This window comes from Dermacentor silvarum, chromosome 4 (genome assembly GCF_013339745.2).
Source record: "Dermacentor silvarum isolate Dsil-2018 chromosome 4, BIME_Dsil_1.4, whole genome shotgun sequence".
Classification (NCBI taxonomy): Eukaryota; Metazoa; Arthropoda; class Arachnida; order Ixodida; family Ixodidae; genus Dermacentor; species Dermacentor silvarum.
Window position 1 is genome coordinate 73,399,551 of NC_051157.2, and position 129,461 is coordinate 73,529,011.

Below are 129,461 nucleotides of genomic sequence, written 5' to 3' on the forward strand. Positions count from 1 at the left end.
ACACCCCATCGTTACTACGAAATGCTTACGTATCTTTCAGGTAACTCCCACAGGAGATTCTACGTGGATTTTTTAGAGCAAGAGAGAGAGAGAGAGAGAGAGAGAGAGAGAGAGAGAGAGAAATAACATTTATTAGCGCCGGAGAAACTAAAGCCCGAGTCCGGGCCTCCAGGTAGGCTCATGCCTTGTGGCCCAGCCCGTTCTTGACGTGCTGCACCAGAAGCGGCCACCATAGTTTTTTAAACCTTCGTTGAGGAGAGCGAGAGCTCTACTACGCCATGTCTCACAAGGTCATTCATCGCGTCGCAATGACTTTGAGCCGCAGGAGCGCAAGCCGCCGGATCGCAAGTGTGGCAGGTGTGACGTCACGCCACGTGATCCGCTGCGGAGAGGCATCGCAACTGCACTCGCTCGGAACCTCGCTGCTGCGCTACCACGTGACTAGTGAGTCAGTGAGTGAGTGAGTGAAAGAACTTTATTGGAGGCCCAGCAAGGACTCGAACTCGTCGCGCACCCGGCTAGTCCCAAGTCGGGACCGGCAGGTTTAACCCACCGGCCCGGTCGCGGGCACGCCGGACAGCCAGGATTTGCTTGTCTAGAGCGGGGCTACACGGAAGCGAGTCCCACTCCTCCTTGCTGAACTTGGGGTATCTCGACCTGCACTCCCGAGCATGCGTGTGTGCTAGAGTGGAGGTCTGCCCGCAGGACGGGTAGGCTTTCGTCGTGATATACGTCGGGGTAAACTTCGTGTAGAACGGCCAGACATGCATATGTGCCGGTCTGTAAAAGTCTAAGAGAAACGGCTAAGAGAAAAGACTAGCTATTCAACTTGGGGTGAGGGGGTGGAAAGACCCTTCTAGACATGTAGAAGAATTTCGTAACCTCGTTGTGACTATAGGCGAGGGTGTAACGGCTGCTTCGCCGGTGCTTGGTCGCTCAGTCAAGGTCGCTCCAAATATATAGGTCGCGAAGCTTCGAGCGAAAAGCGATTCAGAACAAATTGTCACTGACATCAGCAAGGGTGGTTATAGGAGCAGCGATAAAAGTGCGACTATGTGAGGAGGGAACAAACGTTGGGACAAAAAAAAAAAAGTCATTCTTTTCATTAAAAAGAGACAGTTAGATTCAATCACCGAAAATAAAATTCCGATTCAATTTTATATACGCGTGACAAGAAAATAAAAGACAACTCTATTTTACTTTATCGTTATCACTGGACTGGACTGGACTGGAAAAAAAAACTTTATTTGGGTCCTGCAGGACGCGCTTAGGGCGTAGCGGGCGTCTCCCACGTAGGGACCGACAGGGAATACCTGGCGGCCGCTTCGTGGGCCTGCTGGACGGCCCATTGCTGGTCGGCGAGAAGCGAGCTTCTGAGGGACTTCTCCCACTTGTCCGAGGTAGAGTCGGGATGAGCGTTTCTACACTCCCAGAGCATGTGTGCGAGTGTCGCCGTGTATCCGCACGAGGGGCACATGTCGTTGGGGTACGCGTCAGGATAGAGAACGTGGAGTTTGGCGGGGTTTGGGTATGTGTCTGTTTGTAATAAGCGTAGGGTTAGCGGTGGCCGGCCTTATCGTTATCAACAAATACTTTTTTTTATCGTTATCAACAAATACTTTTTTTTCAGCGCCCCCCTCAGAAGAGGTTGACGCCGCCATCACTTGCGGTGCAATCAGCTCAAGTGTGCAGAAATGCGCGCTCGTAAAGTTCACCTTTTATAGTACGCCCCCCTCACACGTTGTGTTGTTTGGCTTGTCGACGTATGTCTAAATTTGGTGGCGTGGTTACTTTCATCTTTTCTTAACCTGTTCAATCAAAATGGTTAAGGCCACCAGATAATTGTTTACTTTAGCTGTTTTTATGCGACTGCGCTGGCTTGGCGTACGACGATAGGACTAGCACTCTACACTCAATGATTTCGTCGGCCTCCAAAGAAAGTATGTTCTGTGCAGGGGTGCGATTTCGACATCTGTACGGGTGACCTTTTGCTCCATCGCTGCTATTCGCGCTAAAAGCTCGAAAAGCCTATCAAATCTAATGTCGGGGCATTTGAATATGCAGCTCCAATGACACGCCACCAAAACAAATTTCGCGCCTTTGAGAATAAAATGACGTCACTTATATTTTGAACGAATATGGCGTCACAATATTTTTTCTGCCGCCGGAAGTGTTCCCTCCTAACACAGATGACGCTAAGCCCCGTGAGCCGCTAGTCTTACTCTATATGTTCCCTACTCTATGAACCGCCGATGAACCGCCATGTGTTTAACGTATGGGCTTTTATAGAAGCTTACCTAAGGTACATTTACCTGGGCTCTGCCTCGCCATGGATGGCGCGCCGGCTGGGCCGTCTGTGCGTACGCTTCAGTCCAAGAGATAGGCTGAATTCAATCATCCAGTACATACAGCTAGACGGCAGGCTGCGAAATCTCAAGCAAAGGAAAAGTTAGCTGCTGAAACACCGGAGCAAGGGGAGGCCAGATTAGCACTTTATAGAGAAGCTTACCAAGCGCGGAAGCGTGCAACACTGTGTGCATAGTCTTTGCAAAACCAAGCCAAACAGACTTTTCGCTCGGGATAACTAGGTTTACAGGAGTTAAACTTCAGCCAATTTCTTAAATACATCCCCAACATATGCGTTAGATCTGCGCGGTTTTCTGTGTATCAGAAGCTACTGCGACGAAAAAGAAGAAGAAGCAGGGAGCGTGTCATCGTGCGGAACGTGCTAGCGGATCTGCGCGTGAAAGGAATCTCACTGGGCTTGAGCAAAAGCTTGAGAATCTGACCACGAAGCTCTCGCTGACGTCCTCACCTGGCTGTCCGATCTCACGCAACGAAGAACGACTCGCATGACTCATGAGAGGCGGTCATTAATTATACGTTACGGCTTCATTCTCGTCGCCCGCCTACTCTCGCCGATTCCTGCGACGTCTGTGCACCGCTACCCGCGTTCAAGGAATACCAGCGGAGGTTGCTTTGAGGTATGTAAACCACCTTACTTGGCCAGTGTAAGGTCCACTTGCGAGCCGCCACGGCAGCTTAGCCTAGATTATGGTGACCTGTGCTCGATCCCTGGTGGCGGCGACCGCGTGTTCCAGCGATAAAAGAAACGATGTAAAAACATTACGGATATATCTAATCTTGTCTGAAATATCGTTCCTATTATTGATGACATCATTATGCCATCATTTAAATCGCACACTCCGTATTTCTGCACAGTCTTACGTCCGAAATTCACGGCTTAGCTTAGAGACACCGCAGTGCGGAGAAGGAGGGGGAGGGGGAGACAGCGGCGTAAAATTTTATCTATCGGCAGTGCAGGAAACTTGCAATCATAACACAGCGTCACGACCACGAGAACGATGGTAACTTGTTGAACACGTCTATTCTGAGTATTGTTAGAAGGGCAGCATAAGTACGTAATAACTTCCGCGTTTTCAAGGCATGTGTCGTTGAGTAAGAAGCAATTCGCTTGGCGGTCAGCATCGTTGGTTTCCTCGGCCAGGGACGGCAGTAATTGCTATCGCTGGAACAAGCTTGTCGTGTTCGTGCGATCTGGGACTCCTACAAGAAGTTGTAAATGTACCGCAATTTCTTTGGTATCGTGAACTGACATTATTTTTTTTTCTTTTGCCGATGCAGTCAGACGTCATTCCTCACCAGCATGCTGTCACCACAGCAAGCTTCCGGCGGTCCAACCTCGTCATTTCTCAAGCTTCACTTTTTGTTGTTACACGGCTGTAAGTATACGCTTCACCGATATGTTTCGTGCGCGCAACATGCGAAAAAAAAAAAAAAAGCAAAGGCTATTCGGAAAATTCCACTGTCGGCATACCTCACTGCGAGTATTGGTGCCACGCATATTTTAGTGATATAAATGAACTTAGCGTGAGATTACGGCATGGAAGGGACGTGAATATCTGTTACGCTAAAAACAATCGATATATAAACGTGTTTCCAGATCAGTCTATGAATGACCTCCTTCCTCTATACTCTATTACCAGTCAATGATGGCGCTCTCGCATCCTTGTTCGTGCACTCCAGAAAATGAGCATTGGGCGAAAAACGAAATTCCGCTCTGTTTTTCCTTCGCGCACAGCATTCGCCAGCGTGAAGCCATTCCAGGGCTTGTTCGCCGTCTGGCTGGGCGCCTCACCGACGGTGATCGGCCTCGTAACCTTCGCGGTGTGCGTGTTGAGATTGCCGTTGAAGGTCGTCATCTGCCTGCTGGCCGACGTGCGCTACAACATCTGTACACTGATCGCGCTGGCCGCTTTCGCCGAGGGCTCCCTGAGCTTCTACATGAGCTTCATGCGGCCCGCCCACACGCGGCGCACGCATGCCTTCGAGCTGAGCAGCAACTACTCGAACGGCGCGGGATCGCGGGTCATCTGCTTCCCGCTCCGACTGAAGGACATGTCGAGCGGGTTAGGCGCCTCGGAGTTGACGTGCGAGCTTCGGTGCGGCTGCACCGACGACCTGGCCAAGCACCCGAACATAAACACCGTGCTCAACGGAAGTTTCCTATACGAGAACCAGGGGCGCTGCATGTCGTCGCGGAGCTTCGACGAACTTGTCCGGGACTACTACTGCGAGATATCCAACGAGTACGCGTGCCGGATGCAGTGCAGGCCCGCGGACAAAGCGCTCTCGGGAGGCGCTCTCTGGAACTACGCCGCTGCGTACGCGCTCTCGGGCCTGGCCATGTCCTCGATGACACCGCTCTCGGACGCCGCGGCCTTCTTGGTCATTGACAGGACCGGAAAAGAGCTGCCCGCACTGTACAGCAACTACCGACTCTGGGGCGCCTTGGGATCGGGAGTCGTGGCCGTGGTAGCGGGCTACTCGAACGAGCGGAGCGGCGACTCGTTCGGAACCGTGGACTTCACGTCGGGCTTCTACATCAACGCCAGCCTCAGCACGCTGGACATAATCACCATCCTGTACGTGGCGGTTCCGCGCAGAATGCGCAGGGAAGAGTACATGGAGGCCGCCGACTCGCTGCTCGCTTCGCCGCGCAGCGTGTTGCTCCTGGTCACGCTGTTCGTGGTCGGATTCCTCTCGCCCGTCTGCTCGCTGCTGGGTTTCGTCTACCTCCAGGACCTCGGGGCCGGCCATACGTTCGTGGGCGTCGTGGTCGCGGCGCAGTGCCTGCTGGGCCAGGTGCTGTCCCTTTCCGTGGCCGAGGCGTTCTTCAAGCGGCTCACGCAGGGCGCCGTACTGAGCATCACCCTCGCCGCGAGCGCGGTCCGCTGCTTGGCGTTCGCGTTGGCGCAGAACACGTGGCACGTGATCCCCGCCGAGTTGGCCTACGGCTTCTGGTACGGCCTGTTCTGTGCCTCCACCGCGGCCTACGGCTGCAACGAGGCCAATCTCGCCGCGCAAGCGACGGTGCAGTGCATTCTGGGAGTCGCCCTCGAAGAATTCGGTACGCCTGAGGTAGCCTCTACAGGCATGATACCATCTTCGAGAGTATTTGCGGTGTCACTCTCGTTTCCTTGCACGCGAAATAGTGTGAAAATACGTTATGAAAGTAGAATACGTGGCATATGTCGGGGACGTTATGACGGAATAGTTATAATATAATGGAGTAAACGAAGTATCCATTAATCAGATAGGTAAGTATAATTTAGATATTCGCAAAAAATATTATCATACTGAAACAGTAGTTGCCTGCAATTGCTCATCAAAAAGGCAAGAAGAAATAGCGGGTGCCCTCATTAACTGAGTGAGTCATAAAATGTTTTTCTGAAAACTAAATGAAAAAATAAAACAAAACAATTATATCCATGATCTCCGGGCCTAGGCAGTAAATGAATTAAGCACGTTGCTCCTTATAATACCTAGGAGGCTCGTGTAGACGGCCTTGCCATTAGATGTGCACCATTATTTGTAGACCTCGCCATTTGCACCACCATTAACCAAAGGGATGCTATCGTCAAGATGTGATGTTAGAAAATTAGGTAATTATCCTAATTATTTCTTTGAGCGCGATGAGGGTAAGGGAATCCCGGTAATACATTGTATGCTATGACAAACTGCTGTTAGAGGCGGTCATCGATCCCATAGTTGCTGAATCTGCCTGATGTGGAGTATTAGTTTAAGGTCAGCTGTCTGAGAGTTCCTAGAACTTCTCGATAAATTTTACAGCCTCTTCAGTTGCCTACGACCACTAAAAAGCCATTACAAAGTAAAAATAAATATAAAAGCATAATGCACGCAGCACGACCAAGTCACTGATGTGATAACAAACCGAAATGCGCAAAATGTATTACAATATATCCTTAGCCTGCTACTTGTCTTTCTTTCTTTTTTTTTAAGGAGCTGGACTGGGCAGCCTCGTCGGTGGACTCTGTTTCACTCGTGTTGGGCGAAGGCAGACCTATCTGTACTTTCTCGCGATCTCGCTGGCCTACACGCTCCTGCACATTCCACTGCAGATGTACATCGCTTCCCACCAAAAGAAAGGTAAGCGAGTATTGCTTATAACAGACGATAACGATTGGTCAGTTTCACCCGAAGGAGTGAAGTACTGAATGCAATAGGAACATACAGCGTTGCGCGGCACAAAGCACGCGAGGCAGGCAACCTGGCGCTGCGCAGCAGAAGCAACGCCTTGGCAGGCACCTCAGAACGCTAGCGTCGCAGCTCAATGTGCACGAGATGAGAGAGAAGGGAAAACCGTCGGCGTTTCGTGGCTTCAGCACTATAGTGTCCGTTCCCCTCAGACCGCTGCATGCAACCAACGCCTCCTATAAAGTTTTATTGCGATAGCAATTATATGGACACTCAAAAGCAGATTTCTGCCGTCGGCGTCGCCGTCGCCGTTGCCGTCGCCGTCGCCGTCGCCGTCGCCGTGAGGTTCCGTATGACGTCAATGGAGATGAAATCGTCGCCGCGCGCCGCCGAACGCTGTATGTGCGAGTGAAAGGGCGCGAGGGACGCGCTCTTTCACGGGGAGTGAACGCACGGCGGAGAACAAACGCGCGTTCTGCGCCGTGCTTCCTTAAGGGCTGCAGAAATAGGCGTCTCTTTCCTCCTTTACAATCACCATATATGTAGAGCAAACGCGCCTTCTTCTCACGCACGAAAGGCCGTGGGGGGGGGGGGGGGAGGGAAGGGAGGCGACGTTTAGCTGCGGCACCAAGTGCCTATTTATATCAGAGGCTCCGGCAACAGTCACCAACGCCGCAGGCATTTTGAGCGAACGCGGGCAAAACGCCGACGGCGTCGACAACAGTTCAGCGCGTTGCCGGTGCTGCTGCATGTCCAAGTTTATACAGCTGATAAAGCTAATATCATTACTCCGTATAGCTCTCTACAAATTTGCTATCGCAATTGATGCTTCGCCTTTCAGGTGAAACTGCGACAACTTTTTTATAGGAGGCGTTGATGCAACACGGCGTGATATGCGTACAGAGCTGTTCAGCGGGAATGCTAGTGTTTGTGCGTACGACGCTCGTGCCAGTAGTGGAAGGCGGAGAGCACTGCCGTGGATCCGAAGCAGAGCGAATTGAGTGGTACGTGAGGATGCGCTCACTAGGCTTCGTCGTTTTTTGTAGGCGAACGCAATGCGCGTCTCTGGAGTCCTATAACCCTCCTCGCAAGAGGCGGCCTTGTACGATCGATACTTGCACAGCACGGCGGCGGCGGCGCCTCGAGTGTTCATGTAACTACTGTCGCAATAAAAAAACACGTCTTCAGAGGTCCGTGCCACTAATGGACAGCAATTTTAGATCATCATCAGAGAAGTCAACATTCTCATTTGCCAGGTCTCACACCAACCGAAAAGCTTGGCGAATGAATCGTTAAGGCGTAGGTGGTCCTCTGGGGTTTCAATTACGTCGTAAAGGACGCAATCGCCGGCGTAGAGTGGGATTTTAGAGGGTAAATTATTTGTTATGTCGTTTATATAGATGAGGAATATAAACGAGGGCCTATAGAGCCTTATACAGACCTTTATATAGACAATGACCTAAAATTGAACCCTGGGGGACACCGGATGAAACTGGCATCTTGGTAGATTTGTGGAATTAAAACTTGCGAACTGTGAGCGGTTAAAAAGGAAGCTGCTTATCCATTCAATTATATGTTAGTTATTTAAAATGGCCCTGAGTTTGAACAAATGTTTAGAATGAAGCACAGTGTCAAACGATTTCGAAAAACTATAAAAATTGAGTTGATTTAATTGCCTAAATCTAGATGTAAAGAAATGCCATGCATGAATTTTGTCAGTTGAGTTACGGCAATGTATCCGCGCCAGAAACCATGTTGAACACTATTTAATAGGTTGTTAGATTCTTGAAATTCAATTATGTGTTTGTGGACAATGTGTTGACCCATTTGACAAGAGTGGGACGTTAGCGAAATTGGTCTGTAGCTGCTGAGTGTATGGTTGTTGCCAGATTTATAGAGAAGCAGAACTTTCGCTAGCTTCCAAGAAGAGGGTACAACACCACCCGATACAGATTTTTGAAAAATGATTTATAGATACCTAGCAGTTCATGAGGAATAACGCACCAAGAGTGAGTTTCAAATATTATCGGGGCTTGACGATTTTTCGCTGTCTAATTCAAGAAGTTTCACTTCACCTTTGCTGATATTGTGACGTCAGTCATAGAGCAAGAAGTGTCTAACAAGGGTATCGTTGCGTTGTCAGTAGGAATTATACGAAACGGAAATATACATTAAATGCATTAGCAATTCGCACTGGGTCATTGACAGCATCATTACCTATTATAAAGGAAGATGCAAAAGACATGGCAAGTGAGACAGACTACCAAATTTACGCGGGTTTTCTTTTAACTTCGGAAGTTCGACTTCAAAGTAAAATTTCTTGGCCGCGTTCGATTTGAGACGAAGCTCTCCTTTTACTGCATTAAATCTGGCGAAGCTATCAGGATTGGCAGATGCTTTGTAGCATTATAATCTTACACGGCGTGATAGCTGTAGTATCTCTCTATTCATTCATTGTAGGGTGCCTGTTTGTTTTGTTTTCAGGGGAACAAAGCGCTGGATGCATGTTTTAATCCTTCATTCGAAATTGTGGCTGAGGTTGCTGAACTTATTAAAGGAAAAAAGCTGAATGGTCGAGAATCGACTTGTCATCTACATGGTGACAGTTGTGCTCTCTCGCTAAGCTCACGGCGCGCACGCTCCGATATCGCGCGCGGCGGACGACTACCGCGGGTTCGAGCACTCCGAGCCGCGATGCATACATGGTGCCGCGTCCGCGCCTGCACCGGCCCGCTCCGTGTGCCCACGCGCCACTGCGACCGCCGGTCCCAGCTATAGGCGAGAAAACGATCGCCAGAAGGCGCTACTGCGCCTCCTGACAGCGCCCCCAATGTGGAAATGTCAAGCAACGCGGTCGCGCCGTGGTGCAGTCTCCGCTTTGTTTAAATTACTTCGCCCGCGCTTTCCCTCGCTGCTCTTGCTCACGGCGCTCCGTTTTCGACGGCGGCAGATCGCGTGCTTACTGAACAGCGATGCAAAGACTGCAATGCGGTTTCAAGAAGGTTGCCGACGCCAACTGCTTTTTTCGGGGCGGCAACCTCAAGAAAGGGGAGCGTCTGCTTCCACACGTGTATGGCGTTAAATTGTGGGCTGTGATGTGACAGTAAAATCCAAGTGCGTGTCGTAGGTGTCCAACAAGATTGTAAACGACATCGAGTTAGAGGTACACATCGAGCTCAATAATTTAGTCACTTTTATTTCTCAATGGTGCAGTCACAAAGCAGTCATGCATGCTTACACAGACGTACAGAGACGGTGACGATTGCGGTTGGTTTTGTTGGTCGCTGGGCGCGCACACACGGCTGCTCTCATTTTGACTCCCAGGGAGTGGCATTCGCACTTTCAGCACAGAAAGAACTTATGCATTAAGCACCAATAAGCCAATAAAATTAATTAACTATCTAAGTACTACGTATGCGCATAATGCCTTATATCATGCTGTATAAATATTTAATGTATATCATGCCTTATTCAATGCAGATGTTAGTCATGTCAACTCATTGCATTAGTGAGCAAGGTATTTCACTGCTCATGAGAAATCGCTCGTACAAACTGCTCCGTGAAATGAACCCAGATCACGGTAACCGGCGATTACCTTGGGACCATAGCACGAGCGCAAGAATTAGCGATACATGCCTCATCAAAGCAAATCTACTTTCTCGTCGGGCGAATGCCCCGCCACATCGATGGCCGGCTACTACACGAAACGAAGATTCTTGGCAGGAAGAGTGAAGCAGGAAGAATGTGCAAGGTGGCAATTACTTTAAAGCATGCTTGGATATTCTGAACCTAGAAAGCATGGACAAGCAACAAACATAACGTGCATGTCTTGGGCAGCTGCTTTCCGATCTGCCGCTTACTGACGCACGCGATGATCGCAGCTTGAATTAAATACGGACTGCCACCACACAGAAGACAAGTAGCGCGCGGACCCTTTTGTTGCCTGCAGAACTAGCAATTTCAGTTGGCAGCATTTGGAAAAGGGATATAATTCTCTTGAGCTCGTCCTTGCTGATCGCGAATGAACGAACAGTACAGAAAATTCGGGGATTTTACGTGCCAAAGCCACGATATCATTATTTGGCACGCTGTAATGGAGGGTCTCATGAATAATTTTGACCACCGGAGGTTCTTTGAGGTGCACAAAAATCAAAGTACACGGTAACAAGTGTGCTCTTGCATTTCGCCCCCATCGAAATGCGACCGCCGTGGCCGGGAATCGAGCTCGCGTCGTCGAGCCTATAGCGGCGCAACACGTATGCATTTGCCGCTAAGCTAACACGGCAGATGTCACTGTAAGATTCAACTACGCGACATGTCTAAACAAACGGCCATGCGCTAAGTACAGGCATATTACTATTGCGTTTTTATCGAGCGGCTGTGATATCGCACGCGAATGCGAAAGTACGTGACTTATACTTGACTCGGCGCACTGCAGTTATCCACGCTTGTCGTCTGTCCTTCTCGTACCACCTCCCCGAAATTATGTAGGACTTCACGGGCGTCTTCCGACCTTTTGAGGCTGTTGTGGCAATCAACAACATAGCAGTATTGCGTGCCACCTTTCCTGGTTGATGAGGTCGCGCTCGCCGTCGCCAAAAGAACGCACACGATCGCTCGCACCGTATACAGAGAACACGGGCGCGCGCTGGCCCAGCGATGGCCTTCGACACTTCCATCCTTCTGCCAGGGGACTATTCGGCGCTGGTGCCGCGTGGGCAAACTTTAGGTTGCCTCGTCTATAGGGGAAGGCGAGACGGCGCGCGCAGCAAGGGAAACCCTAGGTGAAGCTCTCGAGAAGGAACAAACAAGATTTATTAAGCTTAGGTTCGATACAACATAAGTTCAAGCAACACACCCGAATGTAGCTCTAATCGAAACACAAAACACAGCCTGTTGGTCGCTGGTGGCCGCTAACGGCGCACCGCGACGGAGAAAACAAAGAACAAAAAACCCAGCAGGGAGAGGCCGCCTATCCTTCGGCCAGCGCCTGCCATCGCGCACCTCACAACAGAGAAAATGGAAACAGTAAGAAACAGAAGGACAAAGGGGGCACGATTGGAAGGCACTGCCTCAGGACATCGTGACGACGGAAGAGTGCCCGCACCCGCCGAGGCCGGGACCCCGCGCGACGAGCCGAAGTAACCATCGGCCGGCGGTGGACAAAGGGGGCCGCCACCGGCAGAGAGGAACGCGTACGCACCTTCCGATGGCTGGATGTGGCCTCTCTCTGGGTCCCGTCTGGCGTCTTGCACCCGCGTACCCAGAGCGCACGCAAGCAGGGCCCGAATCCCACCAAAAACTCGGCCAATGGGACAAGCCCGTTGACCTTGCCGTTGGCGGGATGACAGCCGAGTGACAGTGTTTTATGACCCGCTGCCACCCCGTCCAGGCAGAGAGGCGAGGGACATGGAGCTTTCGGAAACGCAATGTAATGGGACAGCGTCGTACAACCCCTGCGAGCGCCCGAAACCCCACAACGTCATAAAATGTCGTTAATTGAATGCGTGACTTTGAAACTGGACAAGGAAGTGAAAACGATACAGCCTTGTGGTCCAAAATTCCCTCAATTATTTCGCACTGAGAATAATTCTCTGCAAGGCTTTAACTTAAAAATACAAAATCAAAAGAGAGAGGCTAATAAGTTCACCTGCGAGTAAGGGGTCATGTCCAAAAGAAGTGTGTGTCTCACAGTCGACGCCTGGAACGTTAAAGTCTCCCATAATTATAGTATTTTAAATGCAGAAATTTTGTTTGTGCACAAATTCATAGAGCACATGTAGACTGTCAGCGGAAAAAGCAGGAAGACGGTAGAAGACAAAGTGTTAAAGTTTGCTTAGGAAAGTAAAGTTTGCACCACAAAGATTCAGTATTAGCTGGAAGGCCAAGGAATGACAGAGAAGCTCAGGCCTGACCGAAATAAAAGATCGACACTACCTCCTTTGCCATTTTTTCCATCCTAACGGACAATGGCGTTACCGGAAGGTGTAAATTCAGAGTCCTGGGACCGTCATGTAGCCAGCTTTTAGTTATGCCGACTACATGCGGAGAATACGAAGTTAAACAGTTAAAAAAAATCAGGGAACTTGCTCGCTATGCTTCTAGCGTTTAGATTCAGTATAGTAAGGTGTCTATAGGAGAAACGTGGTAGTCAACGGGGAGATGTGGATGATGAAGTAGGTTTATGTGTATCCTTCACAAGATTGCTAGAGAGAGAGAGAGAGAATAACATTTTATTGAATGGACAGGAAAGGGGTGTTGGGAGCGGGTGGGTGGGTCCCTATTCCGAGACTTCACTGGCCAGAGATGAGCCTATTAGTCGTCATACTGTGTGGGGTGAAGCAGCGCACTGGCCAGGACGAAGCGGAGAGAGACAAGAATCGAAACAGAGAGACTCTCTGCACTCGCAACTACTTTATTTCAGAACAACCACTTCATATTTATATATCCACTAAGGGGTCTAAGATAGGCAACATATACGGAATGCTCTAATCGTTGCAACCCTAACACATTAATTTTTGTTATTAACAAATTTCTTCTAGTGCTCTTACAAAAATGCGACCTCGCGATGGCTCTGTAGAAAATGTTTGACTGATACAACACTCTATTCTTTTGTTAATGTGGAAGGCTTCCACTTTTTTACTGGTCAACTGATCCTTCTGGTGAGAAAGAACTGTGGTGTCACTGAAAAGCGGCAAGCACCCACATTGTGAACAATGCCATTTTATGTGGGAATGAATGTTTACCCAATTCATTCATTCATTCATTCATTCATTCATTCATTCATTCATTCATTCCCACATAATCCACGTACTACCCATAATTCCAATGGTGGCTGAACAATCGCAACGCCATTGTTCCCTCTAGTAATTGCAGGAAACTCTATGGTCGATCCAGCCGCTGCCTTGCAACGGTCGTGTTTGCGAATGGCCGCTGCCTTGCAACGGCTGTGGGCCGGATGTGTGTGTGTGTGTGTTTTATTTCCAAGCAATCATCGTTTCATAAACACAAGATAATATGTCTCAGTGCACATTCGTGGTAATGGCGAATTGTTTAGCTTATAACCCAAACATTTTTATTGCGATAGCAATTATATGGACACTCCAAAGCAGATTTCTGCCGTCGGCGTCGCCGTTGCCGTCGCCGTGAGGTTCCGTATGACGTCAGTGGAGATGAAATCGTCGCCGCGCGCCGCCGAACGCTGTATGTGCGAGTGAAAGGGCGCGAGGGACGCGCGCTTTCACGGGGAGTGAACCCACGGCGGAGAACAAACGCGCGTTCTGCGCCGTGCGTTAAGGGCTGCAGAAGTAGGCGTCTCTTTCCTCCTTTACAATCACCATATATGTAGAACAAACGCGCCTTCTTCGGACGCACGAAAGGCCGTGGGGGGGGGGGGGGGGGGGGGGAAGAGAAGCGACGTTTAGCTGCAACACCAAGTGCCTATTTATATCAGAGGTTCCGGCAACAGTCACCAACGCCGCACACATTTTGTGCGAACGCGGGCAAAACGCCGACGGTGTCGACAACAGTTGTGCGTGTTACCGGTGCTGCTGCATGTCCAAGTTTATACAGCTGATAAAGCTACTATCATTACTCCGTATAGCTCTCTACAAGTTTGCTATCGCAATTGATGCTTCGCCTTTCAGGTGAAACTGCGACAACATTTTTTTAAAAGTGGTCAATTTACAAAACCGAAAAGCCGCTTGATGCCAGAAGGACTAAGTTAAGGCAAATTAATGTACTTGCAATCATTCCTATGCTGGCTGAAGCGCCATTTATTGTTCATTCTAGTTTTTTTTTTGTAGAAAGCTGTATATCTGCCCAACGAATGTGGCAAGTCTAGGAAGAAGATTGGTAAAAAGCAACCGGGTTCAAGAAAAGTGACGTCAGAGCCATCGCCATTTTGTTCCCTTACTTCATATACCTAGCGAAACACTGACATGGTCTTTCCTGCCTGCCGGTGCGTAAGAGGTGATTGCATCCCCCACACGGGACAGCTCCCTCGGTGTAATGGACAGTAATCTCGAAGTGATGGTTTAGTAGTATTGCGAGTGCCCGAAGGACCGGTGTCTTCATTGCCATTATTTCACAAGTTAAATTTTTTGTCACATATTGCTGCAAATGGAACCTAAATTCTGCGTTTCACCTCCTGTGCCGCTTAGTTGACGCCTCAATAATAACGCATCTTCCCAATTGCAGTTGGGAAAAACGGCCACGTGACGTCCCCTTGGAAGACGCCCACTTCCGGCATACGCTCCGTTACGGCTGAGCAGTACACGGACCGGATGACACTGGAGGTCTCGGAGATACACGACGAGGCAGGCATCATGGCTACGGAAACGGGCACGCACGCGGGCCCAGGCCGCCTCTACCACGAAGCGTCCACGATCGCTAGTGTCGGGGCCAGCACGGCTCCCAGCCTGCTCACCCTGGCGTTCTCGCAAAACAAAACGCCGGACGACATCTCGCACCAGGAGTACCTGAAGGACATGGTGGGCAAGCCGGAAACGCCACCTGAAGTCGTCCAGCCCGGTCACCACGACGATGGTGCCGCGGCCCAGTCACCTGAGGGCGCGAACTGCCGTCAGCAGACGCGACAGGGTCAGTGTGCCTATGTATGTTCAGAGTTCTCGGCGAGAACTCGTTAACTGGCAGGTGGAAAATTACTAGGGCAATAATTTTCTTTATTGATTTGTTTCTATTCGTTAGTATCGTGCAGGCCACTCGACGGGTCAAAAATGACCGCGTTATGAGATAGGCCGATCTCGGAGGCAATGTAAAGGCCTGGGTGGGGAGGTCCTGACACGAATGCACGATATGCATTGGTGAAAATTTTTCGCCCGGAATTGCGGTTCGTTCGTAATCCCGGAGGCATTATAATTCAAGGCGTGATTGGGTCTATCCTGATACCAGTGCGCGATATGTGCCCTCGCAAGAGATTTAATGCGATAACATTATGCATATCAAAACGGCCTCCGGCGATCTCGGGCTGAGAGTGACGGAGCGGGGAAGGAGCAGCGGAGCGTTGTGTCGTGCGATGCACGTGGTAGGAGAAGTGGCTGTGGGTCAACGTGGGCTGTGGTTGAGCGGGTGTGCTCTCCTGAAAACTGCACTGAATGGTGAATGGAGGTGCTTCTAATACAGCAATATTAAGGCGAAAGCCTTATATGTCTCGCTTTGAGGTGACCTTGAGAAAGGGGAGCCAAAAAGCGGACAAAAAATTGATAAAAATACTCAGTAAGATAATTAAAAACCCCGTAACATTACATATTGATTGATATCACACGAGGAATGTAAATATCGATAAATAACCATGATAATCATTAAATTATGAGAAGTAGCATGACAAAGGCGGAAAAATGGGTCAAAAGACCCGAAAAGTGACCAAGAACCGAGAATTAGTGATAGTAATGGGCAATGAGGTAATGATAATGATAAAAAATGGGTGTACAGAGAGGTGAATGAGGTGCATTAAGAGTGAATTGAGGATGAATTAATGGGGTTTAGTTGGGTGATCGGAGTCAAACGAAAGGTAATGATGAGATAAAGTGAGCTAAGATAATGAAGACTAAATGAGAGTGAATTAAGAGTGAATGAAGGTGAATCAAGTGGTGATAGGGTGAATCAAGAGTGATGAAAATTGGAAACTTGGAGTAATCAAGCAAACCAAGTGTGATTGAAGTAAAACAGAGATGATAGAGTGAATGAAGAGAGGTAGCAAAGAAAGGAAAGGCAGGGAGGTCAACCAGACGAGCGTCCGGTTTGCTACCCTACACTGGGGTAAGGGAAAGGGGAAATAGAAAGAGGGAAAGCGGAAGGACTGAGCACTATGTGTGCAGCGAATCCATGTCACTCTCATGGTATAGCTGAACGATCGCAGCGCCAAAGTTATTTCTAGTAATCTTTATAGGGAACTATACCTCTCCGCGGTATATTCTAGAACGTCCCTTGACTCAGCACCTCACATCGACTCAAGAAAGTGGATTACAATGCCGCCACTCCACAAAAGTAGTCATTGTGCTTTATTGACAATCCGTGGCAATTATTGAGAAGCATAGCGTCTTCTTCTCTCGAAGGGCGACGCTCTGCTTAGCTCGGTGAAGTGGAGGAAGAGCATCGAGTCTGGATGGTTTGAAAATATGTAGTTATGGATGGGGGCGCCACGTTCAGTCATGTTTCGGCACGTTTGCTCCATTTCACTCTCGGGGATAGTAAGGCCAGGTTGCTGAAGCTTCAACACAACCCTGCTGGAATAATTAGGCTGTCGCTCTCGAAGGGTGTGTCACGCTCTGAAATTGGCTGGGATCTGAGACCTGTAGGTCGGGACTTTGTAGCGATTCCTTCCGCTGATTTTGTTATTCTACTCTTAGCATCCACCGCTCACCGCCAGCTGATGCCACTGATAACGCGGCCGGAGCGTCACTGATTGAAAGCGAAAAGCATAAAAAGTAATAGCACCGAAAAGCCGCGATTTTGCCGCTTCTACTGATTGCCTCTGTAGCTGTCTGTCACCACGAAAACAAGGAAAGGCTCAGAACGTCACACTATATTGATAAGCCAGAGTTGTATGAAAGAGAGATAGCGAGAGAAATGAAAAAAAAAAAAATGGGCAGCAACAAACCACTCAAGCAAAATAAAATGTGAATAAATGCTCTAGAACCAAGCATAAAAGGAAGCCCCCCCCCCCCCCCCCCCCCCCCCCCCACTCAAGTCGGGACATTCTAAAATTTAAATCCACACGACGTGTTCTGTCAGGCAGTGTCTTTAGGCTTCCGCCGCATTTTTTTTTCAGAGCAAGCAAAACCTTATTAACGCACCTCCTCCACGATGTAGGTCCCCCAGTGGCCGACAAGAAGGCCGTGCACGTCCCGAGCGTACCAGCCCCTGACGTGGGCACCTGTGCGGTCGGCGGCGGCGGCAAGGACGTCTTGAGCCCGGACGGACAAAGCAGCCCGCACCCCGGCGCCGCCGAGGTTGTGAGTTCGAATAACGGGCCGTTGACTCCTAACAAGGACAACGGCTTGGACGGTCACAAGGAGCACGAACGCTCTACCATAATGCAGCATTCCAAGCAGAAAAAGCCGTCGAAGCGCCGTAAGTCCAAGGTCGGCGACAAGATCGACCGCCGCAAGAAGAAAGGCATCCGTGACGAAGACTGTCGAGGGCCCCAACACAAGCTGCAGCTGCAGTCCGGGCTGCCCAGCCCTCAGCCCGAGGCCGGAAAAGAGGGCTCCAAGGAAGACAGCAGCGCGGCGGCGAACAACGACCGGAAAAAAAATTAGACGTTAGATAGATATTTTTTGATCACCTGATCTGTACATAGTACTGAATGCTCTTGCTGTATACGTTGCTAATATATATATATATATATATATATATATATATATATATATATATATATATATATATATATAAGATGCGCGCTATGTCAACTGCGAACGACAGCGGTGTTCCGCGTGAGCGAGCCGCTGCCGCGGTTCACCTGACCGCTGCTAATGAACATTTCTTGCGCAAGACTTGCGAGTGACGAGCGAAAGACTCCGAACTGAAGTGCTCGAAAATTGCTGCCGGCAGCATGCGCGATATATGGATTGGTTTAGTGCGAGCGTAGAAAAGGGCGCAAAAGTGGCGCTTTCCTGTGTCGGACCGACGCGGCACTTCGACTTTCTACGTGCGCGTGAATGCGCTAAGATTGAAATCTTTTGAATGTCATTCATTACATCGTCTTTTTTACCTGTGTAGCTACGTTTAGCGAATAAGCCGATTCATTTTCTATGGTGTAAAACTTCTAGGCACATTTTATAAACTGCTATGCCTTAATAAAAAAAAGTTTCTTCTTTGCGCGCAGAACTTTATTGCTCACTCTCGCACATGCTATGGCAATGTACAGCGTTACCAAAGGGCCCTCTCTCCAGTGAGCCCGAATGGGAAGAAGCCCTCAAAAGTCCGGACCTCTAACTCAACTCAAGGCAGTCCAGAGGGCCCAAGAACTGGCGGAGCGTCACCACGTTCCCGTCCCGACTTGGGCGTCGCCTACGGTTTCGGCCAGAGGAGCTGCCCGCGTGGAATCTCCAGCGGCTTAAACCTCCTCAGGACCTGAATAAAGTTCTTGATTGACTTTGAGCTAAGGTTGCAGCAGCTTAGGCTCGCTGTGAACACAATATTGTCGAACGTGGCCACGACCGACTGTTATCTCTGCCAGGGTTTCATACAATCGCTATAGGGAACTGTGGGCGCTAGTTTCTACGGGAGGTATACACGCAGGGCTTTGAGCCAGAGCGGGAATGATGACTATGTATACATGGCCTAGACTTGGTCCTTCTGCCTTTAAGCGGCTTCGCGAACTCGTCATATTCGACAAAGTACTGCGTTGTAAATAATTCTGCAAGCATTATTAAGATGGATCGACGCAGGATTCGAACACAGGACCTGTAAGTAGAGAAGCTCGATATAGAAGCCATTACGCAACGGATGCATGTACGAGCGGAACGACTAAAATTAGCAACGATTATGCGTATTTGCGGATTCTTGTTGGTTTCTGCATTGAAAAATAGCGCAGGTTGCTTTGAAATTTAGGTCAATGAAGGCACATAAAGCGCGATAAACTAAGCCCGAAGAACGTCTGAAGCCCCAAGCACGAAGACTAGACAAATCCATGTACTAACCATCATTACCATAGTGGCTTAACGATGGAAGTGCCAGAGTTCCCTTTAGTAACTTCTGTACGAAACTCTATGCTTGGCGTAGCCGAATAACTTTCTCGCATGCTTGCGGCAATCCTAGTGCGTACGAAATTCGCGCCTCCTCTCTTTGGCAGCGGCGGTTACGGTGGTATTTCACGGCAGATGAGAACATTTCAACGCATGGGGCACTGTGACAAGGTCGGTATTGCGGCTTTAAGTTGATCCAACTCGCAAGAGGGCATAGATGTAAAGAAAAAAAAATCATACTTTCCCTTATTTTTGTGACTTCTTTTTAACGCTCACCCTCTGTTAACCATTGTGCGCGTTTGAAACCTTATTTAGCCGTTACGTTAAAACCCTCTAGCGTTTAAACATTCCTGAAGGCTGGTTATGAAAAGGAGAGCCTGCGCGCGCATTTCAGATGCATGGCTTTTAATAGTACGCTCGTGTGCGACAGCATTATTTTCGGAATTATGCATGCGGTTCGTTCCTCTTGCACTTGGCGGTGATACAAAATTGAAATGCAATGTACCTCCCAGCCAATTTTGAGAAACGGATGTCTGTGTAAGATGTGCTACTCTAAAAATTCCTAATAAGTTAGCATGCGTCGAGCACTTCGTTGTCCTTGAATAGTCTCTGAGATTGTCTCTGTTGGAACTGGACTTTGACGAAAGGCCTGGAGAAAATAGTGAAATACAGAACAACACGGAACGACGAGGAGGCGAAAGAAACACGTGAATGGAAGCGAAGGAGCTTGTTTATGAAACCCATTTCTGTAGTGGTCGAGGGATCTTGAAGTCACATGGTCAAGGTCTAACTCTACGTTAATGCACTGTTACAAAACCGGCCACTTTAGGACATTAATTACAGCGAATGCCTAATTTCTGCTGCTACCCGCAGTGTAATCTCGAACGGAGTATAGCAGGTGATCACGCAGACACATAATTACTTGATGCTGCATGTAGAACGGTGTTGCGGACAAAGATTCACCGCAAATAAATGTCCTTCTTTGTCTCCTTCTTCAAGTGGCGTACTTGTCCATCACCCGCTTTCAGAGTACAGCTCTCGAAAGGTGTCTATTCTGACAATTTTTGTTCGTATACTGTCGCAAGAAAACTGGTATGTCATAGTTTTCATCACGATGCATGTTCATATGCTTAGTGAGGCACTTGGATTTCAAGGATTGACGAGTGCGAACTTCGGCTTCCCGAAGTTGCCGGTTCTCGACTATACAGCGACACCTCGCACTCTGTGAAGGAAGAAAGCGGTGGCAAATCCCTTATATGGAACGCAGAAACGCAGCGTTAGAAGGCGGGACAAGATATGTTAGATAGATAGACATGGACACTGCTCTATGAATTCGTCTCTCTATGAAAGCCACAGCATAATGATAAATGCGTGCACTTGTTATTCAGAGCAGCGTTTGTGTGCACGTTCCTATTTATTCTATTAACATGCTTTGATACGAGAAGTTGGTGCCTTTATGTGACACCGGCTACTACTCGTCGCCTGACAAAGAAAGAAAGAAAAAAATGCTATCACAAATGTATGATAAAATCCAATCAGACAGCATGAACACAAAGTTCTGCCCATGAGTCCAGGAACCCACAGAAGATAAGTGTACACGTATACAGCTGCAGATGTAAATGCAAGTGTTTCGAATTGTTCGAGACACACACACAGAGGTGCTCAGTTTCGTAGACGAGTGCACGGCACGTATGTACGCATATATAACATACTATATAACTACTTGGCCATTTGCATCACATATATCTGTCAGAGAGAGATATATTAGAAGGCTAGACCTGGCCGTCTACTCTACACCGGGGAAAAGGGGCGGGGAGCAAAATGAATGATGAATGATAAGGGAAAGTGGTGTGCATACACAAGTCCACTGCGTTGTGGCCGCCCAAAGCCTTGTGTTTAGACCATATGTCTAGCCATGTAGAAAGCCACTGGGCTTTCTACAAGCCTAGTGGCCTGTAGAAAGGCTGCAGCCACTCGTGTAACCACGGCTGTGCTGTTGCTCTTCAGACTAAGGACCTATAATAAGCTCATGATAGTAGTTTGCTGGGCCAGTTGGTGCAACATATCGTAAACGGATGAGTTGTTTAACGGCAGGGGTGAAGAAAGACTTGACAGGACAGGTAATAAAACAAGCTCATCAGATAGCGGTTTCTTGTTGATGTGTACGAAGGAAAAAAAGAACAGCTTCTGTCGTTTGCAAACACGTGTGCAATTGTCTCTAGGCACCTGACAGTGTTCGCGATTCGCACTAGTGTCACTGCAAATCTGTCCCAGATCACCCCGAAGTTTATTATACACGTAAGGTATTGTTATTTTTTATGAAAACATTTAAAGCGACAAGCGCTTTTTCTTGGCGGCCATGGACTAAGCATTTCTTTCAGGGTGAGTGGTCGTCGATTTAATATTATTAAATCTTCTCTCAGTGTTCTTTTCCCGTCGCCTAGCAATGCGTATCTGGCACCACGAACCAAATATAGCCCGCCAGTCAATCCTTGCTTTATGTGGAAGTACCTGGTTGTATTTACATTTACTTCGTTTTCGGAAAGTATACGGAATCCGCAGTCGCTCTTTGCAAAATCCATATCCAACACTCAGAGGGTAATTAAAGAACAAAACGCGACACTCGTTTCGTGACTTTTTATTTTATTTATAATTTCCATGTTGCATCAATTCTATTTCCGGGGAGGAAACTATGAAGTGCTCACGCGAGCATAGACATTGATTACTTGCTCGACTTTAACAGATGTCATCTGATAGTTTCCGTTAATATCCCATTCCTAATTTATAAGATTACCATTTAAGTTATCTTGCATTTTTACCTACTTCCGCCCAATTTATGGCCGATCACCCGTGGTAAGTTGAGCCATACCAATGGGCACTAAACCAAACCAAGAATAAGAATAAGGGAGGAACGTTGGAATGCTTCGTTTCACATTCCGTAAGTGAACACGAAGAAGAAGGCTAAAATCACGCGGTAGCAGAAGAACGAGGCCATCGTCATCATCACCAGAAGCAGTAGAAGAAGAAGAAGCAGTAGAAGAAGAAGAAGAAGGAAGAAGCGAACGGTTCTGGTCGTTGAGTCTGCGTTTGAGCAAGCCAAGTATTCTTCGAGAGAGCTGGAAGGATGTCGTCCATCTTCACACGCCTTCCCAGTGAGTAGAAGCGGACCCAACGTGCATATATAATTTTTTGCTGGGTCCAGTGACAGTGTGGTTTATTTATTTACAGGTGAGACCAGCACGTCGAGGTAAGTATAGCTGATAATCACGGCTTTCTGCATGCGCGCAAGAGAAACAGTTCTGTCCTTTGGAGCCTGGATATGCGAACTGCGATGAACACGTCGAAGGCATAGAGTTACGTGCAATTGCTAGAAGGGAACTCTGGCACTGTGAATGTTCAGCCACTACGGGAATGATGGGTAGTACATGGATTTATCTCATCTTCATGCTTGGGGCTTCAGACGTTCTTGTGGCTTCGTTTATTACGCTTTATCTCGGCCTAAATTGGGCTAAATTTCAAAGCAATTTATACTTTCTTTTTAATGCAGAGGGTAATAAGACTCTGAAAGCGTGCATAATCGCTGCTAATTTCAGTGGTTCCGCTTGTCCATGCGTGCGTGGCATAATGATTTCGATATTAGGGCTTCTCTGCTAGAGGTCCTGTGTTCGAATGCGGACAATTGTAATAATGCTCATTTAATTATTTATAACGCAGCAATTTCTTTTTAAAAATGATCACTTTGCAAGGTCAAGTATTCATTTAAATCCAGAAGAACAAAGTTTAGGCAAATCCATGTCATCATCATCATCATCATCAGCCTATATTTTATGTCCACTGCAGGACGAAGGCCTCTCCCTGCGATCTCCAATTACTTGCGCTAGCCCTGTCTTGCGCTAGCAACTTGCGCCTGCAAATTTCCTAACTTCATCATCCCATGTGGTTTTCTGCCGACCTCGACTGCGCTTCCCTTCTCTTGGTATCCATTCTGTAACCCTAATGGTCCACAGGTTATTCATCCTACGCATTGCATGGCCTGCCCAGCTCCATTTCTTCCGCTTAATGTCAACTAGAATATCGGCTATCCCCGTTTGTTCTCTGATTACACCGCTCTCTTCCTGTCTCTTAACGTTAGTCCTAAGATTTTTCGTTCCATCTTAGGACCAACGTTAAGAGACAGGAAGAGAGCGGTGTGGATCAGAGAACAAACGGGGATAGGCAAATCCATGTATACTACCCCATAATTTCCATGCTAGCAGAACTGCCCTGCTTGTAGCTCCCGTGGGCCCTATCCTGACAGTTCCCTCTAGTAATTGCGTGAAATTCTATGGTCGAAGGTGTCTTAAGTAGCTGTTGTTTTGATTCCCCATGCTGTACTTTACTTTAATGCTGCTACAATGATTGAAAGTTGGTTCCGAGTAACGCCTAAAAGGAACGGTTGCCAATGGGCTTAGAATCGCACCACACGCGCGGTAAATCAGGGCAGGTGCAGATCAGGGGGCCCCGTAGTCAATATCCGGCTGGCGCTGCATTATTTTGTTGGAAGCGTAATACACACGCAGCTGTGGGTTTGCGCTATGGAACACCCGGTTGTAAAAGTAAACCCGGAGCCCCCAGTACAGCGTCTGTCATAGCCAGACACTTGCTATAGGACGTAAAACCGCCCGATTTGTCATGGAATCACAAAGAAGAGCCGTTGCGAACTTCTGCAATACTTCCGGGTTTTGCTTTTAACGAGCAGCAGAAAGGATGGCTGAGTTTTAAAAGTAAGACGCAGTTAAAGTACCAGAACCATGTAACACCGTGATCCGACAAGGCGTCTGCAATGATGTTTTATTAAATGATGTATACGCAATGGTTCGCATCAGCTACTAATTTTCTAAAGAAAATACGAGGGCTTCTTAAAGTTGTGCAAGATGGAATACTATATTTGTGTTCCCCTTAAAAGTGGATCACTATGTGCAAGAATGGTGGCGTCCAGCCTTCAAGCACTCCTTCCGTCTGCGCAGTTTCATGTCCAACGCAGGCGACACGAGGACCGTAATCGTGCTCACCTGGTCGGCGTTTATCCTCGCGTCGCTAATCTTCGTCTTGGTCTACACTGGAAACGCCCTGAAACACGGTATGCTGCAAACAGTACCCAGATAAATATTTCTGCTCATTGTGCTAGTGGCCCAACAAAGCCAATCAAAAATGTTTTACTGCGTCTATGACATTTTCAAAGTTTTCTAACATCTTGGAGCTTCCTTTGCAAGAAAAAGGTGACATTATCGAGATGAGATTCCCTTGTATTGGAATTACTGGATGACGTAGGTGTAGGCACTTGTAACTATAACAGTGAGACAATAAAATAAATTTTCAAAATTGTCTAAATTTAAAAAAAAATATTTTGCGTTGACAAATGTGCACTTTTTTGCAGACATAATGAAGACACAAAGTAAGTACATGGGTGGTTTCGTTGATGCAACTCATCCACGGTTAGTGTGTGCGGCAGTGCTTCATCCATGACAACTCACATTTGTGAATGTGCGCTTTACTGTACAAACAGGAGTGTGAAACATTGGAAAATTAAAATCTCACCTTTATTGTGCATTGAAATTTTCTAATGCCGCGGTTTTATTTCATGCCTTGTAAATTTTCCTAAGTTGTCACTCACTCACTCACTCACTCACTCACTCACTCACTCACTCACTCACTCACTCACTCACTCACTCACTCACTCACTCACTCACTCACTCACTCACTCACTCACTCACTCACTCACCACTCACTCACTCACTCACTCACTCACTCACTCACTCACTCACTCACTCACTCACTCACGTCACTCATCACTCACTCACTCACTCAGCACTCACTCACTCACTCACTCACTCACTCACTCACTCACTCACTCACTCACTGGCCGGGATTGACATTCCCTGTCAATAATACCTTGCCGCCTTCCCCTACACCACTCTGAATTCGTGTTCATTACGCGCGCAATCACGCCGTTTAATCGACAAAGAGCTCTATTATCTGAAGTTTGGTCGTCTGATCGATTGACATGACTGTGCGGTCGGGTTGCGCCATGCGTTGGCAATTTGGCGTCGCAGTAGACGGATTTCAACTATTTGCGCATCAGCATCGCCTTTTGGCATATATGTTCATTCGAAGAAAAACTGGTTGTTTGTCTGCGCCCTTGTATTGTCTTTCCGTGTCCCGTCGGTTAGCGCTCCTCCAAATAAGTTTCAGAATGTACAACAAGCAGCTCAATTTTCAGCCCTCCTGCCTTGCCTTCTCTGTAATCTTCCACGAAGCCTTCTTATCCCCCACATCATGAGCATCCTGGACACGTAGGGTATCAGACTAAGTGCGACATAAAGGTGTTTAATCTCTCCCTCTTTCTTCCTCAACTGCAGCACTTAACGAGACGCCTCTGTACGAGCTTTACGGAGCGTACTCGGCAGGTAAGCGCTCCCCTTGCCTAACGCTCAGCACGTTTGATCAAATGGGGCGTATGCCGTGCAGCCGGAGCCGGCCTGAACAGCCGCAAGCGTGAGCTGCAGACGGGCCCCTGCACCGACATCAACGAGCAGAAGTTCCTGGCGTACTTTGACTACGAGCTCAACCTCTGTTCGCGCTTCGTGGGCGACTTGCGCTACTGCCTCGTCGGCGACAACCGCTTCGAGACTAGGGACGACTGTAGGCGCGCTTGTATCTCTCCCGGTAAGCATTCAGGGCGAACGTGAACCGATAGATTGAAGTGGCTTTTCCTGGTAAACATTACGATTGCATAAGCTGCAGTTGCCGGGAAGCGTGACAAGCAGTCAGGGATCTTTGAATGCTAACGCGCTCCACTCTTAAAGGCGAAGCTTAAGCGTCCTTCAAGTTTTACAGCAAAGGTGTTTACCTCTAACCTCCGTATGCATCCCCTGCATTCCCTCCCCGGGGGATACCCTAGGCGGCTTGCGTCCGTATCGTGGACAGGAATGGAGACGAGGGTGCACGTGGCCTGCGCTTCTGTGGTTATACCGTCACGCGCGTTCGTGGGGAGAGGGGAAAAGAGTGTGGCGACAGCGATGCAGCAATGAATACGGGTAGGGGTAGAGGGGAAAAGAGTGTGGGGACGGCGCCTGTGCACGTCGCCTGCACTTCTGTGGTTATAAAGTCACGCGCGTCGGAGGTGCCGGCGTGGCTGCAGCAGCGGTTGCGGCAGATGCATGGGAGGTGCGGTGACCGCGACGGCGCTTGTGTCGGCCGGCGTAGTTTGGTGCCGTATGAAAAAAAAAAAAAGTTTGATATCATGATGTACGCAGCCCCTGTATGCAGCCTCAGCAGCTTCGCTGGTAATCCGTCCTCATATGAATGTTGTGGCCCCACGAGTATTTTTTTAAACCTCCTCGGTACGTGTGCGCTTGGGCATGTGTGAGTCTGTAGAAATGCAGAATGCAAGAGTGTGTTCCTGAGTGACTGTTTTTGTGCCAGACCGGGTGCCTATCATCGACGTGACGAGCGCCCCCCCCCCCCCCCCCCCCCCCCCCTGCGTTCTGCTGAGCACCACGACTAATTACCGCGATGAAACAAGAATGCGGCGCGGGTGACGATATGCAGCGTCGGGCCTTCTCCGCGACGAATCAAGAATCGGACGCGGGTGACTTCTAACTGAACAGGCCTTCTCTGCGACGAAAGACGAATGCGACGTGGGTGACGTCAGCACCCGCCCCGCCTTGTTCCTGCCATAGGAGCCAAAAAGGGATTTAAGGCAGAACCGACCCTTTGTGAGAGAGAGTCGCCACCAGCCGCCCCGTCGGTCTTGGTGCGCTCTTACTGCTATTTGTATGCTATTACCAGCTATTACCAGCTATTACCTGCTATATCTGTACATTTTCTATAAAGCTTTCGTCTCCTTTTCATCTGCTCCAAGAGTCCGTCTCTCATCTTCGACCCCGAGTTGTAATACTGTCGAGGGTACAGCCCTTGACAACATTCACGGAAGATTAAACGACAAAGCCAGCCCAGCGGGGCTGATTGTTAAAACTGTTAACTGATTTGATATGGATTGCTGTACAATTTTAATTTTGTATTTTTGTATGACGTGTTAAACTGTGGCCAAAAAAAAGAAGGAAAAAAAAAAGGAGCATGGCCTAGTGGCTAGATCACTCGGCTGCTGTGCTCGACAGCAGAGGTCAATTGCACCATCGGTGGCACATTATTTTTATTTTATAAAAGCGTGTCGAGACTGGAATATATCTAGCTACCTACGTATCTGCCGCAAAGTGCCAATAATGAGGCAAAGAATGCTTCGCGCTAAAATGCTTCCGCTATGTTTGCAGGAGCGAAATTTGAACGTTGCGCGCGGAATAATTCAACCAGCAGCCAGCGCCATCTCTTGCTTATCACAATCAGAGGCGTATGGTATTGTTTCGGCTGCTCTCACAGAGACGGCGCCACCAGAGTGGCATCACCGTATTAGAGCCTTTCTAATACGAGTAAAAGGAACAGAAGCGCTCTTTTTGAAGCTGCAGGTGCCCTGTTCTGTCGCGCACCTGTTCGCACACCTGTTCTCAAGCTGTTCTCAGTTCTGTGCCCAGTCATTTCGGGAGCCAGAGCCGAAACTGTGGAGCATGTTGCCTTGCATGCACGGAACTATTATTGAGACTCGGAGCTATCATTGCACCACTGACCAAGCTGTCACAATCCGTGGTAGAAAATGCTGGGATATCCCCTTCAGTCGCGAATTGCGATGGACTGCCGATAAATAAGTCAACTTCGCATATTTGCGTTCCAAGGCACTGCATATTCCATTGCAGGAAAGTCAAGGCAGTAGGATGATGCTTTGTACATTTTCGTGTCGGTACCCATACCTACATTAATTAAATATTGACTTATTGCACAATCATCCGTGTCGCGTCTTTCAATCATTAAAAAAAGAAAAGCTGATTGCAGCGTTCATATTGTTACGTGTAGCTGATGCTCGAAGCTATTTACAATTTTTTTACACGGAAGCCAACGGAGGCCAAGATGGCGACGCTAGATCAAGCGGGAACACGTCATCTTCCTCCTCTTCAGTGCAGCCACATTGTGACTACTGTTCCGTATTATCACCCCCGGCAGTAGAAGCACCATCCAGGTGCTTAAGATACACATCCGCGGTGAAAGGTGTGTGATATGGCTTTAGTCTCGCTACGTGAACGAAGTCACTTGCAGCTGACGACGATGCTGAGGGTTCTACGGGGATGATTTCATAGGTGACATCGGTCGCTTGTCGCACTACAGTATACATAAAAGGGCATAATACAAAGATTTGCCTTGGACCTGGTGCTCTTCTTGTTTCTCTTATTTATTTTACCTTCGTCTCTCCTCTTACCTTCCACAAGCTCTTGGTCTTTATCTTCTATCGGAAGGCTCCAATTGGTTCGGCCTTCCAGGTTTTTATTGCTAACCACGCCTGACGCACTACTAGGGTCCTTCTCTTGAAGGACCTTAGTACTGCTTAAAAATATTTCCAATTGAAACACATTCAATCGAGTCACGTTCCCGGATATGCCAGAGTCTTCTGGGCGGCTGTCTTTGTTCCAAAGCAAGTAACGTAACATTTGACGCCTGGGGTTTCTTATTTCTTATCTACCTAAAGCAAGGTCTGTTGCTTGATTGTTTAGGATGCCTGAGTGACGTCGCTTGAATTTTTTTTTTTTTACAGCGAAGCTGTTAGCCTCTAATTGATCGGGATTTTTCTATGCTAGGAGCGTACGTGCCCTTTGAAACGGGGTGGTGGGTTGCGCCACCAAGCTGTATCTTGCTGTACCTTGCTTTATAAGTGCGTGTTCTAAGGCATCCTGATCTCGCTTCGAAAAGTAAAGAGCTTAATTCCCTTTGAGTTTTCGTAAATTGTTTCTTTCCTGATTTCGTTTTTTTCCCTCTTAAGTAGTTACTCATAGCAAGTTTCTTTTTTTACATTGCTGCCACCCATGAAAACAGTGCGCCGCTCATCCAAAAACAGTACCGCCACCTAGCGGCCGAGGCCACTCAGGCAGAGCTCAAACGGCAGCAGGAAAAGGGCTTTGTCTTTGAGTTTCCGCTCAACAGAATTATGTTTTCTCGTATATTCTATTTACAATCAGAAGCTATTACGTCTGCAGCTTGTGTCTAAGTCGTACTTTACGAATTTCCTGAGGCAATTTACTTTGAAAAATTCACTTAGTTCAATAAGGCGCTTGCGCTTGGCGGAGGGCCTACTAGAATGAGGATGAGTGCTGCACTTCCGCACACGTGCATGCGCGCGTGTGCAGTGACCGTAATCGACATTATGGCAAGCAATATCCAAATAAAAGTACCACATCAGCAGTTTGTGGTTGTCTAGCGTCGCTTGTGGTGGTGGTGCTTGTCTAACGTCGTCTGACGTCATTTGTGGTGGTGGTTCCACAGGGCGGAATGAAGGTGGATTTTTTTTTTTCATTTGTTTACGGTACATCAGCTCCTAGGGTTCTGTTGTCATTTGTTCGACACCTTGATGTTTTTTTAAAAGATCAAAGTCAACGTCTGCATGCAGAACAGGTGTTTCTCCTGAAGAAGCGAAGTGTGAACGGCATCCAAAGCCACTGGTGTAGGACTGATTGTGGCGTTTTATCCTTCTCAAATATCTTGTACGTTATGTCGCACAGTGCCTTTAATCCTTTTCGAGTTAAACTCGAGAGCGATTACGTAAACTATTCATCCTATATACAAGGTCATATGCATGCGGGACTGCAACGAAAATGGTTTAATCACATTCTCAGCGCTAGTATTGGAGGCAATTGGCCCTAATTATAGCGAGACCGTCGTGTATTCACAGACAACAAAAAGCAACCGTAACTTGCCTTCCAAATGCTGCCAGTTCACAGAACATTAAGTGTTTCGCCCGAAGGAGAGGTATTAAAACAGATAGCGAAGGTTTAGCGTGGAGCTGCAGCTCCTCACACGGTGTTCTAACTTTACGCGGAGGTGACATGACGCGAAGCAGCTCGCGAGGGGACTGCTGTAGTGCAGCAGGAACAGCGACCTGGAAGGTACCTGGCGTCTCACAACGCCGACGCGATGAGGGACGTCGGCAGCGGCGTAAACATGCGTCGGTGGCTGCTACCTACGGGGACCCGGACTAAGGGCTCTACCTTCGATCAAGCTGCGGCGGCTGAGCGCGGTCGCGCGCATCTTATCTTGGAGGCAATCTGCGCTGGGTTCGAAGGCTAACAGACCTGAGGCAGCTGATAGCTTCGTGTGCGCTGTATCCTCGCGCGCGAAGGGGAAGAGGCGGCACGAAGGGGAATTCGCTCACCGCTGCTGCTGCTCTTCATCGCGCCAGCATTCTGACAGCGAATGTCCGCGGTCATCGAGTGAGATGTGTTCGTGGTTGCCTGTGCGCGCGTGACACCATGCTTGTTAATTTAGTTAGTAAGCGGATCTTTACAGCGGTTTATGCAGTTAATAAAACGACCAACCTTACTTCGTAAAGCTGTCTAATAATCTGCTATCGCAAGCAATGCTTCGCCTGTCGGGCGAAGCTGTGACAAAATTTTTTTTATCACTGCCACCATGTCAACAGTTTTGTAATGGAGCCACGACCTTGTCACGCCTATCCGCCTTTAATATCTGCTTTCTTTTTCTTTGAAAGGAAAACGATTAAAATTCAAACTTCAAGCTACAAACGTTAGGGTGTATTGGTAACACACATCAACAGGAGTAAGCGAACATGCGATGCAGCCGCTTTAAGAAACGATGACGTCCACTGAAATTTCGTTCGAGCATTACTGTGAACTGCACCTGTTCTGTCTTCGCGCAGCCTTTCAGAAGCACCGTTGCAAGGAGGTTCGCTTCGGTTTCTGTTTGGGCCCCAATGACCGGGTGTACAACGTGGTCTTCAACAACGGCCAGTGCCGCCTCACCAAGTCCATCCTCTGCCTCCAAGGGGACAACAAGTTCCTAAACCTTGAGGAGTGCCAGAAATTTTGTTGCAAGACCTGTTAAGTGACTCCAACAATCTTTCCCTCCTTTACGGTACAACAATGCCGGTTACTTGATTCGTGTTATTCGATTCTGGTTACCTGATGCCGTCGTTGTTAGTTGCAAGAAAGGGCAACGCACTACCGATTTTTTGTAGGCAAGTATTTAAAGAAGCTGGTTGCGTCGAGCGCGCAGCGGATTACTAGATTGTGACACAATTATTGGATTGTTGGTTGACACCTAATTATCGTACCTTCAGTGACCACAGCTAAAGTTGGATAGGGCCAACCCCTAATACAAGATATTTTTCTCCACATCTAAGCTGCATAAAGCAGCATACCCACCACTTTTGTTTCTGTTAATGGTGGAAACAGCAAGGTGTTCTTCTGACACGAACTGCTCTTCAAGAGGGTGCTTATGAGATATTTTATGGCGCTGCCAGAAAATCATTCTTGCCATGTAGTTGCCTACAGCGAAAACGCTGCGGTTAAAAGTGTTCCTTCATTCAATTGAGCAAATGAATTTCCCAGAAATCCCCAATACGTAGGAACGTCTATCCCTACTGTAAATGTATCGTGTGAGTTCTCATAATGTCATGTTTGTCCCGTATTATTTGCGCAACAGATTTTATGGATTCTCTATAGATTCGACATACTTTCAGCACGAATCATACGAAAAATACACGAAATTATGGTAATCAATGTGAATCCTCTTTTTTGCGTTAGATATGTAGTGTGAGATTAGAATTCACCAGAAAGTAGCCCAAAGACACGAAGGAAACTCACTAAGGCCTCCATGAGTTTTCTCGAGACTTGGCTCTACACTTACGCGGCATGTCAATTTTGCTCTTCGTGAATTTACTGTTTTACTCAGATTTCATTAGCCTATTCGATGTTTCAGCGTCTAGATTGGTCGAGAGGTTAACTGAATTAGTAGGCGCGAATACCATGGAAAATGGCGTCAATGCTAGGTTCAACTTCCTTATCAGGGCAAAGCTTTCCACTTCGGAACTTTATTTGCGAGGACGTATCCTTACGGGTTTCTTATGTACTTCGTGTTGGTTTAGTATAAGTATACTAACGAAGCGTTACCGTTGCCGCTCCTCCCTAACTGCGCATTCGCATACAGTGGCATACGGGTAATGGTAACTGTACGGTAGAATGACAGCGCAATGCTCTATTAGCGAGTTTTAGATTAGGGGATGCAAGTTGCTTGCGTACGCAAGGACTAGGAGCCACGGTACTGCGCATGCGCAGACTGGTCCGCGCACGTGCAGTACTGTGACCCCTAGTGCTTGCGTACGCATCCCGCTTGTGCCCCCTAATCCAAAACTTTCTATAGTCACCTTTCGTTGGCTGGCAGCGAAGTTCCAAAATGTTTCCTTTTGTCTGTGAGGGCAAATCATGTCACGTGCGAATTCCTTCTGACTGGAGTCGACCCACGTGCCGTGCAGGCAACAGTGAGCACTGCCTGGCGCCGCCGCGCGAAGGCCAGTGCCTGTCGGCGGATCTCCGCTACCGGTTCTACTTCGACAACAACACCAACCAGTGCCTGGTGCATCGCGGCGTCTGTCTCAAAGGTCGGAACCGATACCGGACGCTCGAGACATGCGCTGCGCACTTCCCCCTCAAGAGTGAGTCCACGCACGTCTTGAAAACGACGAGTCCTCTTTTGGGGTTGAGGTGGACGATGCCTGTTTCTGTCCGTGGAACGACACCATCGTATTGGTCGAACACTTGTCAAACGTTATCATATTCTCGTCTCGATCTCATCACATCTTGGCTATTTAGACACCAGTCTTCTCATTCATGCCAGCAGAGCGAAGGACCACGTAATAATGTGTTTGTGCGTGTCGTGTGTGCGCGCACACACGCGAACACGCACGCACGCACGCACGCACGCACGCACGCACGCACGCACGCACGCACGCACGCACGCACGCACGCACGCACGCACGCACGCACGCACGCACGCACGCACAGAATGAGAATGAGAAGACTGGAGTCTTATAGCCAAGAGGTGATGATATTTAGATGATAATACGATAACGTTTACGAGTACGTTTACCTAGGTCAATTACTCACAGGGGACTCTGATCATGAGAAGGAAGTTTACAGGAGAATAAAATTAGATTGGATTGCATACGACAGGCATTGCCAAATCCTGACTGGGAGCTTACCACTGTCGTTGAAAAGAAATATGTACAATCATTGCATTCTACCGGTGCTAACATATGAGGCAGAAACTTGGAGGTTAACAAAGAAGCTCGACAACAAGCTAAGGACCGCACAAAGAGCGATGGAACGAAACATCTTAGGAGTAAAGTTAAGAGACAGGAAGAGAGCGGTGTGGATCAGAGAACAAACGGGGATAGCCGATATTCTTGTTGACATTAAGCGGAATTAATGGAGCTGGGCAGGCCATGTAATGCTATGATGGATAACCGGTGGACCATGAGAGTTACAGAATGGATACCACGAGAAGGGAAGCGTAGTCGTGGACGGCAGATAACTAGGTGGGGTGATGTAATTAGGAAATTTGGATGCTCAAGTTGAAATCGGCTAGCGCAAGACAGGGGTCATTAGAGATCGCAGGGAGAGGCCTTCATCCTGCAGTGGACATAAACATAGGCTGATGATGATGATGACGATAACGTTTGAAAAATATTCGACAAGTATTTGACAATGAGAGCGGACGCACACTTAGTGGTACACATAAAACACGCGTAGCCGAAGTAGTTTGCCTGAACACGACAGCTTATTTGCTGCTATTCAAACGTTTTCAAACAGTTTACGAGTAGCTCCGCTGCTTGCTCTACGCATTTTCCGTCCTTTTCTCGTTGTCGTATTTCATAAACATTCCATATTTAATCTCGTATTGCATCCGCTTCAATTTTTAAAACAATCTTCTCGTCGTCGTAGAAGTACATAGGGCGCCAGAGCGGGCGTAGTAAAAAGCCATACATTTCTTTTATGGCTTTTTACTACGCCGACAGCGCCATAATATCAGATGCGCCAAAACGCCAGTGTTAAAAGCCTATGATGGCGGCACCGCAATCTCTCCTCGGCGCCATCGAATCGCTCAAGCGGTCGAGGATTGAGCTTATGGTATTGCATTGCTATAACAGAAGATTAAAAACAAAACAGCAGAGTGACAGAACTTGATATCACTGTGTTGGACAAATGCCTTATTTCCGGTTTCATTTATTGTCTAGCGACCCTGTATTCCAACAGTTGTCAAGCGGCCTTGTACTTCAATTATTCTTCACCGCATGATGTCCCATTGTGCGCTTTTGGACCGGCGCTGCATGAATGCTGCAGCACCACGTTCTTACGATGGCGGTGATGTGTATAAAACGTTGCAAACTTGCAAACTTGCAAACTTCATATTAACTTCTACAGCTAAAATAACAATTATGCATGAATGGAAACCAATGTACAAGAACTCCATAGACAGTTCATATAGGCTATATTCATAAACTGTCTAAATTCACTTTTATCACGAAGGAGAGGAAGGCTGCAACAGGCAATGAGTTAACTGTGAAAAGTACCTATCAGTGCAGAATGACTCTCGAGGAAGAATATCGCGTTGCATTGTTTCACACTCAAACAGCGCTTATATAGTATAGCACTCGTATAGCCAGGGACTGGCGGGTCACGATTTAATAATGAAGTTTACATCTCCTGCCGGTACCACCGCACAACTAGTAAACGTTCGTTCGGAGCCAGCAATTAATGAATGCCGCACCGCTGCGCCTGGTTGCTTTGCCGGTTTGTGCGTCGTTCCCCACGTGACGGCGACGTAAATGCGGCACCCGCGGAGCAAAGCAAAGCGAAGTCAAGGCCATGTGCGGTGCACGCGTGCAGTTAAGAGTGGCCGTCGCTCATGTTTGCGCGCAAACACGGCCTTCAGCGTGCACACTGACCTCGCGCCGGCCAAGCAGGCCTGTGCGTCCTTTAATCTCCACGTCGTGTTGATCGCATTCCGCTATCGGTATCCATGAACAAGTTTGGTCTTATATCTCTCGGGGACCACCGAAGCCACTCGCTTCAGGGTTCTCACGTAAATCTGCTTGCATGGCACCTGAAGTAGCATGCCAGGAGATCAGCCAGGCTAACATCTCCAGCTTATCAGTAGAAGTTTTCTGTCTCTCTATCTCTTCAGTTAGGGACCTTTAGCCAGTCCACGAATACGTGATATGGTTTGCGCGATGCATGAATAACGGATGGCAGATGGCAGCGGCAGCGCTGGAATACTCGCGGACAGCTTTCTGTGGCAATGAAGAGAAGGCTACGGGGACGGAGATTCTGCACGTGTGTTGCTACACCAAGTAGTCCGGCAGCGTTTGGCAGCACTTCTGGTTTCTCGGAATAGACGCTGAATCGACGCTGCTTACACTTGCGATGGTTTCGCATTTGCCCAGACACGGAAGAGAAAAGCAGGACAATAAGTGAAAATTTAACACTCGAGTAGGTTTGTCTTATTTTGCTGTTGTCAATAAGATATTTCATATTTTCTCTTCCCCTAGCTGCTTAAGCTCACCCGTATGAGAATGTGAAACTTTTTTCAGGAGCGCTTTAACTTGTGCGCGCTTTGCCTCCGTTGCTCTCTCGTCCTTCCCACAGAAAGTAGTCCGCTAGTATAGTGTAGTTATGAGCCCTAAGTATTGCTCCTCACAGAAAAATATGGCGCTCTATCGAGTAGGCAAATTTGTAACTTATCGTTATTTTTTGCTTGAACAAAATGGGTTTGTATCTTTTTTTTTTGTTTTTACAGATAGCGATCACTTGATAAATAAAACAATTCATAACTATTGTTATAACAATGTGATTACGAAGTAGAGTTTTTAAGTTCAGTCCATTATCAGATGTCTGGGATAAGTCGTGGGGCATCACACTCCGGACAAAAGTATCTGATTTATATGTTCCCAAATGCGGCACGCAAAACACAATGTGGTAGCAATTGATAAAACGTGGATAAAAAAACGCCACATATCGCTGGCAAAGCAGGCTCACTAATCCTATTCCTCCTGGCTTTTGCAGGTGAGGACAGGCTTCGATGCGTCCGAACACCATGACGCGAAGAGCTTAACGTTTCACTACCTATAGCGTTTTCACAATTCTGTTTATCGAATAAAATGTTGTTCATATGCAATAAAATGTGACGTGTTGGTTCCGAGTACCTTTATTTGCATGAAATTTGTCACCTTAGTGAGAGTTATCTATAGCAAGCTTATGGTCTGTCAGTAGATCTGAGGAAATAAAGAGTTCTGGGCAGATGAAACGACTTCCAAGAATGGACGTATTTCCAGCACATGAATTCAAGAGATTTTCTTCCGACCGGAAGGCGGCAACATGAAATGTCGCCGACCTTCTGCAATGTGCCCAGTTTCCTCTCCCGGTTGGACATTCTGTAAAGGCACAAAAAAAAAAAAAAATGCAGATCCAACACATATGTTGGAATCAACGTGAAGCGATGCTTGAATAACGCGGTTAATTAAAATATTTACAACTAATGGTGATGCGTACAATTTTCTTTACATTCATCCTATGCAACGTGTAATCTCATCTAATGTTTACGTTTATCAATCACAAAATTCACATGTTTATTCTCGTGCATTTTTAATGTGTATGCACTACACTGCTCGCAGGCTATACCGAAATGCAAGAGACGTGTCCGCAGTGATGTCACAAAATCGAGCAACATTTACGGATGCTGGACCTCTTGGGTCACTGTGGGACATATTGTGGAGGACTGGCCCTGAACGCGCACACTCCCAGTGGCACATACCGATTGGCTAAATGAAATCAAATTAAGTAAATAAAGGAATCCGTGGGATATAATATAATTCACCGCTCTATTAACAGCTAGGTGTGCTCTAGAGATATCTGTGATCCGACATTATAGGTTCAAGTAGTATGTGCAGGGTTTACGTTGTGTCTTCTGCGCCTTCTATTCAGTATAGCACTAAGTTATCGACTTAGCAATTCTCGATTTAGTTCTCGACCTCAGCAGCCAATGTTCTCTCGACCCAGAGGAAAGAAGAAAGGTGAGGTTGGCAGTCCGATGTTACACGCCGGCATCTATGGCCTAATAAGTAGAACATCCGGCTATTCGGCGGGTGTACCCTTTTTCAAATCGCACGATCGGACACACTTTCTTTTTGTTAAAGCTATTGAGGCGAGACCGAAACCCACCTGTATTCCTTCCTACGACGAAGTACCAGGTAAGAGGCAAGGAATGCTTCGCAAACAAAAAAGAAGAAAAAATAATGAAATAAAGTAACAAAAAACAACAATATTACAAAAGTTTTGTCACCGCCATTTCCCGAGGCGGAGGAGGGGAATGAGGGTTTTGGCGGATCTAGCCTTGCGGGAATCGTTGCGTGAAACACACTGAATCTGTGCATCCTCAGGGCGCTTCTGATTTGTCTAAATGCGTATTCACGCTGGCGATTGACAGCGGTTGCAGCTTGGGACGGGATCCGCCAATTTATTGTTTTCCAATCAATATTTCGTTTTCTAATTAACTTATGAGACCGTCCTCTTTGAGGACGAAGCGTGCTCAAACAGGCTCGTGATCGGAAGCAACGCCTACGGCAAGGAAACAGCGCAAATATGACATGAACTGATGGAGGACACGACACATGCGCATGCATCGTCTCCTTCCCCTGACGGTGTTTTATTTGCGCTATTTTCTTCCATGTGACACCAACAAGGGCAAATTCCTCCCATTCGGAAGCACCGGTTCGTCGAAGGACGTTTGGCTGTTTACGCTGGGGATTCCGGCCGTCTGAGAGCTTTGCGTCCAAGACAAAGGGCTACATTGTTTATATGCGCGGCTTCAATCGGTGCGCAGGCCGCAGTCTGTAAAATATTTAGCGCATGGCTGACAGATGACGTTGCCTGGTTGATAGCCCGGTGGAGCAAGTTACATCCGATGGGGAAAAAGCAAGGCTGTGCGTAGAATGTTCAAAAAGAGGAAAAAGAGCGCTAATTGCGATCTCCAAGCCGAAGGCCATGCCGAAGTGCAAGGACCGTGTACCAGCTTGATGAGAGTGCCCTGCATTCCGCGCATGCACTTGCTCGCTCTCGGACTCCTCCCACGTTCGCCGTTGAGTCAAGTCGGTCATTGGACCTGGCGTGGCTCGCTTGACAAGGACGGCAGACGGCGGAAGCCCGCCGCCGCCGGCCTACGCCGACGGCGAAAAAGTGAGCGCGTTGGGCTGCCGACGCCGCCGACGCTTTCGGAGCCTCCGCCAGTGCCGAGAAAAGAAGGTCGCGGTGAACCGGTTTATCGCAGGCACGACCGGTCTCGTTCCTTGACGCCGGTCACACACGAGGCGCCGCCGCCGCCGTCGCTGGCCACCGTGCACTCGCCCACCGAAGCCGAAGCACTTTCGAAGAGACGCGCCTAACTTTCTCGCAAGATTGCAGCTGTTTGGCGCGAAGGGAAGCGAAGCCGACTTCTTCCTGCGGACCGTCGTGTGTGCGCCTGCGCGTGCGAGAAATAGAAGCTTATCAAGCCAACATGAAGAATTTAGGTACCGCAGCTCCCGACAGCTGTGTTCGTGAAGAATCCAGCGACCAGCCCACTTGTAGAAGACGGAAAGTGAAATGAACGGCTACTGTGTCGGACCAAGAGCTCATTCACGAAACCATTCGCGGGATCGCGGCTACTCGCCTGATACAGCATGGAGCGTGTTTTGCAGTGAATCAACGAGTTTGTGCTAGTTATGACGCTTTCGCCCATGACACCGACGCATTGCCGCTGTTTTCACAGGATACGCAAATGAGCGGTGTTCATTCAATCGCTCGAGTTGCACGTCTCCGCTTGCAAGCGGGATCAAAAGGGATACAGCTAAGTGGCAATAGTTTATGTTTACGAGTGTGATAGAGAGTTGATGACACGATTCGGCAAGTGCACCTGCGATAGGAACTCTTCGCGACACTCTTGAACGACTAGTCTTCGGAACGTGTTCAGCGTACTGCCAAAGATGCAGTCGATAGCAGCCCGCCTGGCGGTCTACTCCCTTTGTGTGTTCGGCGTGTTTGTGATAATCTGGTGCAATCTCTCGGGTGTTCCACCGAAGTACAAACACCAAACGTTGAATTTGCCGCCGTTATCCTCGATCGGGCCTCTTGTCGCACCGGTGGAAACCACCACTGACGCTGCCTCTGCGGCTTGCGAGGCCGCGCGTACTTCCGCTTCTCACAGGAAGGTGGACGTGGTGTTTGTGGCCAAGTGGGCCTATCGAAATATGAAAGTGACACGAACTATGAGCCACTGCCTCAAAAGCATGCTGGCCCGCACGAAGAGTTCGGTTCGCTTCCACGTGCTGGCCGACCCTCAAAGTTACATGAGACTCAGCCGCGCGCTTGTCAGTGTCCAAAAGGAATCAAAAAGAAAGTTTCAGGTGAGAGCGTTTATCAGCTTTAAATGTTAACAGCGATAGTTAAGAGCTTGTGTTAAACTTTGGATGCCCAAATCATCATTGCACTCCCCGGAGGCTTAAAGCTTGATTTTAAGCTTTAGCTACAATTATATATCGCAACATTTCTGAACATATCTTTCATTTGTAATCTGCCAGAGAGTTCTCCATCCGGTAAAACAGGATTGGAATTGACTTTCATAATTTGCTTAATTAGGTGCCTAAGATGCAGTAACAGTAGGCTGGGAGCGTACAAAATTCGTAACGCTATCAAACAATCGAGAACAGCTATGATAAATGATTATAGAAGTTAGCGCGAGGACGTTTGCCATGTAACGTGGAGTAGTCGGTGCCTGCCTAAAGGCGCGAACCTCTCCTTCAGGTTAAAAACATGGCATTGCAAGAAGTTTGCGCGAATTAAAGCTCCGCGGTACTATTGTCTGAAATTTAGCATTGTTCAAGGATATATGCAGTGCTTGCACAAAATTTTCTCGTTGCACGTTCTTTCGCGTTCGATGAAACGCGGTAGACTCGTGTTTATAAGACTTGCGTCATTTATTGTGATAAACAGCTACCTCGAAGTTCTTTTTGCGTCACACTGACATTTGCAGAATGTTCGCACTCGGTCCCGTGTCGACTCTGTCATAGATCCTGTAGGAGTTTTGTCTTCATAAAGCCTGCAATTACATTGTCTCATGTTCTTGGAAATTTGCAGTTCCCATCTTCAGGCCTCAGTATATATATATATATATATATATATATATATATATATATATATATATATATATATATATATATATATATTTCCATTCACTCTAAAGCTGGCAAAATCTACGTGACCTTACGTTACGTATACTTTAATCATCCAGATTCCGAGTAATTAACTGCTTACCGCAGTTAAATGCTTCCGCACCAAGGCGAATTGGGATTCAGGCGTGCGAGCCTACGGGTCGCGAGCGTTACATAAGAACATACACAGTTTCGGTAGCACATGCAATCACCACGGTACTCTGTTTTCTTGTTTTTAATTATTGGATACCTTTACGGTTACGGTTCACCAGAAAATTGCACTCAAGTTTTCCTGAAGTCCACAGGGTGCTAAATTGTTTCCTTTGCTGCATGTTATATATCTTCGGGCCTCTCTCTGAGCTAAATATAGACGCGTATCGCGAGGTCATAAAGCTTAGCAAATTAGCAAGCGGAAGAAATAGGGCATTCGCACTGAAGACGCTATAGGCAAGTTCTTTTGTAAGCAGTTATATTCCGGCACGCCGCTATATTGTTCAATAAAAACCAATGTTAATGATCACTAATGATCAAACAATGTTAATATCAAGTGTTCCGTCTTTTTTGAGGGTGCGATTTTTTGGTGATTTTTTTTCTAATGACTAATAGCTTTCTTCGTGCAATGATTATGGCCACCTCACTCACCTGTGACTTCCTTTCCAAACGCAGTTCTTTCTGTACAACGTAACTGCTGTGGAAGCGAGCAATAGGGAAGTGATCGAGCTCATGCGTCTGCTCTTCTTCACCAAAGATGTCGGCCGATACAACGACGACATGTTCTTCATCACCGAAATCTTTCACCGAGTGTTCGACCTGGAGCGCATTCTGTTCATCGATCTCGACCTCAAGTTCGAAGAGGACGTCGCGAAGCTGTACGGGCACTTCGACTGCTTCGACAACGAGACCCTGATCGGCATTGGCCACGACTTGCAGCCGCAGTATCGCGTCGACTTTCAGTCGTACATCGACGCGCATCCCGGTACCGATGTGGGCATGCCGAGGCCCGGTAAGCAGGGGTTCAACACGGGCGTCATGCTCATGGACCTGGCCGCGATGCGCTCGTCCAAGCTTTACAACGAGCTGCTCACCTACGAAAAGCTGGCACCAATCTGCGTGAAGTACGGCTTCAACGGGTCGCTGGGACATCAGGACTTCTTCACGCTCGTTGGGATGGAGTACCCCGAGTTGTTCTTCGTGCTGGATTGTACGTGGAACCGGCAGCTGGACACCGGTTGGGCCCACACCGTGAACGAGACGATGTTCGATGCCTACCACAGGTGTCCCGGAAAGGTGCGCATCTATCACGCCAATGGAGGTGCCAGGATGCCGATTCCCGGCAGTGAACACTGGTGGGGGAAGACATTACCCAGGAGAAAGAAAATCCCTTTGCACCTGTACCCAAGTTTCCCGAGCTATACAACTCAAGAAAGCCGCGAGTGAATACTCGGCTTATGTGTACTTTGTGTGACGCAGATTTACAGGTGCTCCAGTGTCACAGAATAGCAACCCCCCCACAAGTTGGGGCTAGTCCAAACACAAACGTCTTTCTATAGTGTTGCCTGCGTTGTAACCGTAAGGTTTTCAGCGAACGCAGAGTGACGCGTGTTCCTATTGAGAGCATGAAGGACGCTGAGCAGGACCTGAAAAAAAAAAAAAAAAGCATCAAGAGCAAGCACTGCCAACCACTCACTTACTTTTCGCAACTGCTTTATTTTTATTATTTTTTTCACAGCACTGCGTATGCACACGTTAATAAATGTATATATTACCGGTGCCTCTGTGACCACTGAAAAGAAGGAAAGGGCACGTTAGTGAGTCTCGTGTCAAGGAGGCTGCATGTAGCTCATTGTGAAATGCGCTCGAAGCAACCTGCGTGTGTGATTTTAGACTCAACGGTGCGAATTTTTAAGCATCACGGACATTTCAAACAGTGAGTCGTATGGTCGTTACGATGAATTTTTCATTGCGCGTGAAGCAGAGCCAGGGCGAAGTTGTTTTTGACGTTTTAGGATTTTACGAAGTAGCGTACACATATTGAGCGAAGATCTTCATGGGTACTGCAACCGTAAGTCTGTGTTCATGCAGGATAAAAATATCCTTGTAGCTGTGCTTCTGGGCATTAAAGGAGAATTTTCACACAATGATCCACGTGCACGTGCTTTATGGAGTGAACAAATTAGGCATAACAGGTCGAACATTTAGATGGATCGCAGAGTTCTTAAGGAACAGGAAAATATTTATAGAAAGAGTTGATGGTAAAAGCGAGGAACAACAAATGAGTCAAGGTATTCCACTAGAATGTGTACTCAGTCCATTTATTTTTAAATGTGCAATGCTGAACTGCCCGATCTCTTGCCTACTTTGCATTATTCTCTTTACGCAGACGACTTGCGCATAAGGTCATCTGGCTCCAGTGCTGAAATCATTCAGCAGGACATAATAGAGGGCGTAAATATTATTAACGAGTTGTTAAAAAGCAGAGGCATGACCTTATGACAAAAAATGCTGATCTTTCTTATACCAAAATACCTGAAAGAATTTCGGTTAGAGCTACAAGACAAGTCCACTTGTCGAAACGTTGGCTCCTGCTCTCACCTTGTTGTCGTGTTGTTCATAATCTCAGTGACTGGAGCTTGTACGGCAGCACAAGTTTCCATGGGCGCCGTTCTTGACAGGCGGTTATCATGGGTTCCGCACGTAAAAGCACCAGATGAGAAAGTGAGCTCGTTTGTCAACGTTCTTCGTCGCTTAGCAGGAATCAGATGGGTGGGAACAACATCACCCTTAATACGCGTTTACTGCGCAATTATTAGACAAAGGATATCATATTGTGATCCGGTGTTTAGTGGGCTATCTCACACCCTAGAAGATATTCTTCAACGACTGCTCACAAGAAGCCTTCAGAAAAACTGGGAGTACCTCGGGCATCTGCCGGGGCGTTGGTTTTATTGACAAGCATCACCAGCCGTTTTTACAGACGCTGGGATATGTCGAAACATATCTCCACTATTTTCGTTTGGCAATTCAGCATGCCAATCATCCTCTTTGTCAGTCCATTCAAGATTGAAACGGGGCCTGCTTGAATTACATAATACCACAGTGCCGAAACCTTCTGCCTGTTCGTGAATATTGGCCAACGAACGTTTCGCATCCTCCACGGCTACTGCCATTCACAAAAATCGTCACTTCCATTCCCGATCTAACCCGTAAGTGGGACATGCCAGTGATTGCAACCAAACAGTTAACCTTACCACACCTCTACTACATACAGGGACCATATTCGAGTCTACGCAGACATATCTTGTAAGAATGGGAGCTCTACACTGGCGTTATTTATACCGGCATATCAAGAGCGAAGAACATTTAGTCAGTGTCACTTTACAAAATCTATGTCGGCAGAGCTCTATGCTATCTTTTCCGCATTACAGTTCATATGTTCACACTCAGGATCTTTGGGGTGGGCCATTCTGAGCTATCCGCAAGCTTCACTTTTGCGCACAGAGGAAAGCAGCTTGGAGAATGTAAATGGTACATTAATATAGGAAATACAAAAAGCTTACGCTACCGAAATGCGTTTTCTCCATGATATTGTATTCCAGCGAATACTAAGCCATTGCGAAATTACAGCGACCGCCACTGCAGAGGACACTGCTCGATGCTCACCAAAATGGAGTACTACGGAGCCCTAGCGGCGAGTGATGCGTGTTGTCTTTTAAGTGAGATTTGTGGTCGAATGACCAGAGAAACTTGGTTCACATATGCCGAAAGCTCCAGACTATATATGTGCGGTATAGCCTAACATGCAATTCACTACACCCACGAAAACCAGCTGCTCAATAGAAACAACAATTCACAGACTACGGATTGGTATAGCCTATACTAGACGCTTCTCGTACGAGATAGGAAAAACTGACTGTGCTGTGTGCTTTCGTGTGGAGGCTGAATAAAACAGCGCATCTGCTGTTACACAGCAAAAATTATGATACTACATAGTAAGAGGCTTTTTGCGAAGAAAAATGCTCTGGGTGGGAGGCCAATATCACTAGACAAAATCCTGGATGCATGGCCATCAGAACACTTGCAACACAATGCAGCACGCGCAATTTGTAGTTTCTTGTACAGAATCGGGATATCCGAAAGTTACTAAATTTTATAACTGTAACTTTGATCACGACGCTGTATTTGTCGAAGTGATTCATTCTTTTTCTACATTTTCGTATACACTTGTTACCCGTATTCACTCCCATTGTCGTGTTACTGTGGTTCTTCTATGTGTGCTTGTATGCGCTGTGTTTTCCACCAGCAAGGGCCACCGTGTGTACGTCAACATGAACACTGGAACGCTTGTGAACTACTCAGAAATAATTGGTTTTGTTGTGTGCATGTAAACTTTAGAACTGTTGTCACTTAAGTCGTTTATTTATTCCTTGTTTGATGCTTTTTTTAGCTCATCTATGAATTAAGCGAAATAATGTACCCGCCACCTTCTAACAGGCACAAGAACTCCTTGCATAAAGTAAAAAAAAAAAAAAAAAGGATAACTGTCACGCATGCAATAGTGCTCGTGGTGTGTGCAATGAGAATGTCGGTACATCAAACAAAGGAAAACGAAAAGCAGTACAGCGGCTGCGGAAGAGATTGTTTCTTCTTCAAGACCGAAAAAAATCGCCAAAAATTGCTTTGAGGCTTGAATTGTTCAATAAATCGATACGCAAGACTCTTAAATGCTTGTAGGCTGTTATGATTTCATAGAAAACACTACAAGTTCGATTATCAGCAGAATTCTTTTATTTGACATCTCTGAACAGTCGAAAATTCTGTACATGGTATGGAAGCAACGCAGACAAACTTTAAGAGGAGCTATGGACTGCACACCCTGACACAGTGATCGCGGCGTCCAAGTTTTCCCATCAGTAAGCAGCGACAAAAGTGCAGAACAAAATAACGTTTCGCTCCAACCAACTTGTGCCTCGCAGCCCGAACTTGCGGCTAAAAAAACGGCACATAAGAAAAAAAGAATAGCCAGAACCGCAGCCTCGTATTTGGTGTGATAACCAGCAAACTTTTTGAGCCCATCCATCTCGCTCAAAGGCCCGTCCGTCAGGCTCAGAAGGGCGTGGGCAGAATTTGGCCAGAATCATTAAAAAAATCTGCTGTCTTGATTTATTTTGTCAGATTCTGTAGAAACAAAGCGGAATGGGGCCTCCATGCCTCCAAACTTTTTCTGGCAGCTGTCAACAAATAGGAAACACGCGAAACTAATTGATCACACTAGCCACAAAGCCTGCATTCGACGGGGTTAACTGATGGGGTACTTTCCGTTTCTTGCGCTCCAAGACAAAAAAAAAAAAAAGTCAAAAACTTGCATTTTTTACATTTATTAAAGCTGCCGGCGAGTGTACATATAGATTGCTGCTTAATAAATACACACGCAATACTATAACGGAGTGTGACAGCGACCGGCTTTATTGGTAATAAAGAAAATCCCAAGGACAACTCCGGTTATTATGATTCTCCAACAAGCGTGGCGCCGAAAAAACAAACAAACAAACAACAACAACGACAGGGTTTTTTTTTGTGAGGGTCGCTCCCAGGAGTGGGCCGGATAGTGACAAATACAGCAGGTTTTTACGTCCTTGATCATCATCACCGTCAGGTTAGTATAACCTGGCAAAACAGGAGTGTATTGAACGTAAGCGTAGCTAATTGAACTTTGATTCCTGCAAAGTACGCACAAGTTCTCGGGTAGGCCATTTAAGTTCGCGAAGAACCATTGTCGGCCTTGAAGCGGGCATTCGGATGCAGTGTTTGCTGTTCCAGTGAACAGATTTGGCCGATATTCTAGCAATAAACGCACGCATTGAAAGTCCACTGCCTACATTTGCAAAAAAAAAAAAAAAATAGTAATACATTCAAATTCACGGATCGGTAAGTGAAATTGCGCTATAATACGAAGAGGAATGGTCTGGAGCGGAAGTCGATATTTTACGTTTACGTATATAGGACTCCTTCCGCGCTTTTAACCATTAGTGCCGCTGGTAATCGTTATTACTCTGGACTGGCCGAAAAAACCCCACAAAAAACGACGTATTTCCAAACCCCAGGATCTCGAGCGTTAGCTACGAGCCTGATTTCGGTCACTTCCCACTCCAATACATGTGGGAAGCACACGAAGTGCCTGCGAAATAATTTTGAGTCACCGTTTGGCAAACGCACGCGTTTACAGCACTATATAGAGTGTGCAAGAAAAGCTATTCGAACGAGCTACGTATCGACCTCATCGCATAAACTGGTTGGCTCTTTCAGATAGCCGAAGGGGAGCTCCTTGGGGCGCTTGCGATCGCCTGTGCGAGGAACCTACTTGCCCTGAAACGCGACAGTACGTCTTCGACAGACGGAGCTCGTCTACGATGCACAATGGCCACGTGACACCGTTGTACTATGTCAGATGCAGAACACGTACGAGCACGTGAGGGTGCGTTGGAGGGGAGGGGGGGGGGGGCTGGACAAGTACTCCGCTGATCCAGTAACTGAAGAAAGAAAAGGAAACGATGAGGACAAGATGCCATAAAAAAAGAAAAAAGCAACGAACGGGCCTATAGAAACAGCGGCATGAGAAAATAATCTGCGGTTGCTTAACGGCTACGCTAATACCGCGACACATCATAATCCTTGTTTTCTTCATTTGCATAGAAGGAAAGTCTGACGCAGAACAGAGAGAAAGCGGTACCTCTTTTCTCACTATATATTCAGGCGAATGAAAAAGAGAAGGTACTGATGGAAGAAGGGACAAGTTTCATGAACGCAGGCAATATCTATAGCGTTGCTGCTCGAAGCGTACAAAGAAGCTACAATAAGACAGGCAGTCCTCCGGCCTGCCCTGGTGCACTGCCTTTCCGAAAAAGTTTTTGATCCATGCTAATGACGAGCTGTTTGAGTTCTCCCGGAGAACCTTGGTCGTCACTAAGCCTCTACCTAAGAAAAGGCATCACGTCGCTCGTGGTCATTAAGTTGCAAGGACGCGACGCGTTGAACCGCGTGGTCCTCACCTTGCAGAAACGAGTCTACACGCGATCGATAAAAATACCTGTTCTAAGAGAAGAGCGCAGTATGTCTGGAGGTATTTACGTAGTTTCGAGTGGCGAGCTACTGATGGGCAGATTTCCCAACTACGAGTAAGTACTGTATATACGCTCCACCGAACACCGTCGTACCGGGGCGTGGTGACTGCATGTTACTAGGAAATACGTCGCACCAGCACTGACGCTACACTACTAGTAACTTTGTGCCGGTGAAACGCGCTTGAGCGCGTAAGGTTCGCATGAAATTAGGTGCATAGGATCTGAAGCTGAGTAAGGGCTAGCAGCCGTCAACGAACAAGAAGTGGCAAATAGCAAAGAAAGCTGTGGCATTTAAATTTATCGGCGCTAGCAAAAGTTTCAAATATTGACTCTCAAGATGATTATGAGAAAGTTATCTCTCTTGCGTTTTGGTAAGTCTGTGCAGCCGTTGTTGTGTATTTTGCTTTTTACAAGAGACGGAGAAAAAGGTGCGGAGATCTTCAGGGAATCTTTAGCCAAGTGTTTTACTTGAGTGTTAATTAAGTAACCCAAGTTCAGTATGCTGAAGGCTCAGTAGTTATATATTCAAATAGTTCGTTATTTAATATGAGTGCTTATTTTACGTTCGAAAGTCATTGCACCAATAGAAAAAAATATATTGCGGAACTAAGCTCGTGTTAGGCAAAGCTCGACTTTCTAGCGTTCTTATACAATGCAGAACCGCATCGTCCTAATCTGCAATACGCTCTTAACTTCTATATAACCTCGAGCATTCACTGGCCAGCGACGCTCGCTGGGAGGTTAACTATTTGCTCGTTTATCTGTTCAAGCGTTAAGTGGCATGCCGGACGCACAAAATTGGAGCTTCCGCTCGCGCGTGCCCTGATTTTTCAAGCCACTTGATAGTTACTACTACTATCGATTGCTAACTTGCTGAGTTTATTAACTGTGATCTAACAAGCTAGATAAAAATTGTGTCGCGAAGCTCTGTACACAGCTGAGTGAAACGGCGCTATGTTTTGACTATGTCAAACAATCCACGCTTCTTCTCCTGAAGGAACTCAAGCGCCCGAGTCCTTTCAGTGCGATTCGTGCCTCATATGTCTATGAAGAAGGGAATTTGTCCTACGACTGCAATTGTACAGAAGCTCGGGCATGTCTGATATACATAGTTAATCGGTCGCACCCAGGCGGAGATGCTGACCTTGGGGCAGCGGTTCGTATCTGTTGATCGCGACTTTGTTTCTTTCGCGAGGGCAGTGAGCTGATTAACACGTTGGTCGCGGTTCATCGCTCAGCAAGGATAATGTGATCAGTCAGTATTCTTCTGCGCCAAAGTGTCAGTGCGAATACAACGAACTACGCGTGTTACGGGCTTTTTAAATGCGGGATATGTCTTGAAGCCTTATCGAGATAGAAAAAAAATTGTTGTTGTTTGGCGTTAGACAAATTGCTGACTACAAGTTCTTTCTTTTTGTCAATAAGGCAAAAATAGACGTCGAACAACGGCTCGTAAAGCACAATAATCACAATAACTGCAACATTTTTCAGATCAACATATCATTCCATAAATGGAAAGGATAAATGAACTCGAACACATTGTTTCAAAACAATATTTTGTAGACGGCCCAACAGCATTTGAAAATACATAGGTTCACTCGAATACGTTGATTCAAGGCGGCAGTAAACTCGATAAATATTTTGTGGGTATAATCATCTGCCCGGAGACAATCGGAAACATCGCCACGTGCGTGGCTTTCTGAGACACGAAGCTGCAGCGGGCTTTTTCAGTTCCACCAATAACAATAAATGCCGATTCACTGCTAAAGAAGAATGTCTGGCATAGTGCACCAAAATTCAGATGCTTTAGTATTCAGTGACATCTGATGTTCGCTCTCGCAGCACATGAAATTAAGAGAATGCCTAAGAACATGATTTGCACTTCAATGAATGAAAATAAATAAATAAATAAATAAATAAATAAATAAATAAATAAATAAATAAATAAATAAATAAATAAATAAATAAATAAATAAATAAATAAATAAATAAATAAATAAGCATACCATACAGTACTCGTTAAAAAGGGTACAAGAAAATAAAACCGCATTTGGGAAAGCCATAGCATGAATGTGAATATCAATATCAGATTAACTTAAATGGGTATATCTCTGCTACTTTCAGTTACGTCTCACAAATATTATCGACATTTACATGGATAATAAATGCGCAGTAGTTTGGATCTTTATCATTCTTTACCAGCTCACGCCATATACATTATCGCACCCACATTGTATGAAAAGTGCGAATCCTCAACGTGAGCGTTAAGCTTGCGCGGGGACGTGGGGTCTTGATCATGTGCTCCAGAGAAAGACTATAACATATGCGACTGCATTAGCACCGTGGCCAGACGCTGGCATCGGAAGCATGTCGCCAGCATATATTTTAGAATGAAAATGCTGAATAACATGATTGCTGAGAACGCAGTGGTGGCTGTTTGCCGAGGAAAGATACCTTTCCGTTATTTATTTTCAGTTGTAAACACTTTTTCTTGTAAGAGAGAGAGCTTCGACAGTAGTATGATCTCTCAGTGTACTCCCTAATACGGTCTTGGATCATATTTATTAAAATTCTTTTTTGTACGTCAGACAAGCAAATAAGATCGAAGTAGTGAATTGAACCTGAGATGGGATGCGTAAATAAAAAAATTAATATGTCTCAGTGCGTCGTACACTACTGTTAGACAATCGATAAGTGCGCCAGAATTCGTTCGCAATTCGTTCCCAATTAGTTTTTTTTAATCAGAGCTTGTTGCAACCAAACTTCTGTGATTCCACGCGTTATGATGTCTGCCTATCCTTAAAACAGTCGTTATAGCAATTATGTTGTGGTTCTACAAAGTTTCCATCAACAAACTTTCTGGGTAGTTGAAATAGAATACCATGAATAAAATGCATAACTTTTGTAGGGGTAGTCCGTCGAATACTGTAGCCTTAGCTCCATAGCCTTCCAATTGCCAGAAAGACATCGAGTTACGTACATTTTGTTTCTTCGTGCACAAATACAGTTGATATTTTACGACACATAATGCTCTGGCATCAACGTTGTACTGCAAACCGGATACCATTTTTCAGATTACTTGAAATGCCAAGAAAAAGATCACGAACAGCAAAAACGGTAGCTGTAACATCTGTACTCCCGTCAGCCACATAGGTAAATAAGTACACAGTTATCAATACTTTTGGAACGATCCACGTAAAGAGAGTGTCACCATCTGATCTTCTGCCGCAACCTGTGATGAAACTCTAGCAAGTGCTTTTAGGTACTGCCATACACACAGTTTCGTAGTGATCAACCCTCCAGTATTGTGACCAATCGCGACGCAAATAGGTAAAAAAAAAAGGAGCAGATGACATGAGAACAGAGAAAGCTGTACAAATCGACTTACAGTTTTCATGCTTACGAGTACTACCTACGTCAGACAACATTTAAACAAAACATGCACGATGCATAAACGCGAACTGAAACACACGTTACTTTTAACTTCAAGACTTCATCAGTCCCGCAACGACCAAGGAAGAGAAGCTCCTACTGGGAGCCCCGTTCACAGACAAACAGGAAAACACAGCAAACACAGAGGTCCAACTCGCTGGTGATGTAGGTGGTCAAGTCCAATCGCGAAAACAGCACATGTCAAAAAGGGGAAAGTGTCGAGAGGCCGAAAGTCAATTTTTTCTTTTCTTCTTGGCTGGCTTGGCCCAAAGCTCATCAATGCGGTTTGGCACATAGTTTTTTTTTTCGTGTCGTCGGCTTGTCCCCACCAGCGCATATGTACACAGCTATACTCTGTAGCCTGTCGAGGTGTCAGCAGGCTGAAAGTAGAGCACATTTTGACGTGCCGAGGATGACCACGCTGGAGTGTCGACTTTGTTGATGGGTGACAGTTACCGTCAGGCGGCTCTGCGGGCAGGAGAGGTGGCGGCTTCTGGTGTTCGAGTCGTATACTACGAAGTTTTTTTTTCTTTTTCTAAATTTTTTTTACCTCCTACCCAAGCAGCAGTCAGGTTAATGGGCGTGTACATCAAAATGAAATCCCACGACTAGAGCTCATATAGCTTCGGTTTCCATGCAGTGCTCTTCTCCAGATGGTCGCGGGATTTCAGAAATGCCATGAGATACAAAGGAAATAAAAAGGACTGTAAGTTAATTTAATTGTGTATGTAATTATGTATGTAATTACGTTAATTGCGTTAAATGGGATTACTTTGAAATGAACAGATTAGGTAAAAAGCAAGACAAAATAGATATTTCTCTATTCGAAAAACTTGCCCGGCTCGTAAAATTCACGCAGGGCCTTATTTTCAGGTAGATGTTAAACCGTTCTTGGCAGCCAGCGCGTCGAACTGTCACCAGTCACGAGAAGGAAACAAAACCGCCGTAGTGCGCGTGAAGCCCCTGGCGGCCCGGTCGCACGCCTGACTAAACCAACAACTGCCTCCCGCGCTTTTCCCTATGGCCATCGTCACTCCAGGCTCATTGTGCGCATAAAGAAGAGGCGTCGACGCCTGTGCGCAGCCGACGACCCCGGGACGCTCGGTCATATCCAGCCCATGTTGGCCGGCTTGCCGACGGGTTCGATCCCGTACACTCTGGTCAGAAGCGGTATGGACCCGTTGGCCGGCGACTCGTCCGAGTCCTTGAGCGCGTCCTCTTGCTCCGACGAAGGCTGCACCACCACCATGGGCAGGTCGCAGGGCTCTGTCAGTGGCGGCGGGGACGGCGGCAGGTCGTCGGCTGTCGCCGCCATGGCCAACGCGGCAGCGGTCACGTAGTCGCGAGAATCTCCGGCGCCGCCGACGCAGGCGTCCGGTTCGAGGGTGCCGTTTATAGAGTTCCTCGGTGTGGGCACTTTCGAACTGGCGCAGCTCGGGATGGGCGACAGCTTGCACTCGGCCGCCAGCACGTTGCAGGAACCGCCGCCCGCGGCGGCATCAGCTGCACCCTGGCGGTCTGCCTGCATGGTTAAGCATGCCGAGGCACAGAAATGTAGCGTGTGACAAGTCGGTGATTCACAGCAGCAGTGCGTAACCAATCAAGCAAGCAAGAAAACAATCAATCGAGGCAAGTAAGCGTGCGAGCTCTGTTTGCGCTTACTCATTTGGACCCACCCTGTGCGCCGTCATGACGTAAATGTCAAGCCAGCGCGTCACGTGACATTATACAAGACATTGAGAGTAAATTAAAGAAAACACCCCAGGCCGGTTGTCAACCTGGGTCATTAAACTTGGGAACCTGGGGCTCCAAGATACTTCGCCTCCAGGAAATGGTCGCAGTCTCGTTTAGCTGAGTGGTATCATTTCTCCGCGACGTAGTCGCAGCTGTGGCTCAGAAAGGGAAGTAAAGGTAAACATTAGAAGATAGCGCGTTACGTCGTTGGACAGAGTTTAGTGCGGGAGCGAAGACCCTAGGAGAGTGTCACCATCGAGGAGTAATTAGTGAAGCAGTCGAGCAGGTAACGAGCCAGAGTGGATGGCGTGACAGTGGTACACCAGTCATTTCTTCAAAAAATCGAGCAAAGTCATCTGTTCGTACTCTCGCCATGGTTTCGTCATGAATTTTCATCGACAAAGTTCCACCTGAGTACTGATTTGACACAACCTAAAAACATCAGATATAGTCGTCATCTTGTAAGGCAACGCTGAGAAGGAAACACCGTTGCAATAAATCTATCTATAAATAAAACAAATAGATACTGCGATTTTTGCAGTCTATAAAAGCTAGACATATTACTGCATTTCGAAAAGCACGTGGCTACGGCGAATATGTGAAGAAAGAGATGATGCACTAGAGAGGATGCAATACTATTATGTACGGCGAATGCGAACGATACCATCAGCACCACATTGATCGGGGAAGCCGGTGGGTCAAGGATGTGGTGAGAACTCCGCGCTGTGATTGCCTATACTTGTAATTAGGTGTGTGAAGGTTAGGTATTCGGATGGCTTCTTAACAGTTTACCCTGTGCGCTCCTAAGATTTTTTTTTCGCTATCCTACTTTTTCTGCCTGCTACAGCGTTTTGAAGAATGTGCATATAATAATGTGCGCTTCTTATAATTGACTTTGTTGACAGCACTTACCTGTGTGTGTGCTTGTCCTCGTGAAATTTTTTACTACACAAACCAGCAATTTAAGGTCGACCTATTAACGGAGAAATGCTTCACAGATAACGACGCCCGTAGCTACTTGTGGGTAAGTCCTAATCAGTGTGAAGAGGCACTAAGGTTTTACGCCTCTCGGAATCTATCCACAACCTGCATCCTCCTTGTGATACGTGTGCGCAAATGTCTGCACAGAGGCTTCTCGTTAACCTCGTCTCCACCTCGATCTGCGTCTGTGTTTCTCCAGTCTGTGAGCCTTACGTACATACACTGCGTGAACTGGCTACTGCTACTAAGGGCTTGTTGAGCTAGCGAGTACTTGCCGAACGACACTGTGTAAGACGGCAAATTATACACAGTTTACAGGCTGAAAGGAGCACAAGTGATCACTGATCAACACCTCGTTCTGGGTTCCCATCCGTTTGTGACTTTGTGCCACGCAGAATTCTTTTGTGAAGCCAACAAATTAAGAGATACATGAAGATGCCGACACTCTAGACCTCTATTTTCTTTACGTCCCCGCGCCTGAGCATCTGAATGTCAGCGCGTGTGGCGCTGGATAAGCCGTGTACCTGCATCGCAGCCCTTGGGAGCACCGACGAGGGCGGTGCACTGACGGTGCGGTGCGCGCGGCGCTTCTCCGAGGACGAGTGGCGCAGCGAGTCGTGCTCGGAGAAGAAGGCGAGCCGCGACCGGCTGAAGGTGAGCGTGCCGAACTTGCGCGAGATGCGGCCCCGCATGGACAGCGACGTCTCCGAGTTGCAGACTGAGTCGCCCCCCTTGGGGCCCACCGACGAGCCGGACGAGCTCGAGCTCATAGTCTCCTCGCTGCGGCTGCGCGAGAAGGCCGCGCGGGCGCTGCGCGTGGCCTCCACCAGGTGGCCCCAGCGGCCGCGCTTAACCTTGTTGCGGCTGGCGAGGCGCGCCAGGCGGGCCAACCGAGAGACGGGTGACTTCCGTGACGTCACTTCCTCGATGTTGATCTCGGGCGGGCTCGGCACGGAGCCCTCGATGAGGCCGATGTTGAAGCCCTTCATGAGGCGGCGCTCTCGTTGGCGGCCCTTCTTGCCACCGATACCTGCGTCAACGTACACGTCACATTCAGTGGTCGTTACAGACACCACGCTCTGTTGAGTGCTTTGTTGAGTGCCCTTGGTTGAACGCGTTGAGTGATTTCGAGTGCATTTAAGTCATTTTGATTAACAGGTAGAGCCTAAAGTCGGGTACAACTTAAGAAGACAGGAGAGGCCCCGCCCAGATGACCGAAGCGCAGCAGCCGATTTCCACCGCGACTAAAGAAATAGTCCCGCTGCCATGCTCTCCGTCGGCGGGGACACCGGCCGTCCGGCTCATGACGTAAGTCTTTAGTGCGCGCCCATTGGTGGAGGCTCGTATGCATCCGCCGTTGAGGGGGCAAATGCCGCTGCCTTCTAAAGTTGTATCCGACTATAGAATCAAATGATTTCGTTGCCTCCTGTAGGCAATTATTCGGAATCTTTAATTATCTCAACATCTCCCAGCGAACAGGACAAATCCACAGCCGCTGCATTAGCCGAGTATTACAGATACCTTAAAATGTTAAATGCAATAAGTGGTTTACCGAAGAAGGCGTGAAATATGTGGGGCGTGCGCATGTGGAAGGTCAAGTGCCAGCTGGTGTTAAAGGGACACTAAAGAGAAACAGGAAGTTGAACTTTAATGGTAGATTATCTTTTCACGATCACAGTCATACTATTCTTACTGCGAACAGAGGTTTATTAAGCGAGAAAATAGCGAAAAACTGGAAGGATAGGTGCTGACGCCCCTTCGAATTTCCCGCACTACACGTTCGTGACGTCGGAGATCACAAACGTAGCCTGGTCGCGATTGGTCGAGAGCGATTTATCGCTGTTTATAAAACGCAAAATGAAATACACCTTAAACGTACATAAACAGCATTTGTCAATTTTTTAAACCGTTTCAAGCGAAGAAGTACAAGTTTAGCGCAAAATTAAATAATAAGAAAAAATGGCATGGCGCTACATGCGGTCGTGATAGTTTCATTTTGGCTCCATGCGTCATCGCGCACGCCTGTTCCGCTCTATTAGAGTGAAATAGAATATCTAGTACACTCTAGCTCTATGCAGTGTTTGGTTGCGTGTTGCGTGGCTCGAAAAACGTTGACTTCGCGGGAAACATCCAGAAAATGCCTCGTGTGTGTAGTAGTGAGGGCTGTATAAACAGCGCAAGGGGCTTGCTTAGGGGCTGCGGCAGTGCTGACCCGACTGTGTCCTTTCATGTGGTGCCGCGCGATGAGCCCCGGCATTCGCAATGGCTCATTGCTCTGCCGATGATAAAACGGCAAAAGAGCCAGAGAAATCGATGGTGTGCTCTCTGCATTTATCGCCCTCGAATTATGTATATAATCCTGCCCTCGGAAAGTCTCTTGGCGTGCCCTAGAGGCCAGTGCTTTCTCGAGCAGCTGTTCCCTCAATGTCGCCTTCATCAAATCCCCTACTTGTGGCCTTGCAGCAGCAAACTGGCGGCTCGGTGAGTGCTGAATGACACTAAAAAAAAAAAAGCCCCGAAATAACCATACCAAGTACGCCCGCAACTTTCTACGCTTGTTCTATCGGGAACGTCGTCGCCTGGCGGACCGGACGCCTCGCCTTCCGTCAACGAAAACGAGGCTTCGCTTTCCGTCGGCGCGGCCGGCGGCTCACCGCCATCGTACGCGGAAACACATACCGCGTGAGCACGGAGGATCATTTCGCGCTCCGTTTCACTGAAGTCGCAGAAATGCGGTCCTGCTTCTCAGGCGAGCTCTTCATTGCAAGGTTCAGCATCAGCAACGGTATCCATCGCGGCCACAGAACACCTAAGCAAAAGTCGTAGCGAACGCAAACGCAGCGGTCATATGTAGCCTATGATGTAGCCAGCGCCTCAGCTGCCTCAGCCGTTTACGCAAGCGGTGATGTATCATGGCGCCCTCTGATTCGCTGAGAGCAATGAAATCCTTGACGACACTGCTTCAGCGCCGAATCTGGGGTGAGAGAAATTGAGGAAGAGATATTTGGTCTTTGTTTACGAATTTCTCGTCTAATATCTCATATTTTTGCACCCAACAAAGACTGCATGCATTCCTGAAGGTTCCTATTTTATTCCAGCTGAACTTCGTGTTCCTCTTTAGTGTTCCTTTAAGATCAAGGGGAGGATTGGTTAACACACTTCACAGAAGTGACATCGCATTCTCGGGCACTTTCTGTTACTCAATAGCGCATCCCAATTTAAGGGCTTATGTTGTTGCTTTTTTTGGTAGTTATCAATCTTTGCGCACGTGTGCACAAATTTTTCTCGACACATGCAGTTCAGCTTACGGGCGCCGAAGGGTTAAAGTGGGCCATTACTTCTTGCAGTTTGAGTCCTCCATTTTCATTTCGAGCTGCAAACGTTTCAAACTCGGATGTATACAAATAGACCGTATTCTCAGTGCTGTTTTTCATTATTGTTCGTCCAAACAGAGGCCTATGCAAATCGATCCTATTTATTCAAGAACCAAGTGTCTGAATTTTTACGATGCGGTGAGCAAAACTTCAGATTTGCATGTGTTACAATGCAGAAACGTCGCGACTTTAAGTCAGAAGAGCATAAAAAGACATGTTTGTAAATATTGAAGCAGTAGTGCAGCTGACCCAAAATCGACCATCTGTACATCTGCAGAGGAAAAAGATTAGCACAAGGGGCCGATCACCCGAGCAGATAAATTGCGGTACACGACGCCGTTGTTCCCTAGCAAACCTAAAACGAGAGTGCAAGGCAATCTCTCTTTGAAATACGAATCATTTTGCAGTTTAGATACCAGTGTGCACGGGAACAAGAGCGCCGTCTACCGCAATTTTCCTGCTCCGGTCATCGGTCACTTGTGCTAACCCTTTTTCGCTGCAGCTGCACACTGACGGAGTAGACGGGAAGGGAAGGGCATCGAAGAAGAATGCACATTTAGTTGTTTCTTCAGTCAGGCGCACTGGTTCACCTAGCAGGCCTACTTGGTATTCTACGCAATACAGCGAAAGGTCAACGTCTCCGCATACAAAGACGTTTCACGTGGCGCTAAAAAAGATACCAGTGGTAAGAATTTCGAAGTCAGTCCACAAATATACGCTTCAAAGCGATATCCTCAATGATGCTTGCGCGACAATACCATAGAAAGATTTACAGATTTCTAGACCAAACGGGATGTCTGATGTGCCCTGCTAGACGTGTACGCTGCTGCAGGTCTCAGCTAGAGTTAAGGAAAAATTTCTCTACGCAAATTGTCGTGTTTAACGTCTGGAGTGAAACTGTTGCCGCATCCGTCGTGAAACTTTCAATCATATTACTGTATTGCAGACATGGCGGTAAATACGAGAGTAAGAAACACAAATGTGTGGAAAACGTTCACGAAGTTTTAACCCCGAGGCAAGTTCACGCTGCTTCAAGTTCATACTGTCGTCACCTACTTTTGTTTGAGTACGGCTCTGGTACTGATGTGCAGCACTTTCTCTACTTCCGCTAAAAGTACAAAAAAAAAAGCGTCCTTTTTTAACTACAAGTACCATTTTTTTTCGGTGCGTCCGAGCTATGCCCTCTCGACGTGCTCACGAATTTGGCGTTAACAACGATTTTGCTTTGCAAGAACTTATACCAGTACAGAACTTTGGTGCTGAAGAACTTCCACATTTTCGACATTATCCTCTAATCAAGGCTGTTTCTGGTTTCTTTTCTTTCTTTCAAATTTTCTTTTCAAGTTTCGCTTTTAGTGCGCCGTTAGGATTGTGATACTATATACTCAATATACGGCTAAATGACAGCTCTTTTACCACCGAGAGCATCATGTGCAGGCAATCACCATCCCTAATATCCTGGTCAGGCTTGTAGAAACGGTGGTTCTTATATTAGTTTCCGAATTTTAAATGTTTTTCGCTAACAGAGCATTATATAATATAAAGCGCACGCTCATCGGCATGTTTCTTTTATAGACACATATTTATAACTTGGCGCAAGCTTCGCTAATAAAGTATGTTGACTAAAGGGACAACCATTAATACTTGATTGACTCATGAGGTTTAACTTCCCAAAGCAAATCTGAGGCGGGAGGGTAATTTGGATCAACTGGCGCTCTTTAACGTGAAACTAAACCTAAACATACGAGCGTATTTTCCCCAGCAACATTGGAGTGCGCTCGCCAGAAATCGAACCCGCGACATATCGTCCTTAACAGCGATCGCCATGGCCACTGAGTCACTGTGGTCACACAACCATTAAGCATGCATGCACTCTAATGGATCTGCAGTGTTAATTAACTGTCGGGCGCGTAAGGTTTACGTAGACACTCTTCTAACCAACCATGGTGGCCCTCCTGTGGACACTTCGCCGTACCGGTGCCAATTAATAGGTGAGAATATATTACGAATGATGACACCAGACATTTCCAATTGGTCAAAAGCTCAATACCGGCAATCACAGTAATATCGCGGCTGTAGAACTGCGTTACATTTTGACAAGTGCTTCATTGCATAGACACAGTGCTGGGGGTCACGCTGCTAAAATTAAGAGATAGAAATAATGAAAGAAAGCAAAAAGGCTCCGCAATGTTCGAGGTAATCAAGTGGAACTCGCCGTCTCTGCTTTGTTTAAGCCAGATATTTCGAGTGTCGCGGTGGTATAATAATACACCCCGTTGGAATGTCCGAGCGAAAGATACGTATATAGTCTTCTCGGACCAGGCAACTTCCAATGTTCGTCGCGCACTAGAAACATGCGCATTCGATTTATTCACAAGGTTCGTTGGTGACGAAGCTGTTTAAGGGTCACTGTTTCTGCAGGATACGTCACATTCACCGGTTGTCCAAGTAGTGGCTTCTATAAAGAAATGTAACCAAGGGACGCATTCTGAAACATTCCACTTCGGCGATATTTTGCTTTTCGCCTTCAGATGCGCGTTGATTGGCTGGCTGAGCAAAATTGACTGACGTCGGGTGCAACCAGCCAATCAGCTCATCCAATTTTGCTAAAATAGCCAATCAGCGCGCGCCTGAAGGCGAAAAGCAAAATATCGCCGAAGTGGAACCTTTCAAAATACATCCCTAGCAGATGCACGAGCGTTGTTTAGTCATAACTGCATACTGCCGAGCTCCTGAAAGTCTTCATCCTATACGAAGCACATAGGAAGCCTTCGAAGGTGAGCATCAGAGTTTGCCTCCCTCTTCAGAGCGTTCGAGCAGTTAGCGGGAGAAAGAATAAACGCGCAGAAATAGTGCCAGCTTGGACTTCATAATTTTTCTTTTGCAAGTGTCCCGAGTCCTCACATAGATGTTATAAGAAACCGCGAAGTGTAGGGTTTAGGGTTAATTTTGAACACTTTTATGTGAGTTTTAGCATGCGGCCAAAAGGCGAGGTACAAGCATTTTACAGCGAAGCTGTTAGCCTCTAGTTGGTCGGGATTTTTCGTGGTGTGCACACCCCAAGACCGGCAGCTGGAAAAAGGGTTTGTGTTTGACTTTCCGCGCAATAGAATTATGTTTTCTCGTAGATTCGAATTACAATCCGATGTTATCATGTCTGTACGTTGTGTGCAAGTCGTAATTTACAAATTGTATAAACAATCTACTTTAAAAATTCAATTATTTCAATAACGCACTTGCGCCAGGCGGAGGGCCTAAAAGAATGAGGATGTAAGCTGCGCTTTCGCACACGTGCGCGCGCGCTTGAAGAACGTGTGCACACAATGCATCTGTCCTTGATGCGTGGGGGCTCTGCCTATTGCATCTGTTGCACAGCGTATGCTGCGACGGTAATCGACATTATGACAAACACTGTACAACAACAGTACCACCCCGGCAGCTGGAAAGCTTGTGTTTGAGTTTCCGCGTAATAGAATTATGTTTGCTCGTATATTCGAACTAGAATCCGATGCTATCATCTCCGTACGTTGTTTGTAAGTCGTAATTTACGAATTTTCTGAAACATTTCACTTTGAGAAATTCAATTATTTCAATAACGCACTTGCGCCAGGCGGAGGGCCTACAAGAATATTCGTTATTGTACGAATTTTTCTTCCTTCAAGTTTTTATTTCTTTCTTGTATCACCGTTTATTCCCTTTAGCCCTTTTCCCAGCACAGGGTAGTCAGCCGGTACTTACACGGGCTAACCTCCTTTTCTTTCTTTCCCTTTCTTTCTCTCTCTCTGCTGTGCTACAAACAGCGGATTTATATTTTCGCGTGTGTACGCGGGCACACACAGAGCGCACGTCACGAACCAAGCTCTTTATACTAAGTCAAAGCTGTGGTCGCTTTCGCGAGTGAGCAGCGAAGCACCTGCGTTCGCGCGGCCTCGATGTAACACTGACACCCCCGCGACACCGTTCGAAGCAAGTTCATTCAAACGCTGACCAGTGGTCGACGCTGGCGACCGACCGGAGCGCGTCGCAACGATGAGCCGCACTTGATGTTGCAATACGCCAGAACGATGTGTGCACCAGAACGGCGAGGTAAGAATGTTGCTAAAGGTGAGGTCAAACGCTTTCATTTCCGCATTCGATGGCTTCTCTCCGTAACTTCGTTTGTACTAACGTCATTTTGTGCACCGCCTTTCTGACACTGTGAGGAAATGCTGCTTGCCTCCTTTGTAACGTGTGCCCACTGAGAGATACTCGTGTTTGCTCATCTTGCTCGCTGGTTTCTCTTCATTAGCTTGCCCTTTCTGCTATTCGGTTCAATGGTCGAACATTTGCAGCGGGAGTACAGTAGCTGAGGCAACCTCTTGGCGCCAACAGATAAACCGAGCAACCCTAAAGATTGCCGCAGTTCTGTATTTCGCTGACCCCAGTGACCGTTTATGGGCGTGGTGTGCAGCTCCAGATAAACGCGCGCGCTAGTGTTCTCTTTCCATTCTTTCTCTCTTTCGACCCCTTACATCCTACACAGCCACAAAAGCGGTTGAGGGATTCTTACCTTGGCTCTGTCCGCTGGCCCCAGAGGTGTTGAAGCCGCCAACCTTGAGCACCTCGAGTAGCTCGTACCGAAAAGACGAGATCTCTTGCTTGATTTCGTTGACGTCATCTTCCGTCACCCCCTGGTTGTCCGCCTTGCGCTGCTCGCTGGTGATGTAGCGCCGTACCAGATGGCGCATGATGGTCTGCAGGTGCGCAGTTTGAAACAGGAATGGTTAAGAACGCGGCGTTGCGTAGGCCGAATTACTAAGCTTTTTATTTGACTATCACCCAAAAGTAAACCCTCACCTGGTACTTCATGTCTCGCTCGCTGGCTTGCCTGGCTTTTCTCTGTTGGCAAACGGACATAACGCGAGAGCGTCAACAGAACTACGCACTTTCCAGAAGTAGCAACGGAAACACTCACTCGAGCACACGTAATCAAGCATGTATATTACGTAATCGTGGCACAGAGTTTGCCAGGCGTACCCTAATAGTCTTGAGGTGTTCCTTCTTTGCCGACCGGGAGTTGCCGCAAAACTTGCGGTAGCACCATCGGAGGAAGTAACTGACGGTCTTTGGAGTAGGGATTACGTTGAAGGGCGGAGGGACCGTACCGCCGTCCTCGAAATTGCTCATCCAGAGCTTGCACCGGGCGAATTTCCACTCCACGTCGGCGTGCTCCTGAAAGGCGAAGGATACCGCAGTGAGCCGTCGCTCCGTGCGCAAGTTTTGCGTGAAGCACGTAAGGTATAGGCAGCCTGTACCGATATCATCTGGTAGGAGTGGTTCATCATGGCGATGAGGAGATTGAGGAGCACGACCACGTTGATGACGCAGTAGGAGCCAAACATCAACAGTCCCCAGAAGCGAGTGTAGCTCTGGATCCCCGACAGTTCGAAGTTGTCCAGGTCGATCAGACCGAAGCTCGCCCAGAACAGAGTCTGCGATGACTCGAAGAGGCTGCATACCATTGAAACCGACGGTGAGAAAAGAATTGTAGTGCGAGCACACCGTTGTAGTATTTGCGATACCTTTCCGGCACCATTGCCATCATTTTAGCGAAATTGTATAATTGTATAACCATTATTGAATCAGCGGGCTGTCTTCTATATTCTTGTTCTTGTCCAGTTTCTAGCGCTGTTTCCTTTTAAAACATGTACTAACTAGCTCACCTAGACGCGTTATTGCATTTTTCAATGCCTCCAAGAGCATACAAGCAAAATCCGCCATTAAGAAAGAAACTATCCTTCAAGGCCCCATTGTTATAGCCCTGATGCTGTTTTAACGGGTCTTAAAATATCTAGTGCGTCGCATCTTGTTTTGCTCCACAACTCGAATAAGTGCTATTTCCCTACTTAAGAAATACCAACTTGACGTAAAATTGCACAACTTGGTGTGGGTGGTCCGACATATAAGGTAATGTTGCATCGGTTTTAAATAAATGCTTAATGCAGGAATGACAGTACAAACGTCATTTTCTTGTACATGATAACTACCCAATAATAAACTAAACCATAATTTCCTTATATGGCGTAACATAATGACAAAACTGACAGTAATTAAAGTGACCTCATTCGCATCGTTTTCGTCTGCACTACAACATAAGTTAATATAACTGCCGTGAAAAACTTCTTTCTGTTGGCTTCCCCTTTTATTGTTTGAGACAGACAAGAGCATGTTTTAGTTCTTGCGCAAAGGCATCCAGACTATAAATGATGTCGAAGGGCAGGAAAAGCTTACTTGTTCTCCATTTACAAAAAAAAGAACAAAACGAATTAATAGTCTGTTATTGGTGAAGCAGCAACGCTACTCTTTTGTTTTCTTGTTGTTTATTAACAGTATAGCTGAATGGGGCGGTAGGATACACTCACACTTTGTGCGCCGTAATGACAGAACTGTATGTATTACTAATATAAATGGTTCTGCATTGCTCAACCATGTTGCGTTACGATACGAATATTATATTCCTACTTTCGTACACTTCAAATAAGTTAATGAATTTACGTCGTGGGATTTAACGCCTAGAAAGTGCACAGCGGGTTATGAGGGACTGCGTAGCGGAGAGCTCAGGAAGAATTCTGACAACCTACGGTTCTTTAACCTGCACCAAAAGCAGGGCACACGTACAGCTTTGCATTTTTCGGCAGCTTCCGAGGCCAGGATTCGAACTCGACACCTCGTGCTCTGCAGCGCAACGCCTTTGTAGTTAGCGTGTATCTTTGTAGTTAGCGATGCATTGCTGAAATTACGCTCACTTTCCGATGTCCCTGTATGTGAATTGTATGTAAATCGTGATATTTAATTACGTGTACAGTTCGTTTGCATTGATTTTTTTTAGTCTTTATGAGTAGAACAGCATTGTTCCGATAAATGCGCTTCGTGCTTTTTGTTAAAAGTGTGTTGAGGTGCACTTGTCAGGCGCACACAGCTTTGGTCCTCTGCTCCCGTTGCTCTTACGAGAAAGCAAAGAAGGCTCGATCAGTGACGCAATCTTATTCGTCTAAAAAAAAAAAGCGGGGACTGACTTTGCGAATCGCCTCCAGGTGAAACAGACGCTGTGGTCGCTCTTGACGGCGGGCGCGCCGGGCGCGCCGTCGCGGTTGAGTTTGTGGCACAGCTGGCGCTCGCTGTCCGCGTAGTACCAGAGGAGCTGGTTCATGCCGCACGCGAACGCGAACAGCACCAGGGTGTACACGAAAAAGAACTTGACGATGTCGATGACCATGCGGCCCAGGGAGATCTGCAGGGGTCCCAGGTGAGGGTTCACCGAGAAGATGTACACCAGTTTCAAGGAGCTGCGAAGAGAGCAGGAGGGACGCTTAGCGAAAGGTGCCGTTGCTAAGCAGGTATAGGCGAGGAAACAGAGGCACGACGAGGTGAGAGTCGTTTGGAATGGCTGGTACAAAAAACAACAAAAGCTAGATTTTAGTTCTTTTTTTTAGTTTCTCTCTTCTTTTCGCATATTGAGCCGAATGTGCTCACAACACTTTTCTAAATGTTGCTTAAGACAGAAGCTAAAAAAATCAGAAAGAATTAAAAGGCAAATTACTTCCATCGCGCCAGCAAATAACAGCCCGTAACTGAGCCCAAGATCTGCAATACACAAAATATGCAAGTCTACGTACGCCACAAAGTTGTGCAATGACCTCGGGCGTTGCCAGATAAAGGGACACGGAACAGCATGTCTGCGCCATTACGGTTGATTGCTAGGTATTCACAAGAAGAGTTTGGCTAACTATAAGCCTCAGTTAAGGAAAAAAAAAGTATTATAAGTCATGCAGACCGTTCTTCTGACATTAGCTTTATTTCATACAGCTTTCCTCGGCAGCTCGGGCGTTACGTCAGGTAATGCTATTGAACATCAATTCTCCCGGAGACTAAATAAAAAGAAAGCATGCACTTAGATATGAGATACAATAAGCGCTCGGTTTAGCGAACCGAGCGCCGCTTCTTCTCGGCGCGCCTCGGGGTCCGCTATCGCTGAAGCAATATGTTTCTCGCGATCTACGTGTATGTGCAGGAATAGCAGTCATGCCTGAAGATATTGGCTGTGGCGAAAAGGCCTTCGGCGATCAGGATGGGGTCCCAGGCATCCCATTTTTCTCGGGGAAGGTACGCGGTCCCAGTGTTCATAGCAATCTCTTTTTGGACCTAGACGAAGGCGGCGAAAGAAAGAAAAACGGCAGGATATGAGCAGCAGGTTAATGCGACAAAGCATCGATTTTATACAGACAGAGTACAAGGCAAGTTTAGGTGGGGACGAGTCAAGGACGGTGGTACCTTACCTGTAAATAGGCTATCACTCTTAGTGCCACTGTGGCGACGTACAATGAATTTGTTATAAAATCTATTATGTTCCACATGTCACCGACGTATTCTATAAGACCTAGGTCCCATAGTTGCTTCATTTCACTCCATATCAAACCTGAAAAGAAGAAGAGATAGATAGAGAAGCAGACACAGATGAGATTGCATAGAAACCAAAACTAACAAAGGCCGGAAAATAATTTACATGCAGTAAAAAATATCAAAATGCGTTTTTTTAGCTATCCAGCAGTAACAATCTCAATAGAATACAAGACTCTGACAATGAACATTAGCAAAATAATTGATTAGAGAAATGCATATGCTTGTTCGTGAAACGCCTTCAATTGAATCTTGCTGTAATTCTATAATGAAAGTAGGGCACCATCGGAATAATTTTACGAGTCTCAAATTGTGAACAAATTAGTAATTCCTTCTTTTCAATTTGTCAATCCTTTGGCGGAATATTATTTTAAGAGGTTGTATTAAAGTTCAATTGAGTACCTTCAAGTTTATCTTCTTATTCTTAGAGCTAGAAAAAAAAAAAAACGGAGCCAGAATCTACACACAGACGTTGCAGCGAGGGTCATTGAACTCATTTTAATTTAATCTTAGATACTACCGAGCCCCCAGGTTTGAGCCACCGGTGTGACACAAACATCAGCAGGTTTCCAAAATACTGCGGCTTGCGGACGACTGGATATATGAAGTGTTCATGTATGGATGCATTAAATGATTCAGTAGGAAAGAATGGCTCGTGGCTTAACCAGAAAAACAGATATTGGTTAGGGAATACGAGAAGAGTAGGGCCACTGTGGTTCCGTCAGCAAGTATCTCCTCATTTGTGTTGGAAAACCCTAGATTTGTGGGAATATCGCTGCAGCGCAAGAGCTACCTTCATGGCTTCGTTGCTTCTGGGAGAGATTTGGTACTTCATAAAAAAAAATGAAGAAAAAAGATGCAAGCGTGTCAATAAAAGTTGCGGCTCACCGATTACCCAGGCCAGGATAATCCACTCTACTATGCTAGGACTCGCTCCTCTTTTGGTCGTGATGTCACTACGCACTTTCTGTTTCATCTCGTCTGTTCCAAACCACTCAACCACGACGGTCTCAATGCGTTGCGATGCCAGCATCAGCAGAACTGAAAAAGAAAGAGAGCAGAGACATTGCCATGTCATTCTTTGCGCTCAGATTCGGTCACGTAACCCAGCTTCGACGGCGCATTCAACTGCGCCTTTCAGAACTTCGCATGAACAGAACAACATTATTGTGACATAAGGCATGATATAAACTTGGCGGCATTGGTCATTTAAGAAAAAAAAAAGAAATTCAGAGCCCTTCTCCTGTCAAGAAAATTGGGGCAAGCGAAGCTTGTGGCAAGACAACACTGTCGCAAGCTTTCCGCTTCGTTTGCCTTAAACTCAGGGTTGGCGGCTCACCTGGGCTTCAAAAGCCCTCACGCTAGAATCGGACGACAAGCTTCGCTTACCCCCATTTTGTCGACAGGGGAAGGGCTGGCGATATTGTTTCTTTGGGTCCCACGTGTGACAAGGGTAGTTACAGGTCCCCGAGCCTACAGGGGTATGTGCCATTGAGCTTGGACTCTTTCTGCACTATCGCCGGGATCGACCCACATGACAGGGGTATGTGCCATTGAGCTTGGTCCCTTACTGCACTATCACCAGGATCGGCCCACTTTTCAGCGTGAAACCACTACTATAACACCACCACCACCACTGACTGTTGTGAGCTATAAAGCTCCGCTTAAAAAAAGAAAAAAGAACCCCGGCAGTTCTTAAGCATATGTGAGAATCGGCGAGAAGCGAAACTTTCTACCATATTTATTGAAATACTGTCACTTCTCCTTCTTCACTTATAAAATGGCTCACCGCTCCTTGCTCAATTCACGCGGTGGTGTTATTTTGTTTTCATTACTTTTTTCCCCACACTCGGCGGCTTTCGTACCTGGTTTCATTTATCTATAGCCGACTTCCTCCATTTTTCTGTTGCCGACTTGTTATCTCCTTGCCTCTTGTTCTGCTTGTCTGCTCGGGCACATACCCAGTGGTACGTACCAATTCTGGGGGATTGGCCAAGAATTGTTCACAAATCCAGTGCCCCATGCCAGGTTGCACATACCTAAAGTGGCCGAAGTTGCATATTCGGGCCCGTACACAGTGGCCCCAAATTATATGCGCAGCAAAACAGCAGCAGCCAGTGACCACAAAGTGGGTGGAAGAGGCAATGAAAGCACCACTTTAAGAGTTAATTTAAGAGTTAATAAAGCAAAGTTATTTAGCGAGCGGGACCACAAAAGAATAACTAAAATGTGCATTACAGGGCGCCTGATGATCGAGTTGGTTGAGCGATGCTTTTTTGCGGCAGAATTGATGCATATATTTTTCTTTTTCAACCTCTGATGGAAGAAGGCGTATTTTGTTTTGTTCCTCAGTAGGTCAGAGCATTTCAGTGCCTTGTCATCCGTGTCTACTAGAATGTCTGAGACAATCATTTTGAGAACAATGACAACCACCCGACCGGCTGAGCCTAAAAGGCCTAAGAATAAGTGTGACATTCTCGTTACATTCCATCAACACATGTGGTATTTATTTTATTTAAGAGACACAGAATGTCTTATAAGACTAGCTTGAAATTTGATGGAACGTGCTTTAGGGAGTGTGCATGGGCCTCCGTTGTGTAAAATTATTTGACACCACTACCGACAACAATACGCTACAACCAAGCAATTAAAATGCTAATCATATTTTCTTAACGGCTGGTAATACGAGCCATTCATTTCTTATGCAAATGCCACGGCGCGTGAATACGATTACGCTTAAACCCAGGAACACATCGAGTGCAAAGCGCCCTTCCTATCAAAAACGCTTTTTGGCAAAGGGCCCGTTTTAGCGTGATTATAAGAAACTGTGGAGCGGGTTCCTTTGAATGTCTCATTTTCATGAAATGTTTCAACGGGTGCTTCATTTTAAGCAGGCTTCGTGCTGCCGAATACAATCTAAAAAAGAAAAAAAAAAACATGCAGCTCCAACGCGCATCTTGGAATTTATGTGAAGCTAAGCTTTCGTGAAGCGGGTAATGAAATGCTATAAATTTACCCGTTTCATTCCGTTGTCTTTGGTGTAAAGGAAACTGGCGTGCGCGCGTGTACTCTCGTGCACCCGTGCTACGCAATGCCACACACGCGTCGCCAAGCATGAGGTCGCGGGATCGAATCCCTGCCACGGCGGCCGCATTTCAATGGGGGCGAAATGCAGAAAACGCACGTCTACTTTGATTTAGGTGCACGTTAAAAAGACCCAGGTGGTCGAGAGTAATATGGAGTCCCCCACTACGGCGTGCCTCACAATCAGATGGTGATTTTGGCACGTAAAACCCCATAATTTTTAACACACACTCAAGAGAGTGAGAGAGAGGGATATAAAGAAGGCAGGAATGTTCAATCCCACCATCGGGCATTTAATTCATTTTTTAAAAGTGTGAATTATTAGGCAAGACATCGGCAGCACCCTGCAATCACGGCCAGGAAAGCCTGGAAGGGCTCGTAGAGAAAACTTCTCTTTAAATTCAAACAGCGGCACCGGCAACCATGGAGGCCTTTACTATACCGACGTCAGTGGGAGCGTGGCAGTACTGACCGTTGGCTGAGCGAGATCGATCAGTGGGTGGGGCGAATGCCGGCAGAGTTCGTGCAAGGCTAACATCGCTTGATAACATAAGGATCACCATGGAACTCAAAATAAATTGTGCATTAACGTCTTTAAACTACTCAATCATCTATGAGGGACGCCGTTGGTGGAAGGCTCTAGACTAATCTCGACCACCTGGTTTTTTTTAATGTGCACCCAATGCATGCTACACGAGTGGTGTTGCACTCCACTCCCTCCCCCCAAACGGTGGCCACCGCTGCCGGTATTGAACCCGCGACCTCGTACACCGTAGCGCGACGCCATAGCTACTGAACCACCATCACGGGTACATGTATAACACGGAAGCTTAAAAAAGAAAGAAACAAAATTATGATGGCGCCTATAAAGCCAAGATTCTGATGAAGAAAAAAATAAAGGCATAAGAGTTGGCTGGCCACGTGTCCACATCCCTTCCGTCATCTTCTCATGCATGCGCAGGCACGTTTTACAACGTAGTGGAAAACGCCGCTCCTCGCTGCAAATTTTACCCAGTCCGGTTTATGTAGCTCTAAGTCTGAGACTCGCCCCGCGAACTTCTGTTTGCGCCTGCAGCACTCAATCTTCCTACCTCACGGAAAAAAAAAAATAATAAACAAGAAAGAATGGAGAGAAAGCGACGAAGACTACGTACACAGGAAGGTGACGTATGAAGCCGAATGGCAGATAAACTTGATGAAGGGCTTTCGGAGTGTGCGGCCGAAGTTGGAGTGGGGCGCCACGATGTAGGCGACCGAGTAGACGGGGAAGAGCAGGCCGATCTTGAGGATCTGCAGCGACTGCAGGATGATGTTCTTGCGCCGGAACCCGGGCAGGCCCTCGTACCAGATGGACGCCAGCAGCTGCTGCACGTTGGGGTGCGCGCAGAACTGCGTCGTCGAAAGGAAATTCGATCAAAGCGAGATAAGGTCTCCGCAGTTCACAGTTTAGAGCAACAGCTGAGGTGCATACTTTTAAGTGGGTTTAGCCAAAAGTAGAGAGCTGATGAACTGGAAGTAGAGTCCTTTCGTTAGTATTTATTTTACGGAGGAATTAGAAAGAGAAAGGAAGAAAAGAAGGAAAGAAAGAAGTGCGACCAAGAAAATATTTTACTTCCCACATGAAAGCACAGGAGAGCCAGCCGTGTGCACAACAGCATAATCTAAAAACAGCAAGAAGGCGAAAAAGTTACTCAGGTATTACTGCCTGAAGTCAGAAGTACTAGAAGCCCAGAATTTAGCGGTCAAGATTTAGATTCTCCAATGAAATGGCGGTTTGAGTGATTTGGCATGATATTACACTGAGACTACACAATAATATAAAAAAGGAACAGAGACGACATGTAACACAAATGACAGAGATAATGTTTGTGAGTACTCAAATCAAACTTCCCGATTTGTCTTCTACGGCAACTCCAGTCGACGTTCTTTTTTCGAACTTGAATGCCTGAATGAGCTAGAATATTTAGAAGAGACCGAAACAAGCGATATGGATTATGCGTGCCGCTACATCTATGATCCCAAGCGAAATTTAATTTCCTTATGCTCTGCTTTCCAAGAAAAGAATAAAAAGAGACAAGAAGCCGACGCGCTTACGTTTTCTTTCACAGTTTTTGGGAATGCGATGTCAACTTGACATTTCTGACTACTAAATCTACGTTTGACAACACAATAGCGTGCCTTTTGAAGTGAAAGAAAAATAAGCACGTAACACAGATTCGCTTTCCAGTGCAGCCTGCCTTTCCCATCCAATTTATCTCTCTCTCCAGTGCCAGATTATACATAAATGACATTTATGCTACAGCGAAACATATATGATCTCTACGCTTATGCCGAAATGAAATACATTTATGCGCGGTATTTTTTAACCAATGCCGCATTACAAGTTATATCCTTGCCCATAAAGAGGCTGGAACGGTATATATGCACTTCTGCAGCAATAACCTGTTGCACTCTGTGGCAACTTTTCTTGTAACAACTTCAGAACGCAAAGCAACCCACACTCACACACCCAAGAAAGCACCCCCATTTTTCTAGGGAGTTTGGGTGTTTTAGTGCATGCGTGTATGTCAGTGTGTTTTCTTGCACTCTGACGCTGTTACAAAGATGGATTACCAACTCCACAGTAAGAAAAAATACGCCATTATGAGTGTTTACGCTCATCAAAAGAATGAATTATCACTAGTTCCTCTAGCAATGAGTGATGCGAGTTGTTTATTGAACAAACTATGCGGTAAATTGTCCAAGGAAACCTGGTTCATAAATGATGCACAGAACTCTCAATTATATAACATTGATCCTGAATAAAATTCAATATTCCGTTTAAAATTGATTGATCGGTTGAAACAACAGTACATAGGCTTCGGCTAGGCACTGCCTATACTAAAAGCTTCTTGTATAGGATAAGAAAAACTAATAGTGCTACATGCTCATGTGAAGAAGCTGAAGAAGGCATAGAACACCTTCTACATTGTAAAAAAAAACATGATGATCCCCGTAAGAAGCTTTCAGACGACGACTATCCATAGGAAAAATTTTTGGCGCTGCGCGTGCCTTAGTACAATTTTTGGAGGAATCAAAAATATCAGAAAAATACTAAGTCAGATATCAGTTATTGCTGCATTGTTATTATTAACAGGCACTCTTGATTACATGTTTATTGTGTCTTCGTGTTCTTGCAGCATTTGTCTCTGCGTACAAGACTGTTGTATTTCGAGCGCGGCATTCGAGAGGGACCTAGTTCGCAAGTGCCCAACATTTTCTTTGTGAACATATTGGTTTTGTGAACATTTACGCCTTGTGAACTAATGTGTTGCGTGTGAACACTACGGTTTTGTGAGTATTTATGTTATGTGAACTCTTCTCTTAAAACTTAGTACGTGAATGTTCGTATATGTGGTTATTAGTCCAGTTTTGTGATTTTTGACAACATTCCGAGGACACTATCATGTAAGAGAAGAGGAGTAGCCGGCGCCACATATAGGCACCAACCTCTCTTTAAATACATTAATAAAAAAAGAGTGTTTTCGTGTGTTTGTACTCACGTCTTTCCGTCTTCTTTTATTTGTCTGTCTGTACTGTGCTGCATTCTTATAGTAGTGCATAGCTCCGCATGCACCTGCGGTTGCTTATTCAAACCGATACTGCCTGAAACTGTGCAAGCAATATTGCGCAGAATATTGTGCCAGTGCTGATGATACACAAGAAAGAACATGCACCTGAAGAACAACGACTGGCTGACTTGCTATGATTTCACGTGCTAACACAACACCGAGCTGAAACAGTCAGAGGTAAAAAGCGAAAGGCAGCATAAGAAATAAATGAAAAAGCTTTGTCTAATCATTTCACTATGCCCTGGGGACTCCATACACATGAAGAAACAGGATGACATCCACTGCCTATTGACCATATGACGTACTCTAACTGACATGGCGCAAACCGCTGGGAAGTAAACTCGATCTTACGGCTGGTTACTTGCTTGAAATGTTGAGGTATGTTGACCCTTAAATTCTTTAAGGTGTATGTTTCGCAAAAAAAAGAAAAACTTTTTCAGCACCCTGAAATCAATCAAAGGGCATACTAAAGGACTTCTGCCAACGAGTACACCCATTAAAAATGAGGATACGTAAGGGTGCAAAAAAGGTGTTTCGACATCCAATCCACCCTCGAAGGCGTAATTTTCCTTAGTTCGTAGCCCAACTAGGAGTTGTTCTGTTGCAGGTTGCTTGCAACACTCATGAAAACAGACACCTGCAATGCGCCAACCCTTGATTCAACCTTTCCAGTGGTTTGTCTTAACAGTGACTCGCCTTTTTCTGCTTGAATCGGATGGCCATCTTGAGGCGGGTGAGGTGCATGCGGTCGCCGTGCTCGAACGCGGGGCCCGTCGGGTCGTAGTTGAGCAGCACCTCTAGCTCGTACGAGGTGCGCGTGTGGTCCAGCAGCGCGGTGGCAAAGTCCTGGCACTTGCGGCCGCAGTTCCTACAGGTTTGAAAGTCGCCCTTTCGTTAAGTCTTCGGTCTGAGCTGGTATAGTATAACACGATTGGGAGTTTTAGTTTGTCCGCAATCTTCTTACTGTTTGCGAATTACCGGGTTACCGGAGGCGTTACCGGGGATCCAACTCTACGCCACCTGGTGGCGCAGAGTTCAATCAGACAAACACAGATGTATTATTACTCTAACCAAGTGTATTCTACTTCGCTGATGATGTAAACTTTTGGCAATGACCTAATTGTGCACATGTTGTCTTTTAAAATGTTTTTTTTTCGACAAGAACACTCTTAGAACACAAAAACGTGACTACGAGGCATTGTAGTTAGAGGAAGCGTCACATGATGTCACTACCAGTGTCCGGTAACGCGGTATTACGCAAACGCTTGTGTGTGCCGGAATACCAGACATGCTAAAACTCTCTATTGTCTCAGCAGTTCACTCAAGGTAAGGAATGAGCAAAAGGGAAAGATTAGTGCAATGGTAGCGTCATAAAGGAGCAGCGTGCTGGACAAAGCGCAGTCTGTAGAAGAGCACTTTGGCGTGCCTGAATGATTTTTTTGTAGACTAGTGTGACTTTTCTTCAACTTTATTGAAGAACTTAATTTCTCGATGCGTTAATGCTCAACACAGGAGGAAGCATCTTTTACCACGACCAGAGGACGACTACAGCCGAGTTCTACGTTCTGGATGCTTCCACGCTCGAAGAGCATTCGGAAACAAAGCTGTTTAAAAGTAGATTCTTAAATGCTGGGGTAGAGCGGTATATCACGTAAGTGCAGTTTGATATAGTTCTCTGGAAGGCCTCGAATACATCTGAGACCTTCGGGAAACGAAAAGGCCTAACGTTTCTTTAATCAGTGGGTGGAGCTAGTCCGATTTCATAAATGACAGTGCATATTGCTTAAGTTAAATAAAATAAATTCTGGAGTTCTGCCAAAGTATACATATCGCTGAGAGACGCATTAAGGTCATTGCGTGAACGAACAAATTACAAATCGGTGAGCCGTGCGTCGGTGACAACGTCGAGCGATCGAAGAATGCCACTGACCAGGTACTCGCTCTTGAACTCGTGTTCCAGGCAGGCTAGCCGGCGCAGCTCGCCGCTCAGCTCGAAGGCGGTCAGGATGGGGTCCTTGCTGGAAAGGGCGATGAGCGAGGGCGAGGCGAGAGCGCGGTACGAGTCGATGCGCGACCGGGAGTGGCGCAGCGAATCCTCGGACCGGGCTCGCACGCAATCGCCGCAGCTGCAACGCACACCGTGCGGCGCTGGGAAACTGTAGCCGCGGTCCAGCAGGATCTTGAGGATCTCGTAGTTGTCCCGGTGCGCCGCCAGGATCAGCGGTGTCATGTCCGGCGTGAAGGCAGCCGTCTCGTGGTCGATGGCCTCCCAGCTCTGCGCACGGACGTGTGATCATGTGACTTCGGCGATTGTCCTCTGTGCATTCTCTCTGCGTCCCGTCCTCACACGCGCCGTTATAGCATGCTCCATCAAGCGAGCGACCAACTAGCCCGACTAAGACGCTTAAATGTAATCAAGCGCCGCGTGCTGATGTCAATTCCAAGTAAAATCAATGCAGAAGAACACAACTGATAGACATCTGGGGGTTTTAAATGCAAATTGGGTTCCGCAGGTGAGCAAGTAAGAGCGCTTTTGCTGCTGAATCGGGAAACATTGGGCTAGTTGGTGCGAATTACGGAATTGAGACATATTTAACTGCATAATAAGAGCAGCGCGAAAATAACGGAAACACAAGACAGAAGTACACAGGAGAGGCACTGACTAACGACTAAAATCAGTCTCCTCGGAAGATGTGGCAAATACCAGTAGCGTGAAGTGCGCGCGCAGACGGACGGTTTGTATTTATTCTTTCTTAAACCAGTCAGTTGTTAATTCAGCGCCTGTCCTGTGTATACTTCTCTGTCTTGTGTTGCCGTTATTCTTTGCGCTGCTTTCACTATGAACACCAAACAACTCGCCCAGTTTTACACTATAATATTTATTTAGCGCCAAAAAGACGTGAGTGACGACAACGAGACGCACACATGACACTAAAGCGTCGTGTCTTCTTTGCTTAGTTCTCTTCCTACTTCTTATTTAACACTAGTTAAATGTGTCTGAATCCTGCTGCTGACTTTGACTGATTGTGTCCCAGGCCACATCTGACTGATGACTTCCTAAAGCAACAACGTGTACGTAAAAATTACGCTCTAGAGGATTATGCTCTAACGGACCGTATTTAACTTTTGCGTGCACTCCAAAACTTTATTACATAAACATTGTCGGGTTGCGTAGCTGTGAGAATCCGTCAGCCGCGCACAAAAGCACACGCGGCTACTTGCCCAGCAGCTGGAGGCTGTAGGTGATGAGCCGTCGTGGTTTGTAGCACCGTTGTTGCCTTTGCTGCCAGTAGCAGGTCGAGGCTTTTTGCACTATGCAATATTCTCAGACTAATAAGCGTGCAAATATTCATTCAGGACTGAGCAATGTAAAAAAAAAAAAAAGAACCGCCTCCGTTCCCCCATGTGAAAGTGAATGTACAGCTATAAGCTGCTGCCGACTTCGACAAGCATGCACAGCCGACGTTAGGCAAGCACCACTACCCCAACTGACGTGAGACGATGTTAGACAAGCACCACCACCACCACAAGCGACGTTAGAAAACCACAAACTGCTGATGTCATACTTTTATTTGGACATTGTTTGCCATAATGTCGGTTACGGTCGCAGCACACGCTGTGCGACAGATGCAACGGGCAGAGCGCCCACGCATCAAGGACAGATGCATTGTGTGCACATGTACGTCACGTGCACACGCACGTGTGCGGAAGTGCAGCACTCATCCTCATTCTAGTAGGCCCTCCGCCAAGCGCAAGCGCCGCAAGCACGAAGACGCCGACACGTTGTCGCGTGCTCCCCCGAATCTGTGTCGACAGCCAGAGGAAAGTGGGCGAATGTACAGCTGACGACGCTAAGACCTCTCTGCTCGAGGGCCGTCACACATCCATACCCGCCATCTACTCGCGTCTTGACGTCCTCCTGTCAAGCATGCTCTACAAGAAGAACTCCGCCCGAAGCCGAGCCTACCTTCTAGTAGTTCCCAAAGACTTGCGGGACGATAGCCACGACGAGCCTACATCTGGCCACCTCGGCTACTCCTAAGTGCGCGAGATGTATTACGTCAGACGATCAGCGACCAAAGTTAGACAAGCAGTCGGCCATTCTTGGGCCTTTCCCCCTGTCAAGCAAGACGTTAAAGTTCTTCACCACAAACTGTAATCACAGACAGAGGAACGGCATTCACGGCACAGCAATTGAGCAACACCAGGCATCGCAAGACGACTGCGTACCATCCGCAGTCCAATGATGTCATACTTTTATGTACATCGACGGCATATTGCTTGACAAAACCCCCAAACTGCTGTGTCATACTTTTATTTGGACATTGTTTGCCATAATGTCGGTTACGGTCGCAGCACACGCTGTGCGACAGATGCAACGGGCAGAGCGCCCACGCATCAAGGACAGATGCATTGTGGGCACACGTACGTCACGCGCACACGGACGTGTGCGGAAGTGCAGCACTCATCCTCATTCTAGTAGGCCCTCCGCCAAGCGCAAGCGCCTTATTGAACTAAGTGAATTTTTCAAAGTAAATTGCCTCAGAAAATTCGTAGAGTACGACTTAGACACAAGCTGCAGACGTAATAGCTTCGGATTGTAGTTCCAATATACGAGAAAACACAATTCTGTTACGCGGAAACTCAAAGACAAAGCCCTCTTCCTGCTGTCGTTTGAGGTCTGTCGGAGTGGCCGCGGTCGCCAGGTGGCGGTACTGTTTTTGCATGAGGTACGAGCCGACGAAAAAGCCCGACCAACTAGAGGCTAACAGCTTCGATGCATGTAAGACATTGCGCACTGACTATTGGCGCAGCGCGTGCTCAATGTATACCTGTGACGTCATAAGGCTATACATATGACCCCAACGGCAAATACAAGTGTAAGAGAGTAGTAGAGGCACAATGTTGACAGAGGCCGCGTTGCTGTTTCACGACAGTTACTTTTGACACTGTTCTCTTACCTGATCTTGCTTTAACATTCAACAGAATGATACCAAGAGTGCCAACTTGGCACTTCACAATACAAATATGGTGGTAACTTCATGGCATACGGGCCACGTGCCTTGCTGGCGAGACATAACGCACATTTTGTAACCTTACAGCCGCACTTTATCTGGACAAAAAAGCATGGTAACTTCACTTCCACTTGAAGAAAAGAAACAGCATCACCGCGCTGTGCAATATAGAGGGCAAGACGAAATGCTTAAAAAGTAAACGTTCTTGGGTATCTTCACATATACTTTTTTTTTTGCCCAGTGTAAAACATGTAACCGCCGCAATCGCTTCGCACGCCCTATGTGTACTGAAGAGTCTTGACAATTTTTATTACAATAGCCATGGTTAGCTGCGTCCCGTCGGAAAGTCACTAAATGGTAATGACGAAGTTATTTGAAGAATAGGAGGAAGCCAATTATTCATTCATTTGCGGTTTGGTATTGTACGACTTTTGCTGCTAGGTTTCACAAAGGTTGAAACGAAGTGCTAAGATTAAGCTCGTCAGCTCCACTTTTCAGATGAAACTGCGTGCGTGTTCTTACCAACAATACCCCCCTCTTTTTTTCGTATAGCGAGGCTTGTGCTTTTCGCTGGATCCTAAGCGAAAAAAAAAAAAAAGAAATACTGAACATAGCCGTGCGCTTGCGGTTGCTCCAGGGTGCGCGAATTGTCACGAATAACGAGCCGTTCTGTTACTGCCCGCGGCATTGTACTGGAAGCAAATGTCAGACTACTTGTAGAGACAATTAGACCATGCTCAGCATTCGATAGCCCAGAAAGCTGTCGCCGAAATACGTCTGAACAGCTTGTCCTGCCTTTTTCAACACCACGAACACTGAACAGCCCTGAGATGACGTAATGCAGTGGACTTGCAATGTATGTGCACCACGTTCAGCTAACGTCACCAGATATGTTACACAAGCATCGGCACGCATCCACGAACACGGGGTGCAGCATCAGGCTAGAAAGTACTGCTTCGAATGTCAGCGAGAATAAAGGGTTCCCGAAGAGCCAACGGAATGTGCTGACCTATATAAATTTCCTGAATAGCTCGCGGAGTCTTATAAAACCAAGTTCCGCTTATTAAAACGAGGTACAAGGGTGAGAAAGAATAAAAAAAAAAAGCAGGCGGGAGGCATTCAGGCAGCGCGTCGAAAGGTCATCAGCAAAGGCATAATTAGAAAGCCCTCCGCCCTTTGCCCTTCAGCCGGCGCCAGCTCAGCAAATTCCATGCCCTTTATTTTGTTCCCTGGCACGCTCCAGCAGTTCCCAGACAGCGCGTGCCTTGCACCATATCGACGCCATTACAGTCAATACATTCTCCGTACAAATGAACTTATGAATTTGCCTTCGCCGTGGGGCTGAAGAACGCTTCATTCAGCGCTTCGCTTTGTCTCGTGAAAGTCGATCCGCGCCGCGCTATAGGAGCGACAAAGAAGGCAACAAAAGCAGCTGCTGAGGACAGCGCCCGGGCGTCGCGAAGCAGGAGTTGGCACTGCACTGCCGTGGAAGCATAATGAGCTGCATTGTTGTTGAACGCGGGTCGACGATCTTACTGCGCGGTCTGAGCGCCTGAATGTAAAGGCATGACGGACGACGAGGTTATCATTGCGAGCGTGCGAACGGAGCTGGCCGACGGTGATGCCATCGCTGTTGCAGCGCATTAAAACTATAATTATTCGTGAATGCTTATTCATTCCAGGTTAGAACGACACACACAAATTATTAAATGCTTTCTCGGCCGCGTTTATAGATTTGAAGATGGAAGGCTTTTGTTCTGGGTCATAGTGAGTCAGTTGAACTGTCGAACATCGACGGAACAGTTAAACTCTGTAATTTGGCTTTGAATGTCGCCTTAGAGTAGATGTCATATAATAAAAAAATCCCAGAATACTTAAGCACTTCTTATGAACTGTGCATGCGAAAGCATTAATGTCCAATTGAACGCCGCTGAGCGGCCCTTCGAGCTATGAACTCTTCGCGCGCAAGCGAGCGCGTTGAGGCGCTTGGCGCGTTTTGATTGGGCCTTTCCGAGGCGCAGTTAGAACGCAGGCGAGAGCTTGCGCGGTCAAGGAACGCGCGGATAACACAGGCTTCCGAGAGCGAGAGCGAGGGTCACGCGCCGTCGCGGCGATGCTCTCTCCCCTCACGCAACACCTGGCGCGCTATCGATGCGTCAGGTGTTCCCTTTCACCCGCTCTGCTCCGTCGAGGCCAGCTCGTGACGTGGCGTCGTAGCCGGTGGTAATTTATCTTCAGTTTCACTGCTATACAGACGATAGACGCCGGCGTTTTGCACTCAATGAACTATTTGACACTTTCGCATCAATAAGCAGAAAGGCGGAGCATGTCTCACACCACCACCAAGTCAGTGTAAGAAAAGCAGTTAACGTTTACTGTGCCACTGGCTTGACTTCGATGAGCCTGCTTGTGCCATCTTAAGCCGTTCAAATCCTTTACGGAAAAGAATGACGACGAGGGTATTATATGCGTTCCATAATGACGGACGTTCGTTAGTGAGCTTCACCGCGACATAGATATGTGGTGCGCTGAGATCATTTAGCATGCGTAAATAAAAAAAAACAATTCTGCTAACGGAGGCCTCAAGAAGGCATCTGAGATTAATGGTAAAACGGGCTGTGTAGAATCTCCAGGGCATCCAAAGGGCAGCGGGGGCAGCAAAGCTGGAACCAACGCGCTCCGTGGGTTGAAGCCGCCGAGGCTGGAGCGTGCCCTCCACCAACCGATCAGTCTGGGTTCCAGATTTGGCGTCCCCGCTGCCCTTTTTGCGTACTGAAGGCGTCGCCAAGGTATACTAAATAATGTCGTGTTGTTTACACGTAGGACTTGAGCAAATTCACACCTAATTTCAACGCCATACATTGTGTGTGCTTTTCCGCATTACACAACTGTATTGTGGTGAAGCCATTATAAAATGCATTTAAGATGTTTGTATGGAATGACTGGTGGGCATTAGCATCGAACGTCAGCTAAGCATAATTCTGACAAAACGTTAACACACTGCACAGTTAACACTCCCATCAGTGAATGAAGGCAACAATTTACTAGTGGTGGTATTGCGACAGGTGGAGTTAGCCTGGCGTGGTTGACCGGCCACTGTACTGCCTGAGAATCTCTTACGTTGGTTACACGGTCGATTTACGAAACATTGATGAACTCATTGTCTCGAACGAAGACAGTACTCAGACTGATATAGTCCCTTTCCGTATCACTCCGGGCTTTCCAGAAAACACTACGGCTTGGAAGATAGCGTGGGAAAGACTCCTCTTAGAAGACTGAGAGGAAGCGTCCTTACGCATCGAACTGCGGATAAATGTAGACGAAGTGTTCTGCATCACCCATATCACCACGTGATCCACAAGATGGGGAAGCAAATCGCCCCGACTTAAGCAACCAAGCCCGTGTGTAGGCTGGGTCGGATGTGATATAGGAGGGTAGCTGCTTCGCGATTAAGTCATCCTTAACTGTCTTGCGTACCATTTACCATAATCTGCCCTACTTCATTCTTCCGTTTTCAATTACAGCTTAGCCGGACGGCTTCAATGCTTGTCAGCCTCATCGCCATTAGCTTTTATGTTCTCCCTAAGAGCCCTCTACAAAGGCTTCCTTGCCGCATTGGCGTTTATCTGGACTGCGCGATGTGAGTTAACTCTATGATGCGAGCTTCGTGGTTGCCAATAGTACCCCTCCGTGGCCGCACGCACGCACGCACGCACGCACGCACGCACGCACGCACGCCTTTCAGTAATATGACTTCCCTATTCCGCTCACGTTCCTACCACACCTATACGTATACGTCGCCGCTCCTGAGAACTAGCCAACCGCGCGAAAAAAATTGGAGGACGCTTTTCGCCTTTAAAGGGCCCCTAAACTACCCAGAGGTCGAAATTTAGTTGTGGTGTTGCAGTTGTGAACGAGCCTACAACGAACACGTAGCCGCGAGAATTTTTCGAAATGGTGCCGTAATAGCGGAGTTACCCGCGTTTGATGATCGAAACAAGGCCCTCACTCGTTTCGCTCTTTCCTTCGCTACTCTCCTCGTCGACTGGTCTCTCCTCCTCGCTGAGTGCTCCTCCAAATGTCGCGTGACATACGTCATCGCCAACGCCTTTCTCAAAACCACTTCCGGTTAAGGCACGTCCATGCTAGCGGCAAACCGGCCCCCACGGCCCCCCAGTGCCGTAGAACGTCTGCCGCGCGAGAAGTGCCCAAAGTAGACGGCCGTTCGACCAGCGCACCGCCCACCGCACGACCGACGGGCCAATCGACGACCGCGAAGCTGCGCGCCTCCGCCACCGGCGACGCAAACATCGGCTGCAGCTTCTGTTCCAAGCAAAATAATTTCCCCTAGATAAAGTGATGCGCAAATTGTACATTTTATGAAAAACGACATCCGCTGTCAAAGGTGAAATACGAACGAGAGCTCCGATACTTGTCGAGCTCAGCTACAGTGGCTAGAATGGCAGGTCTAGCCACTGTAGCTCAGCTGAAGTGCACGGCTACCGACGGCAGACGACCGGCTCATCTGTGCTCGCATCGCAGCCGACGGCGCCGCTAATATCAACGTATTTTCTTCTTTGTGTACAATTATTGCGAAGAGCGACAACAACGGTAAGAAAATATTGCGGCTTGTGAGCGTCGGTGATTCATTCCGAAGCGTCATTCGCTTTAGCTTTGAAGTGAACCGGAGAAGGCCTAGCGACGATATCGGCGCCGTCGAGCGATCGGCGGCGTTGGCGGTGAGGCTGCCGCTTAAATGGGTCTCATCTTCTCTACGGCAAAGAAATCTCGCCGTTCGCGAGGAAAACCGCCGTCGAACGGCGGCCCGCGAATGGCAAACGGCACGCGGCGAGTTACCGTGCCGGTAACGTGGACGGGGCTTATTAGCCGCGACTCAGCTCTTTTTGGCTACCCGCTGTTGCTGCGGTGCTGGCCCGTGCTCATGCGAAGCGTGCCGCTATGGACCCTGTGTTGCGCGCACGTCCGTAAAGGCCAACACTGTCGCACTCTGTTCGCGCAGCTAATAAGACCGCTAAGCACGACTGTGTTGGAACGTGACTGATTTGGCACTTGTGTTGCGGGCTCTAATTACCGATTCGCAAGGGCGCACGAGTGAGCAACACGACGAGGAAGAGCAGGTAGCGCGCGTACCTACTAGCAGACAAACCAGAAGTTGTAGGTTCTTGTTTGACCAATGGGCATCGTCACCGCCGTTGACATAACCAGATGCACCCTGGTGACATCGTGACGACCGCTGGGGATACCGGAAAGGCCAGAAGAGGAGGACGGCATTGTTTTTTTTTTCTTTTTTTTTTTGTGGCGCGCCCGCGGCGCGTAGCGCTGCAGCGTTTGGCATCGTTGATCGCGACGGCATTCTGAGCTCGATGCGCGTGTTTACTTGACATGTTAAAAAAATATCTGTGGTGGTTTAGGGGCTCTCTTAGAGTGGAACGCGATAGAATTAAAAAATCCCTGACTGCTTCTCACGCTTCTCGGCAACTGCAGCTTATGCAACCGTAATGTTCACCAGGAAACGATGGCGGGGAACGCTATGCACGAAGGCGAGCCTTCTGGTATAAATGCGGCTTCTTGCGTGGGCCGATCCCGGAGATAGTGCTCAGCCGCGCCAAAGGAAAAAAAAATTTTTTTTTCAGGTTTCTGTTATTGATTAGCACTTTTGATATTTCAGCCCGAGAAGATTTAACATAGAAGGCAAGCGCTGTCGGTGTTTTGGTTCATGACATTTGTTTGTGGGCTGTCATTCTGAAAATTCCGAGGAATAACTTTGTCAAGAATGTAAGACAAGGTATGAGCAACTTTAGTGGTAGGATAGTGTGGCAAGAAGGGTGGCTGTGTCAGCTAGGCGTATATTCTGCTTTCGAACTCCGAGTTTGCTTTTTTGGAACACACAGGGGCCTTGGTTGTTATGGAAGGCCATTCGTGTTTGGTCTTGATATCTCACGTTGAATTCTGTATTTCAACAATAGTGGCTTCGTGATGACGTACATTCATTCTGTATATAAGAACACCTTTCCTAAATAAAATTTTCCAGTTGCTAGTAGCGCCTTATCCTGTGTTCTTGCTAAGTCTCTATTTTAGTAGTGCTTTTTTCGTCATGAATATAACCCGCACATACCACATGCCATATAGCAAGGCATAATATATTCATATACCTAAATATAATTTCTCTAACGGACAACAACGCCGACGCCGACACCGGATTTTCTGCGACACGGGGCCCTTAAAGCTATCGCAATATTGACGCGTGTGCTCTGGGCAGACGAAAACGACGATGGGGCATTAACGGACTCCGTCTAGTGGGTCAGTGGGATTTTTCGAGGACGAAGAAGACGTGTCTCTGTTTTGTTTTGTTTGAACAGGTTGTCCTGCTGTTCTTGAAGAACGTCTGCCTGTCTTCTGTTCGCGTTGTACTGCGACAGCGGTTTAGCTTCAAAATACCCCCCCTCCCATAAAAAAAAAGATGTCTGACTAACCTCTCGCTTACAAGCCAGTTGTAGTGCGGATTGCAAAAGAAGGGCAATTTGGCGGGCGTCAAAAGTGGTATACGCCCGAGACCAATGTGACAAAATTGCGATCCGCCGAAACAAGTTCCCCTTTAGCGTGTCGACACACCAGCCGTCAAGGCTTCGCTCAATACGCGCGTGATCAACCAGCCGTCGAAATGGCAACATGGTGATACGGTAAATGATTAGGATTCCCGTCGCTATGCAGATTGCTCAGGATAGTTGATATGTAGTATCGCAGTAGCGAACTGCTAGCAATGACGACCACGTGCACTCTTTGGAGCGATAGACGCAGTCGTGTTTCGACACGAACACTTGCGAAACGGGACGAGCCATTAAGCGTTGCGAGTACGCATGCAGGCTTGGATGCATTCATTGGCTTATGCCTTCTGCTCGGTGACATTCGTGCGAAAGTTTCGCAATCGGAATATACACGTGGAGATTTCACCGCTTTGAGCGACTTCATTAATTATTTACAAGTGCAAGGATGTCGTAAAAGGGACCTGCTTCGCAGTACTACTCTTTTGCTAACGTAAGTTTCGCGCAATCCTTAGTTAATTTGAAAAACGACCAAATGGAATGAAGCAACGTGATAACTTTCCAGACGCATGTATACATGTAATTTTCACGCTACTCATATGCTGTTTTTAATCGTGCTGCTTAGCTTCTTTTCTCCGCAGAGTAAATGACACAATACGGGGAAAAATTGCGGGTGCAAAAATAATACCATCAATAACATAAAGAAATATATGTAAAAAAACAAGGCTTTTGGTCCTGTAACAAGAAAAATATTCAGACCTGTGAAAACTTTGGGACCACAATATAATAAGTGACACTGATTTTAATTGCCGAGTGCTTTCCTCAAACCTTTCCCTCCTCCTTATATGGTTATTGGGGAAAAAGCTAGCAAAAAATAAATGAAAAAGCAAATAAACAATCAAACAAACAAGAACGCTCGTATTATATGCGCGAGTTTACAGTACAAGTCAGGTTATGAAGAATATGGTTTTGGCATAGTCTTTGCAACGTTGAAGGTGCCTGCTCGGTTTATCTAACCGACTGTTTAGCCTTCTCTCTTTGCGCCAGTTAGCATTCACCAGCCGAATCCTTCCGTTCGTCACTCTTTATCCTCAAGCTTCGTCGTCCATCTGCTACCTGACGCATCGCAAGTGTGAAACTGCTGCAGCGAAGGCACGGTGCTGCTTCTTTCCTTCCATTACACCTCTCTCAACGCTTTCTTTAAGCGGGCTTTTCCGCACAGCTAGCACACGGGCCACTACGGTGAAGCTTTCTTTAGGAGCTCGAATTCAAGCAGGTAATCCGGCACGACCGCACCTTGCAGCTGTTGCCGCCATTCACTCAAGCGCGGCGGACGGACAAAGCTGTCTGCCTGTATAGCTGCAAATGGGAGTTGCAAATGCGGGAAACAAGGCAGGTGGCGATGCCAACTTGGTGACTGATTATAGCAGGAGGTGCTCATAATGCCGTTTCAAGAGGGAGTCACCTGTAATCAAACCACGCTCTTTTTTGCGTTCGTGATTTTCGGCCAAATACTCCACCTACAGGTGACTGCCCAGGACTTTGTGAGAGAGTTTGTGCGGTCAGGGAACACCTGTTACTCGTGCCTCTTACCCTCGTCATTTTACAGACACCATTGTTCCAAGTTGAAACAAACCGCTCGCTTCAGCCCCACTGCACTTTGGAGAATTACTCCAAGTAAGTTCGTGCCAACCTGCTCGATATAACTCGCCCATGAGCTGCTGATATCTCTGGGCGCCGCCCAAACTTCATAATCTATAGCCTTCGTTTTAAAATTTACCTTTCTTCGCGGTCCTCTTCGCAGACTCTAATTAATTAGCATTGTTGCTCGGCTCCCCGCACTCTTCAATCAGAGTGCGTTTGAACTTCGCTAGGTCTTAATTAGTGAATGCAGGCTGACCACCTAGTAACTCGTGGCACGGCGGATTCTTGCAAACATTCAAAGATGGCAGTCGTATTGGAAAGTCAGAGACTGTCGGACTGCATCCCGCATGAATGGGCTTTTTTTTTTTGTCGCCCAGCTGGTCTTGTCCACTCGTTTCGCAGCACGCGGCCCAGACAGATAGTGCGCAAGGCCGTGACCAGGGGGATGGCTAAGAATTTTTGACACCCCCCGAATTCATCGATGCACTGGTAGACCGTTTAGGACAAGATATAAACTGTCATGATATGTATATATCAGAATATATAATATATTCAGGCCGCTATTTGTCAGTGATGTGCTTGATTCGCTTGCGAAAATAAGTAGATATTTCGAATTAGCCTACGCTGTACCAGCAAAACCTTATCCGAAAATAATTCCTGGGTACGACAGGTGAGTAATACGTCAAATGCAGCGGAGGAAGTTAGACCCGGGCAGGTTAAGGTGAAGGTACATAATTCAGGGCATGAGCCAAATTCACAAAGGTTTTTGCTCGTCAGAAGCGTTCCTTCTTGGCTGGCCACCTTCCTTGTTACCATGTTCGCAACGTCATTGACGGTCGCCTGTTCCTTACAGAACGCTCTCGCATACGAAGTGCTTTGCGAAACATTTCGTAGTTTCCCCAGAAGGCGAAGCATCATTGACAGCGATAGCAAACTATTAGAACATTACACGAAGTGAGACTGGTAGAACTTTATAGGCAGTACAAGTTGCAGTAAATATTCTCTTACCAACTGAACAAGCGTAGTGTCACGTGGCCGAAGACACGTACGAAGAGAGTTACAGAATGGTTGAAAATTGAACTTGATGGTACATTAAAACTTTTGAAGGAGCGCTAAACGACGGGACAAAGAAAGGCAACACACGGGAGCAGTGTTGCGCCCAAGAGAGTTAACTCGATGGCCGCGACCACTTGATGTCCCGACGGCGACATGATGAGGAGCGACGGTTGCTGGGCGCGCGTGCTTGTCCCAAAGCGAGCATTCCATACAGCCACGAACTTTACCATGGCCTCAGAGATTTGCGCGCACTGGCAGGTTTTGCAAAACCTGCAGCAGAACATGCCAGCGCGCGCAGCCTCGGAGGTCATGATTTGACCATTTCATAGTGCCGCGCCACCGAAACTCAGCATATCACGTGACCTACAACACCAGGTGCGCGGTAAGACCGCGCGCATCAAGGCACCAGCCTTCCCGGATCGCTCTCGCATGCTTGCTCGCTCTCACACCCGCAGCGGATCACGTGACCTCCAACACTGAGAACGCGGGACGCGTATGCGCTGTCGCCCGTGGGAAAGTATGCTACTAATACGGAGCCAGGACCCGCGTTCACTTGCTGCGCAGACTGAAAGGAGTAAAATTAATAATGCTCGTTTTGAGAGACCTCTGCGGTCATCGCGACGCTCCACATACCCGCCGAGAGTGTTGACCGAATGCTTCTTAATGTATGCATTAATGTCGAAATGTGGTACTCGATATCTACGAGCAATAAAGCTTAGCGTTTCATGCGGGGGAATGAATGTCAAACTTGAAAATGTGCATGCGATCACTCTTGCCTTGACGCGTGCAACCGGAAAAGATTGATATCTGAGAGAAAGTACAATTGGATAAGGCAAGCTATTTAGCCAAGGAGTCGGAGTGGTTCGATCAGGAGATACGAAATATTGGGGTTACTAAAGCCAGGGATGTTCATTTAAATTGATTTTTGCGTAATGATAGGATGGACCTTATATGCTTTCGTTGTCTATTAAGCAGTGAAAGGCAACTAAGGTAGTTGGCTGTCCCGCTACCATCGCTATCGAACGCAAGAGAGACCGAAATGTATAATATGCTTCGTCATAACTCTCAAAGTTTGTTGCTTCTTGCAACATGGCCTTCACATTTTGTTCGGTTAGGCAAGAAAGTTAAATCCTGTTACTGTGCGCTTTAAATTACTTACAGTAGTGGCTTCAGGTCCCTCGTTATATACGCTCCCTCTATCTTAATTAAAAAAAAAACGACTAGAAAGAACGAAAGAAAGAAAGAAGAAAGAAGAAAGAAAGAAAGAAAGAAAGAAAGAAAGAAAGAAAGAAAGAAAGAAAGAAAGAAAGAAAGAAAGAAAGAAAGAAAGAACTAGAAAAAGCCGGAGGTCCAAGAGGAATGCGATTATCTCCACAGTCCTAAACGAACATAATTGCGCTGTGTCTCTTTAACCTTACCCTTGTGGTGCGCTCGCCCACTAGTTTTGTAAGCTGTAGCTGGTTGCTAGCAGCTTCACAAATCTACACGAGGTTACTTACTGTAATTTGTGGGTACGGGGCATTTCGCAAATGTAGTAGGCGTCTGAAAGCAACGGCGTGTTTCACCATGTCCCCAGCAAGTCTGCGGGCGCTCCTGTTGAAGAACCCTGAACTCAGAAGCTAGCGCGTGCGCACGCGCGCTCCTCCTATAAGGCAATACAAGAACTGCACACTAACTCCAGACGTGGAGCAAAAGTTCTCCCTCTCACGAGATAAAGCGCTGCCGATGGAGTGCCATGGGGATTAGATTAAATGGGGAGCTCTCGCTCCTGAAAGCTTTTAACGCGAGCCCAACCGATGCAGGATTTCGGCTGCGGGTCTCTTTAAGCGCACAGTTTGTGGGGATCAAGGCGACGCCGGCTGCAAATGGTCGAGCAGAAACAACTTGTTGCCGGAGTTGAGCGAAAGTGCGATCGATGCGACTTAAGGGCGCTTTTAACTGCCGATCACGCGCTCATTCTTTTCTTTATGGCCCAGCCTCGCTGCTCGACAGGGATACGTAAAGAAGGCCGTTGGACGACGAGTGTCACGCTGTTATGGCGAGGCTCTTGAAAGTGCCAGGTGAAGTTTGTTACTGGCAGCGAGGAGCGGCGTGCTTCTTTGAGCATCATTAGGCCACTTATACAGCTTCTTTGAAGTTTCTGAAGTAGTAGTGCGTCGTATTGTGACGTCGCGGAGCAGCGCCCATGAATTGATGCGAAAATTATTCGCAGGGAGCTAAAGAAGGAAGAACGATATCACGAAGACGTTGAACAACCTCACTATTAATACACAACTTTAATACGATGCGCAAAAATGAATAAAGTTAGGCATTCGCGTTGCATTTTAAAAACGAGTCGCTCTCCTTGAGCGTGCGACGTGCCTTTTGTCTTATTCCTGCTTTGTTTCGCTTCAAACCTTGCAGATTTCCTGGGGCGGTCGCTGTAAATTTAATGGTGATGCAGCTGAAAAATGGATCGCTAAAGTTGTGAGTATTATGAGGCTATACTTTGTCAGTCCGGCTTAAGAATTACTGAAAGAAACAAGCTCGGGACACCTGCATCACTTTCACACCAGGTGTGCTCAGACATGCCCGGCTGCGGGCGTCGACTCACGTTCGGCTGTCCAGGCTTGCGGGTCGCTTCCTCTCGTTCGAGAAGCAGTTCAACGGCCTCGACGTACTCCTCGCTGATGGCGTGCAGCAGCGCGTCGCGGGTGTCCACGTTGTGCAGCAGCAGAAGTTCGATCATCTCCAGGTTCTCGTTGTCGATGGCCATGAGCAGCGCCGATCGTCCCAGCGGGTCGGCGCAGTTGCAGTTCATGGTGCTCAAGCCGGCCTCGGCGCTCTGCAGGTACCTGCGTCGCGAGGACAGGCATGTATCTGTGGAGTCGGCCGAAAGTCGTACACCATCAGAACAGCAGCCAAACAGCAGCCTTCGAGACGCAGATAATGAGATAAAAGGGCCGAGAGCCGGTAGCGATAGCTGTATTAAGCTGGCGGCGGAAAACAATGTCGCCCGTGCTCTAATGCTTTGCACACGTTAAGGAGCCCCAGCTGGTCCAAATTAAGGAGTATGTCTGGCGGCCAACCAACGTGCAAGGAGTCACTAAACTCACTGCGGAGCTTGGCATGCGAGGCTTTCGTAGGGAGCTACACAAAGACTCCACTTTCTCTTCCACAACTGGCCTTGTGCCACTTATTTACACTAACTTGTGGCTGGAGAACCTCATACACACCTCGTCGATAGCAGTGCAGCATGAGTTTCTCGCCTCACACCGCGGCATGCCGCGTTATGATGCGGAGGAATAAGGCTGATCATTTACTGAAGATTGACGTTTTCTGCTCTTTCCCCATTGCGCCTGAGGCTCCACAGCTCCTAGAAGTGAACATAAGTTGTGGACTTCTGTTTGCAAGCTTTAAAGGGGCCCTGAACCACCCCTCGGGCTTGGTGAAAAAACACAGTCCCCGGATAGCATACGCTGCTGTGAACACCATAGCCAAATTTTGCAGTCGTGCGCGGCGCGTGGAGCTCGCAAGCGGAGCGCGAAGTCTTCCGTTTCTCAAACGCTCTCTTTTCAACAAAAGCATGCTCCGTAGTCTTTACAGGACGGTTTATTTCGTAATATAGCGGATTCCCATACGCGGCTGCTATTGGCCAGTGGCGGACATCAAGAAAGCTGTTTGGATCAGTTCTCTTCTTCCTACTGTTACTGTGCACATTTAGTAACGCAATTTAATAAACAGGCTATAGTAAGCGAGAATCTGCTTTCGAATTTCGATAATAATTACGTACTTTCGAAAGAAGCCGACTATCGTTTGCTCACGCTCGGCCGCAGCCGCCCTCGTAGGTAATTAACTGTGGCCACCCTGCTTATCGGTGTCGTAGCCGTCGGGTCTCGCTAACTTCGGCTAGTCTTGAACACTCAACTACCCTCGAACCACGCGAAACTAAAGGTCAGACCACACGCACGCTTGCCAGCGCTCGCTCGCTCCTGGCCACTCCTGATTAGACGCCTTGGCAGACTTCGTATTCAGCTATTGATAGCGCTTCAAAATGTACAAGTTGGATGTGGCTACTATCCGCCGGTCAAGCAACGTAGCTTGACAAGCTATGCCCCACGTAGCACGGCCAGACTGGAGTATATGAGCGTCAGCACCAACTCAGACCCTGTCGTGCGCAAAGCAAATACTGCGCATAGGCGCTACAGTTGCATGTAGGTGCGGTCTGCTACTTAGCGTAGGTACCGCGGCCGCCACGGGTGCCGCGACGAGTCCGCTGGCTGAGCGCACTGCGCAGTGCTGCCAACATCTGAAGGCAGTTTTCCCCTAAATCGGATAAGTAAATTCCCTAGATTTACTTAGTTATTCCCGATTTACTTACATAGTTGTTCACTTTGCCAATATTCTTTTCGTAGAGATAGACTTGCTTGTTATGCACATAGACTGCGAAAGTATAGTTTATATTTATTGCCAAGGTCGTTTTTATAAAATGATCTAATGAAATCGCTGCGCTCAAGCTTAAATGATGTTGCAGTACAACAGTTTTTATTTCCATCACAAATTTACATCTAGATATAAAAAGTATTTCCTAAACAAGACCTAAAATCTTTAGATCTAGGGAAACTTTCCTAGGATTAGCAGCACTGCATTGCGGCTCGCTGAGGACAACCTCGTTTGGCACGTCGGAGGTGCCAAAACCGGAAGTAGTGGTGTCAACGTGAACATCCAAAATCGTATTTGAACTGCGTGCTACGGTCACGTTCAGTAGGCGGAGCGTTGTGGTCCCGCCCCGCACCGCCGTAGCTTTCGCAGCGCAAGTGATTGAAGAAGGAGCGGAATCACCGCCACAGGGATGTTTGATTGACAATAACTCCGCTTCTGCTGAACGCATTGAAGTACTTTTCGCAGCAAAGTATTTCTGAAATAGCCTATTTTAACCTCAAATGCATTTCTCGACTTCGACAAAATGCGGTCCATGAGGGCCGCTTTAAGACCATGTCGACGGAAAAGTACAGAAACCGACTTTTCGGGTCTCCTCGTTGTTGCAGAGTCTGACCACATACAACCTTAACGGTCTTTTCTTTTCCCGCTTACAGTATCTATTCCCTTAGTCGTGGTTGTGGATCATTAGTGTTGACAGGGACCGTGAGAATATTTTCTTTCAGGCGCACTGAGTGTCCCACGCTACAGTAGTATCAGGACAGTCGCATCAACATTTGTCGTGCGTGCACGCTAAGCGAGTTCAGCGCGCGTCATTTTGTACGTCATCGCTTTCATCAGAAAAAGAATGCATGCTAGGCGGGCCGCCAAACGAACCCATAAACTTCATTGAAGGTTCTCTTTTCCTTGATTCCCTGCCTTTTCTCTCTTCTTTTTCTCTCCCTCTCTCTTCATCAAGGGTTGCATTGAGAAAGGCTTTAAACATGCGACACTACACGCAACTTTAGCTGCGAGTCGTTCTTGCATAGTGGCAAAGTCCGGAATCTCAATTTCACCCCACTAAAGCGTTGACGGCATTCTTGCGGGACCGAGGCCCCTATGAGACTCCGCAATAACCTTTGTGTTAATGCTCCTGTGCTAGCGCGTTTGTGTTAGCGTATATGTTGTTAACGTGGGGTTCCTTATTGCTTTTATCTAACTACTTTTCTTTCATCCCTTACCGTGGCAGCATGCCAAGCATGTCGCCAGGCTATCCTCTCCAGATGTCATTAACCTCTCTATACCGCCCTACCTTCGAGCTGTGGCCAGGTCTCCCCTCTCGACGGCCAGGAGGAATTTCTTCTCCTCCAGAGTGAGCTGCCCCTCTGGCTTCGGTTCGGTGCCGCTGGCAGGATGGCCAGCTGCTCCTGCTTCCAAGCCGGGAAGACCCCCTCCGGGTGGCTCATCGTCGGGAGCATCGCCGAAGAAGCGGCCTGCCATCCCGGCCGAACCCAGGAGCGAGGCACAGTTGCCGCCCCGGGCGCAGCAGGGTCCGCCGCCCTCGCCAGCCTCCAAGTCCATGGTTCCGACCCGGGTTCAGCGGTTCCGCCTACTGGAGGGGCGGCACTGCCGTAAGCCTGCGATTCAAGATAGTAGTGCGGAACGCCGCTTTATCACACGAGGAGAAGAAAGGGAGAAGACAGGAATGTTAACCAGAAAAGCGTCTGGTTGGCTACCCTGCGCTGGGGGAAGAAAACGGAGAGTAGAAAGAAAGGAGAGAGAGGGAGGGAGGATAGACGCGCGCGGACAGCTCAACTAAGTCAAAGGCGTTCACACATTCCAGTCGCCCTCAAGAAACACATTAGTGCCTTCACAGTCTCGTGGGCCGACGAGCGATGGGGACGACGTTCGAGTAGTGCCTGCACGGACAGCGGTCGATTGTTCAGTCGTCGCAATACATTGGAGAGTGCTTGTCTTTGTGAATGAAATCGAGTACAGTGGCACAATAAATGCTCGAATGTTCTCTACGTTGCCGCAGACATCGCACGCAGCACTGTCGGTCATTCTAATTAGTATAGTGTAAGCCTTCGTGAAGGCAACTCTCAACTATAGCCGGCACAGAAGCGATGCATCAAGTCGAGGAAGTCCGGATGGAGGTCGGGACGGCAGCGAAGGGCTCAGTTCATGTAGTCTGGTACGCCTTATATTTGAGTTGTTCCACTCTGATAACAAGAGTACGCGTGTTACAGCTGGCGAAGTTGCCTTGCAGCATCTGTCTTAGAAAGTGGAATCGTAACGCTGTCGCTTTCTTGATGTGACACTCGAGCAGCTTTGCCTGCGTTATCTTTATCACCCGAAAAACCTATCGCAGTTTTTAGAAGGTTTGAATATGGGCCGGTTGGTATGCATTGGACTTTCGCAAATAAGAAAGAAAAAAAATTACACCATCTTCCCGTAGGGGAACCCTGAGTAGTATGCGAATCAGCCATGGGGTCGACTCAAGTTGCCATTAGTTTTCAGTTCGTCGTTTCCGTTAGGTTGAGGTTTCCTTTCGGATTCGCGAGCCCGAAGTTCGGGATCGGCCTGTCGTCGCTGCCGTTTCGTGGCAGCGGCTCGAGTCCTCTTCTCCGCGGCGCTGTCCACGGCGCTGACACTGGCATTGACGCTGGCGCTGTCCGTGGCACTCATCGCGGCCTTGCGGGAGAAGAATGAGAGGAGCGGAGCGCGCGCGTGCGTCATTATACCGCGAGCTACAGTGGCGCCCCCCAGCGGAGTATGCAGCGCCTACCGTCGCGCCTCTAACCTAAGCTGCTTCGCATTATCGCGCGCGGAGCCGCAGGTGTTGCCATTCGTTGCGCAATCCGGAGAGAAGAGGAGCGTCGGAGAGGAGAGGAGGAATGCCGAGAGGAGAGGAGATAAGACAAGGAGAGGAGGGGAGGAGGATGCGCATGCGCAGTGCGGGTGTGGACGCCGCACGGCGGATGGATGGAGGGACGGACAAAGCTTCCGCCATAAGCTGCTTCGCATCTAAAACTGTCAGCCCTTCCACTGGGGTTGGAGATGGAAGACCAGCGAAGCTGTACTATGGTGGGAATTATGTATTTCCAATTATGACCTGTAAGATGTGATGGTGTAATTGGTTATTTGATCTATTAAAGAAAGAGAAATATATATGATCCGGTGGTTTTAATTTATTTAGTGACCACAGGTCCACGCATGCACGCGGCCTCCTCCTCCTCCGAGTTGCCATGGCTACCACGGCTACGCACCATAAATTACGGCTGGCTTAAGCAGCTTCGCTGTTAAGAAAAAAAGTGGTTGTATAGCGCAGCGGCTATGACGCTCGCCTTCGGACCGTGGGTACATGAGTTCGAATCCGCCTCGCCAAGAAAGTTCATTTTCTTTTCTTTGTTTGTCTCGCTCTCTGGCTGTATCTCTTTCTTTCTCTTTCTGCACCTTCTCTCCTCCTATGCTCTTCTTTCACTCTCTCCCAGCTCGGCTATGTTGCGCATGACGAGACCTGCGAGCGTTTAACAGCTCGGCTGTAAAAAGAAAATGTTGCATAACTCGTGAGGTGCATGGGTTCTTCGATTTCAGGGTGCATGGCTGGATGGGTGACATGCTGTACAGCTTGGTGCTCACACCGGTGCAGCGGTGTACGGTAGCGTACAGGTAGGTCCATAATTAAAGGGAACATGCAGACAGCTAACTCACATCTTCCGTATTTTGTGCTAGAGGTGGTATTGTTGCTGCGCCGGTTGCCAAGCAAGCACTTGGAGAAATAAATTTTCTGCATGGCAACTTGCATTATCCAAATAGAAATGCTGTGACTCTAAACTGGCTTTGTTTTCTTAGGCAGTAAACCTACTCGCCTCGCTGGAACCCACCAAGAGTGAATAATTAACAAGGTGCATTGCATGAGGTAATTACATATTCTACTTTCTCTAGTCAAACAGCACATTTAGTCGTGCACGTTAAGTGACCCAAGTTTTAGGAATCGAAAGCGCCGATAGAGTGGTCTTTCGCCTGTTACGAAGACAATGTATAAACCGGAAAGAAACAATGAACAACAACAACAGAAAAAGAAACAAACAAAACAAAGCAACAAGTCCGTTAGTTGTCACGTTATGCACGATGTAGAACGAAAGCAGCTAAACGGTATGTCTCCCGCAACGCCTTAGGATACCCTTTTGCATATTGCCTGACCGGTCGGTATACTTGTGATCGAATCTCGCGCGCGGCAAATTATCAATGTCTGCGAGTGGCGACCGTCAACTTCGCATATTTGTATGAAAAGTCTAAGAAGGCGCCTACAAACGCGGTATTTTCTGGTCCACGAACTCAAGAGACTATAGGAGGCAGCAACTGCTCCCGACAGTGCAAGCGGAACGAATCACGATTGGTTTTGATGCCCCGTCAACAAGAGCGTATAATATATTTTTTCCGCTTTCTCCAAGGGCGTCAGCCTTGTTCTTGGCCCTCTTTTTTTCCCCTCTCCTGCACCGGCAGTATTTGATGTTGCTGGAAACGGCACAAGAACCTGCTCCGAATCAGGCCTTTGAATCGTCGCCATTCGACAATGATCTGGGTGACGTGATTTCCGAAAGACGCTCCGGAAATGCGGGAGCTGTGCTTTCTTGGCGCATTCAAGGGCTTTCCGCCTCGGGACACGAGTTTTCGCAAAGCGCAGGGCAAGCGGCAGAGCGGCACGCCCATCACGTACATCTCCTAACGTTGAATGGAACGTGACGTGAGGGAAGGATGAGGCCCCCGCCAAGCGCGCCCCGAGGAAACGGGGCAAGTCACGTATGTTGGCGTCCCGGAATACGCCTTGGATGTCCGTTTGCATATTGCCTGACCGTTCGGTATTTGTGGTGGAATCTCGGGCGTGTCAAATTATCAGTGTCTGCGAGCGGCGATCACATTCACAGGGTGCGCATTAGGAGAACCCTCACATGGGAATGTGGCAACGCATAGAGCATCTTTTTGAGTGCGGCACACGATGAGCCAAAGTGCCGACCGATGTAGAAAGTAACGAGGCCTGAAGTATGGGGCCTGTGGTCAATAACTGTGCTCTTCAAGTACGGGCACGTACTTACCTTAAAGGGTTACTTTAAGGCCAGTTATCATCGAAAGCTATTAGGATGTAGGAAGTGAATGTAAACGTTCTTGTCCGGCCAGAATGACATTTTATTTCTCTACAGGGACAGTTTGTGTTTGAACTTTGTAGAGTTAACGGCATCATAAGACGCGTTTCTTCTTCTAAATGTGACATTTTGTGCTTGTAGTGATTTTGTGCTTTTTGTAGCATTTTGTGCCTGCAGAGGCATGGCGATAATACTTCATGCCATTAATTCCATCGTCGGCAATTCAGAGGAACCTCGGGGGGCGTGACGTAATGGAATGAAACTGGCCAATACGGAAGCCATTTTTGGAGCGGAATATTAGTTGCTTCACTATTTGGCAGTGGCTATGTCTCACGCACGTTTAGAGCTGTGAGCGGCTTTTCGTGAACGTGTACTAGGTGAGGCAATTATTGGGACACCATGCACATACCTGGGTATTATATATTTCATCCCAGCAGAAGTGCTCAATGAGTTCGCATCTGGTAGCCTAAGTTTATGGAGCTGGTTATGAAACATTCAAAATTATTGGGTCGCTTTGGGTTCCACCACAAGTGCCCTGCGTGACGAAGAGATTTCAACGAGAGGAAGCCTCACTTCTATATCGAATAAGGACAGGATCTCCTAGCACACCGGCATGGTTATTTAAGACGGGGCGAATTAATTCTCCGAAATGTACGGCATGCGACGAGAAAGGAGATATTGAACACTTTCTGTGGTCGGGCCCGAAATTCCAAGATGAAAGGGATGCTTTCCTTGAAGATCTGCAAAAAAGAAAGTACCTTCCGCATGCGTGCCTGCCACACCTTGTATTCCCCGAAGGATCAGTAATAGCCCGCAAAGAAACTTCACGTCTCCTTATCGCATGCTTAAGAGAGACTGGTTTGATGGACATATGGGGAAACCCTGCTGTGATATTGTAAGAGACGCTCGGGCGGAGCAATTGCCGTCCTTGGTCGCCAGGCTAAACCCACCTGTTGCTACAATCCACCACCACCACCGTATGGAACGGATAGTAGTTGATATTATTAACCTTTGCGTATAAGGCAAGCGGTCTTACACTATACGACGGCGTGGTTCTGATACAGGGCGGCGAAATACATTCTTGAAGCACGGGATTTCATAGCTCGGTCGATGTAATTGTTAATTTACCATGGTAATCTACAAAAGGCGCAGGAGAGAGAGAGAGAGAGAGAGAGAGAGAGAGAGAGAGAGAGAGGTCATAAGGGAAAGACAGGGAGGTTAACCAGGCTGAGCCCAGTAGGCTACCCTATACAGGGGAAGGGGGAAAGGGGACTGAAGGAGGAGTAGGAAGAGAGAAGTTCACACCCTGCACAGTACCACAGTCAAGCGTTTATCGCTGAGTTTCACCGCAGACGTAAATACAGGTGTTCCTTATGTACCTTAGCAGATCTGCAATGAAGTCTGCAATCTAGGACAAGGCCACTGTCTCACAAGAGGGCATCAGCGCTTGATAAACGGCAGACACTTCCTCGATCCAACCAGAACACTATCTAGCTTAACCTCAAGCTGCACGTCGACAGGGCGCACATGAAATGTCGAACGCTGAGCAAGTGATGAGGAATATATCAGCCACGTAACATTGACACGACATTACATCGTGCCCACGTAAGCTGCGAGAACACTTCGCGAGCTCGTACAGCCTGTCAATTCGTGAAGCTACCTGTATACAGTGCATACCCTTAGAAGTATTGCCGCAAGCTTGCCGAGCAGTTTAATAATGAATAGGGATTCTTTAGACAGACATAACGGAAAAGCAAGCACGATTTTCATTGTTTCGCTTCGTCTGGGCCTAGAACTGCCTGCGTGCGCAATGGTTCACGCTGCCAGACCCTCCGTTGGGCCACGGCGTGTTTGAAAAACAAAGTCCCGCTATGGGCCAACAGCGTACATCTGCGCTACAAATGCGCAATCGAAACGTTTCTATTGACCGCAATGCCATCGCAAATCCCAGGAAGTGCGCCTGGAAACAAACGGGCTTAGAGCCGAAGGACGATTGTCGCGCGTGTTCTTGTTTCGTGGCACGAAGGAACCACGGCGAACCATAACGGTATAGAGGAAGCGAGGCTCGGCGGAGCTTAAAACGGCGTCCGTGACTTTCGACGGCACTGTTAAGCTTAACCCGTTGCCAAGTCACGCAGAGGCGATTGTGGAAACTCCCGCGGAGCGGCTAGAGAAAGCCGAGACGCGCAAAAATAAACAAAAACAACACGACGTCGCGGATCGCGCACGCTGAGAATGCGGTTCGCCAGCGACGAGAGAAAAAAGAAAGAAAGAAGAAAGAAAGAAAGAAAGAAAGAAAGAAAGAAAGAAAGAAAGAAAGAAAGAAAGAAAGAAAACAAGTAGTAAAAAGAATAACGTTGGGTGTCTAGCGCTCTCTGTTATTCCTGCGAATGGGCTATACGGCCGGAACCCCCAAGGGCTCAACCTTTGCCCACAGCAGGCAGCAGCAGCAGCAGTGGGAGGGGGTCAGTTTGGGCCAAGAATAACAGCTCGCTGGAACGCAGCGGAAGGGATCAGACGCAACGGAAAACAATCTTCGCGAGGCGGTAACGGAAAGAAAAAACAAGGCGAGAGCCGTGGAAGCGAGGGGTGTTTAGCCTTTTGCCACACGGCTAGCGTTACGACTGATTCTCGGGGAGGAAATGTAGTCGTTAAGTTGCAGACTAAATGGCGCGTAAAAAAAGGCGTGAAGAAAGCGGAGAGAGACAGGGCAGAGAGAGATAGTGCGAAGGTTACTTACTGTAAAGGCGAACGGGACGGTTACTATATAGGGCAGATGAATCCGCGCACATGCGTGGGCCCTTCCACATGTGTGCGGATAGGCATCGGCCTTGCATATTAAGAGCTAAAGAGTGTGTTCAAGTAAATAGAAATGAAAAGAGAGATGTGTGGTACTGAATGAATAAAATGTAGCGCGAAAATACCTCAACTGAATAGAACGACGACGCGAAATAAAAGCGACAGAAATGGAACGGAGACATGTTAGAAGAATTCTATAGATAGTCCCGCACCACGGCTAAATTAGTTATGAGAAACTGAAGTTTCATAACCTGCTAGCCTCGTGGTTAGCTCGCACGTTAGACCGATTGCCCAGGAAAGGCGTTGGTCCCTGGTTAGAACACCGGACAAAGATACGTCTCTCTTGAACGACGAAACTTTTTTTCTGAGAATCCCGTGCGTTGTTCTTTTGTCCCTTCGGGCAACTCTCGTAGGGATGACAGTCCCAGACCATGCAGGAAATGCCTAAACATCTTCGTAAGCCGCTCAGGCTGCCCGAAACCCCACCTGTGGAGATAAGAACTGGGACACTCTTCCACGCGGCATTCTTGCTTGACACGTGTAAAGCGACACATTCTGTCATTAAAAGACGCATTCCGGTGATAACATTTTTTAAAGAATTCAGAAATACCATTTCAAAACTAATGTAGAAGCCCGGTGCTTAATGAACATTTTCAGGGCACATCTTAGTAATGCGCATATTCCAGTGCAAAGGTGACCAAGCTGCGGGTATTTACAGGGAGTCCGTAAGAAAACTGCGCTAAATACGCAATTCCTTAAAATGCAAGGAACCTGCGAATGCCCCTTAAGGGGCGGTGAAGACAGGGGAATAGGCACGCTTAAAAAAAAAGAAAGTTAGCTGTCCGACTATACCACCAGGCAGGACACTGGTGACGCACAATTTGCTGCAGAGAATCTCTAGAATTTAGGCAAAAAAAAAAAAAACTTTTATGGTAAATAAATTTCATACCGACAAGAGAAGGTTTCATCTTGCATAACACCAAAAATTCAGCCGTTTTGTTATGGCTTCGTCTGCTTACTGCGACCGCCAAGTGGCTTCATCAGCATGATCATGAAGTACACAGGCACAATAGGACCCTTTTCGTTCCCGAATTGGAGCACGTCAAGCTTTCCTATCACACTATCTTTCGTTACTATTGTTTTTTGGCCTTTTAAAGTGTTTTTCTTAATTTCATATAAGCAGAAACGAAGTTATTCTAGTCGTAGGACAGCATTATTATTATTATTATTATTATTATTATTATTATTATTATTATTATTATTATTATTATTATTATTATTATTATTATTATTATTATTATTATTATTATTATTATTATTAATTTTGGGGCACCGTAGTCGGTATTCGTGTTATATGTGGGAGTTCACGGTACTTGATCTGAGTATAGGCTTACTTCCAACGTTTTAACATGTTCGTGCACAGGATATGTCAGTGATTCAGGGGCACACGTGCCTTACCAGCGAGCTTTTCATTTTTGAAGACAATGCAGCGCGTCCCTACGGAACGAAGAAAATGAAGTGGAACAAGAAGAAAGCAGTCGCTGACACGCGTTACTCCCCACAATGCATACATAATGCCACATGCATTGTGTAAAAGCAGCGAGGGAAGAAGAAAGAGCTGGTATACAAGGGAGGATTTGCAAGTTTCGCGGGAATGCATGCATTCCCCATCTGGCGCGGGGAAAATGGCGACGGGGGGGGGGGGGGGGGGGGGGAAGCAACCGGTGCGCCTGCGTTATTCACGCGCGAACGGTCGGCCTGACTCGCGAATCGGCAGAGTTCGCAGTTCCTGATGGCACAATCGGCGGGCAGCGAAAGCGGCGAAGAGGCCGGAGCAAGCCAGCGGAATATCACGCGGTGACGGAGCACTGCGCGAACGACCGCGTTTCACGATGCCTGGACTGCGTCCGGTCCATCCGGTCATCTGGCGCAGAAAGCAACGAGAGTGTTACTGCAGTATACCTGAAGCGGACACGTATATGCGACGCGTTTCTATAGACTTGGTGCGCACCTTCAAGCGTGCGCGCAACTAGTGCTCTCTCTCTCTTCCCTTCTTTCCTTCTTTTCAGCCCTTTATTCCGTCTCTTCCAGAGCAGGGTAGCAAACCGGACGTGCGTCTGGTGAACTTATTCACTGCCTTTCCTCTATTCTGTTTCTCTCTCGCTCTCTCTCTCTCTCACTACCGCTCTCCATCTTTGCAGGTGCTACGTCACTGGTGCTGGACTCACGAAATGAATCGAAGGAATTTGGGTGCTCGATATTTAGTTTATTTGATTATTTGATATGAAAACACATGCAATGCGCAGAGAGGGAAAAAGTTTAAGTATGTACAACAGACATTGAGCTCAAGGACAGCACAAGAGAAATGAACTTTTGTTTATAACAAAACTCTCTGGTATAGTTCCAGTGGTGGGCAAATTTGTGCTCTTTTTTCTATGCTTTAAAATAGGAAGAATATAATAAATTACAAGAAAAAAAATAAATAGGAAGAAGACAAAATGGCTATTGGTAACGTTAGCACCAGCGCCATTACTCCTTTCCTCGTTCCTCGCGGTAAACGGGGCCCCAAAATACTTCTTGTTTCATTATAGCCGCTTTCTTCTTCTTCTTCATCTTCATATTTCCTTCGTGGGTGTTTGAGTGAGTCTTGCCTTTGTTTATTCATGCACCCAGGTATTCATATTGCTTCACTGTGGGTATGACTACCTACCGAACTGATACTATACTTTTTTTTTTCGTAGTTATCGGTACGGTAGCGCGTCGTCCCCTTAAAAGCTGCTACCAGTCTTGTTACCCTATACATATTAAGCTGTTGCTTACATGTAGCGACCTCACATGTTTCCAGAACTTTTTGGGTGCGCGTTAACCTCTTTTGCGTATTTTATGCACACAACGCTCACTTGCACGGAAAATTTTGTCTCGCGTTATTTTACTCACTACCGCGTACTTATCACGGTACCTTCATTGCACGCGTACGGACGGCGCCACTTAGTGTGCCTGTCTGTGTGTGAAAGAGAGAGAGTTAGAGAGAGAGCTTGCACGAAGACGATAACGAACTGAGACATCAGAAAAACGTAAAGAAGAAAAAGTTGTTTCCCCCATGATTATCAATGTGAAGAGCGGCAAATTTCCGAGCGATGAGTTACTACAGGATTCTGGACATTCAAATATCGGAAAACGTTCTTCCACGTCAGCCTCAAAAAGGCAACAAAGGGAGTGAGGCGTCCCACTGACATGTCACCGGCCAGTCGGGGGCAATTTCACTGCTGAAACATTTTGTTAGTCATTTCCACGCAGGAGCACGCTAATGCTGCACTTAACGTTGAAGGAGAGAAAGAAAAACACGAATGATCGTTGATTACATCCGTGGATTTGTATGCGCGCATTAAAGTGTCGCTTGAGAGGACGGTCTGCATCATGCGGGAAATAACCCTTGCTCGGTCGTAAATGGGGCCGCGAAAGTCCCACCAGTGGCACCAGCACAGCGGGGGGAAAGAAAACAAAACAGAACAAAACCAAACAAAACAAAACAAAGATTTGAAGGAACACCCGGCGGCCGATAAAACGACGCAAGCATGAAGAGCGGATTACGTCTCGCGTAATGAATTTCCCCAGAACTCGGGCGGACGCCTTTAATTAGAAGGTGCATTTCGATTCGAACTGCATGACTGCCCGAGGATGACATTAAAAGAGGATCGCGCGGGCTGCTTATATACGGATGCCGCGGCGTTCTTCCGCGGCTATATAGCGCAGTTAAGCTGTTTTACGCGGACGCGTTAATAAGATTTGCGCGAAGCGGTTTGCGGGTGGGTTCTCGTCGTTCGTTGTTCGAGTTCCGCGAGGCGGAGCGACAGCGTGAATCACGTCTGGCTGGGTTGCTGTACTTGTGCTTACGATGACTTTACATGGGCGAGTTGTTTCGTAGCGAATGCCTCAAAAGAGCTCAAAATACGAGGAGAGAACCCACACTACCATAGAGAGGCGCTTATTGAGAGCGCCTCTCAATAAGTGACATTGTCTCAATTCAGCCAATGAGTAATCACTGAATTCAAGAGCTGCCTTGAGCACCTTTCAAGAAGCGTGTCCTTTCCGTGACCGAGTGTTCGAAGTTCTTGTAGCGCCAATAAAAACGAAGATACTCGTCCGTGCGAAGTTGTTTCTAGCATAAATACGGTAGGCCCGTCATTTGGCAACTCTGTGTATACTGTATTTCAATCGTCATTTATAGTAGGACTACAAGCGTAACTGTAAAAGGGTAACCCTATGTACACATATGGCAGGCGCAAGTTGGAATACGCTAGCGCAAGACAGGGCCCGGGTAATTGGATGTCGCAGGGCGAGGCCTTCGTCCTGCAGTGCACATAAAATATAGGCTGCTGCTGCTGATGATGATGTCATATGAACAATGGTGTCAATTATACCGTAAACGAACTATAAGTGATCAAAACCTTAGTAAGATATGCGTAGAAAATCATTACGTGAATGTTTTGAAACTACTTATAACTTGTCGCATATTTCTCAGCGCTACTAAGCGGATTATTTGGCATATCGTTGGTCTGCCTTCCTAAGTCCGAATATGGCACGAAACGGAAATGTACAGCCAAGAATGCGAAAGGTCAAGAGCACTGAATGGCAAACAGGTGACAATTTTCTATCTAGCGATGCTAAGCGGGGGCTGGAGAGACTATACTGTATGAAGTCTAAGTTTGCACGGTTCTCTTTCGCAACTGCTCAACGCTTGTTAGGCCCTTATAAAGATTGAACTAAATTTTGCTTTCAAGTGTGCGAAGCTCTTTCAGGTTATAAAAGCACATGTTTAGAACGCGAAAGTCTTCGACTTAATTAAAACTGCTGTAGGTTTCGGGCGTGCGGTACGCGCGGAATTTTCATAATTTTCAGAATAGTTCTAGTATTTGAGCTAATAATTATCCAACTTACGTGACCGTGGTATGATTGCGATGATTAAGCTTTATGATGACATTTGCCTGTTGCACTCGTGTAAGCGATATCCGGTTGGATTGAGCGAGTCTTGAGTGGACTCTGGGTGAACACAACTGGATATAACTTGCCTCAGCCGGACCGCATTGTAAGGTTAAACGCCGAAAGGTCTTATTTGGTCTTGCAGCTGGCAATGAGGAACTAAACAACATATGCTTACGCCACTCGTGTGTTTTTATCTCCTCTACACACGCTGCCTTTGTGCTCTTGACTCACCCGAAACGACTTTGTATAACAACTGTTGGGTTGGGCTGTCTCAATTCGATTTCTGAATCAACTCATTCACGTCGAGTTTACGGATGTGAAACCATAGTGAAATCTTTGATAACGTGTCACGACACTCCTCTGCTTGTACACGGAAAGCACACGAGAGAATAAATATGAATCTCGCTACTAGAAACCTCACTCTCTACGCTCGCGATAAACGATCGTGCCACGAACGTGTTCGGAACCACTGAACACACTAACCGACTCGATAGTCTCACTATAGGTTGCACATGAAAGGCCAGCGGCGTTCCTAAAACAATGTGGTCACGCTGTAGTGGCTCACGCAGAAATTCACGGCAGAAATCACGCAGAAAATCGGCTGACGATTTCTTCGACCTTGCAGAATCACAACATCGTATCAAGTGAAGCTGTTTTGCTCGAATAACGCCGAGGTACACCACAATTATCGCAATTTTACCGTTTTCTTCTGGCACCTTCATTTTTGTTATCTCATTCAAACTCAGCTAGCACATTTTCGAAGGGCTTCATTCTGACAAGGTTTCTGACTTACTTGCATCGATGGAGGCGAAATGCAAAAACGCCCGTGTGCTTGCGTTGTAGTGCACGTCAAAGAACTCCAGGTGGTCAAAATTAATCCGGAGCCCTTCACTACGGTGTGCCTCATAATCAGAAGTGGTTTTGGCACGTAAAACCCCAGGAAGAAGAAGAAGACTTACATGCAGAATAGTTTTTCTCGACCCAGGAGAGCAAATGTGGAAACTGACCACAACACAGGAGAATTCACCTCCTACCTTGTAACTTTGCCCACATGTCTCCATTCTGACCTCCGCCTTTGTTACGCTTTATTTTTTCATATTTCCAAGCACTCATAGTTTTCGAAACATGGCAAGACAATTAGTCTCAGCACCCAAGCGCAATGATTGCGAATTGTTTCATTCACAACCTAACATTCTTTAATGATCAATTTGCAAATTGAAGCCAGAGGGACCAAGTGTAGGGCAAATTCACGTACTGCCAACCATTCCAATCCTGACTGAGTCACCGTACTTGTAGTTGCCACAGACACTCGCGCCATAGTTCGCTCTGATAATTATACCGCGATAGCGTTAAAGGCCCCCGTGTCGCAGAAAATTCGGTGTCGGCGTCCGACGTCGGCGTCCCGGGAACGAACATTTCCGCATATATTTAGCTATATATATCTGCCGCGTCTTGCTAAATGACACAGAGTATATGCTGGTTACATTGCCACACCATTCTATCACTAAAGTTGCTCACACCTTGTCTCACATTCTTGACAAAGTTATTGCTCGGAATTTTGATAATGACAGCCCACAAACAAATGCCATGAAAAAAAAAAACACCGACAGTGCATGCCTTTTATTTTAAATCTTCTCAGACTGAAATATTCAAAGTGCGAAACAATAACAGAACCCTGAAAATAATGTAAATGTACTGGCGCGGTTGTGCACAACCTCCGGGATCGGCCCACGCAAGAGGGCGCGTTTCTACGAGAAAGCTCGTCTTCGTCCATAACGTTCGCCGCCAGCGTTTCCCGGTAAACATTACGGTTGCATAAGCTGCAGTTGTCAGGAAGCGTGAGAAGCAGTCCGGGATCTTTGAATGCCATCGCGTTCCACTCTTAAAGGCGACGCTTAAGCGTCCTCCATTTTTTTTTTCATATAAAACTCTATGGGCAGACGCTTTGGGTGCGTGAATATAGCGGTTGTTACGTACCTCGGCGGCAGTTTGTGCGCTGGGGCAACGGCACCGCGTCGTGGCGGCGTGCGGGCCGTCGGGACCGGGCAGCTCGGGCCGCGCTTGCAGCGTTCACCGTGCGGTAGACGTTGGCCAGGTCCATGTGAGGCAAGAGGGACGGACGCTCGCCTCCCGTGCTATTCACGCAGCAATGAGCGGCCTGCGAAGTTATGACAGGAATGGTGTTTTTTGAGCATTGAGAATGTGTGAGCGTTTCCTGCTGCAAGCCTGCGAGCAAACACGATTACTTCAAGGTGAGAGGGAGAAAGGGAGGGAGAGAGAGAGAAAAAAAAACCGAATTATTGTTCACTTATAAACCCCGGCAATATTTTTTTTTCTTAGGCGCCGCTAATGTCGCGACTGTGTATTTACACTGCTTCACCGGGCGGTCTTTCAAAATGTTTGCTTCACTTAAAAGGATGTTTTCGCACACGACGGCTTTGGATAGGAATAATCCATTAAATAGTTATAGCTGACCGATTCTAGAAAAAGAAGAGTTAAGAAAAAAAAGTACCTATAGAAGTAGCATAGCGTCTCCTAAAGCTACACTGGAGATGGGAAGCATTTCCGACGTGAACCAAACCATGAGGTGAATTATTCTCCCAATGACTCTAGAAGGCGATGGTAACGTTTATTTGTACACTTAAACAAACTCCGTGAGGGGGATATGCCGAAGCAAAGCAAATGGTAAAGTTTATAATATTTCTCCGTTGGCACAAGCATATCCCCTTGGTATATAACAGAACGCGAAAGAGCGTGATATTGGATTCTGGTACGGAATCGCATACTGATGTGAATGTATAGCGCAAATATAGCGTGAATAGCATTAGAGTGTCGTGCCATCACGTCGTAGTGACGGTGGAGAACGACAAATACGGCCAGAGGTGTGAGTCAAGCATCTGCCTCTTTATTGGACGCGCTTGTGCTCCTGAAGGCAAGCAACACTCAAGTTAGAACACCAGCGGCGAGCATGATCGCCGGTCCTAGAATCTACACATGGGGCGCTATAACGTAAAATGATTCCAAACATTTTTGATTCCAAACTCCTGACGTCAAATTTACGTAACCACCGAAGCGAGCATCGTACGGTGACCCGCAGCGTTGTCTGAACAACCCATTCAAACACTCCCCTGGTTTATAGGAGGTCACTTTTGTTCGCTTTCCAAACCGATAACATTGTCTACACTCAGCGGTTTTTCTTATCTAATTGGCTGACAAGAGGCGAGGAGCATGCTCTAGTGGAGAGGGTTTCGATGGGGCCGAGCCAGCACAGTGAAAATAGATAACCGCATGAAGAGGGTGGTGCCGGCTTCCCCGATTGGTCCGTTTCGCCTTACTTAGCTTGCGGTGGCTGGTCGAAAATCGCGGCAGCGTGCAACGGAAGGATAAGAATGCCGCTAAAACGGATCCTCAGCAGGGAAGAGTTGGCAGAGCGATGTCGTAGGCATGCCGAAAGGGCTCGATAACGTTTTACTGCCACGCAAAAAAGGTTTATCATGCGCAAATAAATACATGCTCACCGGCAGGTGCGAGTAGCGAGGGTCTGAGCGATCGGCAGGTGGCCATCTTCTATTCCTTTCGGAACGGGGCAGTCTGTGGCTATTCAGAAAAGTTTTCAGTTTTGTTCGGCATACTAATGCATTTTTTTTTCGCGTACATGTCACTTTGGCGTGGTGAGCTTTCGCGATTTTGTGAGGTCGCGTGACAGACAGGCGAAGTGGGTGTAGCCAGAAAACATTGGACCAATAGCAGAGGGCTAATGGTGAAAAGGCGTCGAATCACAAATGATTATTTTTCTCTTGTGCGGTTTAATCATGCATAATCAGTGTGTACACGCTATATCAGATGGGGAGCTATCGCGGTTTTCCTGACGTCGCGTGACAGACAGGCGAAGTTGGGAGTGGCCCGAAAATGTTTTGACCAATCGTGGAGGCTCATTGCAGAAATTGGAATCAAAACAGTTTGGAATCATTTTACGTTACAGCGCCCATGGTTCAAGTACATCCACTACTTAAAAATGTATAAGCGTACACTAGACAGAAATCACTGGTGCTAGCGAATATTAAAGGATGGATAACATCATTCGCGTTGCTTACGCAATCTGATTAGACAATACTTTTAGCTATACTGGAATTGACCACAACATCCAAGGAACTTCAAGTACAGCAGGCGCGTCTTATGCAGAGCGATAACTTGATAGTGCTCAGTGATAAACCGGCGCAAAAATGATCACCAGCAAAAAAAGAAAAGTAAAACAATGTGGGTCTCAAGGCACGTGGCCTGCAAGACTGTTTGCGAAGTATGCGACGCTCTTGTGTTCATAGCCTTTCTTTATTTGTGCCACTTCTAATTGCGTCGGCGATTGCTTCTGACCGCTTCACACAAGTCGTAGGGCGGCTCGCAGGAACTACTATGTATGCAGCTCGATACCTGAAGCAAATATGAGACCCCATGTCCATTCTGTGTAGATATTGGTCGAACTGTGGCCAATAGTAGAGATGTCGACACTCTCGACGAAGCCATCACTAAAATCGAAGGACAATGCCAAACAACTACTTAAGATAAAGAGATTAACGTGTTAGGGATAAAAAGCCACAACAGCTGCTCTTGCTGGTGGACAGAGTGAGTGACACAGCTGTGAAAGACCCGCATGGTTCAGTTCACTACCGCAAGTAGATCACCGTTGTTACAGTTACAATCATAATGAAGCAAACAGACAATGAAGCCAGGGGAAAAAAAAACATAGGGGGAAATTAACTGTTCAGGACGGATAGGCGAATAAATATTATGTTTGTAAGTGGACCTGCGAGTTTTTTGGGCTTCTGTTATTTCTGCTGTTAGTTGGCCGTAGTTCCACGCTGCCACGTTCACATTTAGGCGAATATTTATAGACTCAGAAGTGTCGGTGGTGGTGGTGGTGGCGGTGTCACGCTGAAAAGTGGGCCGATCCTGGCGATGGTGCAGAAAAGGTCCTAGCTCAATGACACATACCAGGGACAAAAAACAAAGAGAGAGAGAAATAGAGAGAAAAAGAACGAGAGAAAGAGAGAGAGGTGAAGAAAGAAAGAGAGAGAAATATAGAAAGAAAAAGAGAGAGAAAGAGAGAGAGAGAGAAAAAAAAGGAAAATCGCCTGCCCTTCCCCTGTCAAGAAAATGGGGGTAAGCTCAGGTTGCCGTGTGTGTACTTGACCTACTACTTTCCCTTCCCTTTCCTACAACTTTTCGTTCACTTTCCTTCTACTTTTGTTTCCCTTTCGTGCAACTTCTCCTTCCGTTGCGCTGTACGTTTCCTTCCCTCGATGTAAACATTTAATAAACGTTTATGTTTTATTACCGTGAGATGTCGGGAACTTGACGTTACCCTGACGAAGGTCAGATACACACACGGCAAACCTAGCTTATCCTCATTTTCTCGACAGCGGAAGGGCTGGTGATTTTTTTAAAAAGAGTATGCGTGACTAGTTTCTCTGCCGTATAACCTACAGTAACCATGATATTATAATGTTCGTTGAACCTTTCACATAGCACTTGTGTGACAAAAGACCGGTGTCTATGTAATGGAATGGCGCATACATAATCGCTTTAATAAATAAATCGATCTGATAGAACAACCATGATACGTGGCGCCCAACTAAGGCGTACCAAAGCTGTTCTTGGGCACTAAAATAAACAATTGAGTGACTGACTGATTGGTTGATTGATTGATTAATTGATTGTTATAATTATTATTCATTGTGTAAGGTCTGTGAGATCAATGATCTCGGTGTACTTTTTGATACAACCTTATACTTTTCAGCTCACACTAAACGCGTTGCAATGCGGGGTATGCGCTCTCTGGGCTTTGTTTGCAGACTATCGAGGAAATTGAGTTCTGCTACTCCATTGCGCAAGTTCACAACATTTTGTCTATCTTAACTCGAATACACGTCGGTCGTCTGTAATGGCATTTCTAGATATAACAGTGACGGTATAGATCGGGTCCAGAAAAACATTTCTAAGCAAATGTCATCACCGCTTTGCTAACACGTACACTGGCCCTTGTTCTAGCACTGTTGGATTATTGTCATTGCCCTTACTTCACTGGCGACGTAATCGCGCTGACCTTCTCTTTCTTTTCAGATTCCTTCACGGTATCCTCACCTGCCCCGAAATCCTCAGCTTTATCATGTTTCGTATGCCGCGCAAGATCACCAGAGAACATAGACCTTTCCATGTTCCTGGCCGCCTTGCGTGCAGGTGCTGCTGGAACACAGCCCCCATCGCTCGTCGGCCCACGAAGCGGTGAAGGCACTTTTGTGCTGCTTGAGGACGACGGGCTTGTGTGAATGCTTTGACTAATAGCGCAATACCACACGCGTCAGTGAATTCACCGCTAATTTCCCTCTTTCCTTCCCTCCTCTCTCTCCCTGTCACCTTTGTGTTCTCCTTTCCCATTCCCCCGGTGCAGGGTAGCCAACCGGAAGTTATTCTGGTTGACCTCCCTGCCTTCTGCCTTGCTCTTTCTTCTTCCTCCTTCCCTGACATCACCGACACTCAACCGCCCACGGAATGCTGAGTATTTATAACGCTTTTTTTATGATGTATATATTTATGACAACTCGCTGTCATGGTTATTTCCAGAACTTTGCGCTGTTGTTTCATGTTTTTACACATTGCTCAACTGTATTTCTACTCCTTTTTATTTTGCATTTACGTTGTGCATTGTTTTGTGTACACTCTTCTTTTCATCCCTATACCCCTTCCCCACTGCAGGGTAGCAAACCGCACGGGCGTCTAGTTAACCTCCCTGCCTTTCCTTTCTATTTCTCTCTCTCTTCTTTTTATAGTTATTTTATGCACACTCTTTTTATGTCCGCTTTGCGTTTCATAATTGCTGTTTTTATACATTTCGTTTTCTTTTTTTTTACTTATATTCTTTTTAACAGCGGATCTGTTAAGCCGGCCGTTAGTCCGTGTCGCGTCGGAAGAAATGTGGGCCGATCCTGGCGGTAGTGCAGAAAGGGTCCAAGCGCAACGGCACATACCCCTGTTAACTTACCCGCCAATACCTTGCGAACATACCCCGCCAATACCTTGCGATAGCCAAATGATAGCCAGTCAATAGCTAATCTATACTCCACAAATAATCAATAAATTCTGCGAAATGTTGGGGATTAATGATTCGGTAGTGCTTAGCCTAGCCCAAATGCGTGGCCAATACCTTGCTATAGCCAATCGATAGCTAATCGCTAATCGATCAATAATTCATAAATTCCGGAAAATGCTGGGGTGACTTGGTAGTGCTTAGCCTAGCCCAAAAGCCAGGACTAGCTTGGTGCCCATCAGCTCCGCTGTCTCTTTAGCATTCCGCCTCCTATGCAAGCTACGCTAATGTTTTTTTTTAATTTTTATTTTTACGTATGCGTGCACCAGCCCTCAGACCTTGGGGTTGTTCTTGGGCACGGTAACTAAATTATGGATTGATCGATTGATTAACTGACTGATTGGTTGAATGATTGTTTGATTGACTGATTGATTGTTTACGATATTCCGGCTCAAGTAAAGCATGGTTGTGACAAAACCGGAATTTGGACTTGCAAAGGACGGAACAAAGTCGAACCGCTTGTTGCGTGGTCGCGTCGATGAGTGTGACCTACGAACGCATGAAGAGGGTTGTGTAGATAGCCAGAGAAATGCCTGCGCCACACCCCCCACCAATACAAACAGGGGTGCGCAGTCACCGGGACGACCGGAATGCACGTGGTCTCCTCCACTCACCAAGCTAACGGCGGACTGCGCAAGCACTGCAGCTATGCGTTCGAAGTCCGAGGCCTCCTCGAGCTCGATCCACAGAGGAGTGCTTCGTGTCGTCGCGTAACTAAGTGAGCCCCCGTTGCCGAGAGGGAACGGCCGATCCTTGCGATGTCCCGACCCACGCCTCGAGGGACGCCCGGTAATAAGCTTGCGCGCCGGATGCCTTTCTCGGGATAACCCATTTCGCCTTGTTAGGCGGCGGCTTCGGCTGGCTGGCTGACCTCGTTGCGGCTTTGACGGCGGGCAAGGAACTCCGGCTCTAAATGCGCCGGGGAAGACCGGCTAAAATGCCACGTTGTACTAACCGCCGAGCTTTTTTCTTCTTTTTTGTTTTTTCTCTTTAATTTAGGCTCCACATTAGAAGGCCCCCTAACACTACCCTTTCGGCCACGACCAGGAGCTGAGACTATTGCCTAGATTCTGTATTTTAATTTTCTATTTGGGTAACGCTGAACCTGCCATTTTCACTACGAAGTGCGCTCCGGAAGCTCCGCAAGCAGTACCGAAGTGCGAAGTTCGTTCCTAACTGCAACGCGTGCACGTACCAAGGTTGTGGAATAAATGTAGTTCTGCGTACGCTTTTATTTAGAATGACATATTAAAACCGGAATTTTTAGCAGTCTGCACGGTGTATTTTTGATGCCTGTAAGTATTGATAACAGAGCTGTGTCAGCGACAGCGGCAGATTTTGCTTCCGTGACCGGAAGCTGAATGCCTTTAAAGGCCACGGTCGCACGCATATACCCCTCTCGCGCCAAATCCGACTAGCTCTTTGAGACGTTAGGTGCATGCGTTACGTGCTGCTTTCTCGTCTCCTTTCGTCGTGACTGCTCGCGTTTTCCACGGTTGTGTCAGACTTCACTATCACCAAGAACGGCTCACATTACCCCGTACTTTCATCGTAACAGCTACCGCAATGTAGAAACTGTGCGAGGTTGTACAGAATTCACGATCGGTCCAAGTTGACCATGTTCTTAACACTTCTTCGCCTGAGTAATAATGCCACTGTCGTTCGAACATACACCACATGACGTGAACGTGGGTACGTGTGATTGTGTAACATTTAGTCGGAGATCACGTAACAATTAATGTTTCTCTCGCTAACGCTCGTTGAGTAGCCATGTAGAACCCAGCAATCGGCACGTATAACTTCGCGTCGAACGGCCGCAGTAGAAATCATGCCGTTTCCGCGATACGATTGTTTTCAATGGGGTCGTCATCGTGTCACTGTCGAAACACACACGCACGCTCGCTTAACACACAACTACTCTATTTACACAAACACGTTGGTATACCTGGTAATGATTTGCGGAATCCCAGAAAATGTTGGATAGCCAGGTAACAGCGAAATGCTTCGCATAACATCAATTAAAATCAAAATGAATTACCAATTTATAGTGACCAAAATTAGTCTAGGCTTGTTTCGGATAGTTTAACGTTTTGTGGAAATTCTGATAAATAATTAGGCGCCTCTTTGCCGCCTAAAAGACGCTTTAAGTGATAGCATTGGAATCCCCTTCATCCCCTCCTCTTTTAATGGCCATTACAGTTCCGTTCACACAATGAGCGAATCGAGACCCATTTGAATTGTTCAAACGATTGCAGGTTCCTGCGACACCTGTGACACCTAATTTGTACAGTATTACACAGACATCATGCATACAAAGAAGGTAGGTAGGTAGGTAGTAAACTTCATTGAGGTCCTGAAGAAGTCACCCCCACCCGTTTTTATGGAGGGAGGACCGCGGGCCGCTCCCACGTCGGGACGGGAAGGCCAAGCTTCACTGCCGCATCGTGGGCCTTCTGGACTGCCTGGAGTTGATGGAACCAGTCAAAGAAGGAACGCGCTTTATATACCACGCAGGAAACTACAACGGCGCGCGCAGCTACAAATGGTCCATGCATGAAAGCTAAATACGATAGTTGTTCAGCGTCATTGCTTGAGCCATTATATCTTGGATAGTTTGAACATCCGCGATTTGATTCTTGTTGGACAGCAGATGGCGAGCCAAGTCCGCCGCTCTGTGCTTGTCCCTTTGTGCGAATATATCGCCGTCTTATTTCAAAGATTATCGTTTCCTCGTCGTCGAGAGAATGCGACGGACCACAGGACCTTTTCCCCATACAGGTTCTTGCTTGAAATATATAGCGGTACATCTTAAGTAGAAAATCGTTAAATGCACGTCGTATGGCCGTCAATTTCCGTTGTATCACATGCAAAGATGCGCTACGCATTCGCACTGCGAAACAATGTCGATGTCATTGGCCGAGTAACAAAAACATTTCTTTTGAAAGACAGAGCAGCCAGGCTTTAATCTAATGGTGCTGCAGTTTAGGCAAAAAAGACTTCTGCATCCCAAATTTTGCGCATTAGATTTTTTGACCCTTTCTCCGAATGTCTGGGTGCGAGCACGAATGATGCTGCGCTCCGTTTGTCATGTTTATGCCTGCACTGATGCCATAATGTTGACAGATGAAATGAGGTTCGTTCTTTTCGGAAGCACCCTATGTCGGAGGTGTAAAAAAAAGATCATTCATTTGAATAAAGGTGCTGAGTACAAGGTCGCGGGTTCGGCTATGGGTCATGGTGGCAGAAAACGGATAGTGTAGCCTGAGAGATTTGTGAGCACGAGTTTATAAACATAAAGCCATAGTTCGCCACTACGACACCTCTGCTGATGCTGTGTAGCTTCTGGAAGTTTGCATCCCATTAATTCATCAATTTTAACAGTGACGTTTATCTTCCTGTTTTCAATATAGAAGCAGAAATTTATAGCGGTTACGCGGTAATAGATTGCCCTTTAGTGAGGTGGAATGGTGCAGATTTAAACGTTAGGCCTCTTAGAACGTGGGAAGTAGCGCGCAGTACACGGCGCACAAGAAGAAGAGACGAACAAGTCATCATCTCCTTTAGCTCAAAATTGCACTCCTGTGCTCAACTACCTCGGTTCGAATCCTACTGAAAACAAATACAGCTTCCAGGCTTGAAGTTGAGCCCAATTTCTGCAAGGGAGAAAGAGAGAGAGACAGAAAAAACGCCTTCCTGCCGAAGGTTATTGGGGGCTGTACTAGCCCATGCAGAATTACGTTTGGGAAGGTCCATTCAATAAAAAGACACCTCTTAATTATGTGGTGTGAGGAGGTTATAAAATTTGCAGACACAGGATGATAGTATTTGAAGACGAATGTCAAACATAATATGCAGATTGCTTGCACAAGCCTTCGTCCTTCAATGTACATATATAGCGTGATCATGATGACAATGAGGTTGATATTTCAAAGGCTATCACCAAAACAGCACCGCATATTAGTCAACCTGTCCTAGGTGCATAACTGTGGTTCAAAAGAGTTAGTCGCCCTAAATTCTATTCATTACCAGAGTCATTTGAACAGAATGGTTGCGTCGTCAGTCTGCGATGAAAACCAGACATGTTGTTACCGCTGTTACATTTACGTCGCCTAACGGACGTGCCGAATAATATTATAACTGGTACATTGTTAACTAATTGAAAACATATAGTTAAAAAGAAAAAAAAAGTTGTCGCAGTTTCACCTGAAAGGCGAAGCATCAATTGCGATAGCAAATTTGTAGAGAGCTATACGGAGTAATGAGAGTAGCTTTATCAGGTGTATAACCTTGGACATGCAGCAGCACCGGCAACACGCAGAACTGTTGTCGACGCCGTCGGCGTTTTGCCCGCGTTCGCACAAAATGCGTACGGCGTTGGTGACTGTTGCCGGAGCCTCTGATATAAATAGGCACTTGATGCCGCAGCTAAACGTCGCCTCCCTTCCCTTCCCCCCCCCCCCCCCCCCACGGCCTTTCGCGCGTCGGAAGAAGGCGCGTTTGTTCTACATATATGGTGATTGTAAAGGAGGAAAGAGACGCCTACTTCTGCAGCCCTTAAGGGAGCACGGCGCAGAACGCGCGTTTTTTCTTCGACGTGCGTTCACTCCCCGTGAAAGCGCGCGTCCCTCGCCCCCTTTCACTCGCACATACAGTGTTCGGCGCGCGGCGATTTCATCTCCACTGACGTCATACGGAACCGCACGGCATCGGCGACGGCGACGACGACGGCGACGCCGACGGCAGAAATCTGCTTTGGAGTGTCCATATAATTGCTATCGCAATAAAACATAAGTGCTGCTTTTCTCAGGCTAAGTGCACCAATGCGAACGTAACAGAATGTGGGGGCGGGTTTCGCATTGGCTAAGGGTCCCTTCAGATACGAACAGTATTAAATAATCAAAAGAGCGTATACAGGCTGCAAACTGTTTAAGATGAAGAAGACGCCACGTTCCACTTCAAAATAGCGACAACATTCACAATGCAGTGGGGCACAGAATTCTCGGGAAAGAAACTTCGAAAGGCTAGTTCTCTCAATGCGACGAGTCTAGATGTGTCCAGTTGGGTTAAATCGAAAAACAAAAATGTACCCTGCTCAGTTTCTGTCAAAAATCCATCTGCCTCACACACTTAAGAGAGACGCTTTACGTACAAAGAAAGAGATGGCTTCATTTATATTTCGTAAGCGGCGCAGCTGTTCTGGTGGGAGTTTTACCCGTCACATTCTGTCGAAATCTTTTCGTGCGATTGAATACGTCAGGCTCGCCTAGACGCAAAGAGCCGACGAAGCAGATCCGACGCTGCTCCGCGTATAGTCTGCGCAACGCAAGTTGTTCGGACTTTGCTTTTTTTTAACACGAAAGTGTTTTATGCCGGGGTCCACCAAGACTTCACTGACGTATTTCCGTCACGGAAATACGTCAGCTTACAATGTACACGAACATAATACAAAGAAAGAAACCAGAAGAAAAAGTTCCACAAACATGCAAAATCTGGAAATCGAACCCACGACCTCTCGGTCCGCGACGATAGATCGCCGAGCGTTTAACCCATTGCGCCACAAACGCATTTGCAGAGAGCTACACAGACGCGCCTTATATATCTAACACTCCTCCGTGTACCGGCGCTCTTGCTCGGGGCGGTGCCGCCGCCTACGAGCAGAAAAGAGAAGTACTGCATTATGACACTAACGCGCACCGACAGTGAACGCTTCGGTGGTCTCAGCACTACGACGCCTCGATGCCAGCATTCGAAGGGACGCTGGCATCAAGAAGCACTACCAACGCCAGGTGGCGTTCACCGTACTCAGCACAGCGGAGCGTGGCTTCCGCAATTAGCTCTGAAAATGTTTCTGAAGTTGATCGCGGAGGCTGCAATTACGACGCGCTGTACGCGCTGATTTGACTCGGTGACGATTCAGTTACGTGCTTTGTCTTGCGCGTTGTATTAGTGTGTCAGTTACGTGCTTCGTCTTTCGCGTTGTGCTAGCGTGTGCAGCGTAGTGCAGCTTCCATATGCACGACGGTTGCTCATGGTCATCGACGTTGGTAGTCGTGATGGAGGAGACGTGCCACCAGGCGTCAGCGTGGGTGCATCAACGCCTAAGGGCGCTTTAGCCACAAAACAGCAATAGACATTATATATCAATGTGCAATAAACATTACACTACTTCTGTGAAGACACGTTTCACTTTCGTGTTCTATACCGATTCCTACATAAGAGGGATCAACCACATTTATTTTCTTTTTGGGTGATCTCTCATCCTGTTATTCCTTACCCCTTTCCTGTTCTTCCTCCTATCTTCATTTTCTATGTTTCTGTCTCCTCCATCAAGGCATCAGGCGTTGTGCCTATTTTGGTGGCACTTCCTACTTTCTCACTGACCATATATATACATATATATATATATATATATATATATATATATATATATATTGGTGGCACTTCCTATTTTCGCACTGACCATATATATACCTCTGACCATATATAACAATAGCTCGGACCTTTTTGTCTTGGCAATGCAATATTTTATATTTGGTCACTGCTCTCTTTCTCTGACGGCATGCGAACCACTGAACGTGCGTCGCCTCACCTCAATTTAAGCAATATCTATGAACTTTTACTTAAGGTTTTAAAAACAAACATTGCGGGTGGTATGCTCATATCGGAATTGAGATAAAATGCGAAGGTGGTTTGTCAAACGCCTTTTGCGCCAATTTAAGTGAGATTTGATGCCAATGAGGGGGGCGGGGGGGGGGGGGGGGCAGGGAACGTCGTCCTGCCGAAAGGGTTGGTGAGAGAAAAAAATCTCAACGTTGATGCATGCTTGACACTGCGGCTAACATATACCTCACACGCAACCGGACCACCTAATGGGCTCTTGGGAACAGGCCATCTGCGCCATTTATTCTCGCACCGAGCAACCTCCACCTCTCGCGCAAGAAGTGCAAATAGTTCTGTCCTGCAAGCGGCATTCGAGCCAGTCAGTTCAAGATACCTTATATACCATGCTGTTGGGCGATATCAGGTATCACCGGCTGCTTCGACAGCCGGCATGAACTTGACATCTGCGGGCAAGCGATGGTAAATATTTCTTCCGCCCCCGCAGAAGAACGACGTTCAATGAATGAATGGACGAATAAATGCGTAAATGAATTCTTAATGGTAGAAGAATGTTGGTTGTGTGAGAAATATGAGCGGTGAAAGTGAGTCTTGCCTCGTAAGCATATACTATGTATAAGTCACATTGAATAAGTTTTCCCCCTCTTGCATATTTAAAAAAAGAAAAAGAAAAAAAAGCTTAGGATCCCATAGCATTTCCTTGATGCTTTCCAGCTTTACCGGCATCTTCTGGCTAGTGAAGATGGTTAATGTTATGCAAATTCACGTCTGGTCCTTCCAGTCGTTTTCATCTTAGGGCACACAGTTCAATCCTCAGAACATCCATGACACAAATATTATATTCATGATGTGTTCTTTATTATTGCTATTGTTTCTGCGTAACAGCTGACAGCGATAAATGCTAGGCTATGAAATGGTAGATATGATATGTATGCAGCCTGTTCTATATATGCCACATTCGGTGCTGACAAATGTTATGATCGCCCGGCCGTTTTTTGAGAGTCGGAAGGTGAAGGTGAAGTTTAAGGAAGCGATCTCTTACTTACCCATCTTACTTACCCGTCAAAGTTAGTAAGCGAATATTTACAAGTTTATACTGCCCATAAAACTAATATCCTTATTGAGTATAGCTGCCTAATAATTTGCTATCGCAATCGATACTTCGACTTTCGGGCGAAACTGCGACCTTTCTTTTGTTTTAGGTCATTGTATCAGGTCACTGTGCTTTAACACAATGTGCACTTAACGAAGACGTCGTAATCGCGACGCTTAACGAGCAAAAAGAATATCCTCACCTAAGCACATTCTAGCGTATTAGCCGTTCATTGACGGTGCAGTTAATGCTTGCAGCTAATTTGCTTAGGGACGCTGAGAGATGGGAACTAATTGGAAATACGAAAGTACATTATGCTACGCTATGCTGTTACTGTTATGCTATGCTGTTAGTGCAATACGCACGGAAGTAGGAGGCGGCCTTCAGACCTGAACGTTCCTCAACATATGCCTTACTAAGATGCAACGGGACTGCTCATCCTTTCAGACTGTTTCCGAGACAACGTGCAGGCGGTTACTAAATGACTCACGTGGGAGGGCTCCGTTCGCCCTGACGGCCGTAAGTGAGCCAGGGGAGGGGGGGGGGGGGGGGGGGGGCTCAATGGAGTCGGGTCCAAGCCCCACTGTTTTGTGTTATCGGAGCTCTCAACAGCAACGCGATAAACGAGCATCCACGTGGTAGCTTTCGTCTTGCCGAAACAGCAGTCGAACGCGCCGGTAATTTTTCTGAACGACAGGCTGGCGGTGCAAGTCATTTAGCCTAATAGGTTAGCGAGCGAAGTGGTCGCCTGGGAACTCAATTGCTGTCCAGCGCTCGTGGTAAAGGGCGAGACCGTTGCGGGACGGAAAACCCTGTCGGAGGGGGAGTTGCGGTCCCTACCTATTAGGGCACCGAAAGGGCGCGTGCTTTGGGCTGCTTCGAAGCTGTCTACGAACTCTCGAGCTCGTCCCTAGGTGCCGGGCCTCTGAGAAACTTTCTGGTCCACGTGAAACCATCCATCTTCGTTGGCGGCCGTGGCCATTGGGTTGCGTCCATGGGTCTTTTTGTGATGAGACGAGAACATTGTCCGTGATAGCGGCACGGTGAACGCTTCGCGTTTCTTCTTTTTTTCCCCAGACCCGGTGTTGTGCAATGTCACCCGAGACGTTCAGGATGGAATGTCCACACTCGATGTTTCAGGGATGTGTTTCGCCTTACTTCAGAGAGTGCGAACTCTCTTCGGCCCCCGTGCGCATGTTTGCCCGTTACTTTCTCTGTCGTCCCTCTGCGCCCCATCGGAACACTATGCCACTCGAGTTGAGCAAGAAAAGTTCCACGAGTAAAGGGATGAACTGGGACGCTAACAAAGGTGAACAGGCCCCTGGCTTGCGGATAACGGGCTGGTGATGCAATGTTCCCGGGAGGGACGCTATAGGGCCGGGTCGATCTTCCGATAGTTGCAGCGTTCCGGGGTAGCTTTGCAAAACAGTTTGAAAGATCTTCGTGGATAGAAGTCTCGGATGACTGCAGTGAAATACATGAAGCGTTCAAGCCCTTGTCAAAAAGAATGTGTGGCGTTTTGTCCACTCTGCACTGTGCGCACTCGGAAGTCATTTAAGTGGCATGTGTAAGTTTGCGAGCTGCTTTTCAGTGAACAACGACTTCACGTCAAATTAAGGAACAGTAAAGAGCATTGCAGGAGACGGTACCGCATTTTCTGTAGCCTGTATTGCATTACACGAGACAGAAAAGATAAGTATTGACGAACCAGAATGCATTAGGGAGAAAACTTTGCGCAAAAGATTAACTTGCTTCTAAACATAACGGACTCCGCGCCTGTAAAAAGCTGGCGTAAATAGGATATGTTAAACCAAACTGTTCAACTGTGGTTTTTTCCACCACGACCTAACTTACGCAGGTCTGGCGTCAGTTGCCTAACAGCCAAAGAAGCGCTACCAATCTCCTGCTAAAACAACAAATCTAAATACTTGAATTTTTCACACGCTGGAGACGCAAGTGAAAGCTCTGTACTCAAACAGAAAACTCCAACGCCGCAGTTAAGCATTCAACTTAACTCGCATCGCAACACGAAAGCAAACCAATGACAGCCATTAGTGCTAACGTTAATCCGCTTGCTCTTTAAAAAAATGAGGTAAGGGTACAGTATTCTCGTGAAATTAGTTTCATGTTTATTTTATGTTCCCGAAATTGTACGCACAAAACGTCGCCGTCATATCACGCACATGCACGTTCGAAACTGTGATGCAACATGCATGGGACACCACATGTAAAAAAGAAAGTAGTAAAATTTAACAACCTCATGACATTTTTTCTTTCGTTTTTGACGTCAAAAGCAGCGATAAAGGCATGTGCTCGAAAAAGCGTCAGGAAGACAAGTAGACCAGTGACTTCTTTGTGTATGCTGCAGAGTGCACGGCAGCGTACGAAACTTTACCTTCCCTCGTTCTTCTATATTAGATGTGAAACATGGGAAGTTTGTCCACAGAAAGACCCGGGTACCCCAAACTCTTAGCTAAGGAAAGTAGCAAAAAGAAAACAAAAACAGTAATAATAAAGAAAACACTGTCAAAAGTCTATAACGAACAAAACACTAACAGTTCTGACCAAAGTGCCTATAGTATAGTGCCAGCGGTAGCGCAATGTATGACGCGTAGCAAGGCACGCAGTACTTGGCGGAGTATCACTCGTGGCAGGCACTCACAGTTACGCTAGTTACGCGCGTACCATCCACGCACTTCTGTCTGCGTCAGGTGGGGTTTCGCACGCATATTGCTCTCCCGATGGGGCGCCGATACTTTGGTTCGAGCCCGCCGGTGAAACCGAGACAAAGGGCTGTTGCGTGTCTCGAAATTCCCCCATGCGCGAACTTTACACGTGCCATGCCGGGAAGCAAAGGCAGTGCCGTACACTGTAAGAAGTTCTTAATTTTCGGCGTCCCAAATAAGTTCACTGGCTATGAAGCACGTCGGAGTTGGGGGGGGGGGGGGGGTGTATTAATTTCACTTTTCTGGCAGGCAGTGTTGTGCCTGGTGGTCGCTCGGGACAAAGGATGCCTCACCGGCAGACGTGCAGCTGTGGTGTGCTGCTCATGCTTCGTCTTTTTCTCCAGGTCATGCAGCTGGCGACTAAATCAGCGTCATCCGAGACTAATGGACAAGCAATTATGTTTCGCATCTTCAGCTGTTCGACCGCCCGGAGCTGACGGGTGAGACGAGTTCTGGGACCCCAGGCCGCAGTGGGTCGTCGGCTTCGTACGTCGCTAAATGGCAACGTAGCTCTTGGTGGGTTTCCGGGAATCACCAGGTGCCCGCCCGGACTATACGATGGGGCACGGCGCCGACTGTGACGCGCAAACAAAGGTGCTCACTTAGAGACGATAACAGTTGCCGCCCTCCGTAGAAGTGGTAACTACCGTGAAGGACAGCCTATTGACCCTTACAAGCTAACGGTCATGGAGAGCCCACAAATTCTTGCAAGGGGCCAACGTCGAGGACTTCCGTGGGAACGGCGTCGACCTGAGGTTCCCAAATTGCCACGCGGCTGTCCCTTATGCGGGGGCGATCGCGCAACGTTATAGGCGGAGTCCGGCAGAATGGTGCAACGACGTGGGCGGGATTTTTCGAACGGCTCGGTGATTTTGATTGTCTGAGAAGAACCACAGTGAAATTCCCTCGACGAGTGAAAGGGGGAAATGAACGGCATAAAAAGCGGAGCTTGATTGTTGTGAGGACGCTCGGACATGCAAAGACTTTAGCATGTAGTTGGCTCTAAGAATCATGGAGTCCTTCGTGTAAAGTAGCATGTAAATTTGTATATAAACCCTTCACTCATCTCCTGGACGTGCTTTGGGACTTCCTATTCTCCCGGCACTTGGCCCGGCACCAGCCATAAAACTTTCGTGGCCACTCGGACCCCCGACTTCACAACACCGAAGGCGTTGCCTCTTGTTCCCCTCAAGGAAGGAGACATTCTCGCTAATACGGCCAACCGGCGTTTCTGAGATGCTTATGCCAGGTAACTTCTGTATCAGAAACCGCGTGCATTCAGCAGCGACTCCGTAATATGCTGATGCGAGGTCAGCGAGTTGGCTACCAATGATGTTGTTGAAAAGAAACCCCACCATGCTAAACCAATTTACCAACGAAGATATTCCACGAGGCGCATGATCTGAGACAAAAGAAACAACATTGCTTAGCAGAAAAGGATCAGCATGCACCTGTCATGACAGCACCCAAAGTCATGAGCTAAGCAGGGTATACAAGTCTAGAAATAAGAGGCTGTCATCCTAATCCTTAAGTACATTTACGTCAGAGAGGACAACTTCGCAGGAATTTTCTAGGCGCGACATAAAACACAGCAGTTGCCGCACTTTTTTTTAAATTAATGCCGTAGTACTTAGGATTACAAACATTCTGCTAATTGCTGGAAAGCTCTCTGACAGGTGAAATGGATTCATTCCTACTAAAGGAGTTGACCAGTATGCGCAAAAATAATACCAAGCCTTTCACTTTGCCATCAAAAGCAACATTTCCTGAGAGAGTATCATGGAGAGTATCAACCCATAAAGTTATTTTTTTTTACCGGTTAAGCACAGCACTTCAAATAGTTTCACTGTTGTTGAATAACCCTGAAAAGTGTGGTAGAAAGCATCGATAACGATTGTCAAAGACCGCGTCAGCATTTTTGAAATCTGCTTAAATCTCGTGGAGTGTGCCTCCAGCAAGCTTCTTATCTTCACGCTCCCCCTCAACACATTCCTCCTCTCCATCCTTCACCCCCTCACTATATATCCCATAATTCCTCTACATGTAGTCAGTTCAGTTTTCCTTACACCCTCTCAGGAATCGCCTCGGTTTATCATTACGCTTTCTCCCCGATTGGCTCAAGTTATACCCGGCGAGCAACTGACCAAGCTCACGTGCCAAAAACCTTGAAGGAAAGCAAAGAAAGGTTCGCTTTCGTGAATTAATTATGCACTTAGTTGCGTGTATTTGTTTCAGTGAGGACATTCAGGTACCATTCAGGTACCATTGCGTAAGATTGTAAGGAATAGAGGTGGTCACCGGCACATCTTTTGGTGTAGTACAGATGACTATATAAGTCGACTTTTCTAATATTTGTGCTATCGGCGCGCAGCTGGAGGAGCGCGATTCCTCTTCTAATTCCTCGCCTACCCTCTACCACCTCAACATATTTTCTCGCTTCCCTGTAAACCACCCCTAACACATTTCTTATTGTACTCCATCAGACGAACGTTCCTTTGATCGAAGGACTGGACTGTTGAAAAGAAGCGGATGCATAAAATGCGGATTTTGAAAATAACGCAAACATTCTAACCTTTAGAAATTGCATATTTTTAAAGACTTGCGTTATAACAAGGGGCATGTACCTTGCTTGACCAGCGTTTCTCAGCAGCTTTCTACGTTAACTGAAAAAGAAAAGAATGAAAAGAAAACAAAATTATTCGCGCAATAAAGACAGAACATGATTATTTGCAGGGTTTACGAAAAAAACGTTCTTGCTTCACGTATACCTAGTAATAGAGAGACGTTTTCGGGATATAAATTTACCTGTGGCGTGCAGTGACGATGGTGTCGCGAATATACATGCAAAATATCTGTTACCGCTATCACTTTGGGAAAACAAAATTGGCATTTACTTATATGAGTAACGCAGATTAACAATATATATGTTCACTAAATGCATAAGTTGGTTGCAATAGAGGTAAAAAGGTAGAGAAAGAGAGAGAGAGAGAGAGAGAGAAGTTATAAGGGAAAGGCAGGGAGGTTAACCAGGCTAAACCCGGTAGGCTACCCTGCACTGGGGAAGGGAGTAAGGGGACTGAAAGAGAAGAAGGAAGAGAAAAGTTCACACTTTGCACTGTCATACACACAAGCGTTCATCGCTGAGTCAGTCACAGACGGTCATACAGGCTGGTGGTGCACTTATTGGTTCCTCCCTGCCATAGCTCAGCGAGGCCGTGCAAGGCTTAACTTCTTGTGCTTTTCAATGAACGTCTTCACACACTCTTTAACTTCAATCATCTCATCACTACATGACCGACTTTCACGAAATCCTAATAATATTCAGTGTAATAATGTACATCAATGCAGGGTAGCCTACCGGGTTTAGCCTGGTTAACCTCCCTGCCTTTCCCTTATAACTTCTCTCTCTCTCTCTCTACTTTTTACCTCTATCGCAACCAACTTATGTATTTAGTACATTTATGCTTATGCAATGTACGACTGTTGCTTGTGCTTCGCCCGCATGCTTGCATATGTTACTACTACAGTAAGCTTACACGAATAAAAAAAAAAAAAAAAAGAAGACCAGCCATCACACTTCGCCCTAATCTGAAATTCTCCCTAAAATTGCAAAAACAGGCGCACACGAAGAAAATGCGGCGTCACCACCGAGCAGCTATTCGAACACGAACGTGGAGTCCCTCAGCTCGGAGATTCGTGGTCTTTGCCGACGGCGGGCTCCTCTGCTACGTGCTCGGGGCCACTGTGGGCACCTTTGCAACTCCTGTCTGAGCAACAGTGGATATAAAAATGAGCGAAATCTTGAGGACAGAGCGCCGTGGTTGGACGTTCCTGGTTGATAGCGAGGCGAGAACAACATGAAAGCTTCGATGAAGGTGAATTATGCAGCGCAAGACCTCTGAAAACAAAGTTAGACCTAGTGCACATGGGGCGCATTATACGGATATGCTTACAATAAAATTATGAAGAGATGCTCACTGATGAAAACTTCGAGGGGAATAAGGGGCTCACATAAAGGCTAGGATGCTTTCTGACCGCGGACAGTGCATTGATAGCATGATTTAGGGGACATCTCATGCGTACGCAAATATATAAAAAAATGTTTTTATCCAAGTCGTTTATTTCGTACACTTTAGTGCACCTTTTAGGAGACAACGTTCAGCAGAAAAAATAGATAAAGAGCGTTGAGAGATGAGCAGCGATAACTAATCTTCCCTTGTAGATGGTGTTCTCAAAATGGCTGCCTTACTTTTTTCCATATTTTCAACTTAATGTACTTATTTACGAAGACACTCCCCAAAACTCCCGCGTCCATACTGCTCAAGCGCGACGTACAGAGCCAACGATACTCAGCCATCAAGTATTGATGCATATCTGAATGTATGTTAGTGCCACCCACACACATATTGCCTTGATCAATTAATGACACACGTGGTCGGTCTTAACTTGTCAGACTAATGGCGTCCGTTGGTTACTGCATAGCATACGACGGCAGTTTCATTATACGCCCGCCGCGAGCCGATAATATTTGTCAGATCAGTACGGCACCGTTCGCGCGCACTGCTGCGAGCGGGTATAGAGCGGCTCCTCTCTAACGTGGCGGTACTGTCTATAAGGTCATTAGAATTTCCCCGGCACCGCCCCGGCTATTCAAATAATGAGGAGGGAGCTGCTCTCGGAGATTAATTTTTCGCGCCGTCGCTTCTGAAGGGAAATCCCCGCGCTGGCAAATCAGATTAACGCTGCGTTTGCCCGCCTTCACGAATGCGGCCCGTCACTGGTTTCCTCAGCTGGGCATGCCGACACAAGGTGTGTGGCGTACCTGATCCCGCTGAGCCTTATTCAGGAGCGGCGAAGAATGGCTTCACGCGCCGACACCGATGAAGTGGTGAGAAATACAGCCTACTGAATATATTCTATGATATAATAAACTTATTTTTTTTCTATAGACTGCTTCTAGACCACTTTTGGCTGTATAATGCCTATACAATATCCTATCGATACAAGTCATTATCAAGTTCCCCTACTTTGTTTTCCTGGGGTCAGATTGAGAGATTTCCAACCGAACTTTTGGGATAATGTCTGCGTTAGTCTACAAAAATATTTTTGCCCATAAATCAAGAGGTTGCCACATACTTCGAAAAAAAAAAAAAACGTCTTTCGGCTTTGTACAGATTGTCCAAACAATTTTTTTTATAGTAAACACCGTCCCTACGCGTTGTTTGAGCTGAGCTTAGGACACACTGCTTTAAGCCTCCTCGTGACAGCTAACTAGAGTTGTAGAGCAAGCAGATGTTATCGGCAGCACTGCGTAAGAACACCTTACGCAAACGAAGTATACTGTGCTCGATGAATAAAAGATAGCCAGAGCGTAAGAAAATGAGTCAGAAGAAAAGAAGAAGAGGAGGAGGCGCGCGTTAAATTCGCGGACTGAATGCCTTGTTCTCCTGCAGGGCCAGGTTTCTCCCGGATAAGAGTTAACGCTGAGTAAAAAGGAAAAAAAAAAAAAAGCAGCATCAACAAGGTTGCCGAGCCATTCCTTTATGGTCGTTATAGGTAACCCTATATAAGCGCTGTCTACTACAGACCCCGTTGGTTCACTAACTTCTTTAAAGCGAAGCTTCATTTGCCTTAAAAAAGCAGCAGACACATGTATCTTTTTTTTAAAGTAACTTGGTTAGAGCTAGTTGCTTCGCTGCTACTGCTATATCTGAATATACTAATACTGCGATATGGAATGCTACCAGAAAAATAGTAGCAGATGCTTGTCGCATGTCGGCCCAAATGCACGTGCAATCGTTCTCTTTGTCCCCCATACCCTAATGGAGTAATAAGTCAGCAGCATGATCTTCCGGCCAGCCTGTCCTTTATGATCATTAAAACCTCTCTCTCTCTCTCACTCTTCCTCTCCGGTTCTTAAAACAAGAGTTGTATCGAGGCCACCTTCTATTTGTACATCCGTTGCCTTTATCTTCTATCTTGTCATTTTTTTTAGTTGTAGCAGCTATTTCGTTGGTGTGTTTCTATGGCTGACTTGAATATGAGCAAGTCACACGCTGTCACGCACGTTGACAGAGCACAAAGTTCGAATTTTGCATAATATATGCGTTCAGGGCACATTCTACTTAAATGCAAGCAGTCGTAAGTGTAACCACGCGTTTTGCATTAAAACAAGATAAATTTAATACTCCAAATTAAATGCGCCAAAAGAGAGCGATATGGGGGAAATTTCTGATACCGCATACTTTCCCTGCGTCGTTAATGTTCAGAAAAAAAGTTGTCGCAGTTTCACCTGAAAGGCGAAGCATCAATTGTGATAGCAAATTTGTAGAGAGCTATACGGAGTAATGATAGTAGCTTTATCAGCTGTATAAACTTGTACATGCAGCAGCACCGGCAACACGCAGAACTGTTGTCGACGCCGTCGGCGTTTTGCCCGCGTTCGTATAAAATGCGTGCGGCGTTGGTGACTGTTGCCGGAGCCTCTGATATAAATAGGCACTTGGTGCCGCAGCTAAACGTCGCCTCCCCACCCCCCACGGCCTTTCACGCGTCGGAAGAAAGCGCGTTTGCTCTACATATATGGTGATTGTAAAGGAGGAAAGAGACGCCTACTTCTGCAGCCCTTAAGGGAGCACGGCGCAGAACGCGCGTTTGTTCGCCGTGGGTTCACTCCCCGTGAAAGCGCGCGTCCCTCGCGCCCTTTCACTCGCACAGACAGCGTTCGGCGGCGCACGGCGACGATTTCATCTCCCTTGACGTCATACGGAACCTCACGGCGACGGCGACGACGACGGCGACGCTGATGGCAGAAATCTGCTTTGGAGTGTCCATATAATTGCTATCGCAATAAAAAAAAGTTGTCGCAGTTTCACCTTAAAGGCGAAGCATTAATTGCGATAGCAAATTTGCAGAGAGCTATACGGAGTAATGATAGTAGCTTTATCAGCCGTATAAACTTGGACATGCAGCAGCACCGGCAACACGCAGAACTGTTGTCGACGCCGTCGGCGTTTTGCCCGCGTTCGCACAAAATGCGTGCGGCGTTGGTGACTGTTGCCGGAGCCTCTGATATAAATAGGCACTTGGTGCCACAGCTAAACGTCGCCTCCCCCCCCCCCCCCCCCCCCCCCCCCCTCGGCCTTTCGCGCGTCCGAAGAAGGCGCGTTTGCTCTACATATATGGTGATTGTAAAGGAGGAAAGAGACAGAGACGCCTACTTCTGCAGCCCTTAAGGGAGCACCGCGCAGAACGCGCGTTTGTTCTCCGCCGTGCGTTCACTCCCCGTGAAAGCGCGCGTCCCTCGCCCCCTTTCACTCGCACATACATCGTTCGGCGGCGCGCGGCAACGATTTCATCTCCATTGACGTCATACGAAACCTCACGGCGACGGCGATGCCGACGGCAGAAATCTGCTTTGGAGTGTCCATATAATTGCTATCGCAATAAAAAAAAGTTGTCGCAGTTTCACCTGAAAGGCGAAGCCTCAATTGCGATAGCAAACTTGTAGAGAGCTATACGGAGTAATGATATTAGCTTTATCAGCTGTATAAACTTGGACATGCAGCAGCATCGGCAACACGTAGAACTGTTGTCGACGCCATCGGCGTTTTGCCCGCGTTCGCTCAAAATGCGTGCGGCGTTGGTGACTGTTGCCGGAGCCTCTGATATAAATAGGCACTGCGTGCCGCAGCTAAACGTCGCCTCCCTTCCCTCCCCCTCCCCCACGGCCTCTCGCTCGTCGGAAGAAGGCGCGTTTGCTCTACATACATGGTGATTGTGAAGGAGAACAGAGACGCCTACTTCTGCAGCCCTTAAGCGAGCACGGCGCAGAACGCGCGTTTGTTCTCCGCCGTGCGTTCACTCCCCGTGAAAGACGCGCCCCTCGCGCCCTTTCACTCGCACATACAGCGTTCGGCGCGCGGCGACGATTTCTTCTCCAAATGACGTCATATGGAACCTCACGGCGACGGCGCCGGCGACGCCGACGGCAGAAATCTGCTTTTGAGAGAGTAAACTTTAATGGGGAAAGGCAAAAAAACAAGAAAAATGTGGGTGGAGCCCCCTAGTCCAGGGCCCCACTGGCTTGAGCGGCTGCTGGGCT

The 129,461-nt window shown here is 47.2% G+C and overlaps 2 protein-coding genes across 2 annotated transcripts; one reads left to right on the forward strand and one right to left on the reverse strand.

Annotated features, from left to right (window-relative positions):
* The first annotated feature begins 37,706 nt into the window (after nt 1-37,706).
* LOC119450235 (xyloside xylosyltransferase 1) lies at nt 37,707-44,689 on the forward strand. Its single transcript, XM_037713618.2, has 2 exons — nt 37,707-39,600; nt 41,071-44,689. The coding sequence occupies exons 1-2, from the start codon at nt 39,181-39,183 to the stop codon at nt 41,839-41,841; spliced, it is 1,191 nt and encodes a 396-aa protein (XP_037569546.1). The 5' UTR covers nt 37,707-39,180; the 3' UTR covers nt 41,842-44,689.
* Nucleotides 44,690-45,426: 737 nt separating this feature from the next.
* On the reverse strand, nt 45,427-105,916 carry LOC119450236 (transient receptor potential-gamma protein-like). The gene is given in 17 exon segments (XM_037713619.2): nt 45,427-52,476; nt 54,194-54,699; nt 61,593-61,776; nt 61,880-61,921; nt 62,060-62,254; nt 62,338-62,533; nt 64,099-64,368; nt 65,109-65,224; nt 65,359-65,498; nt 66,368-66,520; nt 69,718-69,952; nt 72,871-73,032; nt 73,034-73,042; nt 74,105-74,449; nt 89,046-89,286; nt 92,163-92,487; nt 105,757-105,916. Coding segments are annotated over 16 exon segments (3,480 nt in total). The 5' UTR covers nt 92,432-92,487; nt 105,757-105,916; the 3' UTR covers nt 45,427-52,059.
* Nucleotides 105,917-129,461: the final 23,545 nt, after the last annotated feature.

Excerpts from the sequence above, each read along its gene's own strand:
- LOC119450235 (XM_037713618.2), top strand. The coding sequence starts at position 39,181 with ATGCAGTCGATAGCAGCCCGCCTGGCGGTCTACTCCCTTTGTGTGTTC. Across the intron at positions 39,601-41,070 it reads AATCAAAAAGAAAGTTTCAG|TTCTTTCTGTACAACGTAAC; the intron begins GTGAGAGCGTTT and ends TTCCAAACGCAG.